Below are 144,179 nucleotides of genomic sequence, written 5' to 3'. Positions count from 1 at the left end.
GCACTTGGTCGCCAGGTTGAACAGCTCCTGAGAGGTGCAGAGCTCCTCATGGATAGCCAGTTCTTCCTTCATCTTGACGTCACGGACGCCGTCGGAGAACGCGGAGATGATGGCGTCGTCCGTGACCTTGGGGATCTTGAGGCGGGTGTTGTTGAAGCGCTGGATATACTTCTGGAGAGTTTCTCCTGGCTGTTGCTTGATGCGGCGTAGGTGACCCGCGCCCGGCGGGCGGTCGCGAGTGCCCTGGAAGTTAGCGACGAAGCGGTCACGCATCTCGTCCCAGGAGGAGATTGACCCGTGCTGCAAGTTCAGGAGCCAAGAGCGGGGCCCATCCTTGAGAGCCATGGGAAACCAGTTCGCCATGACTTTTTCGTCGCCGTTGGCTGCTTCGATGCTCAGCTCATAGAGCTGCAGGAACTCCGCGGGGTCGGCGGTGCCGTCGTAGCGAGGAGGCAGGTCCGGCTTGAACTTGCCTGGCCAAGCCACGCTACGTAGCTCAGGGGTGAAGGCGCGGCAGCCGGCTGTGGTTGCCGGGGCCCGCTTCGGGGGTGGAGCTTGGTCTTGACGGGGTTCGCGTTGCGCTGCTGCTGGCGGTGCGCGGTCTTGACGAGGTGGCGCGGGGAGCGCCGGCGCAGCTTCTCGCGGCCGCGGGATTTCTTGGCAGCTTCTTTCTTCGCGCGCGTGCGCCTGGCGCGGTGGATCACGCCGCGGAGGCGCGCGCCTTGGAGCCAAGGCGCCATCTTGGGGTTGAGGCGGTGGAGGCACGCCATGAGCCCCGTCGCCCGCGGCTGGTTGAGGGGGAGGCAGAGAGTGGGACGGCGCCGGAGAGCCCCCTGCGGCGCGGACAAGTTCGGCGACGCGGTCGAGCCACTCCTCGTAGACGTCGTCGACAGGGCAGTAGCGCAGGAGCTCGTTCGCCGCAATGAGCGCAGCTCGTGCCTCCATGGGAGTGTGGTGCGCGCGGAACGAAGAACCAGCAGGGGTGAGCGATGGAGTGGCGGTGCGGCCATCTTGCCGCACCGAAGGATGCAGCTAGGACGCCTGCTGCTAGTTCCCCGCCGGGCCGGTGGCGGCGTTGGCGACAGGTGATGGAGAACGACGATGTGGCCCGCCAACGGGAGCCGTCTGGGTGACGTGGGCGGAGAGGGCAGCCCGATGCTCAGCTCGAGCACGGCGAGCGTCCGCCATGGAAACGACGGAGCGATGGAGAAACAAACCGACGGAAGGGAAACCACGGCGCGCCCCTACCTGGCACGCCAAATGTCGGATGTGGGGTTCCAGCAAACTCTTAAGGTTCTAACACTGGGGTGCGCGCGAAGTCTTTCCCTCCTATCGATCTATGCTCTAGCTCACTAAGATCTTGCGGATGAACTCGACAAACTCACAACACAGAAAGAGACACGAGGTTTATACTGGTTCGTCCACCGTTGTGGTATAATACCCTACTCCAGTGTGGTGGTGGTGGATTGCCTCTTGGGCTGATGATGAACAGTACAAGGGAAGAACAGCCTCCTGAGGTTGAGGTGTTCTTGTGCGAGTGTTTGCTTCTTGATCTGTTCGAGTTGTCCCTACTATGTTGGCTAGTTCTACTTATATAGGCCCTGGTCCTCTTCCCAAATGTTGAGCGGGAAGGGAGCCAACAACGGCGGGCAAATTTGAAGGGGGACAACTAGTACAAGCTATCCTGATAAAAGCGGTCTTCGCCTGCGAAAAGCCCTGGGGTGACGCCGTCTTGGGCTCCATGATGACCTCCGCCTTGCCGTCCTCCTGGTCTCGGTCTTGTTGCACCAATATGGCAACCTTTGCCTGATGCCTCGGTACTCTTCGCCTGCGCTTGCCTCCTTAGCACCAAAGAGGTAATGTGGACGCCGTGCGCACTGGCGCCCGCCTGGTACCCGCCTGGCACCGTTCATCATGGCTTACGTCATGAGTGCCTCGTGAGGTTTGCCCCTCCTTGATATCTCCGCTCCTCGTGATCCTGCCTGGCTAGGCTACTCCAGAGGAAGTCTTGCGTCGTCCGCCTCGCGAGGCTTGGACCCTCGCGAAGGTCTTGGATGCCTGGTTGATGAAGACGTGCCGTACGGCCCGCTGCCTAGCCACGCTGTGGGCTGCTGGCAGGCAAGTCTGGGGACCCCGTTCCCAGAACGCCGACAGGCGCTGAAGTGAAGGAAGTACATCGCCATGGACGTGTAAGTGCCGTATTGCTATGGCTTCTTGTGTGCTGTTTTCATCTCCTAACGTCAGTCCTTCAGGGCTCCTTCCCTCGAGGCTGCTGCGTCTCCTGAGAAACGGCCTCCTCCTTCCTTGACTCCCCCGTCAGCCTTGAGCATTCTGAGTCCGCTTGCTGCCCCTGGAGCAGGGTTGGTTGAAGGAGCGCTCCTGCCTTCGTGGCGTGCTGAACCTGCGGCCTCGTCGCCCCTCCCCCACGGTCGGGCGTGGAGCTTGGCGGGCGTGCCCAAGACCCCTCCCATGGTCATGCACAGTTGCTGCTTGGCTTCGATCTTGGGTTCCTCTTCAAGCAGCGAGCCCAGATTGGCTTGGGATCCTCGCGAGGGCTGGTTGCCGCCAGGTGTAGCACCAGCCCCCAGCCCCCTGCCGAGGGGTGGTGCACCACTTGATGTCCCTCCTACAGCCCCCGAGGCAGAGGACGAGGTGGACCATGCGTTCGAGTTCGAGCGCAGCCGGAGCGTCGTTCGCCATGAGCTCTTCCAAAAGCGATGGGTGCGATGAGCCGACTTGGTGAAGAGCTCGCGGGTGTCGACTCGCGTCTTGAGGCTGAAGGTCTTCGACTGGCGGAGGAGCGGCGTAAGCTAAGGGTGGCTATCAACCTGGGCCGCTACTAGCGCGATCTTGACAATGCGAAGGCCGAGGCGTCCCTCAAGGTTTCCCGCGAAGCTTGCTCCCGAGCCTTGGAGGAGGCTCGCAAGGCTGACCACCGTCACGAAGCTGCGGAGAAGCGCGAGTGGGAGCTCCAGGCCTGGAGTGCGTCCCTCGAGCAGCAGGTGGAGGCGCGCCGAGCCGCCCTTGCATCGCTGAGGGGGACGTGCGTCGAGGAAGAAGAGGTCCGAAAGCGCGAGGAGGCGCTGGCCCTGGAGGCCGTGGAGCGCAGCCTTGAGCTTGAGCAGCTGGAGATGAGGTAGCGCCAAGTTGCTCAAGTAGAAGATGCCGTTGGGATTCGCGAGGCCAAGGTGCAGGAGGAAGTCGACAGCCGGGTGGCCGAGGTTCACGTAGATCTGGCGCGCAGGTATGACTTGAAGTTGAAGCTCGGAGGAACGGAGGATGTGGGCAGGGCCGCTGCCCTCAGTCCCAGGTTGGACGAGGCGGAGAGGCGTGGGAAGGCCACGGCTGCCGCCCTGGTCAAGGCGCAGGCAGACCTGGCCTCCGCCCGTGCCGAGTTGCTTTGTCTTCGGAAACGGGTTGATGACGCCGAGGCCGTCGCGCAGCAAAACAGGGAGGAAGTGCTCCAACGGCGGACGCTGGAGCGCGAGCACGCCCCCATGCTTCAGGACCTCCGGAACAGGGCTAATACCGCCCTGGGCTACATCTGGGATGAGAATGCACCGCACCCCCACTCGAATGACTATGCCAGCCACCTGATCTTCTTCAACGATGTGGTAATGCACCTGGAAGCCCGGTCTGACAGGGCCTGCCGGCTCGTGGAGGAGAGAAGCCGGGGCCTACTCGGGCGCGCGTTCTCCCGCGTCTTTAGCCACCTCAGGAACACCTTTCCCGACTTCGACTTCGATGCCGCCATTGCCCCCCTACCACAGGCCGTCCGGGGCGACCTGGCGCAGTGGGTGGAGGACAACGTGGATGCGCTGGTCAGAGCCTTCGCTTCTGAGAACGACGCGATGGTGGTCGTCGCAGACGAAGGCGACGTGGTTGACGACGGTGATGGAGGCGTCGCCGGAGGCGGCGACGGTGCCGGCGAAGACGAAGACGACGCGAGTGACGCATCCGAGGACGATGTAGTGAGCGACATATCTGGCTGATCCCATGTTCACCTGTCGTTTTATCCTGTACGCAAAAACTCGGGCGTGGCCCTTGGAAAACTTGTAAGAGCATTTTGAGAGGGGGAGCCCCTCATGTAAGCAAGTTCCAGCCTTTACTTTCCTATGCGGTATTGAATATGTGCCCTCGCGAACTCATAAGTCCAGGGGCGAGTTTCCCGTCGTGGTTTACCTTAGTCTGCGCCAGCCCCGAGCTGGGTCGCGAGGTGACGAGTTTCTGACAATCCTGCGGAGCTTGTCGACCCGTCAGAAGGGTCCCCTCGAGAGGCAAGAACCAGTTGCAGCGTTAGCGCACGCTCGGCACGCATGCGCTTCGCGCAGTCCCGCTCGCGAGGGGCTCGTGAGGGGAAGGCGATGGACATGTGTCACGTCCCTCGTTCTGGTATGACCTAGACTAGCTAGTCATGTGTGCATCATGTTTAAATTTCATTTAAATTTGAAATGGGGATTCATGAAACCCTCAGAAATCATTTCTGGAAATGACCCAGATAAAAATTGCTCCAAAAAGGTCCAACAAAATGTTCATGTTACTCTCTGAAAATATTGGACAGAGATAAAAATCAAACCAATATTTTCAGGAGCTCATAAGTATTATTTTGGCCATTTGGAATTAATGCATAATTATTTGCTTTGGATATATATTTGCTATATATATAATATATGTCCAAAAATTCTGTTAATTGGTGAGGAGTTTTTGAGCAATCCAACTAGCTCCTACAAAAATTGACAGAAGTAAATAAAATGATTTAGTGTTTAAAACTAAATCAAAACAAATTACAGAAAACAAAAATAGAAAGAAAGGAAGAAAACCCACCTGCACTTACCTCCCTGTGCAGCCCGTCACTGTGCAGCCTGGCCTGGCCCAGCGGCCCAGCAGGCCGGCCCAGCCAGCTGGCCGTGCCAGTCGTCCCCTTCCTCGCGCCAGGAGGACGATGGGCACGCACTCGCCGCCCGCGCGCATGAGCGCCACCTCCTGCTTCTCCCTCTCGTCGCCTGGAACGCCTGGACGTCGCCACGCGACCCCCCAAGCCTCTCTCACTCTCTCCCATTTCCCCTCCTCCCCTGGTTGTCTCTCTCTCGACCCGGCCGAACGCCACCGTCGCCGCCGCTCGCTGCTGCCGCAGCCACCGCTGTCCCCTCGCACCTCCGTCGTGCCCAGAAGCACCGCCACGTCGCCGGCTACCTCTCCGTCGAGCCACGCGCCTCGGGAGGCCCTGGAGCGCTTCCATCGCCGTCGTCTTCATCTCCGGCCACCGGAGATCATCTTCGCTGCCCCACCGTCTCCACTGCGTCCCCGAGCTCTCTGACGACGCCGTCGAGTCCACCGTGAGCTCCTGCCCCGTTCCCTCTCTCCGTTTCTCCGTTCCCGCGCTGTAGCCCCGACCCCCACCATGGCCGTAGCTCCTCGCCGCCGTCCATGTCGCCGCCGTCGCCCTGGCCACCGCAGGCCGCAACCGAGCGCGTCACCGTGCTCCTGGTGACGCCAGGAGGCCGTAGAGCCTCTCCGCTCACTCCCCTGTTCCGCGCAGCACCTCACCGCACTTGGCCGAACTCCGGCCACCGCCGCGAGCTTCGCTCCGACCACCCCACGGTCTCCCGCGTGTCCCACTGGATGCGCGCGAGCCTGGGCTTCGCGTAGGTGGCCTTCGCTGCCCAAATGGTCGCCAGAGCGACGAACCCGACGCGCTCAGCCGCGCTCCGCCTCGCTGGCGACTAACCGCCGGTCAACCCGGGTCAAACCGCACTAATTACCCCCCTCTGTGACACTGACAATGGGCCCCTGCGCCTAATCCTATAATTAGAATAAATTAAACCCTCTGTTTAAAACGTGTGTCACTGACGTGTGGCCCCCACACGTCAGGTTTGACCAGGTCAGCACCGTTGACTTGCTGACGCAAGCATGACGCAGTGCTGACGCAGTTATTCATTTTCTGGATTTAAATTAAATCAGGAAATTCTAGAAAATGATATAAACTTCAAAAATTCATATAAATTCAACCGTAGCTCAGATTTAAATAATTTATATATGAAAAATGATCAGAAAAATTCAATCTATCCATCTGTGCCATTTTCATGCACGACAAACCAACCTATACATGCTGTATATATGAAAACACACTTATGGCATTTAAAGGGACTTATATTAGAGTTGCATTTGAACCTTCGGTTCAAATGGATCTCCTCCAAGTTGAATGCTAAATGCATGGGCTCAAAACACACCACATATTCATGCCATATTCATGCATCATATTGTTGCATATGATTGTGTTTTGATTGTCGACACCGTTCCTTCTCGATAGGTCCTGCTCCGGAGAGTGTTCCAGAGTACCTGTCTGAGGAGCAGTGCCACCCTGTTGATCTACCAGGCAAGCAAACCCCCTTTGTTCATTCCGATACAATCCTACTCTCTCGCTCCTGCTCTCTTTTATGCATTAGGACAACAATGATTCAACTGCTACTTTATGCTGCGGTAGTTGAACCCATTCCTCTGCATGACCTGTCATTGCCACAGTAAATAGTTGAAACCCACTAGCATGTGTAGGAGTTGATTGAGCCATGTTGTGTTCCTACCATGCCATGCCTGCTATTGCTTAGAGTTGTGTCAGGTCTGGTTCATTGGGAATGAATTGGAGTGTTACGATATGTTCTGGTGCCGAGAGTTAAGCGTGTGAACACGATTTGGTAAAGGTACCGGTGACAGGCCATGTAGGAGTACATGGTGGGTTGTCTCATTGGGACCGTCCTTAAGAACCGAGTTCTGTGTAAGTTGTCCAATGACTAGCTACTACCACACATTGGGCTCCGGGCGCTCCAAGCTCTCTCGACTTATTAACTGCCTTGATCTCTGTCCAGGAGTTGCAAATAGTTTCTGATGTTTGTAGGTAGTGCTATTTTTCTACCGAGTGGCACCCGACAGGGTGGGCTTGGGACAGACTAGGCACACGTGGCCTGGTGTACCGAGTGGCACCCGGATGGTGGGCTCGGGAACCCTGCACACATCGTTTGGGGCCGTGAGCGAAACCTCGGCCGGATCTCCTTGCGGATGGAACCCGAATAGGCGATAAACCTGGACTAGAGTCTTGTGTGGTTAGGCAGGTCGTGGCCGACACCCTCGCCAGGCTTCCGCTTGAAGGTTGCTGAGGTACATGACGTGTACATGGCAGTAAGTGGCGAGAGCGTGTGTGAAGCAGTACACCCCTGCAGGGTTATCATGATCTATTTGGATAGCCGTGTCCTCGGTGATGGACTTCTTGGATGCTTACGTGGTACATAGACAACTTGAAGTGGATACTCTAAAATGCTCAAGATAAGTGTGAGTGCTATGGATGGCTTCTCGTAGTGAGACGGGAATGAATCCATAGTGGTGTATTGAGATGGTGATTAGTGGACTCGTGTGCGCCTTCTTACCTCAAAGAAGTTTCTCGTAGTCGTAGAACAGGATAGCCACTGAGTCAAAGCTGCCTTGCTGGAACTGAACCCCACACTACCTTCTTGATACTAGTGCATGTATGATAGGATCTGATGTAAGTCTTGCTGAGTACCTTTGTACTCATGTTGCTTTATTTATGTTTTTGCAGCGGAGACTTCAGTCTTACTAGTAGTTCCGCTTGGACATCGAGGAGTAGCTTGTACCTCAGCTACGATCTTGTACCCTTGGGAGGGGCTTGTAGATAGTCAGGCTTCTCCCCCTTTTCTTTTGTAGTTGTCTGTACTCAGACATGTAATGCTTCCGTTGCTTGTATGCTCTGAATGATGGGTCATGTGACCCCTGTTTGTACTTATGCTATGTGGCTCTTCTGGGCCTTTTATCTATATGATTTTGCGTTATGTTGTCATGCCATGTTGTACAGCACATACTTGCATGTTATGCGTACGTGTAACGTGTATTGCTATGTGTGGGATCCGACAACCTAGTTGTCTATCCTTGGTAGCCTCTCTTCTGGGGAAATGTAGTCTAGTGCTTCCACCGAGCCATGGTAGTCCGGTACAGCCTGGTTTACCGGAGTCCTGCTAGCCCAGCACTACTGCTCCGGAACACTTAGACTGGCCGGCATGTGATTCACTTTGTTCCTGTGTCTGTCCCTTCGGGGAAATGTCACGCGGTGACATCCGGAGTCCTGCCTAGCCTGGTACAGCCCGGGTTCCCGGAGTCCTGTTAGCCCAGTGTACAGCCCGGATTCACACGCTGCTGACCGACATGCTCGATGTTGTTTCATGTATGCCTGTCCCCGTAAGTTAGTGCCACTTTGGGTTCACGACTAGTCATGTCGGCCCGAGTTCTCTGTCATATGGATGCTAGCCACACTATCATATACGCGAGCCAAAAGGCGCAAACGGTCCCGGGCCATGGTAAGGCGACACTCGTGGGAATACTGTGCGTGAGGCCGCAAAGTGATATGAGGTGTTACATGCTAGATCGGTGTGACTTAGAATCGGGGTCCCGACAACATGAGTCCCAGGCAGAACGAAATCCAGAAAGCAAGAAATTGCTCGAACGAGAAAAGGCACCCCCCGCGCGCATCGATAAAAACTCGACTTCAACTTAAATCCAGATTCAGAAAGCAAGGCTACAGAAAGAGAGATCCAAAGCAAATGGCTGCGTCCGGCGCCTAGTCTAGTCTTCTGGTCTTCAAGTCTTCTCACCAGCGCGGAGCTAAGTGCTGCCACTAGAACATGGGAGGGAGCCCCAGGGCCTGAGGCCGGCACCCCTGAGACTCCGGGGCGTGTACAGCCCCAACTCATTATTTCGTGAGAGTGTCACAGGCGGCGAGCTTCACAGGCATTGGGCCTTCTTTCACAGGAACCGGCCTTGCTTCATATCGCCAAACGAGGGCCCCGCCTTGAGCCACCCTCGACAACCTTTGAGCCGACCGGCAACCTGGACGACACAAAGGGGGGAAAGGGGATGCCAGCGGTTCCCTCGGCGACCACGGCTCCTCTGCCAGGGGAAGGCTCGCCGGCACCTCCCCGGCAGAGGGCCTACCTCTGGGCGTTGCCTGGCTTCACGCGAAGTGGGGAGGGGCCTTGCTCCCGCCCCCCTCCTCGTGACCCCCAGCGTGTTTCCCCCGGCGGAAGGGGTGCTACTGCGCCAGGGTCGTCGACCGACGCTATAACCTGATTCACTTGCAGTCCATGGTTAGCGTAAGCCTGCTCCTGAGAGATTAGTGGTACCCTGTAGTTGTTGTTGCTGGCGCGATCGTTGCGGTTCCCCATCGGTTGCTGGAAGGCTTCCACTTCTAGCGTCCTTCTTCCCAATCTTCTCCGAGGAACGAGCCAGGGTCGTCCTCCGGTGCGTACTCCTGGTCCATCATGCGGGGCACGTAGGCCTCCAGGGCTGTTACCCCGAACACCTCGCCGTAGTGCCCCATGCTCCATGTCGCCTGGCCCAGTGCGGCGTCCTGAGTATGGTAGTGTGGCATCTCGCTGGGACCATGGGAGGCGACGCTTGTGCCCATGCTTGTCGCGGGCGGCATGGGGGCGGTGGAGCCCCCGGCACCGCCGGCCGTGCTGGGGTTGACGAAGCCCCCAGGCACGCCCGATGGCGCGTGGTTGCGGCGAGGCCCGCTGTGGGGCCCCGCAGTGGCCTGAGGAGGAAGCTGATAGCAGAAAGGTGGTGCTCCCGATGACGCCGCATCCAGCAGCTCGGCAACGCGTTCCAGCAGTGCATCCCGGCCGCTCTCCATCAACCGGCACCGCAGCAGCTCTCGCGCCACCGTGAGCGCTGCCCGCATGTTCGCCTGCTCCCGCCGTGAGTGCGGCGCCGTTGCTGCGGCGTGGCTTGCTGCCCTTGCAACGGCTCGTACTTGTCGTGGAGTGAGGGTGGACGACGCCTGGCCGCGCCGCCCGCACCCCGCAGCGTTGGACGGCACTTGTGCCCCCTGGAGCACGGGGTCGAGGTCTTCTTGGGCAGGTGACACCGCTCGGGCTGGCCAAGCTGCCCAGCGGTCGGAGTCTGGCCTTGGGTTGCCGGACATCGGGACGTGGAGCGTCGGCGGACCGATTAGCGGGGAAGAGGCTCCGGCGCACCCCTACCTGGCGCGCCAAATGTCGGATCACGGGTTCCGGCAAAACCCTTAACGTTCGAACTCTGGGGTGCGCACGAAGTTCTTTCCCTCCTACCGATCTACGCCCTAGCTCGCTAAGATCTCGCGGACGAACTCGACGAACTCACAACACAAAAAGAATTTATACTGGTTCGGGCCACCATTGTGGTGCAATACCCTACTCCAGTGTGGTGGTGGTGGATTGCCTCTTGGGCTGATGATGAACAGTACAAGGCGAAGAACAACCTCCTGAGGTTGAGGTGTTCTTGTGCTTGGCGAACTTGTGTGTGTGAGGATGGAGTGGATCTAGTCCGAGATGAGATGCCTCTACGGTGGTGGCTAGACCTATTTATAGAGGCCCTGGTCATCTTCCCAAATATTGAGCGGGAAGGGAGCCAACAACGGCGGGCAATTTGAAAGGGGGCAGCTAGTACAAGCTATCCTAACAAAAGCGGTCTTCGACTGCAAAAGGCCCTGGTGGTGACGCCGTCTTGGGCTCCATGGTGACCTCCGTCTTGCCGTCCTTCTGGTCTTGGTCTCGTTGCACCGATATGGAAACCTTTGCCTGATGCCTCGGTACTCTGCGCCTGCACTTGCCTCCTTAGCACCAAAGAGGAAACGAGGAAGCTGCGCGCGCTGGCGCCCACCTAGCGCCCGCCTGGTGTCGATCGTCATGGCTCACGTCACTTGAGCCTCGCGAGGTTTGCCCCGCCTTGATATCTTTGCTCCTTGCGAGCCTAGCTGGAGGGGTAGCTCCTGAGGAGGTCTTGAGTCGTCCGCCTCGCGAGGCTTGGCCCCTCGCGAGGGTCTTGAATGCCTTGTTGATGAAGATGGGCTGTACAAACGGGGGGTGCCAAACGGGGGGTGCCACTACTTCTTCCCTCGGATCCAAACGGGGGGTGCCATTTTTGGTTGCGTCGCCTGGATCCCAAGGTCCAAGGGGGCTTACCCGGAGGGCACTCAAAAGGAGAGGTGGGAAGAGTGGCGGGGCCGGTGGTGCTGGATTGAGGAGGATGATCCACAAGATGTCTGCAGGGTTCGCCAGGCGCCGCCGGTTCGGTGGAGCGACTGGAGCAATGTTGATGCTGACGATGCGAAGGTCACGGTCGCCACCACCAGGATTCTTCGCCTCACCGAGGTCGCGCTCACCCTTGAGATGATCGGGGCGGATTTCATCCGCCGCCAAATCGCTCCGCTGCACAACAAGGGGAGGCCGGCCTGGCTTTTTACGAACGTCGCCGACATCATGAGGCTTCGACACGGCCTCGACCACAACTTCACGGTGATGGGGCATGCCCACTTCTGCCAGCGGCTCTTTCATCTCGATGTGAACCGCGATGGCGAGGTCGAGCGGTCCGGCAAGGCCGCGAGGGTCGCCACGAAGGCCGGCAAGGACGCCAAGGGGCCCTTGTTCAAGTTGCCGGCAGGAGTGGTCTCGCTAAGCAACAAGTCTGGCCGGACCGACGTCATCGCCGTGATGCCGAACTTCAACGCACATGGCCTTGACCAGATCTGGGTCGAGCCGGAGGCAATTCAAGTGCAGGAGTTCTTCGACACCTTGCATGAGGGGTACGTCACCGACGAGCCGCTGCTCATCCGGGACACCACTCAAGCGGAGCTGGATTTTATTGCCGCCAGGGTGGTGGAGGCGTAGCTCGCCAGGAAGGCCGGCAGCGCCGCCGGCGTGGAGGACAAGGCCGCGGTGGCCGCAGAGGAGAAGGAGCTCGCCCAGTGGGCGGAATCCGCTCGGGAGGCTAGCGGCGCCGACACGGGGGCCCCTCTCATTGAAGACGTGGCCGGTGAATCGGTCGAGGAGGAGGACGGGCCTATTGACCCGCCGGCCGCAGGAAGGAGACGTGTCTTGTGCCAGGCGGGCTTTGGCGAGCCGGTCTAGCCCGGAAAGGCCATGCAGCGGCCAAAGGCTCCGGAGGAGTCCGCGCGTCAGACGAGGGCCGCGGCGGCGAAGAAGGTGGTGAAGGCTGCGGTGGCGAAGAAGAAGGCGACTGCCTCTTCTTCGTCCAAGCGTCCTCGGACTCCATCTGCTTCCCCTCCTCCCGCAGACAATGACACGGAGGTTGCTTTTGACTTCGAGTCCCTCAGCCCAAGGCGAAAGAGGAAGGCAACAGAAGTGGGGGTGGAGGATGAGTAAGTATCTTGCTCCCTTTGGTCATCTCCGTCTCCTCAGACTGTGCTGGCTATCTTTATTTGTTTTCATCTTTGCAGGGATACGGAGACGCTGGCCCGGAGGGTAAAGAGGGCCAGGGCTTCGACGGCGGCCAGCCCCCGGCAGGCGCTTCCGGTACACCGCTGGTGGTGTTGAGCAGCCTGGACAACAGCCCCCGGCACAACCCCCAGCGTAAGTTCATCACTCACCCCTCGTCGATGTGCGTTGGGGGTATGATCCCTTGGAGCTGACCTTGTCATGGTTGCAGGAGGAGGGCAGCAGCAGGAGGAGCCACTGGGGGCTACCCCCAACACGCCACCCCGTCGACCACGCCGCCCCGAGGGGCGTCCCCGACAAGGGCGCCAAGCACCGAGCCCATGCACGCGGAGGAGGAGGAGGAGAACCCCGGCGCTGGTGCCTTCGTCTCGGCGCCAAATGTTGGCGGGAAGAGGACCTTTGCTTCCCAGCCCGACAGTAGTAAGTCGTTCACCTTTCGTCCCTGTTCTTTTTCTTTTCTTTCCTAACTCTTGGTCTTTGCTTTCCCTCATCCCCTTCTTGGTATCCAGATCGTCCGTCGGTGGACTAGGAGGACATAGACGCCGTCATCGAGGATGTCGCCAAGGCCGCGGAGACGAAGGTCGAGAAGATCGCCGCCGAGGAGGCCGCCAAGGGCGCTGGTGAGGATGCCGCCAAGGGGCCTGCCGGGGAGCCCGGCAAGGCTACTGCCGAGGAGGCCGGCAAGGCTACTGATGATCAACCTTCCTCCTCCGCTGCCGCCAGCTGCGGCAGGTATCTGAGGGTGAGCGACGACCTTTTCGTCCATCTCCCTGAGTCGTCGAGCTCCAGGGCGCCCGCCGAGGGAGAGGTGTTCGACGAGGAGGTGCTTGCTGCCGCCGGGCTCGAGGTTGTTGACGAACCGAGCACCGGTGGCGATGGTTCTTAGGAGGAGCGGCTTCTCCAGGCCATGGGCGCCAATTTTCGAAAGCTCCAGGCGCTCCACCGCGCTCGCCTGGACAAGGCCAAATCCAGGATGGCAACGGTGGACAAGGCGGAGGCGGACCTCAAGGTGCACGTCGCCGAGACGCAGACTTGGTTCCGCCAAGCTTGTGAAGAGCCGAAGGCCGCCCAGGGCAAGCTAGCCCAGCGCGAGGTGGAGCTCACCATGCAGCGGGCCGACATCGAGAAGGCCCAAGAGACGGCGGGGAACTTGGCCGCCGTAGCCGAGGCTGCTTGACCCAGCACCAGGCCACGCTCAACTCCCAGGAGGAGGACCTCGCCAAACGCGAGGCGGACGTCGATGCCAAACTCCGCGCTAAGGACAAGGAGGTGGAGAAACTCATTGTGCAGCGGACCCTAGAGCTGGAGCAGAGGCACAGGGAGGCACTCAATGCCCAGGCTCTGGTTCACGCCGGCAAGGTGAAGGAGCTGGAGGTGGCGCGAGACGAGCTAAAGAAGCAGGACCTGGAGCTGACAGGGGAGAGGGACGCGGCCAAGGGCGCCATGGCTGACGCGCAGGCCCCGGCCTCGGCAAGGCCGGGCTGCTCTCTACGGCCAACAACTCCATCAGGGACCTGAAGCTGAAGCTGGAAGGCCTTGAGGGGATGCTCTCGGAGGCCAAGGCCCGGGAGGGGACCCTGGCCAAGGAGCTGGTGACCGAGAAGCATCTGCGGAAGAATGAGACCGCCAACCACGAAGACTTTGTGGAGGGCGAGAATCGCTCGATCGGGCGCCTCAAGAACGTCTCCGGCAAGATCACCACGGAGTTGGCTACCATGGGGATGCCAAATGTGAGGTATGCCCCGGAGCGCAGTGGGACTCCCAACGCCAAGCTGACCTTGTTCTTCGAGGGCGTCCTCGGAGCCCTGGAGCAGCTTCACTCCAACCGGGAGGCCTCCCTGGCCGATGAGTCCCAGAAGCTTTGCCGGGGTGCCATGACCAAGGTCCTCACCAAGGTGGCGTACTGGTATCCCGACATCGACTTCGACGCCGCACTGGAGAGCTTGCCAGAGGATGCTAACCTCACGCCGCTCAAGGAGCGTATCAAGCCCGTCATCAGCGGTATCAACGGAATTCGGAGGGTGGAGGGCCAGCGCCGGGATTAGGCACCCCGTTTCTTATCGTCGCTGCAGGTTCATGACCAAGACAATTTCTATCTTTAGTTAGAACCCCCGCGGCAATTGATGTAATATCACTCTGCAGTACTTTTGATATGATCCATGTTATTTTCCTGTTCAACCTCTCTTTGTATGTCCACGCTACGTTTATCGGGTAGGCTTGCCGGCCCGTAAACCCAGGGCGGCGTCTTGAGGACGGATCCCCAATGGCCTGCTGGGTGTGCTTGCTGCCGGGCGAACCACCTTACCGCCCTTAACGCGGCCGCTCGAACTGTCGAGCTTGACTCGAGTCAGAATCGAGAGCGTTGCCAATTGCGGAAGGCTACCCTGCCACTCTCGACGCGGCCGCTTGAGCTGTTGAGCAGACTCCAAACAGAACAAAGGCATTGCCAATCGCGGGAGGGCCCCTTTGCGTGTAGGTTTTCCATGCAAAGAACAAGATCTCCGAGGGGAATAACCTTAAATAAAAAGGAAATATTTAAAGTTCGGCATGACTTAGCTTTCTTGTCGCCGAACTGGCGCCCTTCGTGCTTGCAGGCGGCGCCATCCTCTTGGCCGTCTTCTTCCTTAGAAACCATGGCCAGGAGGAACTGCTAAGCTAGTTGCTAATCCAGATTCTCACAATTGCGCCCCCTACCTGGCGCGCCAAAGTTGTCGGTGGAAACGACACCTATGGGATCACAGGAATCCCTACTGTGGTTGCGGGGCGCGGGGTTGTGAGAAGAGCAGGATTAACAGTCAACACATAATCATTTACCCAGGTTCGGGCCACAAAGCTGCGTAATACCCTAGTCTTGCTTTGGTGTGTATTTGAGAGAGTTCTTGAGCTCTCGAACTAGCTATGGTGGCTGCTAGTTCAAAGGAGCCGAATCCCTCTCCAGTATGCCATGGGCCTCCTTTTATAGTCGAAAGGGGTTACCAGAGTGGCACACAGGACATGGAAAGGCCTACAGTGCTGCGAGCTTACCGCCCGTATTACAGGACAAGACACATTTAATGCATTGCTTATGTGTCCCTTAGCTTTATCGAGGATGGGGAACGAGGCCCGTCCCGTCCGTCGCCGCCTCGCCTTGCTTTGACACGGGCCCAGGCCAGTGATGCATGTGGCGCCATGTAAGCAGGCAGGCAGCTGAGGTGGCGCGGTGGTAGGGTCTTCACGAAGATCTTCATGCCACCACGTAGGTGCTTGCTGAGTTGGCTCGGAAGCCGCCCGTCGCCACGCAGGTGCCTGCCAGCTGGTTGAGCTAGCAGCTGCTTGGGGACAGCGGTGGAGTCTTGGCAGGCGCGGGCCTGGATGTTTCCCTACCGACGCCCTCGGCAAGGGCCTTGCGGGGGGGCCGGCAAGGGTCTTGCCGTGGCGTTGCAGTCGTACCCGGCAAGGGTCTTGCCGGGGGTCTTGTCGATTTCCTTGCCTAGGATCCAGCCGAGAGTCGCCGTCTTCTGGTCCTCATCTGATCTCATATGTTTATGATCTTGACAAAGATCTGCATGCCACCGCAGAGGTGCCTCCCGAGCCCTAGTTCCAGTACAGTTGTTGGCGGCATTTGGAACCTTTGGGCTCAAGGGTGGCTCGCTCTGCTGGTGTTTGGGCAAGTTGCGCCGGCAAGGCTCTTGGCGGGGCCGCGGAGGCCACCCCAGCAAGGATCTTGCTCAGGGAGTCCACCTCGCCCCTTTGCTTCCCGTGTCTCTAATCTTGATGTTGTCTTGTGCTTCGGCTTCTCTCCGGCTTCTCTCCTCTGCCCTGCTGAGTGTGGCCGTGGTAGACGGCTCTGACTTCCCATGCACAAGTAAAGGGGTCAAAAGGAGAGCCCCTACTTTTGTACACCGACACCTTCACCGGCGAAGGGGGATACGTCCGGATCTTTAACCAGCGGTGAGGATAGAAAGACAGTGTTTTTTTAAGGGAGAAAGACAGTGTTACCACAGCTATCTTGTTTTGATCTGGAGAGGATGAAAGTGTGTGAATAGAGCAACCCTAGCAAGCAAGCGCGGAGGCTCCGGCCTATATATACGTAGTGGGGTAGTTTTCCTTTTTCACTCCATCAAAACAATCGTTTAAAATTGTGTATGTGCCAGGTCACCATTTTTTTTGAGTTGTTGATTGTTTTTTGAGATAGCTACCCGCTTATTCCAAGTGGTGTTACGGTGTGCCAGGTCGCATTTTATAAGCCAGGTACAAGACCCTCCATTAAATGAATAGCCACCCCTCGTAAAATTTTTGAACAAGCCCATGGCTAAAATTATCGAAAATGTGGGCTGCCCCAACATGCATTATTATTTATATTTTCTATGTGGGAGTATCCTCAAAACAAAATGTGAGAGTACAATATTTATTGGGCCCCTTTGTAATTGGAGCTAAATTTTGACCAAAGATTTAAATAACAAAATGTTAGTGCATGTTAACAAAAATTATATCGTTTGATTCGTATTTGAACATAGTTTTCAATAATGTATTTTTTTGTGACATGCATGAACATTTGGTTAGTTAAATTTATAGTCAAAATTTGGCAAGGTGCATTAAATAACCACATGCAAGTATCAAAAGGAGAGTCATGGCATGCATGCATGTGTTGTAATTAATGCATCGGTAAACGCAAATTATTGAAATATATCGAGTACAGCGCTTTGATGGTCGCGTCAACTTGTACGAGACCGAGAAGTTTGATTACTACAACGCCCTCTCCCTCGCGCACCTGCCTTTGGCTGCATGACAGGTGGGCCACCCACCTATTGGGCCCACCTGTCATACACGCAAAGGCAGGAGCATTAAGTCAATGAAGCTGCGTCCCTCCCTCGCCCATGAGTGTGGTGGCTGGCAGGACTAGGAGAAGCTTTCGTTCGCTACACGCTCTCCCTCCCGCACGCGGTGGACATGCAGCAGTTCAATCAGTGTCAGATGGCCAGAAGCATACTGTAGTACTCCTCCACTGCAGTAGTACTCCATCATTCTTCGACTTCCCAAGCGCAGCCCGGACGCTCGTGTGGCAGTTTCATATGTAGAGTAGTCTAGGATAGCGTGTACCGTGCCTGTAAGCTTAAAATCGTTGGGGGTCGGCTCCATGCTTTTTTTATTAAAATAATCTTCTGGCCCTACCTGTCATCCTGGTGATTGTAGTTTGCACTTTCATCTGGTCAAGACAGGAATATATATTTTAATTTGTGGTGGGGTATATGTTAGAGGTTGCAACAAATATAGAGTATACAACAAGCTATCCCTCCCGCACGCGGTGGACGGACATGCAGCAGTGGATTCGATATTGTAGAAGTAGTAGTAACATCATTGTTCGTCTTCTCGAAGAAGCGAAGAGCCAAGCGCAACCCGAACGTGGCAGTTGCGAACGCTCGCCATAGTGTGTTTGGTTGCATTCTCATCTCAGCATAGTTGTTCCCTCTTCGTGCATGCTCATCCCAGCACCCCTCTTCATGCATGATCCTAGTGTATTTGTGTTAAGCTAGTGTGGACTCATGCACCCTTCATACACCCGACCAAACATCAAAGCATCAAAGCATATCACAAAGCATCCGGGCCCGCGTGCCATCCACCAAATCACAGCGAGGTGCTATAGTCGAGACTCACCGGTCACCCCAGTGTGGCCGTCATGACTCATCATATCACAAAACCCACACCTTTACCAGCTGTGGTAAAGTGGCCTCAAAGTTGGACTGGACGAAGCAACCATCATTTCACTGGAACGCTCGTTGAAGCCCTTTCACCCCTTTCTTGAAGAAAACCTCACTCCAGGCTACTCACTTCTGTCATTTTTCTTCTGTACCGACGAAGGAAAGGTGGGCGAATCAGTGATGCTACTATATTTTCATTCCAAGAATCTTCTTTTTGCGAAGCACCGGCCAATTCTCACAGCCTATTCTTTTCCCGTTTTCATTGAAATTGTGGTTTCCTTTCGATTGCTTTTTGTTTGTCAGTTCATTGATGGATCCTGGAGCACTAGGCAAAGAGTTGGCAGCGGACAACCCACTGGAGACAACACTCTCCAGGAAGCGAGCACCGACGAACGAGTTGACCATGTTGGCGGGCCAACCCATGGAGACGAAGAACTCCAAGAAACAAGCACTGACCAAAGAGTTGACGACGTTGGTGGACGAACTCCTCAAAGAAAGTTGGAAGAACAGCAAGGGCCCCACCGTGCCTACCCCAGAAACTCTAATGGCCACCTATGCGAGGCTAAAGGCCGAATTTGAGGAGATAGTCGCCGTTGAGAAGCAGTATTCCCCAGGCAAGATGATGGCTCCATCGAGGACGAGGAGATGGCCCCCAGAGGGATGGGATCCCCTGGTGAGCTGCACAAGGTAAAAAATAATGGCTTATCATAGTTGTGGTCTTTGATTATTTGCATTGTGCTTGCTAATATGTTACGGTTGTGCAGGTGCCGATGGTCATCCTTGATGATTCCGATGTCGTGGCCCGTCCTGTGGACAACGCCCCAGAGATCATTTTCGATGTCACGGTCCATCCTGTGGACATCACCCCAGAGATCGATTCCAATGTCGCCGTGGACATCGCCCCAGAGATCTATTCCCATGCCGCTGTCCGTGTTGTGCTCATTGCCCGAGAGATCGATGACAAGAAATAGTTGGTCGCGCTAATCCTTCAGGGTAGTTTGCATTGTGTTTAATTACCAGAACGATGCGTGTTATCAAACCATCTTAGGGCTAGTGCACTGTCTTGTGTGGGCGGTACTTGCTACTTTTGTTTGATAGTGAATCATGTGAACCCTCTCTGAGTTGTGGAAACAGATGTATCCTCACCAGCTTTTGATGTAATATATGGCATGCTTAGATGTAAGTTTGAACTGTTTATCATATCAGCAGGGCTTGTTTGATGATTCTTGGTGTTAGTAGGCTAGCTACTGTGCGAGCTATAGTACTTGCGAAACACTCACCAAAGAGAAACGTTGGGGTTGATGAGCTCGTGGTACGCTTATACTGATCCATCATCGATCGGCCAATAGCCCAAGCTCCTAAAATTGTAGGCTTAGCGATCGATCAGACAATAGTCGACACAGATACATTCAGGCCTCATTTGGTTCATAGGGTAGGAAAATCGTCCCAAAAGTACAAAGACGTAGAACACAAAATCATAGCAGTACAGAGACGTACTCCCTCCGTTCCAAAATAGATGCCTCAACTTTGTACTGCTAACTTTGAAACGGAGGGAGTACAAATCCTAGGCGGGCTAGTTTGGCCTAGTGGGTTTCAGTGATATGACGTGGTACAGTGCCGTCCAGTCTTCGCGTGTGGTAGCAGTACTGCGGGTACAGTAAGTTTTCTTCAAGAAGCGGAATTCAATGAAGTCGTGATGGTTCCTTCGTTCGGCCAACTTAGAGCATGGTTAATAAGAAAGCCTGCTGCTAGCTATATACCACTGCCATGTCACTTGAAGCCTTCATAATAGCCAACTAGTAGGCTGGTCGTAATGGAAGTATCATAAGCGGTACTCCCTCCGATTCTTTTTACTCTGCGCATAAGAGCAGACCCGGATACCAAGGCAGGGGCTCACTGCATGCTTTCTGGACAGAAATACTCCTACGGGCATGGACGGGAGGAGCTAGCAGCTATAAATGCCCCATGCAACCCATTGGTTGTCCGCCCGTGTTCTCCTCTCTCTACATGCTGCATGGTTGTCTCTCTCACACACACTGGCCTATGAGAAGCTCGCGTGGAGATAGCAAGCTTCTCTCCAAAAGAGATGAGATCTTCCGGATATTTTTTCTTCGATCAAACTGTATAGCGCGAACAATTCCAGCTCCCTCCTAAATCAATAGAGCGCCAACAATTTCATTTCCCTCCTAAACAAGCAGAGCGCCATGAAGTGGCCTCCAAAATTTGCTTCGAAAGTTAGCTTACCGGCCGCCAGCGCCATGGATTTGCAGTTCCCTCCAAAACCAAAAAACATGTCTATAAATCGAGCTCCATGGAGAGACCAACCTGCACACATCTGCTTAGTCCGTATGCACTTCTCTGCATCGCCACGAACATGCAAAGGATCACCTCGACCTCAACACCGCCATGTCTTGAACGAGCTTGAAGAACACTATGATGGCATTGCTGAAGACATGCATTACATGTATGTGTCCGAGGAGAGTGATGACGGTAAGAATCGATTTTGTCCCTTTGATCTTATGTCATTTTTCTCTTCTCTTGTTGATCTGTTGTCCAGGTTTAAATTTCAGAAGACGCAGCTGCGAGCATGTCCATGGCAACAACCGCGGCGTGCACAGCAACGACGCCCTAGGCAGAAGTGGAAGCAGTGGTCTGAGCCATGCTGACCATGTGCACGACGCATACGCCCCAGGCGGAAGCGGGAGTCATGCGACGTCGGCGGTGGCCGTGAGAACAGTGCGCGCGGTCGCAGCTGCCTAGGCCTGACCGGGCGTGGCCGTGGGAGTTCCATGTGCGGCAGCTCTGGACGTGAGCTTGCTGTACGTGGCGTCGGCCACTGTGGGAGCACGGTACGCTGCAGCTCTGGACATGAGCCCACTGTACGTGGCGGCTCTGGACGCGAGCTCAGCATGCGCGGTGGCTCTGTACGCGAGCTCACCGTACGCATGAACTGCTTCCACGCCGACGCGGCAGGTGGCAGTTCTAACAGCATGGACGCCGGTGTCGCTGGTCATGGCCTCGATGGACGTGGCCAAGGTCGTGTTAGATTGGGCCTCACCGGCCGCGGGAGAGCTCGTCCTAGGACGATCCAAAGGAACCCAGAGCACCCGATCGGTGTAGGACGAGGCCATGGAAGAGGTGCGCCACACGCACAGGGCCTGGGCGAGGACGACTTGGCCTGGCTGGACGAGGATGCGGTGGCATCGAATTGAACTTGCCTACATCCATGGGCAGCGACCTCGACGGTGCAGGTGATTCGGCAAACCAAGTAGTTTACGGTCGAAGAGATAGGAGGAGGACGCGTGCGTGCTGGCGTACTGTACTACTAGCAAGGAAAAGGAGGCGAGCTAGCTGGCTTAATCAATGCGAGAGAAAGGAAGTGAAGCGAGGTGAAGGGGTATTCCTAGAAACAATGGGTGGCTGAATAGAACGCGCAGAGCATTCCAGATTTTTTGTGAAAAAGCTATGCGCAGACTAAATTGGATCGGAGGGAGTATCATGCATGCCAACTAGACTTTTTGGATGATGTGGCACACAATTAAATGAGGAAAAGGAGGGTGTGGTATCATATTAAATGTTGTACTACTTTGTGTCATGCATGGCAATTAATAAGATCACCTAAGATACTAACTTATGATACTATGCATTATGGAGGTAGTATCATATACTAGTATCATAGGCATGATACTAGCATATGATACTCCTCATTACAACCAGCCATATAATAGATGGGTTGTAAACTAACTACTGGTATTTAATGCTTGCATGTGAAAGAAGGAAACAAGACACGGGCTCATTGGTGGAAAGGAGAGGAGCACAGGCTCACACCGCTGCATTGAGGCTTGATTTCTTGTTTCCTGCGCTCGATCATAGAAATCCAGAACAAAATGATGAGGGCGGTGCTTTCCCGCGGGTTAGGTGGGCTAGTTTGAGTGATATGACGTGCTACAGAGCCGTCCACTTGCTCCATTTTTATGTAAGAAAGAGTCTACACTCTTACGTGGGAGGAGTGCGAAACACGGCGGATCTGATTTTGATCGAGGGATAACTGTTCCCTGAGAAATAATGGAGCACTATTAGCGTTTATAGCATGATAGTTAGGGCATCTCCAGCGCTGGCCCTCAAATTTACACCGGCATCTGCCCGAGGACACTGATCGATGCCATCCAATCCTGCCCGCATACCTTTCGACAACTATATGAACGAACTGGACGAAATTCGTGCAAACAAAGCAAATTTCAAATTAATCAGATGAAATTCATTACATTTCGAAAACTTTTCCTATAAACTCGACGAAATTAATTACATATTTTGCACAAACCATACTAAAACCTACTGTAAACCTAATCTAAATGATCGCGGGTGCTCGACCACCATGTCCGGCCATGAACCCGAGAAAGTCGGTCATTGCCTTTTCCTCCTCCTCATCCGCCTCGATAACCTCCTCCTCTGGAGCACAAGGTTCTGAAGATTTCCGCCTCCACGTCGCCGTCAAGCGGCTAATCGGCCGCTGATGTTTATCCCACCAAGCTTGGCGTCGACTGAGTGGAGGAGCGGTGGCCTTCCTGGGACCAAAGCGGCGGCGACCTACCGTGTACTACTCTTCCTCACTGCCGGCTACGCCCACGCACGCGCGTCGGCTTCATGGTCGTGGTGGCAGAGGGCGGCCGGGGGGGAGCCAGCAATCACCTTCGTCTGCTCCTGCGACAGTACATCCAAGAGAGCTTTGGAGCGCGCCCAGAGCAGAGCCGCCGATGTCCTTCGTCTGCTCCTGCAACAGTACGTCCAAGAGAGCTTTGGAGCGCCAGGAGGCCATGGTTGGACTGGTGCCGACAGAAGGAAGGGACCGGAGGAGAATGGGTGTGGGTCTTTGGCTATGGCTGGTAACTGGGGCTCAAGTTAATATAGTGGGCGAATGGCAATGAGCCGCGGCAGACGGATGGACGGCTGGCGCCGAAGTAGGTTCGTTGGCAGCCGCGTGTCATTAATGTGGGCGGCGGACGGAAGGATGCTCATGGTGTCGTTAACGCGGAACAGTCGCTTGCACCGGGATGCCGCACAGGTGGCGCTCTCTCGGATGTCACGCTGCTGCAATGCCGGTGCCAGTGAGAGGTCGCGTCGGGCGTGAATGCGGACGCTGCTTCGGTGACTTAACCACAGGTGCGTTGGATCACTAACATGTGGGCCCAACGGGCATCTGGCCCGCATGTCAGTGACACACCAACTGCACCTACAGTTAAGTCCAGTGAATGCGGCATTGACGTTCTGGAGAGACGGTGACCGTTTCAGGCAGGAAGCGTGCGCTAGCGATGGAATGGGTTTCGGTAGGCCAGGGCGGTCAGACGCTGCGTGGTGGTAAAATATGAACTCATGGATGACGAGCCTTTAAAGCGTATGCGGCACATATTGACAACCACGCGTCCATGCAACCGCTTTTGTCGCCAGCTAGCCTTCGACGACCACCATTAGACACCACACAACCATGCATAACTTACGAAGAATGGATGAATCGATCAGACACACACTCGTGTGCAGAGGCACTATGATCGGTTGCTCACGATAGTACATACTCCGTATCATAGTACCCTCTCTAGCTAAGCTGTTTTATAGCTTGTCGTTCTGATGGACGATATACATGCAAGGCGCCTTGTCACGAGTATGACCGTTGGTGTTGAGCCAGTGAATACATGCTCGGTGTTCGCGAAGGCCTCCAGCAAACGTCGCGCAGGTGATGGGCTCGCCGTTTGCGTTGCGCCATGAGAAAGACTTTGATTGAGAGGGGTACATGCATGCATTAGCATGGTTTGACAGCGTGAGCGTGAGTGTCTGGCTGTCTGCATGCGTACACGCTACTTGCCTCTATGGACGGTGTGCGCTAATGTGTGCATCACGTATAATATAAAAAAATTTGTTTGTGCATTTAACGCAAAGTATTTCATTTTCATTTGGCTGACGGGTGTGTGTTGCAGCGACGAGTCCATGGTTTGATTCCACACATACGCATAATTTTGGTTTTTATTTCTTTTTCCACTGACATGTAGGCCCTCATAGATAGATAGATAAAGAAATCAAGCTGATGAGGTGCATGCGGACTGTTTGACTGGTCAACTAGCAAATACGAAGCTATACGCTGAGCCAGTGACCGTATAATCACCATATCTCGTATACAATGATCAAAGTGAGCTATCAAGACAAGTTCGATGACCTCTAATGCATTTTACTCGATAATAAATGACCAGGATTGAAGGGGAATCCAAATTTCCTTCGTCTTCTGTCCTTGAGCTCTTGACAAACCAATGCAGTTTACGGTTGTCCGGCCACTCCACCCCAGAGCTGTCACTAAGCATCGTTCATGCCACCAAGCCGCACACTAACCGGTAAGGAAGCAATGGCATCCCGCCGTGCCGACTTCCTCGCCGCCCACGACCGCACATAGAATGGTAGGGAAGCGATGGCATCCCGCCGTGCCGAGTTCATCGCCGCTCGCGACCTCACACCTATGTGGGCGGAATTTGAAGCTGCCAAGGCCGAATGGGCGGTAGAGCAAGAGGCGGCTAAAGCCGCACAGAGGGCGCGGAAAAGTCAGAAAGCACTCAAGAAAAGAGAGGCCCGCCGCCGCAAGAAAGAAGAGGACGCACGCGCTGCTGCGGAGAGGTCGGCGGAGATCCAAGCACGGTGGGGTGTCGCCGACAAAGCCGGGAAGGAGAACGACGGTGTCTGGCCAGCATGTGAGAAGTAGTAGTACTAGTAGTTAGTGTGTATATGTCTCTCATACGTTCGTTCAATTAATTACGAGCATGTACCAGTACTACTAGTTACTACTGGTTACTACTGTAGTTTTTTGAGCAAATTACCAGTACATTAGCCTAGACCCAATGGAAAAATTCCTATCCTGTGCATCAAATGGCTTCTCTTTCTCTATAGGAATTGAGATGCATGTCATCTCACTTCCTATGATGTTCATATTCCTATAAAATTCCTATCCTATGAACCAAAGGAGGCCTCTGCTGGAGTAACTACTGTAGATAGCAGTACTGCTGGTACAGTAGTTTTATTCAAGAAGCGTAATTCAACGAAGTCATGATGGTTCGTTCATCTGAGCAACTTCACAGTGGGAAAGGTTGGGCCTGTGATTTGACGGCTCATTAGTAATTACTGCGGCGCGATGACCGGGGTGACTCCCCCATGGAGTTCTGCGGGCATGCCAAGTGGACCAGGATGGTCGATGTCCCACATGTCGGTGAACAGAAGTATTCTTTCTGATATCGAGGAGCAAGGAAACCGCATGGTATAGTATCACTGTTGATTTATATTTATTTTTTCTTTGTGATGAATGCTAGCGTTTCAACTCTTACGACGAAGGAGTGCCAAACACGGCATGTGCTAGATGTCCCACACGTCAGCGAAAGGAGTGGGACATGAACAACATGGTAGAGCGTCTCCACTTCTGCGTCGGAGACCACACGTAGTAGTACTAGTGGTATGAACGATGCAAACTGTGACCCGGAAAGAAAGACACGTCTAGTTGGAAGGTCTCGGGGCATACATGTAAACAAATATAAAACCTAATATGTGCCTCCAATTAATATAGTAGTAGTAGTAGTAGTAGAGTACTTAGGCACGTACTCCATAACATCACCGAGCATTGCACGTACAACATTTAGTGGTAGTAAGAGACAAATGCCTATATGCCATGCATGTTCATACTATTTGTGCTTTTCTACTTCACTTACTGCGCTACATTACTCAGGTTCATACGTCCACTCCTGGGTACATGTCCGTCTCGTAGTTCCAGTCCCACGTGTTCTTCATAGATGGAACGATCCATAACTGTGGGCAACAAGAGTCCATATCATCGCAGTTAGTGTGGCTCCCCACAATGGAGACTCATCCAAACTATGGCCAGCCTCGATGCGGAGCAGACGCGTGGACCGGGAAGCGGCTCTCTCTCGGCCATCGCGCTGCTTCAAAGCCGGCACCAATGAGAGGTCGCCTCCGCTCTGGCCGGGCATTAATGTGGCACTGACATTCCGGGGTGACGCTGACCATATCATGTGGGAAGCACGCGCCCGCAAGGGAGGGGGTTGGGTCGGCCAGGGCGGTCAAACGCGGGCGTGGTGGTGGTATTGGTTTTGAACCGTTTTAGGTGTAGTACTAGTAGTTTGCAAAACTACTCAATTATTGCACTCAGTTTCCTAAAAAAATGTGGTAAAAACACGTTACTCCATGCTACCTCTTGAGCACTGCATTGGATTTCCTTGAAGAGGAAAGGGTGATGCAGCAGAGTAGAGTAAGTATTTCCCTCAGTTTTTGAGAACCAAGGTATCAATCCAGTAGGAGGCTACGCGCGAGTCCTGTCGTGGTTCTAAGTCTGACAGTAGAATGGGGGGTAGGGATGTAGAGGCAAGATCCTAGCTATGGAGGAGTTGTACACGCAAGTTTTACAAGTTCAAGCCCTTCTCGGAGGAAGTAACAGCCCTACATCTCGGAGCCCGGAGGCGGTCGACTGGATTATATGCGTGTGAGTTACGGGGGTGCGAACCCTTGTGCCTGTGGAGGGGGGTGGCTTATATAGAGTGCCCCAGGACCCCAGCCAACCCATGTTACAAGGGTTTTAAGATACATCAAGAGGGGGGCGTTACTGGTAACGCCAGCAATAAAAAGACATAATGACCATTAAAGCTATGACTTAATTTCCGACCGTTGCGGTGCGGAGTGGCTTTAGAGCTCCTGGCGGTTGAGTGATAGTCTTCATTGTCGAGTGACTTCAAGTCTGTCGAGTGGAACACTTCATGGTCGATTGAAATATGATTCTTCTTCGAATGCTTCTGGTTTTTGGGAGATGCCCTTTGGGAGGGTATCTTGGACAGGTCTATGACCCTACCCAAGGTACATAGCTTCATCATTAGCCCCCGAATGGATCAGGGTTTGAGTGAGGAAGGAGTTGAGAACACCTCCGACTCGTTTTTCGTACTGCGAGTATATCTTGTTCTGGATCAATGAACTGAGGTGACGATACCAATTTCTTTTTCAGTCGCCTTGATCCATTCCTAGTTTTTGTCGAGTGAACTTTTACTGGAAGAGCTCTGAGTGCTGATGTGGAGGAGATCTTCCGTCTGACAAGTTGTTCTGCTATCTGCGGATCTCGCAGGATTCGAATTTCGGGAAGTGCACGGGGCGGAGGAGGCCGCAGTAATCGGGCTGGATAAGGTAGGGCCGCCTCGATTTCCATCTGCGGCAATGGGGAAAGAGAAGACGGTGGCTCTGGAGCGCGCGAAGAAGGCGACGGTGAAGGCGAAGGGGAAGAAGTCCAGCCGGGGCGGATCTTCCTCGAGGTCTGGCCTGCCGCCGGGCTGGATCCAGGGCGACTGGATTCGCTCGGCGATCCGCCAGGACGACATCGATGACCTAGTCGAAAGGGGATTGATTCCCCACGAATCGGCGCGGCTCCCTGGGAACGAGACCGAGCCGCAGCCGCGAGAGGGTGACTGCGTTCTCCTCGCCACTCACATTGACCGCGGGTTCTCCTTGCCTCCTCACCCTTTCTTTCAAATTATTTTGAGGCGCAACTCCACCATTTTACCCCAAATACCGTTGTGTACCTTGCCGCCTTCGTGTCTTTGTGTGAGAATTTCTTGGGCTGCCGACCCCACTGGGGCCTCTTCAAGCACATTTTCACATGCCGCTCCTAGTCGATCAAAAAGGCTAACCCGAGTGACGAGAGGACGCAAGTGATCCAGATGTGTGGGGGTCTTGGGATTCAGATGAGGGGCAAAATTTCCTTTCCAGCCATGATTCTTCCCGATTCGGTCCGTGGGTGGCAGTCGACCTGGTTCTACTGCAAAGACCAGCCGACTCCAGGGCAGTCGACTGGACTTCCCCCTTTTTCTATGGCTCGAGTGGGGAAGCCCTCCCCTTTGAAGGTTATCTTGGAGGAGAAGGCACAAGTCAAGGTGCTGGTCAATCGAGTAGTTCAACTTGTTCACGATGGGGTGACTAGTATGGACTTGCTGGAGGTTTTCCTCCGGCGACGCATCCAACCACTTCAAGCTCGTGACCATCCGATGTGGATGTATTCGGGCACTGATGACACCACTCGGACTCATCTCGAGGAGGTCGATGAGACCACGCTGGAGGGGTGGCTGATGAGTATCACCGGAAACAAAGATAACCCCAGGGGAGCCAGGAGAATTCCCCCACTCGACCAATCTCACGAACCAGACAAGGTCCAATTCTGAATTTCCGACTGTAATCTTGATTTATTCATACGTATGTTTATGCTTCACCGACTGACTTTGCCTTGCTTGTCTTCCTCCAGGCCCTTACCGAAATGTACTCGATGCCTAACAGAGAGCAGGAGCAGGATCCGGAGGGGGAGGCGAGCAGAAGTGACAGTGGCAAGTGGCATTCTGATGGAGAGGGGGACGATGAGAGCGACGACCCGAGTGATGTGTGACACCCCAAAATTTAGACCTCGTTTTATTAATTAAATTTTTTGCCAGGAAATAAATTTTTTGTCTTCTGGGTTTATCTTTTGATTTCAGAACCCCTTTTTCTCTTTAATATTGTGGGTTTCACCTCAAGTGGAAATTTTCCAAAAGGATTATTGGACTTGTATACTCTCTCTATAAAACAATTCTTTATCAGTGGATTTAATTGCATATTGCTTTTTCTTGAGCTTTACTCTTTTAAAATGATCTTTCATAAATTTGGAGCCTGTTTTGCACTGCAACCATTTGACAAATGCATTTAAAATTTTCACCAAAATTTGGGGATGTCATGTGATGTTTCCACATCACTTTTATGCAAAAATATTTTTTTGGTTATTGGAGATTTTGAGCTCTACATCAACTTTTCAAATCAGGTCCAGTAGGCATTTTTGCACGACAACCAATTTAAATATTCCTTTAAAAATTCTTCCAAGTGTTTGGAGATGTCAGTAGATGCATATAATTCAACTTTATGCTAAAACCCAGTGATGTTCTTTGAAAAATTTGAGTGAATCAACCTCTTTTCCATTCTGGTCCAGTTTAGTGATTTGTACTGCAACCCTAATTTATTTTGCTCTAGTGCCCATGAGCTTTTTCCTGCTTATTATCCTCCCTGCAAAACCCTTAAGTCCAGGAGAGTGGACCCATTGGAGGATTTTAAGTGCATCCAATAGGGCCTTTTTCTTTCTGTCCAAAACTGAAAGCTTGAAAAACTTGCACTAGCAAGTTTCTGGTTTTGCCCAAAGGATCTTGCCATCATCACCTACATCCAGGGAGACCCTAACCTGGAGTTTTTGGCCACTCCAAGAGTTGCCTAGGTACACTTAGCATTTGGTCGAACACTTGGTGTGCACAGTCAGCTTTGACATGAGTTTTAGTTTGCACTGTGTACTTGATCCTCTGGCCCATCAACCTTGTCCCCTAAGATCCTAGCTACTCCTAACCTAGTCCTATTAATTGCCAGCCTCCCTCTAGCACTCTAGGCTGCCCTGGCATTTTGTCGAACACGTCCCGTGCGTGCTCTGGGCACGCCCAGAGCGCACGTTTTGCACGCGCGCGCACCGAGCCGCCGCATCGCACTGCCGCCCTCGCCGCGTCCCGCCCCTGGCCTTTGCTCGACTGCAGAGCCACGCCCTGCACTCGCCCACTCGCCAGTACCCTCCAAGCCACTCCTGGCGCCCTACAGTGCCGCCGTCAGAAGCCTTTGGCGGCACGCCGGCGTCGGCAGTGAGCTCCTGCCACGGACGGCGCCGCCCAAGCCACCCGTGCGCGCCAGCTGCCCCTTGGAGCAGCTCGAGCTTATCCTGGAGCCCGTCGGCACGCGCTCGTCACCGCCACGTCGCCCTGCGGCTACAGAACAATGGTCGCCGGCGTTCTTATCCACGGCCGCTGCGGGACCGACCTCGAGCGCCTATATAAGGGGCCCAAAACTCGTTCAAGCCCTTAGGAGACCTCAGGCTGTCCCCCTAGTGCTCCCCTAACCGCAGATTGACCGGTAGAGGCCCTCTCCCCCATCTTCGGCAGGTTCCGCCGCCGCTGCCCTCCGGTCCCGCGAGTCGCCAACCGGGCCTCCCCAGCTCAGCTAGCACCACCACACGACTCCCCTCGACCTCACGGAGTCGCCCATCCTCTTAGCTTCGATCGAGAGGAACCACAGCCCAAACCCCCAATCATGCCCGAAACCTCCTCCGCCGCGGAGCTCGTCGCCGGCGACTCCCTTAACCCCCACGGCCCCCTCGACCACCAGGAGGACCGCCCTGGAGCCATGGATCCATCCCTGCCCTCCGGAGTCCCGCCTCCGTTCGGGCAGAGGAAGAGGAGGGAGGAGAGACTAGTCAAACCTGACCAGTGGGCCCGCTGGACCCACTGTCAGCGACCCAGCCCCGCCGACGCGTGTTTGAAGTGGAGACGTGTTTCGCAAAATACGTTTTCACTAAACAGAAAGCGTAAGCCCCTCCGAAACGTTTTCTTTTTCTGTTTTATTTTAACACAGAACTTTGACTGGCTATATCATTTAGAATAAAACTCCAAATGAGTTGTTTCTTTTTCCTACCTCTCGCAAATTTCATCTAGTTTATTTTGAGATTTATTTCAAAAATATTTGGGACTACTTTTTATACTGTTTTTGAAATGTTTGTTATTTGAATATTTTTCAAAATAGGAAATGGAGAGAGAGGAAAACTTTCAAAAAGTGCACCCCCTTGCATACTCTTGAAGGCAAGCATTTTGAACTCTGGCATAATATTTTTTTGTGAGGTGTTTTGATACGGTTACAACACCACTTTGACTTGGAGTATACGTTATTTTTATGTAACGATAAAGTCACACGCATGAGTGCATATTGGAGATGCTTTACTGTTAGTAATGGATATGCTGGTGATAGTGATCATCCTCGTGAGCTTCTCATGTATACCGGAAGGAAGCCGGGGAAGTCGTGGTCTTGGGTAGACACAAGCTTGTCCCTAGTTCCTCGTCGAGACGAGTATGTCCGGTATGGTATGGTGAGGCTTGATGAGTGGTGAGTTTATATGTTAATGGTAATATAGTTGTTATGCTAATCATACGGGGAATACTGGAACCCCCTGAGTCAGCCGTAGAACGAGTCTTGCTCCGGTAACCCCCATACTTGTTTCGTGCTACCACTTGTCCCTGCTGCAGGTAGGGTACGGTTCAGTAAGTTGTCAACCCCTTACCAAAGCACACACCGTACAGAGAGGCCATGGTGGAAGATATCGGATGCATCCGATAGGCATGCCACCTGGTCCGGGGGCATGGGTGTTTCCGGTTGGGACTGAGAGGGGGGCACCCCTTAGAGCGCGTGATATAAATTTGATCCCATGCTACGTCGAGGTTGTAGCCTCCCCACTTAGAGTTTTGCTTGACAGGTGTCGTGGGTGATTCCAGACACCGGTAAGTTAAGCTGGTATGTGCAGGTCAGGCGTGTTTTCAATTAAAAGGCCGTAGGCGGAATTAGTCCCGATGGACTAAACAAATCCGTTACTCGTGGGTAAATACTACACCCTCTGCAGAGGATATATCTATTCGGAAAGGCATGTTCATGGGTAAGGTCTACAGTCTGAGATGGGTCTAGTGACGGTACGGATGGAGAAACGGCTAAACTGGATCATAGTAACGGTATTCGGATGGAGAAACGGCTAAACTAGAACATACTGACGGTCTTCGGATGGAGAAACGGCTATACTAGAACTTTGATTATGACCTATGGCATATGAGGATTATGTTTATTATTATTATGGACTAACCTTTCATATTATTTGAATTATTAAGTATCCCTGGGACGGTTCTACCTCCTAGATATTCACTGTGATTATTCTTATATAAGCCCTTTATGTGGCGTCGCTCAGACGCCCGACTGCGGCATGTTTGTTATTTATTGATCCTTTATAAGCCCTTTATGTGGTGTCGCTCAGACGCCCGACTGTGGCATGTGTGTTATTTATTGATACTTTATAAGCCCTTTAGGTGGTGTCGCTCAGACGCCCGACTACGGCATGTGTGTTATTTATTGATCCTTTATAAGCCCTTTATGTGGTGTCGCTCAGACGCCCGACTGCGGCATTGCTTGTTGTTTAATTATTCTTTATAAGCCCTTTATGTGGTGTCGCTCAGACGCCCGACTGCGGCATGCTTGTTGCTTAATTATTCTTTATAAGCCCTTTATGTGGTGTCGCTCAGACGCCCGACTGCGGCATTGTTAATTTATCTGCACCCGTTCGAGGATTCATTTCAGACACTCGATCAGTGCATTCTATTTCTACTCCCGTATTGCATGTTCATATTTTTCCCGCATGCGTGCATCTCGGATTTCGTTTATTTCGTGATAGATGTTATCATCATGAAATATTTCGGAGCATGATTACCCCCTTGTTATATTATACCCGTGTTCTTGATGTTTCGAGTACATTCAAACGTACTCACTGGCTTGTCCCTGGCTATTGTCTTGGCCAGATTCCTTGCGTGGAGGAGAGCGTTACGATGACAGCCCCGGAACCCATGTAAAGGTGATAGCAGCCTCGCGAAGATAGGAGTTATCCTGGTCAGCTGTTCTTGTGGGAAATGGAGTCCCATAGACGCAGATGTACCACAAACCGCTTCCGCCATCAACCACTAGAAACCAAGTGTTGTACTCATAGGCCACAATGGTCTTGTACTACATATTTTGTACTTTGCTTGGAATTCTTGTATCAAGTTGGTGCCTCATCAGCTAACAATAATCCTGGGGCTGGTGAGCACAAAGGTCGTTTTCTGGGAAATTAGTATCCCGAAAAAAAAAACGGTCCTGACAGACTTGGTATCAGAGCCAGGCTGACCATTGGCTAATCCTATCTTAGCCAGGTCAATTAACCTAGGTTATCCAACCCACCAGACCATAACCAAACCGCAGCCAAGCTCCTCGCGTAAGATAGCCCCACAGTGACCCGACGCCTTTCGGCAGACGGTGCCCAACCTACCAGCCTAGCCTGTCGATCACGCGTCAGTGACCGGCCCCTAAATAGTCATTTTCGTGAGCGTGCGAAGGAAGACTCCGTCCCCTTTTTTCTATAAAAAGGGCACGCTAGCCCCAACACAGCACAGCACAGCCTATTTCCCAAACCAAGCCACGATGCCTGGCCCCATTGTTCACAATGAGACCACAGCAACCAACCTTGGAGGTTTTGTGACCGTGCTCGCAAACCTCACCCGCCGTGCCTATGCATTAGAAGAGCCCCCAGAATACGTTGTGTACCAAGGACTCATGAGCGGTGAGAGCCGTCAATTCTGGCCCACTGTACACATCTATGGTAGGGGTCTGTCGCCAGAACGCCCCTACAGGTTCACTGGGAGGACAACTTCCTTTGAGCCACAGGCCATCCAGCTAGCAGCTCGAGAAGCTATAGTTCAACTCCGGCACTTGTCGCCCAGAGTTAACTGTCGCTCGTTCTACTACTACCCCAGTCGTGACGGGTATGGTAGGCCGCACCAGGTTGCCAACGGAGATCACGAGACAGATCCTGCACTATTGCATCTGGTGCGCTATGTAAGCGCACTAGAGCAACTGTTCGATCAAATCACTCTTGATCTGATCGCAGCTCGTGGAGAGCTGGTTCGCCCAGCCCCAGCGAGAGGAGAAGTGGAGCCCAACACCGACAACCCAGTCATGCTGTTCGGACACCCGATCGAGCCCTTGAGGTCTGCCCCAGCCATCGACCAGAATGCTTTTGTGTCCCCAGAAGCGCTTCGTCGCCTTTTGGGAACACACTCCAACGGGGTTGTGGCCAACAACCCCCGCGATGGTCATCATCGCTACCCCGACCCTGCAGCCCCTCAACCTCATTCGGCTAATCCCGACGGTGAAACCCGTAGAGAAGCCTCAGCGTCCACAAGGCCAGCCCACTTAGACATTAACGAAGTAGACTAAGTCACTCGAGTAGTACCGAGCCTTAGTTTTTCCATGCCTTGTAATTGTGTGATCCTGTATCACCATTATTAAATGCTGTCTGCTTGTGCGCCCCTATTTTTGGAATAGTAGCCATGCATAAGTACGTCAGCGTACAGATGCATCTTTTAAATTCCGGGCGCAACTACCGAAACCACACTCGACGACACCCACAGCAATGCGTCACATTTATGAGATATGTGTATCTGTGGCATTGACCCCGACCCCAAACTAGTTACCCTTCACCACAGTAAATAACCCAGCCCCAATGCTATATAAAAGGCCACCTCGTGACCTTGCCAAACACCTTTCACCGTGTGCACAACACGCACAACCATTTCTTTGCCATGCCGACCCCCAGTATTTACCTGAGAACTCCAGACGCAACCCCGGGCAGTTTTGTTAAATTATTGTGGGACTTTACCTGCAGTACCATGAGTACCATCCATCCAACCCAGTACGAGTTGCTCAAATCGAGGATCACCCCATCCACCTCGAAATATTGGGCAGTGGTGCACATCCCTCCCACAAACCCAAACCATGACCCAACGGAAGTTTCCTTCGTGGGGAAATCCATGCCGACTCCGCATATGGCCGTAGAAGCTACTGCGTATGAAGCGCTCGCTCGTCTTCGATTCGCGGTACCCTATGCCAGCGAACGAGGATATTATTATTTTCCGAGTCATGCAGCACCCGGAGAAGTAGCATCTTTTCCCGGTGGACGAATTGAGAGAGATCCAGTACTGGCCAACCTTGCCCAGTACGTTATCGCTCAGGAGCGTTTGACTCAGCGGGTAATGGGTTATCTCCAGAGCCTCGCTGATTTAAATCCTCGGATCGCTATTGGCAGACCACTGAGGCCTGACCAGGAGAGGCGCGTTCATCGACTGGTCAACCCGCTTCCCCCGATAGAAGAGGAGTGTGCCCCAGTACCAGAGACGTTTTCTCAGGACCGTGTCCTTTTGCCGTTTTCACTGTAGACATCACCGCTATGTTTTTTTTATCCCAGTATTTATTTACGTGTTGTAACTTGTACGTGGTATCCAAAAATTTGTGCGACGGATCAGATATTTGGTTTCAATTATGTGAGCAATTTTACTGTTGTTAATCTTTATTTAACTAATTTTCACTCTCGATAAATTTTGTAGTGAGATTTCTTTCCCTGAGTTGCTGCAGCATATGCCTCTTCACGACATAGATTTTTATTCGCGCAGCACCGTAACAGCAGACTCACAACTACAACCACTCGACCTCGTGCGCTAATTACAAATCCTCGTACACATTTTTGCGCCTAACTGATCACACTCGAGGACACCATAGACTCAGTAAGAGAGATTTGTGAGTAATCATTCGGGCGCGAGTTACCCCAGCACACCGACAGCAGTTAGCACTCGATGCCGCACCTAATCCTCGTGATCGCCGCCACCGTGGAGAGTTAACACTCGAGCGGCAGCATCACGACGATCATCCAGGATCATCGCGCACAAGAGCACGGAGAACCCCAGCAACGTCGCCAAACCTCCACACACCAGGACCACGTACCAGTCCGGCATCGCCTCCGCCATTAGAGCCTCGTCTCGAGCTCCTGCTAACAGCAATGGAGGGGAAGGAAGAAGAAGTAGAAGCGAGGCCAGGTGTGAGGAAGAAGAGAGGATCACCGCGATCATTTTATAGCTCGAGATCGGTGTACGGTGGGCGAGGTCCACCAGCGCCACTCGTCACTCGATCGTCGGTGTTCGGAGGCGAGTCCGCGAGCAGTGCCGACAGTGCACTGGCCCGCGAGGTGAGTGCACGCTGCACCGGCAGCTAGCACGCCGCGCACTACCGCGGTACGACCTAGATGCCCTACGCGCTAGGCATTGCCGGTGGAGGAAGCGCGGGAGAGCACGAGAGAGAAGAGAGAGCCAGAGGTAGAAGAAGAGGCCGACAGTGGGCCCCGGGTCCATCTGTCAGCCAGAGAGAGCACTGTGCTCTCGGGTGCGACCAACGTATTTTAGTAATTTAGAATTTATTCTAAATTTACTATATCCAACATAGAAGTATCTCGTTTTCCCCGATCGTGGATTTTTCCGCGCAACGGCAGTATACCACACTGTGGTTTTACACCACTTATTGCCCTCTCACTGTAGATAAGTTGTTATTGCATAGTAGAATGATTTCTTTTGGTAAGAGCGATGTTTGTTCAAAACAGCTTTTAACAAATCTCGAGGACGAGATTTTTCTTAAGAGGGGTAGTGTTGTGACACCCCAAAATTTTGACCTCGTTTTATTAATTAAAATTTTTGCCAGGAAATAAATTTTTTGTTTTCTGGGTTTATCTTTTGATTTCAGAACCCCTTTTTCTCCTTAATATTGTGGGTTTCACCTCGAGTGGAAATTTTCAAAAGGATTATTGGACTTGTATACTCTCTCTATAAAACAATTCTTTATCAGTGGATTTAATTGCATATTGCTTTTCTTGAGCTTTACTCTTTTAAAATGATGTTTCATAAATTTGGAGCCTGTTTTGCACTGCAACCATTTGACAAATGCATTTAAAATTTTCACCAAAATTTGCGGATGTCGTGTGATGTTTCCACATCACTTTTATGCAAAAATATTTTTTGGGTTATTGGAGATTTTGAGCTCTACATCAACTTTTCAAATCTGGTCCAGTAGGCATTTTTGCACTACAACCAATTTAAATATTCCTTTCAAAATTCTTCCAAGTGTTTGGAGATGTCAGTAGATGCATATAATTCAACTTTATGCTAAAACCCAATGATGTTGTTTGAAAATTTTGAGTGAATCGACCTCTTTTCCATTCTGGTCCAGTTTAGTGATTTGTACTGCAACCCTAATTTATTTTGCTCTAGTGCCCATGAGCTTTTTCCTGCTTATTATCCTCCCTGCAAAACCCTTAAGCCCAGGAGAGTGGACCCATTGGAGGATTTTAAGTGCATGCAATAGGGCCTTTTTCTTTCTGTCCAAAACTGAAAGCTTGCAAAACTTGCACTAGCAAGTTTCTGGTTTTGCCCAAGGGATCTTGCCATCATCACCTACATCCAGGGAGACCCTAACCTGGAGTTTTTGGCCACTCCAAGAGTTGCCTAGGTACACTTAGCATTCTGTCGAACACTTGGTGTGCACAGTCAGCTTTGACATGAGTTTTAGTTTGCACTGTGTACTTGATCCTCTGGCCCAGCAACCTTGTCCACTAAGATCCTAGCTACTCCTAACCTAGTCCTGTTAATTGCCAGCCTCCCTCTAGCACTCTAGGCTGCCCTGGCATTTCGTCGAACACGTCCCGTGCGTGCTGTGGGCACGCCCAGAGCGCATGTTTTGCACGCGTGCGCACCGAGCCGCCGCATCGCACTGCCGCCCTCGCCGCGTCCCGCCCCTGGCCTTTGCTCGCCTGCAGAGCCACGCCCTGCACTCGCCCACTCACCAGTACCCTCCAAGCCACCCCTGGCGCCCTACTGCGCCGCCGTCAGAAGCCTTTAGTGGCACGCCGACGTCGGCAGTGAGCTCCTGCCACGGACGGCGCCGCCCAAGCCACCCGTGCGCGCCAGCTGCCCCTTGGAGCAGCTCGAGCTTATCCTGGAGCCCGTCGGCATGCGCTCATCGCCGCCACGTCGCCCTGCGGCTACAGAACGACGGTCGCCGGCGTTCTTATCCACGGCCGCCGCGGGACCAACCTCGAGCGCCTACATAAGGGGCCCCAAACTCGTTCAAGCCCTCAGGCGACCTCAGGCTGTCCCCCTAGTGCTCCCCTAACCGCAGATTAACCGGTAGAGGCCATCTCCCCCATCTCCGGCAGGTTCGGCCGCCGCTGCCCTCCGGTCCCGCGTGTCGCCAACCGGGCCTCCCCAGCTCAGCTAGCACCACCACTCGACTCCCCTCGACCTCACGGAGTCGCCCATCCTCTTAGCTTCGATCGAGAGCCACCACAGCCCAAACCCCCAATCATGCCCGAAACCTCCTCCGCCGCGGAGCTCGCCGCCGGCGACTCCCTTAACCCCCACGGCCCCCTCGACCACCAGGAGGACCGCCCTGGAGCCATGGATCCATCCCTGCCCTCCGGAGTCCCGCCTCCGTTCGGGCAGAGGAAGAGGAGGGAGGAGAGACTAGTCAAACCTGACCAGTGGGCCCGCTGGACCCACTGTCAGCGACCCAGCCCCGCCGACGCGTGTTTTAAGTGGAGACGTGTTTCGCAAAATACGTTTTCACTGAACAGAAAGCGTAAGCCCCTCCGAAACGTTTTCTTTTTCTGTTTTATTTTAACACAGAACTTTGACTCAACTTTGACTGGCTATATCTTTTAAAATAAAACTCCAAATGAGTTGATTCTTTTTCCTACCTCTCTCAAATTTCATCTAGTGTATTTTGAGATTTATTCCAAAAATATTTGGGACAACTTTTTATACTGTTTTTGAAATGTTTGTTATTTGAATATTTTTCAAAATAGGAAATGGAGAGAGCGGAAAACTTTCAAAAAGTGCACCCCCTTGCATACTCTTCAAGGCAAGCATTCTGAACTCTGGCATAATATTTTTTTGTGAGGTGTTTTGATACGGTTACAACACCACTTTGACATGGAGCATACGTTATTTTTATGTAATGATAAAGTCACACGCATGGGTGCATATTGGAGATGCTTTACTGTTAGTAATGGATATGCTGGTGATAGTGATCATCCTCCTGAGCTTCTCATGTATACCGGAAGGAAGCCTGGAAAGTCGTGGTCTTGGGTAGACACGAGCTTGTCCCTAGTTCCTCGTCGAGACGAGTATGTCCGGTATGGTATGGTGAGGCTTGATGAGTGGTGAGTTTATCTGTTAATGGTAATATACTTGTTATGCTAATCATACGGGGAATACTGGAACCCCCTAAGTCGGCCGTAGATCGAGTCTTGCTCCAGTAACCCCCATACTTGTTTCGTGCTACCACTTGTCCCTGCCGCAGGTAGGGTACGGTTCAGTAAGTTGTCAACCCCTTACCAAAGCACACACCGTACAGAGAGGCCATCGTGGAAGATACCGGATGCATCCGGTAGGCATGCCACCTGGTCCAGGGGCATGGGTGTTTCCGGTTGGGACCGAGAGGGGGGCACCCCTTAGAGCGCGCGATATAAATTTGATCCCATGCTACGTCGAGGTTGTAGCCTCCCCACTTAGAGTTTTGCTTGACAGGTGCCGTGGGTGATTCCAGACACCGGTAAGTTAAGCTGGTGTGTGCAGGTCAGGCGTGTTTTCAATTAAAAGGCCGTAGGCAGAATTAGTCCCGATGGACTAAATAAATCCGTTACTCGTGGGTAAATAGTACACCCTCTGCAGAGGATATATCTATTCGGAAAGCCATGTTCATGGGTAAGGACTACAGTCTCAGATGGGTCTACAGCCCTTTATGTGGTGTCGCTCAGACGCCCGACTGCGGCATGCTTGTTGTTTAATTATTCTTTATAAGCCCTTTATGTGGTGTCGCTCAGACGCCCGACTGCGGCATTGTTAATTTATTTGCACCCTTTCGAGGAGTCATTTCAGACACTCGATCAGTGCATTCTATTTCTACTCCCGTATTGCATGTTCATATTTTCCCCGCATGCGTGCATCTCGGATTTCATTTATTTCGTGACAGACGTTATCATCATAAAATATTTCGGAGCATGATTACCCCTTGTTATATTATACCCATGTTCTTGATGTTTGCGAGTACATTCAAACGTACTCACTGGCTTGTCCCTGGCTATTGTCTTGGTCAGATTCCTTGCGTGGAGGAGAGCGTTACGACGACAGCCCCGGAACCCATGTAAAGGTGATAGCAGCCTCGCGAACATAGGAGTTATCCTGGTCAGCTGTTCTTGTGGGAAATGGAGTCCCATAGAAGCAGATGTACCACAAACCGCTTCCGCCATCAACCACTAGAAACCAAGTGTTGTACTCATAGGCCACAATGGTCCTGTACTACATATTTTGTACTTTGCTTGGAATTCTTGTATCAAGTTGGTGCCTCATCAGCTAACAGTAAACCTGGGGCTGGTGAGCACAAAGGCCGTTTTCTGGGAAATTAATATCCAAAAAAACCGGTCCTGACATGATGAAGAAGAGGTCGACTCCCCTCCCCGCAGGGAAAGGTGATCCAAACTTGGTCAATATCCGGCGAGCGCCCGTGACAAGGCGATCGTTCAGACTGGGCAGTCGTCAAAGCGTCCTCAGACGTCCTCTCCAGCACCAACTGAGAAGGCCCCAAAGCAGTCCAAGGTTGTCGCGCAGAAGACTCGGAAGGCGCTGCCAAAAATCAAGATTGACATTCCCGTTGCCTCTGCGTGAGTGTTCTTCTTTCGCTTTTACTCGACGTTCTGTGCTGTTTATATTTCCTTTGGTTTGATTGAATGAACCTTGAAATTGGCAGTGCCGCTACCTCTGGGACTTCAGCTTATAAAAACGAGAATGAGGAAATGGAAGACACGGTCACCTCCAATCTGGGTACAATCTTTGTTATTCTGTCTTCCCTTTGTCGACTGAACTATGATATATCCTGTTGGGCGATGAAATTTTGGCGTCGGATCTTTTTGCAGCTCCCAACGTCATTGACCTCCCCGACGATGATGAGGACGAGCCACAGAGGCCCTTGGGGAGAAGAAACAGGAAAACGTCCGCTGGCAAGACACCCCAGTTGACGCCAGTGGCGGAACCGGTAGTTCAGGACACCGGCGATGCCAATCGGACATCTGTCTCCTTTGCCATACCGCTGTCGAGTGCTCGACCTTCTGTGTCAGCTGCACATGCTCCTGCGGATCCACCTTCAGTTTTTGCTACACATCACGTCCCAGAAGACGAAGTGGGTGCTGCCAAAGAAGCTATACGCCAAGCGGCCATCATGATGGAGAAGATGAAGATGGTGTGGGATGCCAGCCAGGCTGCTTATGTTGCCAGTTCCACTCTCCAGAACAACGTTTAGGTTAGCAGATTGTCGACTGACTCTCTTGGCTTGTTCTGTTTAGGATATGGTACCTGAAAACTCTTTCCAAGGATCTTTGCTTCTGTACACCCACTGGGTGTTTCGATTGGTCACTGAGCAAATTCATACTTTGAGTTGAATCCGATGTTGTTGTCGATTGAATTTTTGGACTAGTGGGGCACACTGAGTGCACCCACTAGGTGTAGTCCCCGAGACTATGATGGATTGCGAGCAGTCGATTGTAGTCTTGTATTTTGAATTTCTTCACTCGGTCTGGCCGGGCCATGTCGAGTGGAATTTTGAACCAGTGGGGGCACGCTGAGTGAACCCACTGGGTGTAGTCCCCGAGACCGTGGTCGACTGCTGGTAGTCGACTATGGTCTGAAGACTCTGTTTGTAGCTGTTTCTCTCTTTTTTTTGTGCACTCGCGCTGGAAAGGCCTTGTCGAGTGTAAACTGAACCAGTGGGGGCACGCTAAGTGCACCCACTGGGTGTAGTCCCCGAGACTACTGTTGGATGTTTGATTCGGCAGTAGTCTTAGAATTTGTTGGCTTTATCCTTTTACCTATCTGAAATAACCAATCTTTTCTCCAGTCGACTGACCCATTCCTTGGTTGCAGAAATCTTGTGATCTTGGAGCTCGCTTTGCTGACCTGGAGAAACAGCAGATTCAACTCAACCTTGTCCTGGAGTTGGCCAAGACAGAACTGCAGAAAGCCAAGGATGACGCCAATGGTAAAAAAGACTTGTCGACTGGTTTGTCTTTGATCTGGATTTCATTTTGATTTTTCTGAATCAAGCATTATTTCTTTTCAGAGAAACTGAACCAGGCTCTGGCAAAAAAGGATCAAGATCTGGCTGCCGCACAGAAAAAGGCTGATGACAAAACCGCTCTGGCTGAACAAAAGCTGGCTTCAGTCGGCAAATTGGAAGAAGAAAACGTCAAGATAAAATCTGCCCTGGACGAAGCCAATAAGGAAGTAACTCGCTTGAAGAAGGACAAAGTCAATCTGAACGAGAAGATGGAAGGCATCGCTCGCAGGAGGAACAATCTGGAGAGTTATCTGAGGAGCCTTGCCAAGAAGCTGTTCGTCAAGCTTGAAGGTACATTCTTTGTTCCGACTGGTTTGTCTTCGTCGACTCGGCATACAACTATTGACTCACCCTCGGATTGTGCATGCAGAGTTTTGCCAGGACTTCGAGGAGGATACCGGGCGAATTGAACCAAGCTTAGACCCCATCAACTCCCCCGTGAAAGATGAAGCTGCCATGAACGTGCTTTGACTGGAATCCCGCATCGACGGTGTTGTTGACTACCTTGCTCGACTGAAGGTCGCAATGTCACGGATCGACACAGCACTCTGGCCAAGGGCAACTCTCCAGAATGACCTCGAGTCTCTGATGACTCGACTTAACGAGATCCCCGGTCGAGTGCAGGAGTGGAAGAAGTCTTCCGCCCGGTGCGGTGCTGATGTGGCTCTGTCTTTGGTTCGCGTCCGTTGCAAGGAAGCGCGAGAAGAGAAGCTGGCGGCGATCAAGGTTGCCAATACCAAGAGGCATGACTTCCAATCCTTTATGGAGACTTTCATTGCTGCCACCACTTGGATTGCCGACGACATTGACCTGGACGAATTCGTCGAGCCTGCCAGCCCTCCTCCTGCGGAGTGAACAAACTTTTACGCTCCACTTTAAATTTGCCTCGGGATGCCGAGTGATTTTGTAACCGTTAAACTCCTTCGGGCTGAATGCCCGAGTACTTTGATCCATGGTCTTGAACCTTTAGGGTTCATCTGAACTTGATTTATCTCAGGATACACTTGCGATTGCTTTTGGAATTTGTTCTTCATTTGGAATGACCTTTATGTTTGAGATGCAGCCCTGAAGTGGAGACTTCAGTTGACCTGCGCCTCATCGTCCTTGCGGACAGGGATGGAGCGCATGTCGTATTTGTGGCGTAGCTCCGAAGGAGAAGGTTGCAGTCGACCTGCACCTCGTCGTCCTTGTGGATAGGGATTTAGCGCACATTGTATTTGTGGCATAGCTCTGAAGGAGAAGGTTGCAGTCGACCTACACCTCGTCGTCCTTGCGGATAGGGATGGAGCGCACATTGTATTTGTCGTGCAGCTCCGAAGGAGAAGGTTGCAGTCGACCTGCACCTCGTCGTCCTTGCGGATAGGGATGGAGCGCACATTGTATTTGTGGCGCAGCTCCGAAGGAGAAGGTTGCAATCGACCTGCACCTCGTTGTCCTTGCAGATAGGGATGGAGCGCACATTGTATTTGTGGCGCAGCTTCGAAGGAGAAGGTGGCAGTCGACCTGCACCTCGTCGTCCTTGCGGATAGGGAAGAGCTTCAAAACTTAGGCGAGTACTGGACTGCAGCTGAGCCCCCTAGTGGGAGGGTTGCTCACCACTCGGTAGGATTTTTTAAAAACTTAGGCGAGTACTAGACTACAGCTAAGCCCCCGAGTGGAAGGGTTGCTTACCACTCGGTAGGATTTTTCAAACTTAGGCGAGTACTAGACTGCAGCTAAGCCCCCGAGTGGGAGGGTTGCTCACCACTCGGTAGGATTTTCAAACTAAGGCGAGTACTGGACTGCAGCTAAGCCTCCGAGTCGGAGGGTTGCTCACCACTTGGTAGGATTTTTCAAACTTAGGCGAGTACTGGACTGCAGCTAAGCCCCCGAGTGGGAGGGTTGCTCACCACTCGGTAGGATTTTTCAAACTTAGGCGAGTACTGGACTGCAGCTAAGCCCCCGAGTTGGAGGGTTGCTCACCACTCGGTAGGATTTTTCAAACTTAGGCGAGTACTGGACTGCAGCTAAGCCCCCGAGTGGGAGGCTTGCTCACCACTCGGTAGGATATTTCAAACTTAGGCATGTACTGGACTGCAGCTAAGCCCGCAAGTGGGAGGGTTGCTCACCACTCGGTAGGATTTTCAAACTTAGGCGAGTACTGGACTGCAGCTAAGCCCCCGAGTGGGAGGGTTGCTCACCACTCGGTAGGATTTTTCAAACTTTGGCGAGTACTGGACTGCAGCTAAGCCCCCGAGTGGGAGAGTTGCTCACCACTCGGTAGGATTTTTCAAACTTAGGCGAGTACTGGACTGCAGCTAAGCCCCCGAGTTGGAGGATTGCTCACCACTCGGTAGGATTTTTCAAACTTAGGCGAGTACTGGACTACAGCTATGCCCCCGAGTGGGAGGGTTGCTCACCACTCGGTAGGATTTTTCAAACTTAGGCGAGTACTGGACTGCAGCTAAGCCCCCGAGTGGGAGGCTTGCTTACCACTCGGTAGGATTTTTCAAACTTAGGCGAGTACTGGACTGCAGCTAAGCCCCCGAGTGGGAGGCTTGCTCACCACTCGGTAGGATTTTTCAAACTTAGGCGAAACAGATCCGCGGCTAAGCCCCCGAGTGAGAGGCTGGCTCACCACTCGGTAGGATTTTTCAAACTTAGGTGAGTACTGGCCTGCAGCTAAGCCCCCGAGTGGGAGGCTTGCTCACCACTCGGCAGGATTTTTCAAACTTAGGCGAAACGGATCCGCGGCTAAGCCCCCGAGTGAGAGGCTTGCTCACAACTCGGTAGGATGTTTCAAACTTAGGCGAAACGAATTCGCAGCAAAGTCACCCACTTGGGGATTTCAGACACAAACAAAAGCAGCATCAATCATTTAGGAAGACTATAAAGGTCTTGTCTTTGATAAACCGACTACAAAGGTATTTCTTATTACATCTCATCCGAATGAGTACTTAAGTATAAAAGGGGCGGAGCAGCTCCGCATTCCAAGCTCGTGGCTCGTCTTTCTGATGCTCGACATTGTAAAGACGGTATGCTCCATTGTGGAGAACTCTGGTGATGATGAAGGGACCTTCCCAAGTAGGGGCGAGCTTTGTGTGGTTTCTGTTGATCCACTCGGAGAACTAAGTCTCCCTCTTGAAAGGCTCGACCCCTCACATTTCTGGCGTGGAATCGACGCAAGTCTTGCTGATAAATGGTCGGCCGGATTAAGGCCATCTCTCTTTCCTCCTCTAGGAGATTGACTACGTCCTGCCGGGCCTATTCTGCTTCCTCTTCAGAGAAGAGCTCGACTCGGGGTGCATTGTGGAGCAGGTCACTTGGCAGAACAGCTTCAGCTCAATAGACCAAAAAGAATGGTGTTCGGCTAGTCGACCGATTGGGAGTTGTCCACAATCCCCAAAGAACTGATGGAAGTTCATCGACCCAGGCGCCAGCTGCATGCTTGAGATCACGCATCAATCGGGGCTTCAGTCCTTTGAGAATTAGGCCATTTGCTCTTTCTGCTTGTCCATTCGACTGGGGGTGAGCGACTGAAGCATAGTCGACTCGTGTGCCTTGAGAAGCGCAGAAGGCTCTGAACTCATCGGAATCAAAGTTCGACCCATTGTCAGTGATGATGTTGTGCGGAACCCCATATCTAAATGTCAACTCTCTTATGAAACCGACAGCAGTGCTGGCTTCAAGATTCTTGATAGGCTTAGCTTCAATCCATTTGGTAAATTTGTCGACTGCTACAAGCACATGAGTGAAGCCGCTCCTACCAGTTCTCAGCGGTCCAACCATATCCAATCCCCAAACAGCAAAGGGACAGACGAGTGGAATGGTCTTCAGGGCTGACGCAGGCTTGTGTGACATATTGGAGTAAAACTGGCAGCCCTCACATTTGTCGACTTTGTCTTTCGCCATTTCATTTGCTCGTGGCCAGTAAAACCCAGCTCGATATGCTTTAGCCACGATGGTCCGAGAGGATGCATGGTGACCACAGGTCCCCGAGTGGATGTCGTTCAGGATCATTCAACCTTCTTCTGGCGTTATGCATTTCTGACTGACTCCCGTCACGCTTTCCCTGAACAGTTGTCCTTTTATCACAGTAAAGGCTTTGGATCGACGGACGATCTGTCAAGCCTCTTCTTCATCCTCTGGGAGTTCCTTCCTAAGTATATATGCAATGTATGGCACTGTCCAGTCGGGAGTGATGACCAAAACCTCCATGATCAGGTCGACCACGGCTGGGACCTCGACTTCAGTCGGATCTGTGGCACTCTTAGGCTGCGGGGGCTCTTCAGTGAAAGGATCTTCTTGAACTGACGGTGCGTGAATGTGTTCCAAAAACACATTGCTGGGAATAGCTTCTCTCTTGGAACCTATCTCTGCCAAATCATCGGCTGCTTGATTTTTCAGTCGGGGTATATGATGGAGCTCTAACCCCTCAAACTTCTTTTCCAATTTCCTCACCGCATTGCAGTAACCAGTCATGGCTGGGCTTCTGACTTCCCACTCCTTCATCACTTGATTGACTACCAAATCTGAGTCGCCATAGACCATAAGGCGACGGACGCCGAGTGATATGGCCATACGTAATCCATACAAGAGTGCTTCATATTCTACTTCGTTATTGGAGGAATCAAAGTGAATCTGGAGGACATATCTGAGCTTGTCTCCTCGGGGGGATACCAATACCACCCCAGCACCAGAACCATTCAGCATCTTGGAACCATCAAAGAACATGGTCCAATGCTCCGAGTGACTTTGAGTCGGCAGTTGCTGTTCGATCCACTCGGCGAGGAAATCTGCTATTGCTTGGGACTTGATAGTTTTCTTTGCCTGAAACTTGATATCTAAGGGAAGGAGTTCAATCGCCCACTTTGCCACTCGACCAGTTGCATCTCTGTTTTGCAGAATCTCTGACAATGGAGCATCGCTGACGACTGTAATTGAGTGGTTAGAGAAGTAATGTGCAACCTTCTTCGTGGTCATATAAATCCCATAAACAAGCTTCTGATAATACGGATATCTTTGTTTTGATGGAGTCAAAACTTCAGAAACATAATATACTGGGCACTGAACTTTATAGGCTTTTCCCTCTTCTTCTTGCTCGACCGTAAGTACTGTACTGACGACTTGTCCAGTGGCTGCAATATAAAGCAGTAAAGGCTCTTTCCTGATTGGGGCAGCAAGCACCGGCTGGGTGGAAGGCAGGGCTTTGAGCTCTGCAAACGTTGCATCAGCTTCAGGAGTCCACTCGAACTTATCTGACTTCTTCATCAATCGGTAGAGAGGCAATGCCTTTTCACCGAGTCAAGAAATGAATCGACTTAGGGCGGCCAAACAACCAGTAAGCTTCTGGACATCATGCACACGCACAGGGCATTTCATCCGGAGTATGGCACCCAGTTTCTTTGGGTTAGCGTCGATCCCTCTTTCGGAAACGAGAAAACCGAGTAATTTTCTACCTGGAACTCCGAATGTGCACTTCGATGTATTAAGCTTGATATCATACCTTCTGAGGTTGGCAAAGGTTTCAGCAAGGTCAGCCAGCAGGTCGGAACCTTTACGTGACTTGACCACAATGTCATCCATGTATGCTTCCACATTCCGACTGATTTGACTAAGTAAACACTTCTGAATCATCCGCATGAATGTGGCTCCAGCGTTCTTCAAGCCGAATGGCATAGTGACATAACAGAAGCACCCACATGGGGTGATAAAAGCTGTTTTTATCTCATGGGGCCCATACAGACTGATCTGATGATACCCGGAATAAGCGTCCAAAAAGGACAAACGCTCGCACCCCGTAGTCGAGTCGACTATTTGGTCGATGCGAGGGAGAGGAAAGTGATCTTTCGGGCAGGCCCGATTGATATGCTTGAAGTCAATGCACATGCAAAGTGAGTCATTCTTCTTAGGGACCATGACAACATTAGCTAGCCACTCGGAGTGGTAAATCTCTCGGATAAACTCAGCTGCTAGAAGCCGAGCCACTTCTTCACCGATTGCTTTTCTCTTCTGTACGGCGGACCGTCGAAGATGTTCTTTGACTGGTTTCACTTTTGGGTCGACTCGCAAACGATGCTCAGCCAGCCCCCTGGGAACACCCGGCATGTCAGAAGTTTTCCATGCAAAGATGTCCCAGTTCTCACTGAGGAACTGGATGAGCGCTTCTTCCTATTTGGAGTCGAGTGTTGTTGAAATGCGAGTCGGAGCAGCATTGGGATCGGTCGGGTGAATATGAATCGGCTTCGTTTCACCGGACGACTGAAATGCTGAGTCTGTGGCAGGCTTCTTAGCTCTCAACAAATCACTCGGATCTGCATTTTTCTGATACTCCTGCAATTCCACTACAGCCATTTGTGCATCGGCGATCTTTGAGCCTCTCTGGAAACACTCTTCTGCCTTCTTTCAATTGCCAGTGATAGTGATCACTCCTTTAGGACCGGGCATCTTCAATTTGAGGTACACGTAACATGGTAGAGCCATAAAACGTGCATAAGCTGGCCTGCCTAGAATAGCATGATAAGCACTCTGGAAATCCACGACTTCAAACGTCAACTTTTCTTTGCGGTAATTCTTGGAATCACCGAAAACCACATCAAGTGCGATCTGGCCGACTGACTCAGTCTTCTTGCCAGGAATAACTCCATGGAAACTCATATTGCTTTCGCTGAGTCTGGACATCGGAACGCCCATTCCTTTCAACGTCTCCGCATACAGTATATTCAGGCCGCTGCCACCATCCATCAGGACCTTAGTCAGCCAAGTGCCTTCGACGACTGGGTCGACCACCAACGCTTGCCTCCCAGGGGTGGCTATGTTTGTTGGGTGATCAGACTGGTCGAATGTAATGGCAGTCTGAGACCATTTCAAATAAATGTGCGTCGCCGGAGTGACCATGTTTACCTCTCTGTTGATGACTTTCAGTCGACTTTTGCTCTCAACATCAGCAAAAATCATCAGAGTGGAATTGACGTGGGGGTAACCATCATCACTTTCTTCTTTGTCTTCAACTTTGTCCGACTCTTTTTCCTTTTCCTTGGGCTATTTCTCTCGGAACTGCTGGATTAGGAGCCGACACTGTCGAGTGGTATGCTTCGGGTAAATGAGATTACCCTCTTCATCTTTCTTGGTGTGGATGTGGCATGGCAAATCCAACACATCATTTCCGTCTTGATCTTTTATTTTCTTGGGGTTACACGGTCCTTTGGGCTTCATCTTGAACTTTCCCTGAGTCATGGCTAAGGTTTCTCCAGGAGCAGCTGGCTCGGCTTTGCGCTTCAAATTCCGACTGGAGTTTCCTCCTCCGGTTTCGTGGGCGACTGTTTTGTGTTTGCCGCTGCGGAGTCGATCCTCCTCCTCACCATTGGCATACTTGGTGGCAATCTCCATCATTCGACTCAGAGACATATCTCCGGTCCGACCGAACTTCAGATTCAACTCTCGATACTTGACACCTTCCTTGAAGGCACAAACTGCTTGGTGATCAGACACATTCTCTACCGTGTGGTGCAACGTGATCAGACACATTCTCTACCACAAGAACCGTTGCTGCTATACCTAGCGGCGACAATCAAGTGGTTAGCGCCGCACTAGTGGCACAGAGAGAGGTGGACGAAGAGGCAGCGGTGGCGGCAGAGTCAACGGATGGAAACCCGGAACCCTCCCTGGTAGGGCTCGTCCGCAGCAAGGATGAGTCCCCGACTGAGATTGACACCAGGGCAACAGGACCTGCACGGCTTGGTGAAGTGGCGCAGAAGAAGAGGATGGTGCAGCACCCAGTCTACTTCCTCAGCTCCCTCTTGCGGGGGGGCTAGGTCGAGGTACTCAGGAGTGCAGAAGCTGCTCTTCAGCCTCCTCATGGCCTCGAGGAAGCTTCACCATTACTTCCAAGCGCAAGAGGTCACCGTGGTCACCCGCCTCCCCTTACAACGGATACTGCATAACCCAGATGCAACGGGGAGGATCGTGGAATGGGCCCTGGAGCTGTCAAGTTCCGGTTTGAAGTTCGAAAGCACCTCGACGATTCAGAGTAGTCTTGGCGGAGTTTATTGCAGAATGGACCTCGACACCTGATGAAGAGGTACAGGAGACCGCTATCCCCGGCAAGGAAACAAGTCGCAGCTGGATCATGTACTTCGACGGGGCCTTTTTGCTGCAAGGCGCCGGTGCTGGCGTACTGCTTGTCGCGCCCACCGGAGAGCACCTCAAGTATGTAATCCAAATGCACTTTCCCCAGGAGATGTCAACCAACAACACCGCCGAGTACGAGGGTTTGCTTGCCGGTCTCAGGATCGCGGCAGACCTCGGTGTCAGAAAGCTCATCGTCAGGGGCGATTCACAGCTCGTCGTCAGACAGGTCAACAAAGATTACTAGAGTCCGTTGATGGAGGCTTACGTTGATGAGGTGAGGAAACTGGAGGAGCGCTTTGACAGTACCCAAGCAGAGCATGTCCCAAGGGAGGAGAATGACATTGCCGACTACCTGTCAAAGCGCGCTGCCCTCAAGCTACCTTTGGAACCAGGTACTTTTGTGCTTCAGTTAACTCAACCATCCGTTGAACCATCAAGTGGGCTGAACAAGCGGAGGAAGCTAGGCCCCGGCAAGTACTTCCCCACCGAGCTCCCTGGAGCCGCTGGCGAACGTGTTGCCGCGGACGCCGATCCTGCAGCGGGGCGACCGACTCCAGCAGGGTCCCAGGCCATGACCGCAGAGACTGTCGCTCCCCTAGCAGAGGAGATGCCTTTGGTCCTTGTCGTCGAGCCACAGGCTCCGGCATGGGCGCAGCAGACCGTCCAGTTCCTCCAAACAGGAGAGCTTCCTAAGGAGCAGGAAGAAGCCAAAAAAGTAGCCCGCTGATCTGCTCTGTACCAATTCATTGACAACGTCTTGTACAGAAGAAGGCCGAATGGGGTGAAATTGAGGTGCATCTCCCGGGAGGAAGGACTAGAGCTGCTGGCAGAGATACATGGAGGTATATGTGGCTCCCACATAGGGTCGAGGGCCCTCGCCGGCAAGGCTTTCCGGCAAGGTTTCTTCTGGCCCACTGCCCTCCAGGATGCGACAGCACTAGTAACCAAGTGTGAAGCGTGCCAGTTCCATTCAAAGAAGCTTCATCAACCAGCGCAAGCCGTTCAAACCATTCCTCTTTCCTGGCCCTTCTCGGTCTGGGGGCTCGACATACTGGGCCCTTTCCCTCGTGCCATCGGGGGCTTTGAGTACTTGTACGTTGCAATCGACAAGTTCACAAAGTGGCCAGAAGTGGAAGCAGTGAGGAAGGTGACGGTGCAATCAGCCATCAAATTCTTCAAGGGACTGGTTTGCCGTTTTGGCGTACTCAACAGGGTTATCACCGATAACGGCACACAGTTCACAAGCCACGCCTTCATGCAGTATATTGAGGATCTCGGCAGCAAGGTCTATTTTGCCTCCGTGGCACATCCACGGAGCAACGGCCAAGCGGAGAGAGCGAATGCTGAAGTGCTGCGAGGCTTAAGGACGAAGACTTTTGACAGGCTGCGCAAGAGTGGGAGGCGCTGGATCGATGAGTTGTCGGCGGGTCATTGGTTGATCAGGACGACACCAAATCGAGCCACCGGCCAGACACCATTTGCCCTGGTCTACGGGGCAGAAGCAGTTATCCCCACGGAACTCATGTACGGGTCACCTCGAGTGCTCGCTTATGATGAGCTTGAGCAAGAGAAATTGCGGCAAGATGACGCAACGCTCCTTGAGGAAGATCGTCTCCGGGCGGCTGTGAAAGCAGCACGCTACCAGCAAGCCTTGCGCCGCTACCATAGCCGCAAGGTTCATGCCCGGAGCTTTGAGGAAGGCAACCTTGTTCTTCGGCATGTTCAGTCGGCCAAGAATTCCAACAAGTTGACGCCGAAGTGGGAGGGCCCTTATCGAGTAACACGAGTCACCAGGCCTGGCGCCGTCCGCCTGGAGACCGAAGATGCCGTTCCAGTGAGCAACTCCTCGAACATCGAGCATCTTCGCAAGTTTTACCCATAAGGTGCGGCTTGCCGGGCCCCCCGGCAAGCCACCCTTTTGTACGAGCCTTGCCGGCAGGCATGTAACCCTTTGTACAAAGCCAGGTGCAGACCCTGAGCATAAATAAATGAAGCGCTGGCACCCTAAGTTATAGCATGCATGCTAGGTCGAGTCTCTTCCTCGGTTAGGGTTGATAGTGCTTAGCAGCGGCTAACCCCTAACTTAGAGGTCGAGTGCGCGTCTCTCTGTTCTTTCCTATCCTCTTTGGTTTGCAGGGCACATGAGCACGTCTGCTGAGCTACTTGGAAGGAGAAGGACGGACCGGCGTCCTGGCCCCGGGAGACCAAAATTGCCAGGGGCTGCAAGTGCGAGGATCCAACCTCGGCAACCCAAGGGTTGTCGGGGGCTGCAGATCCAGATAAGTCTTTTTACCTTCTATCATGCATTTCGGTATGGAACTGGGATATATGAAGCTTCATTTTATTTCGGGACTACCGTGCTCCCTTCTTCCTCTACCCATGGTTCACCCCCTGGGTTCTGATTTAGGTTGTAGCCGCGGCAGCCGGGGGATAGAACGAAGGGCCTAAGCCTGCTTCCTCCCGGCCTCCGCCAAAAGCGCGAGAATGGTCGAGCGAAGTGGAGGGACGGCAAGGCCTGTTGCCGGGCGAGAAACGTTTATCTTAAAAAAGTAACAAGGATTCCTTCCTTGTCGTGGGTTTTTACCCTCAAGCGAAAAACCCGGCAAACACCCCTTTTTTTCATTAAAAGCATCCCATACAGGTACAGTTCCTACGGAATGAAAAACATGAACGAGGAGGATTACAAGTCTTAAATTCTACTAATGCCTGCAGGCTTACAAGTTGAAAAGAGATAAGGTGCCCGTACTCCCTTTCTTGTCCCTCTCCTCAGGAGGCAGGTTAAGGAAGCGAAAAGGGAAAAGGGGCGCCTAGGTGAGCTACGGGTGGCAGAAGACACCAAGAGAACATCTCGGTGGCCGTCCAAAGGCTGATTGGTGATGGCGGCGCCGGAGGAAGAGCTGGAAGACGAGGCGGCGGGTCGCCAATACGCGATGAAGGCGTCGGTGCCCGCGTACTCTGACTTGACGGCCTTGCCGGCCGCCCTCTTCCTCTTCCGCAGCCTCCCCACGCCAGCCGCCCAAGGAGACGACCCCGAGAAGTTCAAGGAGCTAGCCCCTCCCCCGGCAAAACTCTGCCGGAGGAGCGGCCAGGTGCAGATGTTGCTGCTGCCGCACCCGCCCAGACGCGGCGCGACCGGCGCCTAGTCGGACCCGTCATCCTGCCGCCCGCTACCCTCGTCGTTGTTGCCGCTGTCTTCCTCATCACTCCCGCTCGAGGAAGAGTCTTCGCCATTGGAGGAGCTCTCCACGCAGCACCTTGCGCGAGTCCCGAAGTGACCGAAGACCTTGACGAGGAGGAGGGCACCCTCCGTTAACTTAAAATGGAGAGTGAGCCCCTCCGTCAAGCTGTGGATGCGAGCGAAGGTTTTCCACCCTCGGCGAAGGTACATGACATGACGAGCGGGGAACTCGACGTCGGCCCACGTACTGCTGTTCCCGCAGCCCCTCATGCGTAGCCGCAGCACCTGCAGCGGGTTTACCTCCATTTCTCGCGCAAATGGGGTCGGGAGGCGAAGATGACGGCGAGGCGAATGGTGCAGCCTGACGAAGAACTTGCGGGGATCATCCCCGACATGGCCCTCCACTGGAGGAGGGGCCACCGGCGGAGGCGAGATCGATGTGCCGCCCCGTCCTCTTCCCCGAGTGCCAAGACGACCGCGACCTTGCCCGCGGCCTTGCCCCCTTCCCGTTCCCCTCGCGGTCGGCTCGGCCACCACGGGCCCTTGGGAAGGAGGGGCGCGCTGTCGGGCTGCGAACCTCGCCGCCACCGTCGAAGGACCGGGGTTCCCTTTCACCATGGCGGATGGGAAGAAGAAGCAGAAGCAGAGAAAGGCGAAGAGGGAAGAGTGCGGAATGCCATCCCCCCTCCCTTTCCTTATAAAAGGGCGGGATCGGGGCTCGGCCACCCCGCTCGGCCAATCCAAGCCACCAAGGGCGCAGGGAATTAGGACCGACCGGCCGCTCCAACCAGCAATGGCCCAACTTCCCACCTCCACCGCCTGACGCTTCAGGCGCATGGAGGACGCGTGGCGAACGTGCAGAATCGAGGGGATGGGGGAAACGACCTTTCCCCGACCCCATGATTATGGGGGATGGGCCTCCTTCCCCATTTATTGCGACGTGACGCATCGAGCGGGAATCACCCCACGCATGACCCCCACGTCATGCACGACCGCCATGTCGCGCGTAGATCGTGGGGAAGCGCGGCGGACGGAAGAATTACCGCGGTAGAAACCGCCCCGCCTGCCCGCGCACCGTTCTTGGGCCTGGCCCAACAACGTGTTGCGCTTATCTGTGGCCCAGGCCCGAGGGCTCCTGTCGGTGTACAAAAGTAGGGGCTCTCCTTTTTGACCCCTTTAACTTGTGACCGGGCAGTCGAGGCCACGCGCCATGGCCACACTTGGCACGACTAGGGAGGTGAGCTGAGGTAAGTCCAGAAGCAAAGCAACGCCAAGGCCAAGACCACAAAGAGCAGAGGGACGAAGTAGGTTTCCCCGGCAAGGTCCTTGCCGGGGGTAGCCTCCGCAGCCCCGGCAAGACCCTTGCCGGGGCACCTCGGCCCAACACCAACAGAGCGAGCCACCCTTGAGCCCACGGCCTCCGACGATATCCAACTGCGCTGGGCCAGGGGTCGGGAGGCACCTCTATGGTGGCATGCAGATCTTTGTGAAGACAAGAGCAACACTCTTGATCAAAAGAGTGGGAAGCAACAAGCCTCGGCAAAGTCCTTGCCGAGGGAATCCACAAGGCCCCCGGCAAGATCCTTGCCGGGGACGTCCACAAGGCCCCCGGCAAGATCCTTGCCGGGGACGTCCACGACGCCACGACAAGACCCTTGCCGGGGCCCCGGCAAGTCCCTTGCCGGAAGCATCCGCGAGGCCATGGCCAGGCCCGCACACGGCAAGGTTTCCACCACCGATTCCATGCAGCTGCCAGCCCACCAGCCGGGCACGCACCTGCGTGTCAACAAAGGGCTCCTTCGCCAACTCACCACGTGCTTACGTGGTGGCATGCAGATCTTCTTGGAGGCTCCACCACCGCGCCTCCTCGGCTGCCTGCCTGCCTACATGGCGCCGCATGCATCACTGGCCAGGGCGCGTGTCGGAGCGAGGAGGAGCGGCGACGGACGGGACGGGGCTCACCCCCGTCCCCAATAAAGCGAAGGGACACCTAAGCCTCGCATTAAATGCACTTTGTCCCGTAATGGCTAGCGATAAGCTCAGCCACGGTACTTCGATGCCACCTCTTGGTGCCACTGTGGCGATCCCTTTGCCTATAAAAGGAGACCCAAGGCGCCCAGGAGCAGGATTCAGACCTTTGGACAAGTTATGCTCCCTATAGCTAGTTCAAACTCATCAAGAACTCAGATATACAACCACCAAGGTAGGACTAGGGTATTACGCATCTTTGTGGCCCGAACCTGGGTAAACGACCCGTGTGTTTGCGCTGACTATTGATCCTGCTCACCTCACCACTCCCAGCGCCCCGCAACCGTAGAAGGGATCCCGTTGATCCCATAGGTGTCGTTTCACACCGACATGTTTCTTAATGAGTTTCTTGCTCAAAGAGCTTAATGATATGCTCCAAAAACCCTGAACAACTTTCTCACATCCACATATGTCCCAAACCAAAAGTCAGACTCAGCCCCACCGAAACTTTCTATCCGGCGCCACCGAGTTCAGTTGACATAGCCACTACCAGAAACCCTAGTCTTTTCAGTCTCACCGATAGGGATCTCGGTCTCACTGAGATGGGATTGTAATCTATCTATTTCCCTTCGTAACATTTCGGTCAAATCGAGATGAGCGATCGGTCCCACCGAGATTGCAACGGAAACTCTTTGTTTCCCTTTCGTAACGTTTCGGTCCAACCGAGATGAGCGAATCGGTCCCACCGAGTTTGCCTGACCAACTCTCTGTTTGTCTATTACCAAAATCGATCTCACCGAGTTTGTGTAATCGGTCTCACCGAGATTACGTTATGCCCTGACCCTAACGAATTCGGTCTCACTGAGTTGACGTGTCGGTCCCACCGAAATGCCTAACGGTCACATTATGAACTAAATCGGTCTGGCCGAGTTTCACGATTCGGTCCCACCAATTTTGGTAAATTGTGAGTAACGGTTAGATTTTGTGTGGAGGCTATATATACCCCTCCACCCACTCTTCATTCGTGGAGAGAGCCATCAGAACATGCCTACACTTACAACATACATTTTCTGAGAGAGAACGACCTAACTTGTGTTGAGGTCAAGATATTCCATTCCAACCACATAAATCTTGATCTCTAGCCTTCCCCAAGTTGCTTTCCACTCAAATCTTCTTTCCACCAAATCCAAATCCTGTGAGAGAGAGTTGAGTGTTGGGGAGACTATCATTCGAAGCACAAGAGCAAGGAGTTCATCATCAACACACCATTTGTTACCTCTTGGAGAGTGGTGTCTCCTAGATTGGCTAGGTGTCACTTGGGAGCCTCCGTCAAGATTGTGGAGTTGAACCAAGGAGTTTGTATGGCAAGGAGATCGCCTACTTCGTGAAGATCTACCCGAGTGAGGCAAGTCCTTCATGGGCGACGGCCGTGGTGGGATAGACAAGGTTGCTTCTTCGTGGACCCTTCGTGGGTGGAGCCCTCCGTGGACTCGCACAACCGTTACCCTTCGTGGGTTGAAGTCTCCATCAATGTGGATGTACGATAGCACCACCTATAAGAACCACGGATAAAAAATCTCCGTGTCAACATTGCGTTTGCTCCCTCAAACTCCTTCCTTTACCTTCATATGCAATTGTTTGCATGCTATACTCTTAGAATTGCATGTGTAGGTTGATTGTTTGACTTGTGCTAAGTTGCTAAAATCTGCCAACAACTAAAATTGGGAAAAGGCTAGATTTTTATTTGGTCAAGTAGTCTAATCACCCCCCTCTAGACATACTTTCGATCCTACAAGTGGTATCGGAGCTTTGGTCTCCATTTGCTTTGATTTCCATAGCTTTTGGTAGTCATAGCCTTGGTTTCACAACCTAGGAGAGTATGGCGTCTAGCGAGGGAAATTACCACCGTAGAGGTCCTTATTTTGATGGTACAAATTTTGCTAGTTGGAAGCATAAGATGAAAATGCATATTCTTGGACATAACCCCGCCGTTTGGGCTATTGTGTGTATTGGCTTGCAAGGTGAATTCTTTGATGGGAGAGAACCAAACCATGAAGCTACCGCGGAAGAGTTGAAGATGCTACAATACAATGCTCAAGGTTGTGATATTCTCTTCAACGGATTGTGCCCCGAAGAATTCAACAAAATCAACCATCTTGAGAATGCAAAGGAAATTTGGGATACATTGATTGATATGCACGAAGGTACCGACTCCGTCAAGGAATCCAAATTGGATGTGCTTCAAAGTCAACTTGACAAGTTCAAAATGAAGGATGGTGAAGGCATCGCTGAAATGTACTCTAGGCTTGCTCTCATCACAAATGAGATTGCCGGCTTAGGAAGTGAATAGATGACTGATAAATTCATCATCAAGAAGATCCTAAGAGCCTTGGATGGAAAATATGATACGGTGTGCACATTAATCCAAATGATGCCCAATTACAAAGATCTCAAGCCAACGGAAGTCATTGGAAGAATTGTTGCTCATGAGATGTCACTCAAGGATAAGGAAGAGCTCCACAACAAGTCAAGTGGTGCTTACAAAGCCTCATGTGAAGCTCCCACTTCATCAAGTTAGAAACAAACCTTCAATGAAGAATTGAGCCTAATGGTGAAGAACTTCAACAAGTTCTACAAAAGTAGAAGCAAGGAAAGAAGTTCCAAGTCAAGGTCCTACAATGAAAAAAGATCTTCTAGTCATGAGCGTAATTGCTACAATTGTGGAAGACCCGGACACTATTCCAATGAGTGTACGGCTCCCTACAAAAGAAGAGAAGATTCTCCCAAAAGAAGGAGTAGAAGAGAAGAATCACCACCAAGATAAAGAAGGAGTAGAGATGATCGTTATGAACGAAGACCCTCTCGGAGAAGCAAGGATTCACAAAGGAAGGACAAGTCATCAAGGAGCTACACAAAAAGAAGACATCAAGCTCATGTTAGTGAATGGGTATCCGGCTCCGACTCCGACAATCACTCTGAAAGAAGTTATCACTCCGACTCCGAATATACTCAAGATGAAGGTGTTGCCGGACTAGCACTTGTGACAACCAACTACTACGACATATTTGACTCACCAAATGAAGGAATTGGAAGATGCTTCATGGCTAAAGGTACAAAGGTAGCACACCCCGAGTATGTTGATTTCAATAGTGATGAAGATGATTTGCTAGGAGATGATGATTTACTTGTTGACAACTCTAGTTATGAAAACTATGATGAATTTGCTATTAATCATGCTAATCAAGATAAAACGAATGATGATGATAACAAGGAGATTGAGCGTCTAACTAAAGAACTAAACACTCTTAAGTTAGCTCATGAAACTACCTTGGAAGATCATCGAGAACTTTTAAAGACTCATGAGAAGCTACGCTTTGAAAAGCTCAACCTTGAGCAAGAGCATGAGTTTTTAAAGGCAATCAATGATGATCTTCGCAAGAAAAGTTCTTCTTACATTGCCAAGCGTTTACTCTTGTCTACTTACATGCCATAAGTTAAATCTAGCAACAAGAACAAGAAAGATTCTTCCTCTAGTGGTAACAACAGTCATGCTAAATTCAATGTTGTTGCTTCTAGTAGTTCTCTTGATTCCACTAATGATTCTCTTAATCAAGTTACACTTGAGCAAGAAAATAGCTTATTGAAGGGAATTATAGAGAAAGGCGTTTACAAGAGCCTTGCCGGAAGTAAGCAATTTGAGGAAATTGTATGCAAGCAAGGAAGGCACCGGAAGAATCAAGGTGTTGGTTTTGAACGAAAGTTCAATGCCAATGGAGTTGAGTGGGAAGAAGATCAATACCCCAAGACGAAGTTTGTGCCTCAACAAGAGAAGTATGATCCCACTTCCTTCAAAGGGACACAAGCTCAAGATGATCTTCCACCACAAGACCACAAGCAAAAAGGAAAGGACAAGCTTCAAGACGAGATTGATGCATTTTAAGAAGCACCTAAGGCCTTGGTCAAGTGGGTTCCCAAGACTACATCAAGTTCTACTTCATCAAGTACGACTACAACTCCAAGGATTCCCATCAAGATGATATGGATCCCGAAGAAGAAGAACTAGAGAGTTCTTGCGGGTGACTCTGCCAGCATACTTCACTCTTATCATTTTGGCGAGGACAAGTGCAAAAAACTTCCATATCTTGCACTAGTCCAAGGAGTCACAAACCCTCTTGTTGGTAAGACAAGGGACAATGTAACCTAATGCTTTCATGGACAACATCTTGTGTATACATCACTCTATGTCTATGGATATCCTTGCTTGTTCCTTGTGGGACTAACCCGTGTAGGTATTGAAAGTGCAACTCACTCCAATGGATTGCTCCGAATGATCTACATCAACATTGAGCATTCACATATTCAACATCTACATGAAGTCATCATCGACAAAACCCAAGGTTAGTTCATCCCTCTTAGGGGGGATATCACATCTAGGGGGAGCTTTACTCTAAGAATTGAGCTAAAGCAACTCTAATGGTGTGAGCACAACAATGCTTTATGTAAAAGTGGTAACCCCACTTGTGCTTAAACGATGAGTATGACCTATGATCAAATGTTCTCATTTGACTCCTAAGTCAATATACTCATATATAGATGACCTAGTCATTGCCAACTGCTTGATAGATGCTAGAGTGTTTGTGCATGCTTTGTCACATATTTCATTTGCCATTTTAATTGTGTGAGCATGTTGGATGCATATTTTCTCATTCGAGGACATCCATTTGTTGCTTTGATTGTTTGGCTTTTTCTCTTTTACCAAATGGATGGACAAGAATGCCTAAGAACTCCCTCTAGCTATCTATGCTTTCCTCGTCTCAAACTCTATTCATGCTACATCACAAGGTTTGATCAAGTCAGATTCGAACCACTCTGTGTGAGGAGCACTCGGAGTCCTCGATTCGTCATAGACTTAAACTTCCAAAACCCCTTTGTGCATTTCGGTCTGACCGATTCATCCTTTTCGGTCCTACCGAGATCACTTAGTAGATCTAGGTTTTCAATCTCGCTGCAACCGATTAGAACCTTTCGATCACAACCAGTTGCGGTAACTGCCTGCGGTTTTGCATCTTGGTGCCACCGAGTTGTTCCACTCGGTCACACCGACAGGGTCAGGTTATATATACTGACGGGTCAAATTTTGGAAAATTTTCCGAAACCCTTCACCCGCGCCTAACCTGCTCTGCCTCTTCGGGTCTCTGGATCGTCTTCTCGCTGCCAGCGACCTCCCGCCGCTGGTCTCCACCGCCGTCAACGGCAATCTGCTCCGCCGTTGCCGCCGTAGCGAACACTCGCCGTTCTAGGGTAAGTGTTCGACCCCTTGTGCTGTGTTTTTCACTCCGATTCCTAGCACAAGACAATGCCATGTTTCTTGCCACGATTGAGATTGATCCATCCAGCTAAAACTTCCTTAGGTCTAGATTGATTCGATAATTTTAGGGTTAGCTCTCCGCAGAACTCATCTCGGACCGACCGAACTGTAGAAATCGGTCTCACCGATTCGGCCTTGTCCATTGCACATGCGCTTTTCGGTCTGACGGAAACGTGCAAATCGGTGTGACCGAGTTCAAGATTCTGTGAAACCCTAGCAATCTCAGTGCCACCGAACTGTGACTCATCCCTACCGAGTTCACTAGTTGAGGTTCCAAGTGTAGCTTCAGTATCACCGAGTTTGTCAATTCGGTAGCTCCGAGATCACTACTGTAGAGAACTAAAACTAAGCTTTTGGACTCAATTGTTTTGCAATACCTCTGCACTTTGTGATGCTCATCTACTCTACCTCATGTACAACCTATTCACAGGGTCTGCTGACAGTTTGCCTGAAGATGTCTAATGAAAGTGACAGTCAGAACAAGTCTGAAGAGCAGGTTCAGTTGAGTGAGGGCACTAGTCCCTCCAGCAGCTATGTTGACGGCAGCAGGAGCACACCTAGCAACTTGCCAAAGGCAGCTACCAGGACAAGGAAGAAGAAGACCTCAGATTCTGAAGATGAGGATTATGTGGCTGTTGACGATGAGGCCACTTCAAGAAAGAAAGTGCTGAAAAAGGAGTATAGCACTACTGCTGCAACAAAGCCTGGAATGAAAATAAAGGCTCCAGCAAGAAGAGTTCCAATGTCAAAAGCCAGAGCCTCAATTGCTGAAGCTTCCAAGCCAAAGAAAGTTGCCACAGGTGAAACTATGAAGTTCACCATTGAATCAGATGAAGGTGCAGCAGCAGGTGATGGTAAGAAGAAGAAGAGGGCAAGAACCACTACTGCCAAAGGTCTTGGCAAGCCCTCAATGAAGATAGATTTAGAAGGAGAAGAAGAAGAAGAACAAGAGGATGCTTGATAACCCGCAAGTATACGGGATAGTTGTAGCCTCTTTCGATAAGTAAGAGTGTCGAACCCAACGAGGAGCTAAAGGTAGAACAAATAATCTCTCAAGTCCTATCGGCCACTGATACGACTCTACGCACGCTTGACGTTCGCGTTACCTAGAACAAGTATGAAACTAGAAGTACTTTGTAGGTGTGATTGGATAGGTTTGCAAGACAATAAAGAACACGTAAATATAAACTAGGGGCTGTTTAGTAAAAGAAGCAAATAAAGTAAATATAGAGAGTGTGGAAAAGTGGTGGTAGGAGTTGTGAAATTGTCCCTAAGCAATTGACTACGTTACTAGACCGACAATCACTATTCCAATTCTATTTGAGGGAGAGGCATAAGCTAACATACTTTCTCTACTTGGATCATATGCACTTACGATTGGAACTCCAGCAAGCATCCGCAACTACTAAAGATTCATTAAGGTAAAACCCAACCATAGCATTAAAGTATCAAGTCCCCTTTATCCCATACGCAAACAACCTACTTACTCGGGTCTGTGCTTCTGTCACTCACGCGACCCACCATAAGAAAATCATAAACATATTGCAAACCCTACAGCGGGGATCCCTCACGCTTGCGCGACACGGAGGGCACAATAGGACAGCACCAATAATAAAACATGCAACTCAAATCAACCATAGCAATTCATCAATCACCGATAGGACAACGAAAATCTACTCAGACATCATAGGATGGCAACACATCATTGGATAATAATATGAAGCATAAAGAATCATGTTCAAGTAGAGGGTACAGCGGGATGCGGGAGAGTGGACCGCTGAATATAGAAGGGGGAAGGTGATGGAGATGTTGGTGAAGATGACAGCGGTGTTGGTGAAGATCACGGTGATGATGATGGCCCCCGGCAGCGCTCCGACGCCACCGGAAGCAAGGGGGAGAGAGGCCCCCTTCTTCTTCTTCTTCCTTGACCTCCTCCCTAGATGGGAGATGGGTTTCCCCTCTGGTCCTTGGCTCCCATGACTTGGGAGGGGCGAGAGCCCCTCCGAGATTGGATCTATCTCTCTGTTTCTGCGTTCTCTGATTCTACCCCTTCACCGTTTCTTAAATATCCGGAGATCCGTAACTCCGATTGGGGTGAATCTTTCGCCCAGATTTTTCTCATAAAATTAGCTTTCTTGCCGCAAAAGAAGAGCATCAACTGCCTTACGGGTGGCCCACGAGAGTCCAGGGCGCGCCCAGGGGGGAGGGCGCGCCCCCCTGTCTCGTGGCCACCCCGGACACCGTTTCGCGTTGATTCTTCCTCCAGAAAATCCTAAATATTCCAAAATAATTCTCCGTCCGTTTTTATCCCGTTTGGATTCCGTTTGATATTGGGTTTCTGCAAAACATAAAACATGCAACAGACAGGAACTGGCACTGGGCACTAGATCAATATGTTAGTCCCAAAAATAGTATAAAAAGTTGCCAAAAGTATATGAAAGTTGAAGAATATTGGCATGGAACAATCAAAAATTATAGATACGATGGAGACGTATCAATGCTGCACCAGCACCCAAAGCTCAGAAGGTTATGGGGGATGCAATCAGATCAGGGGCTGCTCCATCTAAGCCCAAGTCTGCTCCCAAAGCTCCAGCTCAAAAGTCTGCTCCAAAGAGAAGCACTAGAAACATTCCTGCTGAGGAAAAGAATAAGGCTCCAGTGCGTGAAGCTGCTGAAGAAGAAGAAGATGACTCACTTGTCTTGAGAAAATTGAAGCCCAAGATCCCTGACCACAATGAAGCACATCCTGTTGCAGAAAACATGAAAATCAGGAAGGATTCAGGACTGAGATTATGGAGACAGTCTGATCCATGTGCTGTCAGGAGGAGAACTATTGTTGACTACAGGTTTCACACTAACGAACAGCAGGACTTTTATGAGACAATTTTGCTTGACAGGAAGCCCATTGTGTGTGACATGAGATCGATTGACTAGGAATACATCAAGGAGAATGAAGATCACTATCCAGGTGTATATGACAGCTTCAAAGCATGTGGAGTTGATACATTTGTTGCCCAGAAGCTCACCAAGTGGAATGATGAGCTGATCATGCAGTTTTACTCCACTACCCACTTATACCCAGATGGGAGAATCATTTGGATGTCTGAAGCTACTAGGTACCAATCCTCTGTGGAAGAATGGGCTCAGTTGATCAATTCCCCAGAACAAAATGAGGATGACTTGGATGTTTATGCTGAGAAGAAGAAAGACCACAACACCATGGCACACATGTACAAAGAGATCCCAGATGATGCTTTGGAGACTCATAAGTTTAGATCTGTCCACTTTTTGTTGTCTGATCTGCCTACCATCAATTGGATCCTAAGGCACACATTGCTACCCCAAGTCAGGTGGTCACAAGATGATCAGAGGACATGCTATCAATCTTCCACATTTATTTGATGTGCCTCAAAAGTTCAAAGTCATGAGTCTGATTGTGGAGACAATCAAAAGGACAGCAGCTGATCAGAAGAGAAGTTGTGGGTATGCCCCACAAATTCAGGAGCTCATCAACTCCAAGATGGGCATAGGAAAATATCTATTGGATAAGGAGCACCTGCCCATATACCCTGAATTGGAAGACAACACTGTTGTCATGAATGAGAATGAACCATCATCAGCTCAAGCACATGAGAAAAGAGAGAAGGCAAGGGCAGAGAAAGCTGCAAAGATGCCAACTGCTGAAGAGGCATCTTAAGTGTTCTTGAAGAGCAAGCAAGACCAGCTTGCATATCTGATCCAATCCACTTTGAGAATTGAGAAGGGCTTGGCCACCCTGACTCAAAACCAGGAGAGTTTGGATAGGATCATTGAGCATAAATTCTATGATCTTGATGTCATGGTAACTGAGATCCAAACTGTAGTTGAGCAGCTTCAGGAGGAAGCAGAGGAGAAGAAGGGCAAGTCTATTAGAGATGCTTTTGCTAGAGTGCCCAGAGGACAGAGATCTGCTGTAGTGCCAGTCACGGATACTAGAGCCACAGCATCAGCACCAGCAGCTACAGCTCCAGCGCCACCTCCAGCTGCCACTCCACCAGCTCCAGCTACATCAACAGATGCCTTCGTCCTTGGAGTTCTCTCTACACCACCTCCCGAAGACCAAGCCTGAGAGTCATTTTAGCACTATGCATTTTTGAACTTTTTGGTAACTTGTTGCCAAAGGGGGAGAAAAATGTATAGATCATAGGCTTTGAGAGAGTGTTGCTTTTTTATCTCTCTTGCTATTTTGGTTGAACTTCTTCTTTGTGTGCTTGTGTGAGATACTTTATGTGCTTGTGAGATACTTGTTTGATCATGTGTTTGATCATATGCTACCCTTAATGCTTGTTGGATGATATTATCTCTTATATCCTTATATGATCATTCACTTGCTTGGTGATGAGTGCATGCTTTTAATTTCTATCATTTTGAGCGCTCCACCAAGATGTATGTGACATGGAAGAGTAACCCATGATCCTAATCGATTGTGCATTTGCATTCAAAAGAAAATTTTAAATAATGCAGAAATTTAGGGGGAGCTCTTTCTTTTCACATACTTCTCAAACCGATGATGCTTTTCAATCTTATTATCATTTGTCGAAGCTTTGATCTATATGTTGTCATAAATTACGAAAAAGGGGGAGATTGAAAGTGCAACTATCCCTGGGTGGTTTTGGTAATTCCTAACAACATATAGCTCATTCAGCTAATGCTATTTCAAGATAAACATTTCAAGAAAGCTCAATGATTGGCATGGCATGGATGAGAAAAGTGGACCCCTCAAAATGCTAAGGACAAAGGATTGGCTCAAGATCAAAGCTCGGGACTCTACATTTTCATTTTAGTGATCCAAGATCACATTAAGTCCATAGGAAAAGCCAATGCTATAAAGAGGGGGTGAGGTGTTGCTTAATGAATTTCTTGCTCAAAGTGCTTAATGATATGCTCCAAAAACCCTCAACTACTTTCTCACATCCACATATGTCCCAAACCAAAAGTCAGACTCGGCCCCACCAAAACTTTCTATCCGGCGCCACCGAGTTCAGTTGACATAGCCACTGCCAGAAACCCTAGTCTTTTCGGTCTCACCGATAGGGATCTCGGTCTCACCGAGATGGGATTGTAATCTCTCTGTTTTCCTTCGTAATGTTTCGGTCAAACCGAGATGAGCGATCAGTCCCACCAAGATTGCAATGCGAACTCTCTGTTTCCCTTTCATAACGTTTCGGTCCAACCGAGATGAGCGAATCGGTCCCACCGAGTTTGCCTGACCAACTCTCTGTTTCTCTATTACCAAAATCGGTCTCACCGAGTTTGTGTAATCGGTCTCACCGAGATTATGTTATGCCCTAACCCAAACGAAATCGGTCTCACTGAGTTGACGTGTCGGTCCCACCGAAATGCCTAACGGTCACATTATGAACTAAATCGGTCTGACCGAGTTTCACGATTCGGTCCCACCGAGTTTGGTAAATTGTGTGTAACGGTTAGATTTTATCTCGAGGCTATATATACCCCTCCACCCAGTCTTCATTCTTGGAGATAGCCATCAGAACATGCCTACACTTCCAACATACATTTTCTGAGAGAGAACCACCTAACTTGTGTTGAGGTCAAGATATTCCATTCCAACCACATAAATCTTGATCTCTAGCCTTCCCCAAGTTGCTTTCCACTCAACTCTTCTTTCCACCAAATCCAAATCCTGTGAGAGAGAGTTGAGTGTTGGGGAGACTATCATTTGAAGCACAAGAGCAAGGAGTTCATCATCAACACACCATTTGTTACCTCTTGGAGAGTGGTGTCTCCTAGATTGTCTAGGTGTCACTTGGGAGCCTCCGTCAAGATTGTGGATTTGAACCAAGGAGTTTGTAAGGGCAAGGAGATCGCCTACTTTATGAAGATCTACCCGAGTGAGGCAAGTCCTTCGTGGACGACGGCCATGGTGGGATAGACAAGGTTTGTTTTTCGTGGACCCTTCATGGGTGGAGCCCTCCGTGGACTCGTGCAACCGTTACCCTTCGTGGGTTGAAGTCTCCATCAATGTGGATGTATGATAGCACCACCTATCGGAACCACGGATAAAAAATCTCTGTGTCAACATTGCGTTTGCTCCCTCAAACTCCTTCCTTTACCTTCATATGCAATTGTTTACATTCCGCTGCTATACTCTTAGAATTGCATGTGTAGGTTGATTGCTTGACTTGTGCTAAGTTGCTAAAATCTGCCAAGAACTAAAATTGGGAAAAGGTTAGATTTTTATTTGGTCAAGTAGTCTAATGATGCCCCCCCCTCTAGACATACGTTCGATCCTCCACACCACTATACCGCGGGTTTGATTTCCTGGCGCATTTTAGGTATCTTAGCTATATTTAAGACATTTTTTGAGATTAACATGCATTTTGTGCATAAAAATAAAATTACAACCGGAACTGCATGTGCTGTCGAAAGGGATGAGGATCGTCGTTCGATCTGGGAGCATCCAATGGTGCAGACGTACAATCCGTGGGGTTTGGGTTCTGGCCAATCAGAAAGCACGACTCAGATCGTGGGCGGGGTGGCGGGGTTTGGTCGGCACACGGCTTTCATCAACGAACCGTGTGCTATTCGCAAACCAGATTGCATATTTTTGTTCACACATACTGTAGTGAGAGCAATTGAGTGTGCTACCTCTATGATATAATAATAATAACAACAAAAAACAGTTCATATTCATTGCCTGAGCTGACAGCATATCAAGGTCAACATATTAATGGTTCTTACATCAACAGAAAACTAGGCATAACTCACAAATTCAGTGCACGCGACAGTTCTAAATTGAATGAATTAAGTTGGAGGGTAGGCATAAAGCTAGTCTTACGGCTTAATTCCCATGTACATGGGGGAACTGGGATCGTTAAGTTGACCCCCAATGAACTTGGGGTTTTTGATGACTTTACGTGCTCTGTTACACGGGTGCCTGATCCCTTGGCTGGCAACTCATCAAATTCATCATACTCATCCTCATCGGCAACATCATCGACACACAGTACCCTTCTCTTCCATTGCATCGCTAAATGGTCGTTCTTATGCAAGGGGTCTTCCACAAAGAAAATCTGGGTAGCATCGCTGGCAAGAATGAAAATGTCCACGTGATATGCCATCGTTGTCCTGTTAACACATGTCTTCCTGTACTCATCAATCCTTACCTGACCAAGAGGGATCCATGCACACCTGAATAATGCCACCTTAACTTTCACATAGTCAAGCTCCCAAATCTCTTTGATGGTTCCATAGTATACCCTTTTATCAGCTTCATTTACAGTCATGCATTCTATTTGAATAGAGCTGTTCTGATACGAGGTCTTCTGATCACGTTCCTCAGTGTAGAACGTGTATCCATTTATGTCATAAGCTTGGTACGTCAACACCGTAGGTGATGGCTTTTGTGCCAACCACGTAGCAATGTCATCGATGGATCCTTGAGCCAAACGATCCTTCAGCCATTCGGCGTAGTTCTTAGTGTGCTCCTTCATCTCCACATCTGATGATGGCACCATTGGTAAGAAGCTTTGGCGTATCTCCGCCAAGTGTTCTTCGGCATAAGCGATGAGAAATGGGTTGTTAAGCAGTACCGTCAATTGGGCTTTCTCTGCCAATTCTCCGAGTACAGCCATTTGCGTGCTAGCAAGGACCGACTTACCTTTGAGCCTTCCCTCATGGCGAGAGAGGGGCGAACCTATAGGTCTTTGTTTCATGTATTCGTGCAAAACTCAACCACCTCCTCCGCGGTATAACCTTGTAGGATGCTTGCCTCTGCATGGTTTCGGTTCCGACAAAAGCGCTTCAGTATTCTCATGAACCGCTCGAAGGAATACATGTTGCGAAGAAACACATGACCATAATACTTTATCTCGTCGACAAGGTCCACAGTGAGATGGACCATGACATCAAATAATGACGGTGGGAAAAACATCTCTAGGTTGGGCAATATTCTTGCAATATCATCTTGCATATGATCCAACTCTTCAGGATTTACAACTTTCTGCCATAGTTGGTTGAAGAAATCACAGAGGTCAATGAGTGTGTTTCTTATATCTTTGTCCATCAGATTCCTGATGGCCACCAGGAGGATTTGTGCCAACATTACATGGCAATCATGTGACTTCATGTGTCCCAACTTCATTTTACCTGAGCTCACATCCACGAGACTCCTGATGTTTGCGCAGTAGGAAGAGGGTGTCTTAAGTGACAACAAATAGGTGAAGAACTGTGATGCTTCCTTTTGTACTGAAATTGTAACTCTGGCGAGCTTTGATGAATTTGTCATCATCTTCTGCTTCACTCTTGCGTTTTGATTGATCAACAAGCATATCGAGCCGTGAACCGTCACCATCCATTCCTTTACCATTAATCTTGAGCAGAGTACCAAGGATGCTTTCACATACGTTCTTATCTACGTGCATGACATCGATGCAGTGACGTACACGTAGAATCTCCCAGTAAGGTAATTTCCAGAACACCGATTTGTTCTTAAACACTTGACCCTTGGGTGTTTGTTTCACCGCAAAAGGGTGGTTCTTGCCAAGCACAACATTAATTTTTTAGCCATGTTCTGGACCACCTCCCGGTCATAGGGTCTTGGGCCCGCACCTGCCTCTGCCGTACCATCAAATTCAGCTTTCATCTTTCAGTATGGGTGATTTTTCCGCAAGAACCTATGATGACGCAAATACACAGTTTTGCGCGAGTTGGGAAGTCTTCTGCTAGCTGTCCTATCCATGCATGTGAGACACCCTACATCTCCCTTTGTTTTCTTCCCCGATGTGTTGCCTAATGCCGGCATATCTTGAATTGTGTGCACCAGCATCACATGTAGATCGAAAATCTCCTTTTTGTAAGCATCATAACATTTTACAGTAGGCGCAACTATCCACACTGTCAGCAGTTCTTCTACCAGTAGCTGAAAGTAAATGTTGATGTCATTTCCGGGTTGCTTGGCATTGGATAATCATTGACATCATAATGTATTTTTTCTTCATACACAACCAAGGAGCTAGGTTATATATGCACAGAAGCACCGGCCATGTGCTGTGATTGGTGCTCATATCGCCAAAAGGATTCATCCCGTCAGTACACTCCCCGAGCCTTATACTTCTAGGATCCTTGGCAAATTTTTCAAACATTTTGTCGATTAATTCCAAATGAGCCCCATCTTTCGAGTGCCTCATAAACCTATGCGCAATTCACTCATCATGATGCCACCGCAACCTCTTTGCCTCTCTAGGGTTTGCAAACAAACGCCTCAACCTTGGAATTAAAGGCAAGTACCAAACAACCTTGAACTTGATTCCTGTCTTGATCTCGTCATCCAATTTATACTTGTCCTTTGCTCTCCTGCGCTTGTATCGTGGACGCTTGCATGTGGGACATGCACGCGAATCTTTGTACTCACCACGGTACAATATACAATCATTCACACAAGCGTGTATCTTCTGTACTTCAAGCTCCAATGGTCAAACAATTTTCTTCGCTTCATTCGTGCTTCTAGGGAGCACATTATCTTCCGGAAGAATTTCTTTGAAAAGACCTAACATCTCTGTGAAGCCCTTGTTTGATAGACCGTTTGCTGCTTTAAATATGAGAAGCACCAGGGTGGCACTCAACCTGGAATATTTCTTTTTGCAACCTGCTTTCTTGGAGTCCACATCAATGGTTGGCAGATCCTTGTACCCAATCATATCCTTTTTTGGGCCCTCAAAATCTGTAATCATAGCAGCAAAATCTGGCATATCAAGATCGTCGTCATCTGCGTCGACGTCTTGGTTTTCCAGTGGGCGTTTTGGATTTCCGGTGTTCCATTGGTAGCTTGACGCCTCTGCCCCGATGTTAGATTCAACATCCATGTGACACTGGTCGGGGTTTGGCATCTCGCTGCCCCTGGGTAACTTCATCCATGACCTCCTCTTCACCGCGTCTGGTCCAACGTGTATATCCATCCATGAATCCCCTAGAGAATAACTGCATCTGGACATCTGCAACTTCATGTGATGCTGTATTGGCAAAATCAGTACATGGACAGAGGATGTAATCCGCATCACCAATTCTCCTCTTTGTATTTTCAGCCAAATTCATGAACTCTGTCACGCCACTGATAAAATCTGCGGTTTTCCGATTCTTCATCCATCGAGATCGTCCCATTTGCAGCACATGAATGGTAATTAAAACAAAACAACAACATTAATATATGGATTAACTGCTGCCCAAAGATGCGTGCATAAATCACAAGGTTTTATTTTAATAATTACTAAGGGCGCTCCATGTTGTTATGCAGACGTGCAATGACAAAAATTAATGGCCAATCAACTTACACGCAGAGCACTAGTACAACACTACCCTTAGGAATTGAATACCTTAATTAAGCCAGTCACGAAAAGAATACCTTAATTAATTAGCCGCGCAGCGACCTCCACCCAGCAGACAGACAAGCACGATGCGGCGGCACGCCGAGACAACAGGGTCAAGGAGCAAAGCTTAGTGCGGCTGCCGCCTGAAGTTCGACCTCCACTATCCCACCATCGACCGCGATGGATGTGCTCGAATCATGCCGCCGCCGACCTCGATAGTTGAGCTCCTCCTATCTCCCGCCGCAGACCGAAAATTAACCTCCTATGACGCCGCCACCGCCCACCGACCAAGGATTGACCTCTTCTCCAGTAGCCGCTGCCTAGGCCGCTGCCGCCATCTCTTTACGCAGAGCGGCTGTTTTCTATGGATATCCGCAGTTCGGCTGTTTACACGGTATCTCACCATAACTCAACTATATGGACATGGTAGTACATCACATACGGTTATGTAACGACAACCGTGTCTAACCTACGTTGTCTTCTCACACGATTTGGTGTGGAAATCGTGTGTGACGTTGTAATACCTAACAAACATACGACATGTATAAACAGTGTGCCGTATACAACATATAGTGCCATAAGCAGTTCCCGATCGTTAGCTTATCTCCACAGTTTCCCCATTTCCCCCAAATCCCGGCTTAGCCTCCAAATTCCCTCGCATGACGCTGACATTGGGGGATTGTGGATGAGTGGTGTTGATGGTTTCGGTGCGGCTGCTCCTTCTCGTATCGCCGCCACGATGGCGGTCGCCGCCGAGCACTTCCCTAAGGTCATCAGAAGGCAGGTGTACTGCGGATCCAAATCGTCCTGTCAGGTTCCAATCTATCCCGATCTATTTTAGCATGTCCAAACTATAACTCCTTGTTGAATCCGTCCTGAATGACCCCCCCAGGAAAGCAATCTGCCACCGGATCTGGAGCATGACTCCAGACTCCCGCAACACGAGTTCGACTCCGAGTTTTGCGCCACCGAGAAGTACCAAAAGTTGAGTTGTGTGCACAAGCACACTCCCGCTCAACGTGTATGCACGGAGGGATTTGACATTGGCAGGCCATTTCTCAGTTGCCCCTTAGAGGTTAGTGCTAATTAAGTTCATCATTTTACTTCAGTTAATGCCACCGCTCATCCAAAATACTATTTAACATTGGCAGGGATATGAGGCTTGTGCCTTTGTTAACTGGCTGGATGAAGAATGCCATCGCAGGGCTCGGAGTGTTATCACCAAGCTCGCAGAAGATAACGTAAAACTAAAGAAGAAACTGTCTGATCTGGAATGTACAATCAATATGATGAAGCAAGAAAGAATCAATCACAGGCAACAGATGAAAGAAAGAGACAAGAAGGAACTAGCATGTGTAGTTGTTGTTGTCGCATTAGCCATGTTCTATGCACCGTTTGCAATGATGATTAGGGGTTTTGTTTGACAGTATTGCTAAAGCACATCTAGATGTGCTCTAAGTAATGCACATCTAGGTCATATGCCATTGATGTTACGCGAAGATTCATGCATATATTTTTCTTTGTCTTTTTTTCTTTTCCTTTCTAGTTTGATTATTACTGGCTTTATCAATAAGAAGAGCTCAATGTATTGCTTGCCAACTATCCTACTCTGTTCATACCGGTACCGGTGCATAATCCCAAAACTCGTTCCTTGTTTTTGTCCCGAAAAAGGAAACCAGAAAAATAGCCAATAAGATTCCTGCGCAACCCCGGGAATTTGGAGCGACTGGGTACAAATAATTGCGGTTTATTATATCAGCGGTTAGATAATACGTCAACCCCCGCTTCAATTGGCAATTCCTCTTCTCTGCATACCCTGCTTAAGTGTCCACCATCTTCATCGTCCCCGGCAGGCCGCGCTACACACTGACACACAATCTGCAGCCATGTCGAGCGACAGCGAGGACGACAGTTCAGCCAGCAATCTGGCGCCCGATGATAGGTCAACATCGAAATCATCCCGCTCGTCTTCCATGAGTCCGACGTCGAGCCTAGACCTCGATTATATCCGGTTCATGGAAGGGACGCCGCCTCCGGAGTTGTCAGACGACAACCAGACAGATGAGGAGCCGTCGGAGGATGAAGAAGAGGACGACGATGATGATGAGGAGGAATGGTCGAACGAGGACGAGGACGACGATGACGAAGGCGGCGGCAAGAAGCGTCCTCGCCAAGACGATGTCGCGGGCCATCCAACAACAACAACAAGAAGGACTAAATTAAGCAGACTGTATATATCTCTGTTTATCCTGTCAATCTCATCACAGACGGTTAGTAATATGTATTCGAGAGAGATCTTCTACATTATCGCCCACAGGTTGGTTTCTTGAACTGTGTGCACTGACAAGCACACAATTCACAAAAAAAGACTATATGGGTTGTCTGTAATGCTCGCACACAATTTTGATTACCGACCTGTTTGCCGGGTATCACACACACCTTGTTATGCCGAATCGTTTGTGTTCACCTCAATCATCGCAAACGGTTCATCAGAGTGAACTGTATGCTGTATAACGCACACACCTTGATCTGGCTGCCCGTTTATGTTGTTCTGTCTCATCGCAAACAGTTCGTACAGATCAACCATATGCCCCTCATCGCACACGCAACTAAAATCTGAACCGTGTTTGATGTATCATCCATCGCAAACGTTTTGCACCTTTTTGACGGGTTTTTTACATCACCGTTTGCGATTAATGCATCGCACACAGTTTCGTCAAAGGGTCTCTGATCGTAGTGTCGCGTTAGCAGCATCCTGCAGTAGTGCTAGCTCTAGTTCATCAATATAATGTAGGCATGTATTCCGTAAATAGTTATACGTGCTTATGGAAAGAACTTGCATGACATCTGTCGGTGTCAAAACCGGCGGATCTCGGGTTGGGGGTCCCGAACTGTGCGTCTAAGGCGGATGGTAACAGGAGGTGGGGGACACAATGTTTACCTAGGTTCGGGCCCTCTCGATGGACGTAACACTCTACTTCCTGCTTGATTGATCTTGATGATATGAGTATTACAAGAGTTGATCTACCACGAGATCGTAGAGGCTAAACCCTAGAAGCTAGCCTATGGTATGATTGTTGTTGTCCTACGGACTAAACCCTCCGGTTTATATAGACACTGGAGGGGGCTAGGGTTACACAGAGTCGGTTACAAGGGAGGAGATCTACATATCCGTATTGCCAAGCTTGCCTTCCACGCCAAGGAGAGTCCCATCCGGACACGGGACTAAGTCTTCAATCTTGTATCTTCATAGTCCAACACTCCGGCCAAAGGATATAGCCCGGCTGTCTGGAGACCCCCTAATCCAGGACTCCCTCAGTAGCCCCTAAACTAGGCTTCAATGACGATGAGTCCGGTGTGCAGATTTGTCTTCGGCATTGCAAGGTGGGTTCTTCCTCCGAATACTCCGTAGAAGATCTTGAACACCAGGATAGTGTCCGGCTCTGCAAGACAAGTTCCACATACCACCGTAGAGAGAACAATATTACCACAAATCTAATCTGCTGACGCATTTCACAGCATGACATCACACCACGGCCCGGTCGTCATTCGAACCGTTTTTCACAACCAGCCCCCGCACATATCGCGAGCCGGTTTCCCTGGCACATCTTTTCGAAGCAGAGATCGTGTCCCCTTATCACGGGATTCTCATCAATACGGGCGTGGGTAACCTAACCGCGCCATCAATTACGGCGCTTGGGGAATAAGAGGTTTAGCAGGTAAGTGGGGAGGCGCATCGCCTCTTCCGTCCTTATAAAGGGACAAGGATTTAGTCTTATCACCCACGCCTTCTTCCTGGCTCATTCCCTTCTGCTCAAGCTCCAACGCTCAAGCGTTCCTCTTCTTCGCCCAGAAAAGGTCCTCCGAAGATGTCCGGATCTGGAGCGGGAGGCAAATGGATGGCCTCTACCATGCAAGAGAAGGATATGAAAAAGCTTCGGAAGGCTGGGTATCTGGCCAAGAAAATCAGCCACCGTCTCCCGACGGCGGGACAAATCGTCCCTACTCCAGAACCCCACGAGAGGGTTGTATTCCTCCCTCATTTTGTCCGCGGGCTAGGATTTCCCCTCCACCCGTTCGTTCGCGGCATCATGTACTATTATGGGATCAATCTTCGCGATCTGTCCCCTAATTCCTTCCTCAACATTTCGACATTCATTGTCGTGTGCGTGGCTTTTCTCCGCATTTCGCCGCACTTCGGTTTATGGCTAAAGATTTTTATTATGAAGCCCAATGTGGTGGGCGGCGAGCACGCCGAGTGAGGGGGCGCCATGGTGAGCAAGATGCCCAACGTCATATGGCCAACGGGAACCTTTAATGATTCTGTCAAGGAGTGGCAACAGTAGTGGTTTTATATCACTGAGCCGCGCGGCACAGAGTGGGCTGCCTCTCCTGAGTTCCGATCTGGTGCCCCCCTGCGGCTTATATCCTGGGTCTAGAAAGGCCTGGACTGGTCCTCATCCGATGAACTATCGGCGCTCCAGACGCGCGTTGAAGATATGGGAGACAAGAACATTGAGCTTGTCAATGTGGTCTAGGTGATGTTAATTTGCCGGATCTTGCCTTGTCAGCACCGGACTAGCAATTTATGGGAATTTGATCCGTCCAGGCACCAAACCTTGCGGGAGCTTTTGGCTCCTCGCACAAGGACATCTGGAAGGTGCTTTTCAAGTCCAGCAAATCGTGGCCTGACTCCACCGAAGACCGTGGGTACCAACTGTCCCGCCCGGCAAGTTCGGTGAATTATCAAACTTTTCTATTCGCATAACCCAAAAGAAACGCTTAACGTTTTTTATATGACTCTCCCAGGGCTGGACGAAGAAGGCGGAGCGAATCCATTGTCCGGCCCCGCTGCCCGAAGAACCGGCCATCCCACTTCTGACGAAGATGTTGGTCCCGGCGCCTTACAAGGTGCCGAAGAAGACGGCCGAGAAGGAGGCAAAAAAGACCCGGGGCGGCCTTCGTCCCGCGGCGCTTCAGACACAATATTCAAAGGCTCCAATGCCCATCTCGCCTCCAAAGAGGACGAGGAGGAGGAGGATGAATCCCCTGTGGGGGGAAGAAAGAAGAGGACGACCTCTGTACACTTGGAGGCCGAGCTGCGCAAAAGGGGAAAGGCTCCTCTTCCGGAGGAGTCCACTGCCACCACCGACAGCGGCCCGGCCTGGGATCCCAGGGCCCAGCCCCTGGTGAACTCGTAAGTGTATAAAATCCGAGTACGTTTTAGGCGTCCGGACTCATCGTGGTTTAGTATTTTTAACCTAAGCCATATTTTTTGCAGTCCGGCGAGGTCCCGCACCAAACAATCCTCATCAGAGGACTTGCTGAGCTCGAGTGCTATGGAGAGCGGGACGCCCCCGAAGGCTCCTTCCTCCAAGCAGGTGCATAACACCGAGACTTCGTCCCAGAAGGACCCCGACCAAGGAGGAAAGGAAGAAGCCGTGAAGGCGGCGCCTGGAGGTCAAACCTCAGGGGCCGGACACGTAGGGGAAAAGATTCCCATGGGGGCTGACGGCGGGGGCAATCCTGAGTTTGCCTCCCAGCCGGATGCAATTCCAGAGACCTATACGGCTCCAGAATCAAACAGGCAGCCTCCTTTGGCTGGACGGGGCGTGCCTGGAGGTCAACGGCGGGGGCAATCCTGAGTTCGCCTCCCAGCCGGATGCAATTCCAGAGACCTATACTGCTCCAGAATCAAACAGGCAGCCTCCTTTGGCTGGACGGGGCGTGCCTGTTCCATCAGCGACCTCTGTCTATCCAGAAGTGTCAGATGCTTTGTTGGTGGCATTGAAAGACGCCTCCATCGTTGATGAACATCATGCCCTTATGGGCGCGGTGATTGAGAAGATTCAGTCTACTGAGAGTGGACTGAATGGAGCCTGTATCAGCCTTATAAAAGGTTTTGAGGTATGTTATTCGAAGAGTGTCATAGTATGCACAATAGCCCCGGATACACTATTCGGTGAAAGAAGAAACCAGACAGGGGATCAAATATATATATTCGCAGGAAGACTCATTGAATGACAGATATTTCTCTTCTCTTATAAGCAGCCGTCTGTAGCAGCTGCTGCCTCCCATACTGCGGAAATCTCTGGACTGAATCAAAGTCTGGAACGGGCCAAAAAAGAACTTGGCCAGTTGAAAATGCAGTTGAGGGATAAACAGGGTATGCACAAGTCTTGTTCGCGTTTATTGCGAATGAATTTTCAGTATGAACTGAGCCTTATGTAATTGTGCTAGGAATTGCGACCGAAGTCGAAGCCCTCAAGAAGGCTGTGGCCGAGGCCGAGAAAAAGGCAGCCACTAAGCAGGCTCTTCGTGAGAAGCACGAGGCCCGGGTTATTAAAGCTGAGCAGGAGCTACAAGAGGCCGTAAGGAAATGCGAGACCTTGGAGCAGAGTTTAATGGAGAAAGAATCCTAACTCACTAAGGCTCATCTGGCCACGAGCGATGCCCGGGGGGAGACCCGAAGCGCCCTGCAGGATCTCCAAGACGCGAGAAAGATCGCAGCTGGTAAGGCTTTTTCCCTGTAGAGTAAGTATTTGGGGGGAAGACTTATGTTTCTAATTTTGAATCCGGATTTCTTGGGGTTATTTGCAGAGCTACCTCGCAGCACATCAGATGCCGCTCAATTCTATCGAGCCGAAGAAAGGAATACTGCGGATAAGCTCTTCTGGTCGCAGTATTTGGCACCGAATTATCTGGTGCCCTTTGTCGATCAACTGAAACAGCTGATCAAACTACAGAAGGCGGCGGAACTAGCCATGAAGGATTTGATTATCCGGCTATGGCCTGCTGAGCCGATCCCAACTAGCTACTTCAGGCTCGTGAAGCGGCTTGTGAGTGCCTGTCCTCGACTTGACGTCATCATGCGGTCGGTCGGTGTAGAGGGTGCACGAATGGCCTTCGCCCGCGCAAAGGTGCATTGGGGGAAGATGGATGCTGAAAAGCTGATGACCGAAGGACCGCCGGAGGGGAAGGAGCACCGCAAGCCCGAGTTATATTATGAGAGTGTCCTGAAAGGATCCTACCTTGCCGCAGAGCTATGCACCAAGGACTTTATATTTCCATGAATGCAAATCATGTTGACCTTTGTAATGTTTTAACAAGGTCAATTATATTATTTACTGCCTATTATATGAAAGTTTACCCTCCTGTGAGGCCGTTCTATATGTTAAATCTGAGAGTTGGCCAGTCGTCGGCTTCTGCCCCCACGTATGTAGTACGGGGGTGTTCGGGATAAACCTGAGCACTCTTTATCCCAGTTTTGGGTCCTTCAAAGGAGGTGCTTAGCACAACGAAACAGCCAATCGGACTGTAGGGCTTTATCACTCTCACTTAGCCATAGGAGCTTTAGTATGGTCAGCGCAGCCCCTGGTGTTCAGAATACCGTACTAGGGGCTCTATCAGCACCTGATCGGAGAAAAAACCAATCCATCGCATGCTGCATTGGTTATGGCACTATGCGGGAGAAATCCTTAAAGATTTTATGACCTCTCGAACAGCTGACCAGCTCTCGCCGTATCATGACAGTCAGTTTTCGGCTTTCTCTACTGAGGTGCTCGTCCGGAAGAACCGGGACACAATCGCAGTAGTTCTCCCAGTGCTACCTTAGCCGATATAGCGGAACTTAAGGTACCAAAACATGCGAGCCGGGCAAACCCAACTATTGACCCAAGACATGATTCGGAGCTGATGCATATAATGCTATAAGTTCGGGGTGCCGAACTTCCATGAAGGTGTTCGGGCTTTACTGCCATGTTATGGGTAAAACGAAGCCCCTGACATGTTTTAAGGCATATCACTGTGTACGGATGCCACTTGACAGAATGATTTCAATAAGAAATAACAGCAGGTAAACATCATATAAATCCATATGTTGTATTTGAATAGTACATCTATGCGTATGAGTACAAGTAATGTGATAAAAAAAGGAATATGATTGCGGAACCTGCTGTGACCTGGGGGAAGAGGCTGAGTGCGGATCCGTAATATAGCCGGACGGTCACTGCGGGGAATGTCTAAGGATTCCCCTACACGTTCAAGCTGTCTCCGTGTAGTCCGTCCTGGTCGGCGCAAAGGTGAACCTGTGAAGGAAATGTAAGAAATATTTATGTGCCGGAGGGCGGTTGAGCCGCTGAGTTCGGCTTGTCCTGGCCTTTGCCGGAGTGTTTACTTCAGCCCTGGACGGGCCGGGCTATCCTTCCGCGAAGTAGTTCGGAGTCCCTTGACAGTGTCCGGAAGCCTGGACGTCGACTCGAGCTTCGGCTGCAAGGTGATGCTCGTTGTTTCTGCTGCTAGGGCGGTGGTGTATACGTTGGTACCGAGGGAAGGTTTGGCCTTGCCATTAACCGTGATGATGCCACGTGGACCGGGCATCTTGAGCTTACGGTAGGCATAATGTGGCACCGCGTTGAATCGAGCGAATGCAGTTCGTCCGAGCAATGCTTGGTAATCACTGCGGAAAGGGACGATTTCGAAGTTTAACTCTTCGATATGGTAATTTTCTGGTGATCCGAAGACTACCTCAAGGGTGATGGAGCCTGTACAGCGAGCCTCCTCACCTGGTATAATGCCTCTGAAAGTGGCTTTAGTGGGTTTGATCGCCGAATGATCGATGCCCATCTTGCGCACTGTGTCCTGGTAAAGCAGATTGAGACTGCTGCCGCCGTCCATAAGGACTCGAGTGAGGTGGAACCCGTCTATTATTGGGTCGAGGACTAGTGCGGCTGGATTCCCCTGATTGGCGTTAGCCGGATGATCTATGGTGTTGAAGGTGACCGGCCCCAGTTTATATAGTGGGGCGACTAGTTCCATTGAGTCGCCATCCCTAAGGATGCATATCCGGTCCAAGTTGGTAATTTGGGTGGTATTTACCACATTCACCGATTGAATATGCTGGGGAAATTTCTTTTGCCCTCCTGTGTTAGGTGGTCTGGGCTATCCGTCGCTATCGTCGCTTTGAGACCCCCTTTTGTCTTTAGCGCCTGCCCTGCCGGCTTGTTTGAAAACCCAGCATTCTTTGTTGGTATGGGTGGCTGGCGTTTCCGGGGTGCCATGAATTTGGCATTGGCGATCGAGTATGCGGTCGAGACTGGATGGACCCGGATTTTTATTTTTGGGTGGCCCTTTCTGCTGACCAGACTTTGAGCCCCTGAACCCGGTGTTAACTGTCGTATTGTCGGCGTTTTCACCATATTTGCGGCGCTTGTGTTTGTTGCGTCGTGGTTTGCCGTTGCTATCCCTGGCTTCTGGTATGCCAGGTTTTCTTGTTGTATTGGTACTACGAGCCAGTCAGCTATCTTCGCCTGCACAAAAGCGGGTCATAAGTGTCGTGAGGGCTGCCATGGATTTTGGCTTCTCTTGGCCGAGGTGCCGGGCGAGCCATTCATCACGGATATTATGCTTAAATGCCGCTAAGGCCTCTGCATCCGGACAGTCGACTATTTGGTTCTTCTTGGTTAGGAACCGGGTCCAGAATTTCCTGGCCGATTCCCCTGGCTACTGAGTTATATGACTTAAATCGTCAGCGTCCGGCGGCCACACATAAGTGACCTGGAAATTGTCCAGGAATGCCTCTGCCAGGCTCTCCCAGCCTCCGATGGAGTTTGCCCGCAAGCTATTGAGCCAATGCCGAGCCGACCCTTTGAGTTTTAACGGGAGATACTTGATGGCATGTAGGTCATCCCCGCGGGCCATGTGAATGTGGAGGAAGAAGACTTCTATCCATACCGTGGGGTCTGTAGTACCATCGTATGATTCAATGTTTACGGGTTTAAACTGTTCTGGGAATTCGTGATCCATTACTTCATCAGTGAGGCATAGGGGGTGTGCGGCGCCTCTGTGCCGGGCTATATCACGACGCAGTTCATACGAATCTTGTTTGTGGTGTTCGGCTCGGCCGGATTTACTTGTGGTGTATCTGGCGTGACGATCATCGTCACGTGTTGGTGCGCGCCCCCGTGATCCGTAGATCGATCTTGCATGTTTTGCCTTGTCTTACAATACACCTCGCAGGTCCCGCGTATTACCCCGGGCCTTGGTATTTTTGTTTGATTGGCGGCGGGGTGCGGGCTGGACTTCGGGCTGGAATGGCTCTGTGTCTTGGCCACGAGGTGGCCGATCAGCCGCATCAGACGTTGGTGATGTAGATTTCAATGCTTCCTCCTCTAGTTGAGGTAGCAACCTGCGCTTTGGATAACTTTTGGTTGGGCGTTCGACTTCGTATTCCTCGGCCGCAAGGACTTCGGTCCATCTGTCAGCTAGCAAATCTTGATCAGCTCGAAGTTGTTGTTGCTTTTTTCATACTATTTGCTGTGGTTATAAGCCGGCGCTTGAAGCGCTCCTGCTCGACGGGATCCTCTGGCACGATAAATTCTTCGTCACCGAGGCTCACCTCGTCTTCAGAGAGAGGCATGTAATTGTCATCCTCCGCCTCTTCATCTGCTGCCCATTCTGGAGGCTAGCTTGTTCATCTTCCCGCTCTAAATCTTGCTGGAGGGGATTGTTGTCGTCTTCGGCACTATCCGGAGTGTTATTGTCTCTTGTGCCGGTATCACTACTTTTGCTATGGCGGGACTTAGAGCGGCGCCGCTGACGTCGGCGCTTGGGTTGCTTCTTGGAGGGGTCATCCTCCGCTGTCTCATCGCCATTGCCTTCTTTGGGGGTATCCACCATGTATATATCATATGATGAGGTGGCGGTCCAGCGCCCTGTGGGCGGTGGTTCCAATTCGTCTCCTACATCGTCGTCCATACCGTCGATGTCTTCAGAGTCAAAGTCGAGCATGTCGGTTAAATCGTCGACAGTGGCTACTAAGTGGGTGGTGGGTGGGGAGTGAATTTCTTCGTCGTCCGCATCCCATTCAAGCCGGACATAGTCCGGCCAAGGTTCTCCTGACAGGGAGAGAGATCTTAATGAATTGAGCACATCGCCGAAAGGCGAGTGTTGAAAGATATCCGCGGAGGTAAACTCCATGATCGGCACCCAATCGGATTTGATAGGCACGGACGCAGGTGGCTCGGCGTCCGTGGCCGGGGACGAATCCAGTAGTTTGGCAACACGGCTCTTGTAAGGGGTGAAGTCAGTATCCGGCTCTATCGTCACTGAGTGTGCGGCCTCCATGGCGGGGTCTATCCACCTGTCCTCGGATGGCACAATTTGCTCTGGATTGAGAGCCGGAGTAGCTGCAGGTGTGATCTCCCGAACACGGTCCGACTGCAGAGATAAATCATGCTTGTCGTGATCGTGTGGCGCACCTGGCATGGGCTCGAATCCGTCGAAGATCAAGTCTCCGCGGATGTCAGTAGTGTAGTTCAAGTTTCCGAACCTGACCTGGTGGCCAGGGGCGTATCTCTCGATCTGCTCCAGATGGCCAAGCGAGTTGGCCCGCAGTGCGAAGCCGCCGAATACGAAGATCTGTCCGGGGAGGAAAACCTCACCCTGGGCCGCATCGTTACCGATGATCGAAGGAGCCATCAAGCCCTATGGCGACGGCACAGTGGAACTCTCAATGAAAGCACCAATGTCGGTCAAAACCGGCGGATCTCGGGTAGGGGGTCCCGTACTGTGCGTCTAAGGAGGATGGTAACACGAGGCGGGGGACACAATGTTTACCCAGGTTCGGGCCCTCTCGATGGAGGTAACACCCTACTTCCTGCTTGATTGATCTTGATGATATGAGTATTACAAGAGTTGATCTACCATGAGATCGTAGAGGCTAAACCCTAGAAGCTAGCCTATGGTATGATTGTCGTTGTCCTACGGACTAAACCCTCCGGTTTATATAGACACCGGAGGAGGCTAGGGTTACACAGAGTCGGTTACAAGGGAGGAGATCTACATATCCGTATTGCCAAGCTTGCCTTCCACGCCAAGGAGAGCCCCATCCGAACACGGGACAGAGTCTTCAATCTTGTATCTTCATAGTCCAACAGTCCGGCCAAAGGATATAGTCCGGCTATCCGGAGAACCTCTAATCCAGGACTCCCTCAACATCTTTTGTACTACCCTCCTGTGGCAACGGGGTCCACATTGGAAACTAAGGGATATTAAGGCCTCCTTTTAATAGAGAACCGGAACAAAGCATTAACACATAGTTAATACATGAACTCCTCAAACTACGGCCATCACCGGGAGTGGTCCCGACTATTGTCACTCCGGGGTTGCCGGATCATAACACGTAGTAGGTGACTATAACTTGCAAGATCAGATCTAGAACATGGATACAATGATGATAACATAAACGGTTCAGATCTGAGTTCATGGCATCTGGGCCCAAAGTGACAAGCATTATGCATTGCAAAGTCATAGCAACATCAATCTTAGAACATAGTAGATACTAGGGATCAAGCCCTAACAAAACTAACTCGATTACATGATGAATCTCATCCAACTCCTCGCCGACAGTGAGCCTACGAAGGAATTACTCACTCCCGGTGGGGAGCATCATGCAATTGGCGACGGAGAAGGGTTGGTGATGACGAACAACGAAGATCCCCCTCTCCGGAGCCCCAAACGGACTCGAGATCTCGCCTCCTTATGAAGAACAGGAGGTGATGGCGGCTCTGTCTCGTCGATCATGATAATTCTTTCTCCCTGATTTTTTTATAGAAAAATAGGATTTTATAGCGTAGGTTTCAGGGTCTGCGGGGCTACCAGGTGGGGACAACCCACCTGGGCGCGCTAGGAGGGGGGCGCGCCCTGCTAGGTTGTGCCCACCCAGGTGCCCCCCCCGGTGGATCTTGGCTCCCGAAATTCTTATTTATTGTATAAAAAATCCTCTCAAAGTTTCGTTCTATTCCGAGAACTTTTATTTCTACACAAAAACAACACCATGGTAGTTCTGCTGAAAACAGCGTCACTCCGGGGTTAGTTTCATTCAAATCATGCAAATTAGAGTCCAAAACAAGAGGAAAAGCGTTAAGAAAAGTAGATACATTGGAGAAGTATGATACACCTCGGAAGCGTTTGCTTAAGGCGGTTGATGTAGTCGAACGTCTTTGCGATCCAACCAATCAAGCACCGAACGTACAATACCTCCGAGTTCTGCACATGTTTAGCTCGATGACGTCCCTCGAACTCTTGATCCAGCAAAGTGCCAAGGGAGAGTTTCGTCAGCATGATGGCGTGGTGACGGTGATGGTGATGTGATCCGCGCAGGGCTTCGCTTAAGCACTACGACAATATGACCGGAGGCGTAAACTGTGGAGGGGGCACCGCACATAGCTAAGAGGACAATTGATGTGCTTTGGGGTAGCCCCTGCCCCCGTATATAAAGGAGGACAGGGGAGGAGGCCGGCCCTAGCGGCGCGCCAAGTGGGGGGGGAACCGACTTGGACTCCTACTCCTAGTCGCCCCCCTCCTTCTTTCAAAGGGGGAAAGGGGGAAGGAAAGGGGGCCGCGCCCCCTCCCCTTGTCCAATTCGGACTGCCCATGGGGGGGCACGTGCCACCCCTTGTGGGCTGCCCTCTCTCTCCACTATGGCCCATGTTGGCCCATAACTTTCCCCGGGGGGTTCCGGTAACCCCTCGGTACTCTGATAAATATCCAAAATACTCCGAAACCATTCTGGTGTCTGAATACTATCATCCAATATATCAATCTTCACCTCTCGACCATTTCGAGACTCCTCATCATGTCTGTGATCTCATCCGGGACTCCGAACAATCTTCGGTCACCAAAACACATAACTCATAATACAAAACGTCATTGAACGTTAAGCGTGCGGACCCTACGGGTTCGAGAACTATGTAGACATGACCAACACACATCTCCGATCAATAACCAACAGCGGGATACTCATATTGGTACCTACATATTCTATGAAGATCTTTATCGGTCATGCCGCAATGTCAACATATGTAATTCACTCTGTCATTGGTATGTTACTTGCCCGAGATTCGATCGTCGGTATCTTCATACCTAGTTCAATCTTGTTACCGGCAAGTCTCTTTACTCGATCTGTAATACATCTTCCCACAACTAACTCATTAGTCACATTTCTTGCAAGGCTTATCATGATGTGCATTACCAAGAGGGCTCAGAGATACCTCTTCGATACTCGGAGTGACAAATCCTAATCTCGATCTATGCCAACCCAACAAACACCTTCGGAGACACCTGTAGAGCATCTTTATAATCACCCAGTTACGTTGTGACGTTTGATAGCACACAAGGTGTTCCTTCGGTATTCGGGAGTTGCATAATCTCAGAGTCAAAGGAATATGTATAAGTCATGAAGAAAGCAATAGCAATAAAACATAACGGTCACTATGCTAAGCTAACAAATCGGTCTTGTCCATCACATCATTCTCCTACTGATGTGATTCCGTTTCATCAATTGACAACACATGTCTATGGTCAGGAAACTTAAGCATCTTTGATTAACGAGGTAGTCTAGTAGAGGCTTACTAGGGACACTGTATTTTGTCTATGTATCTGACGGTGTCCTAGACTAAGGGGTACTCACCATGTTGTCTCACGACCAGCTGGATTGGGCCGAGGACCCCCATGGCGGTTCACTCATGGGCCACTTCGGGCATCCCATGCCGCACACGAGGAAGATTCCACAAGGCTTGATGATCAAGACAAGGACTCCTCTCCACCAACGTATCCGATTAGGACTCTTGTTATCCTAGGCCTCCGGTGCATTATATAAGCCAAGGCCAGGCTAGTCGATAGATCATTATGACATTATCCATCATACCTCTAGGGCTTAGACCGTAACATATGATCTCAAGGTAGATCAACTCTGTACTTGATACTCCATCAATATAAACAAGAGTAGGACATAGGGTTTTACCTCCATTAAGAGGGCCCGAACCTGGGTAAAACATCATCTCCTTCGTTCCTGTTACCATTGATCCACAGACGCATAGTTCGGGACCCCCTACCCGAGATCTTCCGGTTTTAACATCGACAATGGTGCTTTCATTGAGAGTTTCGCTATGTGATCGACAAAAGATCAATGGCTCGTCTGCAGATCAACTGCGACGTCGGCATCTTCGTCGCCGGCTCGACTGGTCACCTTGGCTTGACCAAGGACTGTGCCCTGCCTCCAATCGTCATGTTAGGACGAGGGCCTTCATCAACATCAACTCCGATCTCTATCATGATCATGGAGGAATCATCCATGGAGCTCGGGGTCTCAACGTCAACATTGCCCTTGGGCGACCGTGGTGTTTTTTCGAACAACAAACTTGTATCCGCTACCACCACCTCCGCGAGCATCGCTTTGACGATTCCTTTGGTGGAATAGTGCGTAATTGAGTCTACAACAACACTGTAAAATTACGCCGTGTTTCGATGGAGCAATCTCCGCCGATCTCCGATATACAGGACCCTGTTGAATCTGGATGAGTTTGGAGCGTGGTGTCCAGCATCTAGCTCGGACGTCCTCTGGAAGATCCAACTGTTGATCGGCTGCGGAATTCCAATATCTACCACCTCTCAAAATTTAGCTCCATCCGACCGGCCAAACTCCGGAAACCTTCCGATTAGTGCATCCCTTTTCAGATCTGTTTTCTGCGCGAGTACAAATCCGACCCGAGTTCATCTTTCTTCATGAACGGGATATCAGACAACCGTTTTGGAAGAATCTCTTTGTAGGGTATTGTGTTTTGTTTACGAACACATGCTCACAAATTTTGCTCCTTTTCGAAGGTAATCTTCGCCATCACGCTGGCGTCAAACCAGCCTTTACTCCATGTCTGCCGACCTGTGCTAGACAGATCATCGCTTCATCGAGCCGAGCCCAACGTCATCGGATCATCAGCTCGGCAAGCCGAACAAGAGTTCGGCATCATGAGGACTAAATTATCACCAACACCATCGCCCCACGGATTGCATGGGTCAGGCGCGCCGACATCGCTGCTCGGTCACTTCGTCAATCTGGCTTTGACCGCAACACAAGTTATGACCAGCGTCGGCATGGTCGCACTGTTGCTTCTTCAAGCTGATGTCCATCACACCGAACTGCTTCAATACATCGGCTGACATGGCAGCTGTTGCGTCTCCTTACCGACCCGCTCCGTTACCTCGGCCTAGACCGGGGGCTTCGCCATCTCTTCATCATCCTACTCTGGAGACTTCGACGTCACCAGCGGACCAGCTTCGTCACATTAGCTGGACGGCGGGCTTTGCCTCGGCGAGCCAACCTTTGCCAGCATCGCCATGTCGTCGCCTCATCGCCCATTAGGCGATGGGTGTGTGGATTGAGTCCCAATTTTGGGAGTAATCTTTCTTCATATTGCTACAACAGATAAACCAGGTCTGTTAAATGGTGGCCGCATTAACGACGGTCGCGTGGTGGTTCGGTCAGTTTCCGTATACAGTTCGGCGAACGCCGAATCCGGAACTCGGACCGGCCTATGAATTCACGCTTTGCCACACCTTCACCGAGTTACGCCGACGCCCTGCATCAACATTGACTTCGGCGCCAGGCCACATCTCTTTAAATAAATTATTTTTGCGAAAAGCAATTATGCAAGGATTATATATATATTTATATTAGGGATAATTAGATTTATGCCCCTAGTTGTGTCCCACTCGTCTGTTTTACCCCTAATTCCCAAAACTCACCGGTTCTATTCAAATCACTTTACTCCTCTTATGCTTTTGCCCTTTGACCGTTTGACCGTCAGTTTGAAAACTTCATAACTAATTCATACTAAATCAGAAAAATGCAAATAAGATACCAAAATGTTCAGAAAAACATCATCTATATGTCAGTGTCATTTGCATTCATGAAAAAAGTGTTGGAAAGTGCCCATCCGAGTTTTAGCTCTTATGCTACCACCATTAATAGTAAAATCTAAAAAAGTTCAAAAAAATTCAAAAATAATTTGGTGGAAAAGAATGACAAATGTTTTAAGTGCCTGCCAAGTTTCATTAGGGAATAACATTTGTGGGTGCCGCGGCAAAAAAACAATCAGCACTCCAAAATAGATTATTTTTTTGCCACGACTTCCACGAATGTCGTTCCCTAATGAAACTTGACAAGCACTTAAAACACTTGTCGTTCTTTGCCACCATATTTTCTTTTATTTTTTTGAATTTTTTTAGAGTTTACTATTCATGGTGGTATCAAAAGAGCTAAAACTCGGATGTGCACTTTCCAACACTTTTTTCATCAATGCAAATGACACTGACATATAGGTGATGTTTTTCTGAATATTTTGGTATCTTATTTGCATTTTTTTGATTTTGTATGAATTAGTTATGAAGTTTTCAAACTGACGGTCAAATGGTCAAAGGGCAAAAGCATAAGAGGATCAAAGTGACTTGGACAGAACCGGTGACTTTTGGGAATTAGGGGTAAAACAGATGAGTGGGACACAACTAGGGGCATAAATCTAATTATCCCTTTATATTATTCTTTTTGGACCGCAATATTTTATGTGTGTAGGTGATCGACTTCGACTGCGTCACGCGGTCACTTCGGCAAGCCAACGTTGTCGTCCCAATTGGCATAAATCGGCTCGCATGATCACCTTGTTGATTGAATTGCCATACCGACATGTTCGGTTGCCTCGGGGACTTCGGCATCATCAAGAGGGTTCTACCTCGTCGGGTGTTCGGCGTACGGGCCATATTTCTTTTATTACTCACTTTGCATAAATTATTAATCATGCAACTTTTTTTAATTTATTATTATTTTTATTATTATCTCCGGCTTGGGTAGCGCTGTCACCTCGGTGTATCGACATACCACGTCACCTCGGCTGGACCGGGGGCTCCGTCATCACTTCATTAACCCACGCCGGGTACTTCGTCGTCACACTACCGACCTGCATCGGGCGTGCTATGTCGCCACATCGGAGCGTCGAGCTCTTCGTTCTGCCACCTCGGGACCGGCTTGGGGGCTGGGACCTCGTCCCGTCGTAAGCTCGGACCGCGTCATCAATGCCGAACACATTAACCAGCTAATTCGCTTTTATGCTTGAAGTTTTAAAATTTTAATTTGTGTTCGGTTCGACCATGCTCACATACGTTATATGATAAAAACACTACTCTTACCCTAGTTAACTGGGGGCTCTTAAATTTATATGAGCCGTTTTATAGTAAATGTGTTTTCTTCCTAATCATTGCAAAATCTTTTTCTATCACTGATACGTCCATTTTGCATCATGCTTTTATATCGATATTTATTGCATTACGGGCTGTTATTATACATTATGTCACAATTCTTATGCCTATTCTCTCATATTTTACAAGGTTTACATAAGGAGGGAGGATGCCGGCAGCTGGAATTCTGGGCTGGAAAAGGAGCAAATATTAGAGACCTATTCTGCACAACTCCAAAAGTCTTGAAACTCCACGGAAGTCATTTTTGGAAATAATAAAAAATATTGAGCGGAAGAAGTTCACCAGAGGGGGGGCCCACCTGTCCACGAGGGTGGGGGCACGCCCTACCCCCAGGGCGCGCCCCCTACCTCGTGGGCCCCCTGTTGGCTCTCCGATGGCCATCTTCTGCTATATGAGGTCTTTCGTCGAGGAAAAAATCATAAGCAACCTGTCGGGACGAGACTCCGCCACCACGAAGCGGAACGTTGGCGGAACCAATCTAGGGCTCCAGCAGAGCTCTTCTGCTGAGGACACTTCCCTCCGGGAGGGGGAAATCATCGCCATTGTCATCACCAACGCTCCTCTCCTCGGGAGAGGGCAATCTCCATCAACATCTTCACCAGCACCATCTCCTCTCAAAACCCTAGTTCATCTCTTGTATCCAATTTTTGTCTCCAAGTCCGGGATTGGTACTAGTAGGTTGCTAGTAGTGTTGATTACTCCTTGTAGTTGATGCTAGTTGGTTTAGTTGGTGGAAGATCATATGTTCAGATCCTTTATGCATATTAATACCCCTCTGATTATGAACATGAATATGCCTTATGAGTAGTTACGTTTGTTCCTGGGGACATGGGAGAAGTCTTGCTATTAGTAGTCATGTGAATTTGGTATTAGTTCGATATTTTGATGAGATGTATGTTGTCTAGCCTCTAGTCGTGTTATGTGAACGTCGACTACATAACACTTCACCATTATTTGGGCCTAGAGGAAGGCATTGGGAAGTAATAAGTAGATGATGCACTACTAGGAAAAGGGCTATAGATGGAATGGCCACTAATGGCGCACCAGACATGTGGTGCGCCACTACTATATAGCAGTGGCGCACCACGGTCTGGTGCGCCATTAGTGTGAAAGACACTAATGGCGCACCAGACGCAAGGTGCGCCATTGGTAACAATTTTTTTTATTTTTCCAAACATACTAATGGCGCACCAGGGCACAGTGCGCCATTACTAGTACTAACTAGTAATGGCGCACCAGCCTCACAGTGCGCCACTACTATATTTTTTTATTTTTTAGTTTTTTGCAAAACTACTAATGGCGCACCAGGGAACAGTGCGCACTGTGCCCTGGTGCGCCATTCGTGTTTTTTTTTTGCAAAACTACTAATGGCGCACCACCAGCAGGTGCGCCATTAGTAACCTGGGACGAGCTAGATATTTTGGACAGCCACACCTACCCACTCACTTTCCCCACTTCATTCTCTCCACCTCCTCCTCCAAGCTTGTCTCGGCTGCCTCCTCCTCCTCACCTCATTTGCACCATAAATTCATCCCAATTAAGTGGTTAAATTACCTTTTTTTGATAGGTAAGTAACGGGGAAGCTATCTTTATGTTGTTCTCCCTCCAACAACGTGCACATGCACTTTTTATGGTCTAGCTAGATCTATGTATGTTTGTGGTGTTGCATATATGTTTGTGTTTGCAGGTACCGGTATTTGAAATGCGATAGTTGCCAATATTTTGCCAGAATGTTGATTCATTTCTGTTTCGGCGAGAATTTTGGCACTATGCATTCTTTTTTGTCCTATTTTTAGGGGAAGTCATGCCAAATTTTTTCTTTGTTCTAAAATATCGTTTTGCTCTACCCCGCAGGCGACCATGGTCCGCACGATGACCGAAGGCATCGTGAATAGGTTTTTGAGCACCGCGAAGGCCGAGATGCTTGAAAATAACGAGACGGAGATAAGATGTCCGTGTCGAAGATGCAAGCTGAAGAGCCTTATTGCGGACCCGGATTCCGGGCAGGTGCGGGACCACCTGCTCTTGCATGGTTTCATGGATGGTTATCGGTGGCAAGGTGATGAAGATGACTATGAAGTCGTCCATGGGGGCCGGGCAAGAAATGAGGAAGGGCAGCAAGACAACCACCGCGTCTCGGGCGGGCGAGAAGACGAAGAATCTCCAGGACATGATCACGACGGTGATGCTGTACACAGTCATGATGTAGAAGATGCCGGACATGATGATGAGGAAGATGCAGGAGCAGACGAAGGGCATGATCATGAAGATGAAGATGCCGGCGGAGCAGACGACGATGGACCATCGATGGGCTGGGTGCAGGACCCTCATATTCAAGAGCTGCTTCTGAAGCAGACGGATAACGCAAGAGCTGCCGCCTGAGAGAAAGCCAAGCTGGATCAACTGGAGATAGACACGGTTACTCCATTGTATGAAGGATGCAGGCCCGAGGATACCCGCCTGAAAGTAACGCTCATGGCTCTGGAGATGAAGGTAAAACACAAAATGACCGACGCATGCTTCGACGAGAACATGTCATTCTGGCACGAACGTCTTCCCAAGGGGAACAAGTGCCCGACCAGTTTCGAGGAGGCGAAGAAAATCGTGTGTCCTCTGGATTTACCTCACGTGAAATACCATGTGTGCATGAACAATTGCATCATTTATCGGGACGAGCACGCGGAGTCTACCATATGTCCGGTGTGCGGCGTCACTCGATACAAGAAGAGGAAGAAAGCTCCTCAAAAAGTGGTGTGGTACTTTCCGATCACTCCTCATCTGCGGCGGTATTTCGCGGACCCTAAGCTAGCAAAGCTCCTGCGTTGGCACGCGGATAGGGAAGAGAAGAAGCGAGAAGATGACGCAAATGATCCGGAGATAAATAAAAAAGACAAGATGCTGAGTCACCCTAAGGATGGGAGCCAGTGGCAAGCGTTGACCTTCGAACACCGAGAATTTGGGAAGGATCCAAGGAACATCGTGCTGGGCGCGAGCACCGATGGAGTCAATCCGGTTGGTAGCCAGAGAAGCACACATAGCACCTGGCCTGTGTTTGTGTGGATGTACAACCTTCCCCCCTGGTTGTGCATGAAGAGGAAGTACATTCACATGAGTATGCTAACTGAAGGGCCGAAACAACCAGGGAACGACATCAATCTGTATCTAGGGCTGCTGAAAGAGGAGCTAGACACGATGAGGAAAACGCCAGCCAATACGTGGGACGCCGCAGAGAAAGAATATTTCCCTATGAGAGCCGCACTGCTCACGACGGTGCACGACTATCTCGGTTACGGATATCTCGCGGGGCAGGTGGTCCACGGATTTTCTGGATGCGTCAGGTGCATGGATGACACAACGTATCGCCAGCTAGATAGAGATCCCGGGTCTTCGAAACCGTGTTCATGGGACATCGAAGGTGGCTTCGCGACGATGACCCGTGGAGGAAACGCAAGGATCTGTTCGATGGTGAAACCGAACAACGAAGACGCCCGCGTACGAGGAGCGGCGAGGAAATAGACGAGCTGTTGAAAAATTGGAAAGATTGCCCACTGCCGGGAAAGAAGCAAAAGGCGCCAAAGCCGGGAAAAAAGCGAAAGGCGCCAGAGCCGCTGCTGAAGGTATGGAAAACGAGGTCTGTTTTCTGGGACTTGCCGTACTGGAAGATCCACCGTGTGCCTCACAGCCTTGATGTCATGCATATCACAAAGAACGTGTGTGAGAGTCTGCTTGGTACCCTGCTCAACATGCTAGAGAGGACCAAAGATGGGCCGAAAGCAAGGGCAGACTTGAAATCAATGGGCATCAGGGAGGAGCTTCACGCTAATGATGATGATGATGATGATGAGGCGAAGCAGGACACGGAAAGTCGTCGCAAAGGCAAAAAGCCCAAGAAGACCGGAAATGACTTCCCTCCCGCGTGCTTCACTCTAAGTCAGGAGGAGATTGATCAATTTTTCACCTGCCTCGTAGGAGTAAAACTTCCTTATGGTTACACGGGGAAGATAAGCAGATACCTAGACTCAGCGAAGCAGAAGTTCAGCGGGATGAAGTTTCATGACTGTCACGTGCGATGACACAGATACTTCCAGTTGCAATCCGTGGGATCATAGATGCGCACGTCCGTGAAACACTATTTGGCCTATGCAACTTTTTTGACGTCATCTCTCGGAAGTCGGTTGGCGTGAGGCAACTCAGAAGGCTACAGGAAGAGATCGTGGTGATACTATGCGAGCTTGAGATGTACTTCCCGCCCGCATTCTTCGATGTTATGGTGCATCTGCTGGTCCATATCGTGGAGGATATCATCCAACTCGGGCCGACGTTCCTGCAGAGCATGATGCCGTTCGAAAGGATGAATGGTGTCATCAAAGGATACGTTCGCAACATGTCACGTCCAGAGGGAAGCATGGCCAGGGGCTTTCTGGCCGAAGAGTGCATCTCCTACTGCACGAATTATCTAGGCATCGAGAACCCCGTTGGTCTGCCCGTGAACAGGCACCTCGGCAGGCTCGCTGGATGGGGTCACCGTGAGGGTCGCCGCGAAATGCATGTCGACTTCGATGGTCGACTCGCTGACTTCGAAAGAGCAAACCTAGTCGCGCTACAATACATAGACGTGGTCGATCCTTGGTTGGTAGAGCACAAACCCTTTATTGAGAAGACGTACAATGACCGAGGCCAACAGAGGATGGACGGAGATATAATCAAAGAGCACAACTCATGTTTCACGCGTTGGTTCAAGCAGAAGCTTCTATCGTACCCTTTACACGAGGATTCTTCCGCGGAAGAACAACTCATATTCGCCTTGTCATAGGGTGCCGAGCACAACCTGATGACGTATGAGGCGTATGATATCAACGGCTACACATTCTACACCGAGGACAAGGACATGAAGAGCAATGGTTATCAGAACTCCGGGGTAACGATGGAATCCTACACCGGTAACGACAAGGACATATACTACTGAAGGATCAAGGAGATCTGGGAGCTGAGCTACGCTGGAGAGAAGGCCCCGATGTTCCGTGTCAGATGGGCCAAGAGCGTCATAAAAGAAGACCGGTATTTCACCACCATGGTTATACCCAAAGCCAAATCCAAGACCGCAGGCGCGAACGTCACTGCGAAAAATGAGCCATGGGTACTGGCTTCCAAAGTGGACCAATGCTTCTTCATTACCGACCCGTCAAAGCCCAGTCATGTTGTCATGAGGAGAGGCAAAAGGAAGATCATCGGAATGGATGGAGTCGCCAATGAGCAAGACTTCGACAAGTACGGCGACCCGAAGATGGAACATGACGACGACGATGAAGTATCAGCATACACCACAAGAAGAAGCAGGACCACCCTACCTAAAGGACGTCCGTTCAAGAGAAGAACTCCATTTACGAAAAATAAGGGCAAGAAGATTGTGAACAGATAACTAGCTAAGATCAATTGTATTTAAATTGTAGCCTTCATTTCTCGATTGTATTTCATGGGCACTTTTTGAACTCATGAATATTTTTAAATTTCATGGACACTCGATCTCGATTATATTTTTTAAAAATCATTACTGTTTTTATAAAAAATTATTATTGTTTCATATTCACATTCATTTTCTAAAAAATTATTAGATGCAACAAAAAATAATAATAAAAAGATTACTAATGGCGCACCTCTGGCTGGTGCGCCATTGCTATATAAAAAAAGTTTACTAATGGCGCACCGATCGTGGGTGCGCCATTGCTATATAAAAAAACATTCTAATGGTGCACCGCTTCTGGGTGCGCCATTAGTATGTTTCCCCCCTATAGCTAACTCCTCCCTCTCCCTCACCAGTTCCCCTTCGTCCCTCTCCCTCGCGCCAGTTCCTCTCCGTCCGCTCCCAATCCGCGCCCCCGCCGCCTCCCTCTCCCCATCCTCCCCTTCCTCCCCTCCGACCCCACCCCACTCTCGCCGGAGCAGCGCCGCAGGGCCGACACCAACCTCGCCCTCGCCCGCGCGCGCCGCAGCCTCCGCTTCGCCGAGTCCGGAGCTGCTCGTGGAGGAGACGTGGCTGGAGGCGCTCTCTGGGGAGGTGCCCGTCTACCCGCCGCCCTCGAGCGCCAGTTCGTCGCCCTCGAGCGCCTACACGCCAAGGTGCCCGTCTACCCGCCGCCCTACCTCGTCTTCCATGCGCTCCACTATGCTGTTAGGGTTAAGATTTTTTTAGTCCCCGCCCCCGACTCTGCTGCTGAAATTACCGTTGAAATCGAGGTAAAATCACTGTTGAACTGGGTGTAAAATCACTACTGTTGAAATTCAAATTTAAACTTGAAAATGAAAATTGAATTGGAGAATTAAATCACTGTTTTTAGTCCCCATTTCTGAACCTATGCTAAGTATGGAAATGCCACAGAGTATAAGAAGTACTCCTGCATCTTACACAATGGTAGGTCTAATTTATGCTACTCAACGAAAGAAGAAGAAAAATGCACTGGACATACACTGAAGAAAAATGCACTGTATCATCGGGTAATTGTCCATGGTTTATACCTGAAAATAAGTTTATCTCACGGCATGAATGTAAGTATCTATTCTGCATTCATGGGCTATCTACCCAAGGTAAACCTAGAAAATGAGTTATATCCAGGACAAGCCACTGTCAATTAACACTCTATACACTGCCAACTGTATTTAGTTAACATTACACTGCCACTGCTATTCAGCACAAACGTTTGATCATCTCACTCTACTTACTATCAATTGACACTGTATAACTGTCAGCTCCATTCACTAGCAGCAGCCAGCACTTCTGAATCTAATCTTTCTTGGGCAAGCTCAGCTACTTGTTGTTAGTCATTCACTAAAAGATCCTCAACAGACTGCATGCATCTAGTATTAAATTTCTTGGACGGATCATCTCTTTTAGCAAAGGACTGTAATAATTAACTATCTGAAAATTTGACATTCTGGACTATGCTTGGCTCTGGTTTTGTGAAATCTCATCTCTTTTCTATTGCCATGACTAGTCATGAATTTTATTTTACTTTCCCCACTTTATAACATTCAGAAATTGTTTACTAGCTCAAGCTTCTCCTTTGCACTTTATCACTTCAATCTGCTGCTACCTCAAGCTTCTCGTTTACACTTGTGCCAAGTAACATTTTTTCCTTGTATAATTATATGGTGGTTGACTGAGCTCCTACTTTTTCCTTGTAGAAGATCGCAGGTCGAGTGGGAGGGATCCAGTTGCGACGACACCGAATCACCAGCAAGGCAGCTGCCTAGAATAATAGGTTGACTCCCCTATATATACTACTATCTTGCATCTCTCTCTTGTTTCTTCTTCTACTACAATATAAAGAGAGTCATTTCAGTTACTTGTCTTAGTGTGTCGTGTGGCTGTTTATTGTTCAACACCAGTAGCTAGCTCTATTTAGGTCCAGTAGAAACGACATGGCTCTCTAATTTTTAAATAATCTTGCATATGACTTGGATATACCTTATGGAGTTGTAACAGTTCCTCTTGGTGCTTAGGTGCATTTTCTTTGTGTAACTTGGTTTAAAAATGTGATTTGGTCTTTTGTGGCATTTGGATGCCTAAATCCCATTTTCTTAATCATATTGCTTGGAAACTTTTGGTTATCTCCTCTCAGTGATGAAATAATTTATATGTACTGCACTTTTTTCATAATTAGGTAATAACGTTGGTTACAGTTTTGGTAGTTCAAACGGGATGTATCTCATTTTGTAGACAGATTATTTTCTGGAATATCATATATTCAAATTTGTAATGAATGATGGCTTCTACCTGAATTAGTAGACCCTGTGGTGTTAATTTGTTCTAAATACAGTAAGATAATTTTAACAACTGTAGAACATGTTGAGACTAGCAACTTTTTTGTGACATCAACCAACAGTCCTGTCACTGGGTTATCCTATTTTATATTTTTAATTACTAACTTAAGTTTGAGTAAAAAGTGGCAGTGAAGTCCTCATAATAATCAGGTGGATGTTAACTTTCTGATGTCCCCAGAAGTTAACTAAGATTGTGGTGCTAGTAGAGGCACATTGTGGCCTTTTCATCCATATGAAAGTAGAGGCACATTGTGGTGCTCGTTTGCTGGGGTTTGTCTCCGACCATCGTGTCGTGATGATTTTGCAGGTACCCCGAGAGGCCCTTGAGTTTGCCGGAATGTCGATTAACTTCCGTTCCGGCAAATTCGGGTACTCCATATGTCCTATTTTCAACAAAGGTCATGCTGAAATTTTCCGTGAATTTTAGCATGACTTTGCTAAAAATAGGACATATGGGGTACTTGCGACTAATGCATGGGCCGGGGTATCTTAGTACTTAATTAAGTAGGATCAATTGCCCCTTTATTCTTGCTGCATTAAACCATAGGTGGCAATAGAGCCAAGTGATTAGGCCCAAATGATGAAAGCTTAGGCTTTTAGGGTGCCTTGGCGTCGACAAACCCTAAATGATAAAAGCTTAGCTTTTAGGATGCCTCTCGGTGTCGACAAACCCTAAATGATGAGACCATGATCTTGTTCCTTGACAATAACCAACTTTTTGACCAAACTTTTTTCCTATTTAGAGCGAAACATGGCCCACAACGATGAGGCCGGCGGTTCGGGCGGCAAGCAATTCTGGGAGCTGTCCCAGGAGCTGGAGGAAGAACCTCAACGCTATCGGGGCGATGCCGCGGAAGACACCGATCCTGACTACACAACCCCTAGTGGGGTCGGGGATGACACCACTGATGGTGCCATCGAGGATGCCACCACTGATGATGGCGGCGCACGCACAGATGGCAGCCAACCGAAGAGGCAACGGAAGGACCGGCGCCCGAACATGCTCGGCACCGTCAAGGAGGAATTTACTGAAGTGAACTCCGACGGGCATCCAACGGCGCCCAAACAAGTAGTCAAGGGTTACTCGGGTCAGCTCGGGTGCATTCTCCGGAGCACCGTCTTGATCAACACCGAGAACCTAAGGCATAAGGACCGAGGGAATTTGCGCAGCCTCCTCTTCACGAAGCTGCATGAATGATACAAGTTCCCCGCTGATTTGAAAACACACGCCTCTCAGGGAATAAAGTGAACAGTGCCGCCCTCACGGGGATGAGCACGGCCCTGTCTACTTGGAGAAGCGCGGTGAAGAGAATGATTGAAAAAGGTGATAGTTATGAGAAGATCAAGGCGAAAAATCCTTCGATCAGCGAAACATCTTTGCTATGCTTAACCTTCATCTGCTGCACCACACCTTCGTTCGGCTGTTTTCGCTGAGTATGGAGATGCGGATCATTAGAGACAAGACCCCGGACATTGTGATAGTCGACCCCTTCTACATGCGTGCCAAGATATTGGGCAGCGCTGGGGACCGGCAAGTCGCGAGTACACACCTCGAAGGCGTCATTCTGGCAAACCCAGATAAGGATAACTTCCTCGTGCCTTACTTTCCAGAGTAAGTCAACCCCTAACCGCCCCGTAACATATGATTTCTTAGATTTCGATCGTTCTTTTTTTTTCTAACATTCCGTGTTCTGTGCAGTGACACACATTGCACACTCATCCTCTTAAGCCCGAAATATTCCATGGCCACGTATTTCGACCCGGACCGTGACTCCAAGATAGACTACACAAATATCAAGAAAGTTCTTGATGGTGCTCTCCCCGGCTACGCCGCATCTAGAGGCACCTTTAAGAGGCCAGCTCGTAGGTACGGCAGGCACGTGTTCACCCACAATACGATGTTCCCCTGCGTCAAGCAGCCGCCTGGCGGTCAGAAGGATGCCTACTACGCCCTCCATCACATGCGGGTGATCGTACGGGACCATAATCACCTTCTGCTACCAAATAATCTCAAAGATTGGGCCGCAAGCTTGGCGGCAATCCAGGACGCGGACATCCGACAAGAATTCTTTCGCATCCAGTCGGAGTTTGCAAAAATCATCCATCAAGATGTCCTTCGTACCTCGGGGCAGTTCTACCTCAAATTTCAACCGTCCAACAGTGAGATAGACACAACGCTACAAATGCAGGCTGACAACACCTACGACTTCATGACCATCACGACAGACGGCGGCTTCATCCACGCTCCGGTCCCATGAGTCGAGTCGAAAGTAGTGATGCTATGTGTAGTTCTGAAACATTGATTAGCTCATGTTGTAATTAAACTTTAATGAACTTGTATGTCTCTTTGGTTTAGACAGTCGTTCAACTTAGATGTAATCGATGCTATTTATTAGTAGGACCATGAATCGTGCTATTAATGTCTTTCTTTTCTCTTCCGATCCTTTTGTTACATACTTATATATTGCTTATGTATTGTCTGTTGTTTGGCTAGTGCATAGAGATGCTGTCGTATTTCGTGTACAAGGGTAAGGTTCCCGGAGTCTATGACGACTGGGAGGAGTGTCGGAGACAGGTTCACCGTTTCAGCGGTAACAGTTACAAAGGGTACACCACTAGGGCGGAGGCGGAATCTAGATACGCGCGCTATCTAGCGGGAGAGAGGAGGGAGCGTTGGAGGAACCGGATGAAGACCAGTTTCATCGCGATGATGCTCATCGTGATGACCGTAGCTCTCTTCTATGTGATGGTAGTTTAGATGATCGATATCGACTTGTAATGTGAAGACAAACTCGCTACTCGCGGTCTCGAGACTTGTAATGTTCTATCTTTGTTCGGTCTTTTGAATTCGCAGACTAATATGATGAATTGTATTCGGAGACTAATCTTCTATTGTATTCGATGAATCTGCTGTTGCTGTGTGGTGCTATTTATATTCTATAAAATAATATATTTTGTAATCTGTGCAAATATCAGAAAAGAAAAAAATAATCCCTAATATACATACTAATGGTGCATCACTCCAACGTGCGTCATTAGTTTGTCAAAGGATACTAATGGCGCATCACCCCAACGTGCGCCATTAGTATGCCAAAGGATACTAATGGCGCATCACCCCGCAGTGCACCATTAGTATGGCAAAGCACATGGGTAAATATGGCCCCATGGGAGGCATACTAATGGCGCACCATGGCCTATACTAATGGCGCACTGCCTGGTGCGCCATTAGTATACCAGATACTAATGGCGCACCAGTGGTGCGCCATTAGTAAAAAATACTAGTGGCGTGGTGCCAGTGGCGCACCAGTAGTGCGCCATTAGTAGGCAAAACTGGTGAGCCACTAGTAAGCCTTTTTCTAGTAGTGATGGGTTGCTAGAGTGACAGAAGCTTAAACCCTAGTTTATGCGTTGCTTCGTAAGGGGCTGATTTGGATCCATATGTTTCATGCTATGGTTAGGTTTACCTTAATACTTTTGTTTTAGTTGCGGATGCTTGCAATAGAGGTTAATCATAAGTGGGTTGCTTCTTCAAGTAAGAACAGCACCCAAGCACCGGTCCACCCACATATCAAATTATCAAAGTAGCGAACGCGAATCATATGAACGTGATGAAAACTAGCTTGACGATATTCCCATGTGTCCTCGGGAGCGCTTTTCCTTATATAAGAGTTTGTCCAGGCTTGTCCTTTGCTACAAAAAGGATTGGGCCACCTTGCTGCACTTTATTTACTTTTGTTACTTGTTGCTCGTTACAAATTATCTTATCACAAAACTATCTATAACCACTTATTTCAGTACTTGCAGAGAATACCTTGCCGAAAACCGCTTATCATTTCCTTCTGCTCCTCGTTGGCTTCGAAACTCTTACTTATCGAAAGGACAACGATAGATCCCCTATACTTGTGGGTCATCAAGACTCTTTTCTGGCGCCGTTGCCGGGGAGTGAAGCGCCTTTGGTAGGTGGAATTTGGTAAGGAAAAATTTATATAGTGTGCTGAAATTTATTGTCACTTGTTACTATGGAAAGTAATCCTCTCAGGGGCTTGTTCGGGATATCTTCACCCCGACCAGTAGAACAAAGAATTGCTCCTCAACCTACTGAACCTACTAAAAAGGAAATTATTCCCTTTGAAGTTCCTTCGGGTATGTTAGAAAAACTGCTTGATAACCTGATACGTCTCCGTCGTATCTACTTTTCCAAACACATTTGCCCTTGTTTTGAACTCTAACTTACATGATTTGAATGGAACTAACCCGGACTGACGCTGTTTTCAGCAGAATTGCCATGATGTTGTTTTATGTGCAGAAAACAAAAGTTCTCGGAATGACCTGAAACTCCACGGAACATCTTAGAAAAAATAATAAAAAATCCTCGCCAAAGATGAAGACCAGGGGGCCCACACCCTGTCCACGAGGGAGGGGGCGCGCCACCCCCCCCTAGGGCGCGCCCCCTGCCTCGTGGGCCCCCTGGAGCTCCTCCGACGCCAACTCCAACTCTATATATTTGCTTTCGGGGAAAAAAATCAAGGAGAAGAAATCATCACGTTTTACGATACGGAGCCGCCGCCAAGCCCTAAAACCTCTCGGGAGGGCTGATCTGGAGTCCGTTCGGGGCTCCGGAGAGGGGGATTCGTCGTCGTCGTCATCATCAACCATCCTCCATCGCCAATTTCATGATGCTCACCGCCGTGCGTGAGTAATTCCATCGTAGGCTTGCTGGACGGTGATGGGTTGGATGAGATTTATCATGTAATCGAGTTAGTTTCGTTAGGGTTTGATCCCTAGTATCCATTATGTTCTGAGATTGATGTTGTTATGACTTTGCTATGCTTAATGCTTGTCACTAGGGCCCGAGTGCCATGATTTCAGATCTGAACCTATTATGTTTTAATGAATATATGTGAGTTCTTGATCCTATCTTGCAAGTCTATAGTCACCTACTATGTGTTATGATCCGGCAGCCCCGAGGTGACAATAATCGGGACCACTCCCGGTGATGACCATAGTTTGAGGAGTTCATGTATTCACTATGTGCTAATGCTTTGTTCCGGTTCTCTATTAAAAGGAGGCCTTAATATCCCTTAGTTTCCATTAGGACCCCGCTGCCACGGGAGGGTAGGACAAAAGATATCATGCAAGTTCTTTTCCATAAGCACGTATGACTATATTCGGAATACATGCCTACATTACATTGATGAATTGGAGCTAGTTCTGTGTCACCCTATGTTATGACTGTTACATGATGAACCGCATCCGGCATAATTATCCATCACCGGTCCAATGCCTACGAGTTTTCCATATACTGGTTTACGCTTATTTACTTTCCCGTTGTTATTGTTGCAATCACTACAAAACACCAAAAATATTGCTTTTACTTTCATTACTCTTTTGTTACTGTTACCACTACTATCATATTACTTTGCCACTAAATACTTTGATGCAGATACTAAGTTATCCAGGTGTGGTTGAATTGACAACTCAACTGCTAATACTTGAGAATATTCTTTGGCTCCCCTTGTGTCGAGTCAATAAATTTGGGTTGAATACTCTACCCTCAAAAGCTGTTGCGATCCCCTACACTTGTGGGTTATCAAGACTAATTTCTGGCGCCGTTGCCGGGGAGCATAGCTCTATTCTTTTAGTCACTTGGGATTTATATCTGCTGGACACTATGAAGAACTTGAAAGACGCTAAGACAACAATTTATCCCTCAACTACGAGGGGAGGTAAGGAACTGCCATCTAGCTCTGCACTTGATTCACCTTATGTTATGAGTAAGCTTGCGACACCTAAACCTGCTTCTGCTATTCGTTCTGATATGTCGCATGTTATTGATGATGCCACTTCTGCTATGCGTGATACTTATGATGAAACTACTACTATGCCTGATACTACTGTGCCCCTTAGTGAATTTCTTGATGAACAAATTGCTAGGGCTAGAGAGAAAGAAATTATTGAATCTGATTATATTGATGAAAGTGATGATGAAGATAGGCCTGTTATTCCTGAGGGTTATGTTTTTGATATGGAAGCTTCTGCAGCTATTTTAGCCTGCAGAGATAGAAACGAGCTTAAGAGGCTATTATTTAAATGGAACAAAGAATCTCTTAGAGATAGAATGAAACCTGACCCTGCTTTTGCTACTTCACCTATATGTGTTCCCGATAAGGATTATGAATTCTCTGTTGATCCTGATATAATTACTTTGGTTGAATCTGATCCTTTTCATGGTTATGAATCTGAAACTGTTGTGGCACATCTTACTAAATTAAATGATATAGCCACCCTGTTCACTAATGATGAGAGATCTCGCTACTTTTATATACTTAAAATATTTCCGTTCTCATTAAAGGTTGATGCTAAGATATGGTTTAATTCTCTTGATCCTTGTTGTGTGCATAGTCCCCAGGATATGATTTATTACTTCTCTGCTAAATATTTCCCTGCTCATAAGAAACAAGCTGCTTTAAAGGAAATATACAACTTTGTGCAAATTAAAGAAGAGAGTCTCCCACAAGCTTGGGGGAGGCTTCTCAACCTACTTAATGCTTTGCCTGATCATCCTCTTAAGAAAAATGAAATACTTGATATCTTTTATAATGGACTAACTGATGCTTCCAGAGATTACCTGGATAGTTGTGCTGGTTCTCTTTTCAGGGAAAGAACGCCGGATGAAGCTGAAATTTTATTGAATAATATGTTGAAAAATGAAAATAATTGGGCACCTCCTGAGCCAGCTCCTAAGCCAATTACCGAGCCTATTCCTAAACCAACCGCGAAGAAGAGAGGTGTTCTATTTCTCACTCCCGAAGATATGCAAGAGGCAAAGAAATCTATGAAAGAGAAAGGTATTAAAGCTGAAGATGTTAAGAATTTACCTCCTATTGAAGAAATACATGGTCATAATTTACCGCTCGTTGAAGAAACATATGATCTTGATCCATTACCTATTGAAGAACCTCCAGATCTCGATATCCCGACACAGGTAGTAAAGGTAAATTCTCTCTATAGATATGATAAAGCTGAAGTCCCTCCTACTAAAATTGCTAGTCAGTGCTTGGATGAGTTTGATAACTTTATGTTTAAGCAAGAAGATTTCAATGCTTATTTTGGTAGACAATTAAAACAGAATGCTTATATGATTAAACACTTGGGTGATTATATGGCTAATATTAGAGGTGAACTTAATCTTGTTAGCAAACATGCTTCTATGGTTACCACTCAAGTAGAACAAGTACTTAAAGCTCAAAATGAATTGTTCAATGAAATGGATAGTAAGAAAAATGATTATGCTGTTAGAGTGGCTACTAGAACTGGTAGAATGACTCAGGAACCTTTGTATCCTGAAGGCCACCCTAAGAGAATTGAGCAAGATTCTCAGAGAAATAATATTGATGCACCCAGTTCTTCTAAAAGGAAGAAAAAGAAAAATGATAGGACTTTGCAAACTTCTAGTGAACCTATTGCTGAACTACCTGAGAATCCAAATGATATCTCTATGTCTGATGCTGAAACACAATCTGGTAATGAATATGGACCTAGTGAAAATGTTAATGATGGTGTTCATGATGATGCTCAACCTAGTAATGATAATGATGTAGAAACTGAACCTGCTTTTGATCTTGATAACCCACAATCAAAGAATCCACGTGATGATAAGAAAGACTTTGTTGCTAGGAAACATGGTAAAGAAAAAAGAACCATGGGTTCAGAAACCCATGCCTTTTCCTCCCAAACCATCCAAGAAAAAGGATGATGAGGATTTTGAGCGCTTTGCTGAAATGATTAGACCTATCTTTTTACGTATGCGATTGACTGATATGCTCAAAACAAATCCTTATGCTAAGTATATGAAGGATATCATTACTAATAAAAGAAAGATACCGGAAGCTGAAATTTCCACCATGCTTGCTAATTATACTTTTAAGGGTGGAATACCAAAGAAACTTGGAGATCTAGGAGTACCCACTATACCATGCTCCATTAAAAGAAATTATGTTAAAACTGCTTTATGTGATCTTGGAGCCGGTGTTAGTGTTATGCCTCTCTCGTTGTACCGTAGACTTGACTTGAATAAGTTGACACCTACTGAAATATCTTTGCAGATGGCTGATAAATCAACTGCTATACCTGTCGGTATTTGTGAGTATGTGCCTGTTGTGGTTGCAAACGTTACTATTTTAACGGACTTTGTTATTCTTGATATTCCCGAGGACGATAGTATGTCTATTATTCTTGGAAGACCTTTTCTGAATACTGCAGGGGCTGTTATTGATTGCACCAAAGTCAATGTCACTTTTCATGTTAATGGTAATGAGCATACGGTACACTTTCTGAGGAAACAACCTCAAGTTCATAGTATCAACTCTATTGGAAAATTTCCATCGATTATATTTGGAGGTTTTGAATTTCCTCTTCCTACTGTCAAGAAGAAATATGATATTCTTATTATTGGGGATGTGCATATCCCCGTTGAGGTAACTTAGTGTTATTCAAAATTTCTCCGGTTCCATGTTATTCGGAATGAGTTTGTTAACAAGACTTGATCAACCTTGTTAGTAGATTCCTTTTGATGAGCATGAGATGGATGAAACTAGAAGCACAACCTTCTGTGCCCTCTTTATACTTTCTGTTATTTAGTTGAAATAAAGTAAAAATAGTATTTTTCTATCTGTTTCCTGATTTATCTGTGCAACATAGAAATATCCCAAAAATAAAAGTCCTCCGAATGCCATGCCAATTTAATATGATTTTTTCGGGAATATTTGAGGATTTATGGTGCAAAAATCACCATAGGGGGAGCTGGCACCTGGCCACGAGGGTGGAGGGCGCGCCCTACCCCCCTGGGCGCGCCCCCTGCCTCGTGGGCCCACGGTGGCCATCCTCCACTTATTCCTGCACCCATCCTCTTCTTCTTCCTCCCACAAACACAAAAAACCAGCTCAAGCACGAGTTCTAGCCCACTTTGCTGTGATTTTCGATCTCCTTGCTCAAAGCACCTCTCGCAAAACTGCTTGGGGAGATTGTTCCTTGGTATGTGACTCCTCCATTGGTCCAATTAGTTTTTTCTCTAGTGTTTTATTCATTGCAAATTTGTGCTGCATAGGTGACCATGTTCTTGAGCTTGCATGTCAAATTTATATGGTTCCAAGTAGTTCTAATGCTTGATATAGGCTCTAGGCACTTGTAGGAGTAGTTGCTATCAGTTTTATTGAGTTTGGTTCACTTTTGTTTGAAGTTACTAAAAATTTCAGAAATTTTTTCAGAGAAAACAATATGTTTAGGAAGATGTTCCAAGGTGGTTCTTCAAGGAAGCAAGGCCCCAGGCTTGCTATGCGTGATGCTGACGAGGAACCACCAAGAGACGCTCTAGTGCAGCCTTGTGAGTGGCCGTCGGAAAATTTTATGGATCGTGCGGGAATTAAAGAAGAATTTAACGCATATTTGCGTAACGCCGATCTTGTGGACTTTGAGGCAGACAAATGCCCACAGTATCATGATCTCACTAGCTCATTTGTGATGAGGTTTGAATTTTCATCTTCGCGTAATTCTCCTTTAGTCATGTTTGATCTTTATGACAAATCTTATACCATGGACTTAGAGGATTTTACTTTTGCCTGCAAACTTCCACAGTGGGGTAGTACTATTGATCCTCATAAATCTGAATTTAGAAATTTTCTTGCTAGCATAACTGTGGGGAATCTAGAGAGATAACACAAGCTACCATAGGGAGCATTCACTTTCCTGCTTTACATTATTTTGCTCTCTTCATAGGTAGGTGCATAAATGCTAAGGATGCAGCATGTCACATGTGTGTCCCTGACCTTAGCATTCTCAGGAGTGCTGTGTTAGGAGACAAATCTTATCATATGGGAGCCATTGTAGCACGTAGGTTGCATCATAATAGATATAATGGAGATTTCTTTGGAGGAATTTATGCAACTCGCTTAGCTAATTTTCTTGAGGTGGACGTTCGTGAGGGTGATATGGAGTTGCCTCCTGCTTATTTAGATTTTAATTCTATGGTCTCCCACCAGTTTGTCGAGAGGAGTGAATCACCTCTCTTATATCGACTAATCTTTGATAAACGGCGTGTTGTCCGTAATACTCTCCCTGCTCTTGCCTTCTTTGATTCACAGACAAAAGGAAGATATGTTATTACCAGAGAGGAGGCAGATGAGTACGAGAGGAGAGCAGAGGCAGCCCGACGCCACGCTGCAGCTCAGGCGGCGATAGTCGCTGCGTCACGGTACAACCCCAGCTACACCTACGGGTATCCGTCAGGCCATCCCTGGCAATGAACCAACTTAGGCCAAAAGCCTAAGCTTGGGGGAGTACGTATTTCCCACCGACATTACATTTATGTTCACACACTCATTGCTAGATGTCGGTGCTCATACTTTTTCACTATAATATCCATGCTAGTTTATTTTCTTTTTCCTGCTTTCTTCTTGTGTGTTTGTTAATCCTTAAGAAAAACCCAAAAAAATTAGTAGTAGTTTACTTTCTTGCTGTAGTAGTAATAATTAATCAGAAAACCCAAAAATATTTCTCGTTCTTCTTTTGCTTGTTGGGAGCTTTCCCGTGAAAATAGTTTTATTTCTTTTCTTTGGGGGTCGATAGGAGAAGACCATGATTAAATTGTTGAAGTGGTTCTTCTATGCATTATTGTTGATTTAACCGAGAACCCATATTACCTTGTCTTCTCCTGTTTATTGAATGCTCGCAGATTCCAGCTTAGTCCAATGCACGTGCACTCTTATTATTATTCACATCGTTCGGTCGTGCAAGTGAAAGGCAATTATGATGAAATATGATGGACTGACTGAGATGAGAAAAGCTGGTATGAACTCGACATCTTTTTTTTTGTAAATATGATGAGTTCATCATTCTTGATTCAGCTTATTATGAATAAACATGTTTGAAGTGACAATTAGAGATCATAGTTGCTTGTGCCATGCTTGATTATCTATGAGTTATAATGGTTTACCTTGCGTGCCAACATGCTATTAAAATGGTTATGATGTGGTATAGTGGGGTGGTATCCTCCTTTGAATGATTTAAGTGACTTGACTTGGCACATGTTCACACATGTAGTTGAAACAAATCAACATAGCCTTCATGATATTTATGTTCATGGTGGATTATATCCTACTCATGCTTGCATCCAATATTTATTAATTTTAATGCATGTTCATGACTGTTGTCGCTCTCTAGTTGGTCGCTTCCCAGTCTTTTGCTAGCCTTCACTTGTACTAAGCGGGAATACTGCTTGTGCATCCAATCCCTTAAACCCCAAAGTTATTCCATATGAGTCCACTATACCTTCCTATATGCGGTATCTACCTGCCGTTCCAAGTAAATTTGTATGTGCCAAACTCTAAACCTTCAAATAAACATTCTGTTTTGTATGCTCGAATAGCTTATGTATCAACTAGGGCTGCCCTTATCTTCCATGTTAGGCGGGTTATTCTCAAGAGGAGTGGACTCCGCTCCTCACTCACGAGAAAATGGCTAGTCACCGGGATGCCCAGTCCCATGCTTTATGCAAACTAAATCAAAATTAATTGCAAACAAAACTCCCCCTGGGACCTGATGTTTGTTGGATACACTCGTTGTTTCGAGCAAGCCATGGATTGATGCTTGTTGGTGGAGGGGGAGTATAAACTTTACCATTCTATTTGGGAACCGCCTATAATGTGTCTAGCATGGAAGATATCGCCATCTCTTAGTTCTTATGCTGACAATGAAAGTATACCGCTCAAAATATTATTTATCTCTATTTCAAAACCGAGCTCTGGCACCTCTACAAATCCCTGCTTCCCTCTCCGAAGGGCCTATCTATTTACTTTATGTTGAGTCATCACCCTCTTATTAAAAGGCACTAGCTGGAGAGCACAGCTGTCATTTGCATTCATTACTATTAATCTATATTGGGTATGACTATGATTGGATCTCTTTTACCATGAATTACAATGTCTAGTCAGTCCTTGATCTTTAAAGGTGCTCTGCATTTATGTTTTGCGGTCTCAGAAAGGGCTAGCGAGATACCATCTTGTTATATCATATTATGATTGTTTTGAGAAAGTGTTGTCATCCGAGATTCATTATTATCGCTCGCTAGCTGATTATGCTATTGATATGAGTAATTATGAGACCTGAGAATTATTGCAAATGTGGTTAGTTATAGTCTTTGCTGAAAACTTGAATGCTGGCTTGACATATTTACAACAACAAGAGCAAATAGAGTTTGTAAAAGTTTTTCTTTTTGTCTTTCAGTTTGTCAACTGAATTGCTTGAGGACAAGCAAGGGTTTAAGCTTGGGGGAGTTGATACGTCTCCGTCGTATCTACTTTTCCAAACACTTTTGCCCTTGTTTTGGACTCTAACTTACATGATTTGAATGGAACTAACCCGCACTGACGCTGTTTTGAGCAGAATTGCCATGATGTTGTTTTATGTGCAGAAAAGAAAAGTTCTCGGAATGACCTTAAACTCCACGGAACATCTTATGAAAAATAATAAAAATCCTCTCCAAAGATGAAGACCAGGGGGCCCACACCCTGTCCACGAGGGTGGGGGCGCCCCCCCCTAGGGCGCGCCCCCTACCTCGTGGGCCCCCTGGAGCTCCTCCGACGCCAACTCCAACTCTATATATTTGCTTTCGAGGAGAAAAAAATCAAGGAGGAGAAATCATCGCGTTTTACGATACGGAACCGCCGCCAAGCCCTAAAACCTCTCTGGAGGGCTGATCTGGAGTCCGTTCGGGGCTCCGGAGAGGGGGATTCGTCGCCGTCGTCATCATCAACCATCCTCCATCACCAATTTCATGATGCTCACCGCCGTGCGTGAGTAATTCCATCGTAGGCTTGCTGGACGGTGATGGGTTGGATGAGATTTATCATGTAATCGAGTTAGTTTTGTTAGGGTTTGATCCCTAGTATCCATTATGTTCTGAGATTGATGTTGCTATGACTTTGCTATGCTTAATGCTTGTCACTAGGGCCCGAGTGCCATGATTTCAGATCTGAACCTATTATGTTTTCATGAATATATGTGAGTTCTTGATCCTATCTTGCAAGTCTATAGTCACCTACTATGTGTTATGATCCGGCAACCCCGAGGTGACAATAATCGGGACCACTCCCGGTGATGACCATAGTTTGAGGAGTTCATGTATTCACTATGTGCTAATGCTTTGTTCCGGTTCTCTATTAAAAGGAGGCCTTAATATCCCTTAGTTTCCATTAGGACCCCGCTGCCACGGGAGGGTAGGACAAAAGATGTCATGCAAGTTCTTTTCCATAAGCATGTATGACTATATTCGGAATACATGCCTACATTACATTGATGAATTGGAGCTAGTTCTGTGTCACCCTATGTTATGACTGTTACATGATGAACCGCATCCGGCATAATTATCCATCACCGGTCCAATGCCTACGAGTTTTCCATATACTGGTTTACGCTTATTTACTTGCCCGTTGTTATTGTTGCAATCACTACAAAACACCAAAAATATTGCTTTTACTTTCATTACTCTTTTGTTACCGTTACCACTACTATCATATTACTTTGCTACTAAATACTTTGCTGCAGATACTAAGTTATCCAGGTGTGGTTGAATTGACAACTCAACTGCTAATACTTGAGAATATTCTTTGGCTCCCCTTGTGTCGAATCAATAAATTTGGGTCGAATACTCTACCCTCGAAAGCTGTTGCCATCCCTTAGACTTGTGGGTTATCATAACCCTTTTACAGGAGATGGAACAAAGCATCCTGATGAGCATCTACTCTATGTGGATGAAGTTTGTGGATTATTTAAGCTTGCAGGTATACCCGATGATGTTATTAAGAAAAAGGTCTTTCCTTTATCTTTGAAGGGATATGCATCGACATGGTATAGGCTATGTGATGATATGGGATCATGGAACTATAAAAGAATGAAATTGAAATTTCATCAGAAGTATTATCCAATGCATCTTGTTCATCATGATCGCAATTATATATATTATTTTTGGCCTCGCGAAGGAGAAAGCATCGCTCAAGCTTGGGGGAGGCTTAATTCAATGTTATATTCATGCCCCAATCATGAGCTCTCAAGAGAAATAATTCTTCAAAAAATTTATGCTCGGCTTTCTGAAAACAATCGCATCATGCTCGATACTTCTTGTGCTGGCTCTTTTATGATGAAGACTATTGAATTCAAATGGAATTTATTGGATAGAATTAAACGCAACTCTGAAGATTGGGATCTCGGCGAAGGTAAGGAGTCAGGTATGACACCTAAGTTTGATTGTGTTAAATCTTTTATGGATATCGATATTTCCGTAAGTTTAGCACTAAATATGGACTTGACTCTGAGATAGTAGCTTCTTTCTATGAATCTTTTGCTACCTATGTTGATCTCCCCAAGGAGAAGTGGTTTAAATATCATCCTCCCATAGAAGTAAAAGTAGCTGCACCTACTAAAGTTGCAGAAAAGACTGTCACTTATAATGATCCTATTGTTCCTACTTCTTATGTTGACAAACCAACTTTTCCTGTTAGGATAAAGGATCATGCTAAAGCTTCAACCGTAGTTCGTAAAATCAATATTAGAACTTATACACCCCCTGAGCAAATTAAAGTTGAACCTAATATTGCTATTGTTAAAGATCTCTTAGCTGATAATATTGATGGGCATGTTATTCATTTTTGCGGTGAAACTGCTAGAATTCCTAAACCTTGCGCTAAAGATAAACATAGACCTGTGGTAGGCGTGCCTGTTATTTCCGTTAAAATAGGAGATCATTGTTATCATGGCTTATGTGATATGGGTGCTAGTGCTAGTGTTATACCTCATACTTTATACGAAGAAATTAAGCACAAAATTGCACCTGCTGAGTTAGAAGGTATTGATGTCACAATTAAACTTTCCAATAGAGATACTATATCCGCAATGGGAATTGTTAGAGATGTTGAAGTCTTGTGTGGGAAAACTAAATATCCTACTGATTTTCTTGTTCTTGGTTCCCCACAAGATAGCTTTTGTCCCCTTATATTTGGTAGACCCTTCTTGAACACCGTTAATGCTAAGATAGACTGCGAAAAGAATGTTGTTACTATTGGTTTGGGTGACATGATTCATGAGTTTAATTTCTCTAAATTTAGTAAACAACACCGTGAAGAAGAATTGCCTAGTAAGGATGAAATTATTAGTCTTGCTTCTATTGTCGTACCTCCTAGTGATCCTTTAGAACAATATTTGCTAGACCATGAAAATGATATATTTATGAATGAAAGAAGGGAAATAGATGAAGTATTCTTTAAACAGGAACCTATTCTGAAACACAATTTGCCTGTTGAAATCCTAGGGGATCCTCCTCCAACCAAGGGTGATCCCGTGTTTGAGCTTAAACCGTTGCCTGATAATCTTAAATATGCTTATCTTGATGAAAAGAAGATATATCCTGTTATTATTAGTGCTAACCTTTCAGAGCATGAAGAAGAGAGATTATTGAAAACTCTCAAGAAGCACCGTGCTGCTATTGGATATACTCTGGATGATCTTAGGGGGCATTAGTCCCACTCTATGTCAACATAAAATAAATTTGGAAGAAGATGCCAAACTGGTTCGTGATCATCAACGACGACTGAATCCTAAGATGAAAGAAGTGGTAAGAACAGAAATACTAAAGCTTCTGGAAGCAGGTATAATTTATCCCGTTGTTGATAGTCAGTGGGTAAGTCATGTTCATTATGTCCCTAAGAAGGGAGGTGTTAGTGTTGTTCCTAATGATAAAGATGAATTGATTCCATAAAGAATTATTACAGGTTATAGGATGGTAATTGATTTCCATAAATTAAATAAGGCTACTAAGAAAGATCATTACCCCTTACCTTTTATCGATCAAATGCTAGAAAGATTATGCAAACATACACATTATTGCTTTCTAGATGGTTATTCTGGTTTCTCTCAAATACCTGTCAGCTAAAGATCAATCAAAGACTACTTTTACATGCCCTTTTGGTACTTTTGCTTATAGACGTATGCCTTTTGGTTTATGTAATGCACCTGCTACCTTTCAAAGATGCATGATGGCTATATTCTCTGACTTTTGTGAAAAGATTTGTGAGGTTTTCATGGACGACTTTTCTGTCTATGGATCTTCTTTTGATGATTGCTTGAGCAATCTTGATCGAGTTTTGCAGAGATGTGAAGAAACTAATCTTGTTTTGAATTGGGAAAAGTGCCACTTTATGGTTAATGAAGGTATTGTCTTAGGGCATAAGGTTTCTGAAAGAGGTATTGAAGTTGATAAAGCCAAGGTTGATGCTATTGAAAAGATGCCATGTCCCAAGGACATCAAAGGTATAAGAAGCTTCCTTGGTCACGCCGGATTTTATAGGAGGTTCATTAAGGACTTTCTCGGCCTCTGACTAATTTATTACAAAAGGATACACCATTTGTCTTCGATGATTGTGTAGAAGCATTTGAAATACTTAAGAAAGCTTTGATCTTTGCACCTATTGTTCAGCCACCTGATTGGAATTTACCCTTTGAAATTATGTGTGATGCTAGTGATTATGCTATAGGTGTTGTTATAGGGCAAAGAGTTGATAAGAAATTAAATGTTATCCATTATGCTAGTAAAACTCTAGACAATGCTCAAATAAATTATGCTACTACTGAAAAAGAATTCTTAGCAGTTGTATTTGCTTGTGATAAGTTCAGACCTTATATTGTTGCTTCTAAAGTAACTATTCACACTGATCATGCTACTATTAAATATCTGATGGAAAAGAAAGATGCTAAACCTAGACTTATTAGATGGGTTCTCTTGCTACAAGAATTTGATTTGCATATTTTTGATAGGAAGGGAGCTGAGAACCCCGTTGCAGACAACTTGTCTAGGTTAGAAAATGTTCTTGATGACCCACTACCTATTGATGATAGCTTTCCTGATGAGCAATTAAATGTTATAAGTACTTCTCGTACCACTCCATGGTATGCTGATTATGCTAATTATATTGTTGCTAAATTTATACCACCTAGTTTCACATATCAGCAAAAGAAAAAGTTTTTCTATGACTTGAGACATTACTTTTGGGATGACCCACATCTATATAAAGAAGGGGTAGATGGTGTTATTAGACGTTGTGTACCTGCGCATGAACAGGAACAGATCTTATGCAAGTGCCACTCCGAAGCTTATGGAGGACACCACGCTGGAGATAGAACTGCACATAAGGTATTGCAATCCGGTTTTTATTGGCCTACTCTCTTCAAGGATGCCCGTAAGTTTGTCTTATCTTGTGATGAATGTCAAAGAATTGGTAATATTAGTAGACGATAAGAAATGCCTATGAATTATTCACTTGTTATTGAACCATTCGTTGTTTGGGGCTTTGATTATATGGGACCTTTTCCTACCTCTAATGGATATACACATATTTTAGTTGCTGTTGATTACGTTACTAAGTGGGTAGAAGCTATTCCAACTAGTAGTGCTGATCATAACACTTCTATTAAAATGCTTAAAGAAGTTATTTTTCCGCGGTTTGGAGTCCCTAGATATTTAATGACTGATGGTGGTTCACACTTTATTCATGGTGCCTTCCGTAAAATGCTTGCTAAGCATGATGTTAATCATAGAATTGCATCTCCTTATCACCCACAGTCTAGTGGTCAAGTAGAATTGAGTAATAGAGAGCTCAAATTAATTTTGCAAAAGACTGTCAATAGGTCTAGAAAGAATCGGTCCAAGAAACTTGATGATGCATTATGGGCCTATAGAACAGCATATAAAAATCCTATGGGTATGTCTCCGTATAAAATGGTCTATGGAAGAGCATGTCACTTACCTCTCGAACTAGAACATAAGGCATATTGGGCTATTAAAGAGCTCAACTATGATTTCAAACTTGCCGATAAGAAGAGGTTATTTGATATTAGCTCACTTGATGAATGGAGAACCCAAGCTTATGAAAATGCCAAGTTGTTTAAAGAAAAAGTTAAAAGATGGCATGACAAAAGGATACTAAAGCGTGAGTTTAATGTAGGTCATTATGTATTGCTATACAACTCTCGTTTAAGCTTTTTGCAGGAAAACTTCTCTCTAAATGGGAAGGACCCTACGTTATCGAGGAAGTCTATCATTCCGGTGCCATAAAAATCAACAACTTCGAAGGCACAAATCCGAAGGTGGTGAACGGTCAAAGAATTAAACATTATATCTCAGGTAACCCCATAAATGTTGAAACCAATGTTATTGAAACCGTAACCCCGGAGGAATACATAAGGGACACTTTCCAGAACGTTTCAGACTCCGAAAAGGAATAGGTATGTGGTACGGTAAGTAAACCGACTCCAAAATAGTTTTTAAGTCAATATTTCTCCATTTTGGAATATTTAGAAAAATAAAAAAATAAGTGGCAGTCCGAGAAGGACACGAGGGCTCCACGAGGGTGGAGGGCGCGCCCCCTACCTCGTGGACACCTCGTGTGTCTTCCGGACTCCGTTTTCTTACACAATACGTATTTTGGTCGGTAAAAATTCATTGTATATTCTCCCGAAGGTTTTGACTCCCGTAACACGCGATTATCCTCTGTTCTTGTTTCGAGCTATCCTACTGCAGATTAGATCAACATGTCGTCCCAGGATTCGGAAGGAGAAAGCTATGTGGATGATTACTTAGCAAATCCTAGGGTCTATGGAGATGTGGAGCACGATGGTTGGACCACGGAGGAAGAAGAGGAATATGAACCCAAGGGGAAGGAGGAGACGAGCTCAGAAGAAGATGAAGCCTCATTACCTCGACCTGGGGACATGCACGTGGAGTTCAAAAAGTCAAGTCTCCCTGATAGGGTAAAGAAACCAAAGATCGAGTTTATCCCTTTTCGTCTCTTGCAGGAAAATAAGCAGGACCTATGCAAAAAGATATTAACCCTGGAGTGGGAGATTGATGATTTGAGGGACCAAAATTCTGTCCTCAAGCGCAAATTAAAGGAGAAGTCCATGCCATCAACTAAGTCAACATCGTCACCACCTTCTCCACCAACAAAGGAGATATAATCACATGGGTATGGGCACTCCCCTTGGCAACTGCCAAGCTTGGGGGAGGTGCCCCGGTATCGTATCACAATCACACTCCTATCTTTACCGTTTTTTTCTTAGTTCGATCCTATTAGTAGTATCTTGATCTAGTATAATAAAGTTTATGGCATGATCTAGTTTTGAGTTTTTGCTTTATGATCTCTCTATGTAATCGAGTCCATGAGCTATATAATAAAGATTAGTGTTGAGTCAAGGGCTTGATTATTTTGCCATGATCTTGAGTGAATAAAAGAAAAGAGAAAAGAATAAAAAAACAAAGAGATCATATTGATCTTATCGAGAGTGATGACTTCACATAGAAAGAGTATGATGATTAAAAGTTGTTGGGAGTTGGCAGACATAGCTTTGGTCATCGTTGCAATTAATAGGAAGTAATAAGGAAAGAGAGGTCTCACATATAAATATACTATTATTGACATCTTTTATGGTTGGGAGCACTCATTAAAATATGACATGCTAAAGAGTTGACGTTGGACAAGGAAGACAACGTAATGGGTTATGTTTTCTTATATCTGAGATAAAGTATATTGTCATGGGTCATCCAACATGTTGAATTTGCCTTTCCCCCTCATGCTAGCCAAATTCTCAGCACCAAGTAGAGATACTACATGTGCTTCCAAAAACCCTTAAACCAGTTTTGCCATGAGAGTCCACCATATCTACCTATGGATTGAGTACGATCCTTCAAGTAAGTTGTCATCGGTGCAAAGCAATAAAAATTGTTGTAAATATGTATGATTGATTGGTGTGGGAGAAATAAGCTTTATACGATCTTGTGATGTGGAAGTAATAAAAGCGACGGACTGCATAATAAAGGTTCATATCACAAGGGGAAATATAAAGTGACGTTCTTTCGCATTAAGATTTTGTGCATCCAACCATAAAAGCGCATGTCAACCTCTACTTCCCTCTGCGAAGGGCCTATCCTTTATTTATTATCTTCTACCTTATGCAAGAGTCATGGTGATCTTCACCTTTCCTTTTTCATTTTATCCTTTGGCAAGCATAGTATGTTGGAAATATCCTGATAGATATATCTAATTGGATGTAGGGGAGCATGAGTTATTATTGTTGACATTACCCTTGAGGTAAAAGGTTGGGAGGCAAAACTATAAGCCCCTATCTTTCTCTGTGTCTGATTAAAACTCCATAACCACAAGTATAGCGTGAGTGTTAGCAATTATGAAAGACTAAATGATAGTTGAGTATGTGGACTTGCTTTTAAGCTCTGACATAGACTCTTTCTGATGTTATGATAAATTGCAATTGCTTCAATGACTGAGATTATAGTTTGTTGGTTCTCACTAAAGTTTATGATTTGTACTCTGCATTGTGAATGGATTATTACTTGAGCATAAGAAATCATATGACAATATCTATATATGTTGTTGTTATGAGAATAATCATGATGCCTTCATGTCCGTATTTTATTTTTATCGACACCTCTACCTCTAAACATGGGGACATATTTATCGTTATCAGCTTCCGCTTGAGGACAAGCGAGGTCTAAGCTTGGGGGAGTTGATACGTCCATTTTGCATCATGCTTTTATATCGATATTTATTGCATTATGGGCTGTTATTATAAATTATGTCACAATTCTTATGCCTATTCTCCCTTATTTTACAAGGTTTACATAAGGAGGGAGGATGCCGGCAGCTGGAATTCTGGGCTGGAAAAGGAGCAGATATTAGAGACCTATTCTGCACAACTCCAAAAGTCCTAAAACTCCACGGAAGTCATTTTTGGAAATAATAAAAAATATTGAGCGGAAGAAGTTCACCAGAGGGGGGCCCACCTTTCCACGAGGGTGGGGGCGCGCCCTACCTCGTGGGCCCCCTGTTGGCTCTCCGATGGCCATCTTCATCTATATGAGGTCTTTCGTCGAGGAAAAAACCATAAGCAACCTTTCGGGACGAGACTCCGCCGCCACGAGGCGGAACCTTGGCGGAACCAATCTTGCGCTCCAGCAGAGCTATTCTACCGGGGACACTTCCCTCCGGGAGGGTGAAATCATCGCCACCATCATCACCAACGCTCCTCTCATCGGGAGAGGGCAATCTCCATCAACATCTTCACCAGCACCATCTCCTCTCAAAACCCTAGTTCATCTCTTGTATCCAATTCTTGTCTCCATGTCCGGCATTGGTACTAGTAGGTTGCTAGTAGTGTTGATTACTCCTTGTAGTTGATGCTAGTTGGTTTACTTGGTGGAAGATCATATGTTCAGATCCTTTATGCATATTAATACCCCTCTAATTGTGAACATGAATATGCTTTGTGAGTAGTTATGTTTGTTCCTGAGGACATGGGAGAAGTCTCGCTATTAGTACTCATGTGAATTTGGTATTCGTTCGATATTTTGATGAGATGTATGTTGTCTAGCCTCTAGTGGTGTTATGTGAACATTGGCTACATAACACTTCACCATTATTTGGGCCTAGAGGAAGGCATTGGGAAGTAATAAGTAGATGATGGGTTGCTAGAGTGACAGAAGCTTAAACCCTAGTTTATGCGTTGCTTCGTAAGGGGCTGATTTGGATCCATATGTTTCATGCTATGGTTAGGTTTACCTTAATACTTTTGTTGTAGTTGCGGATGCTTGCAATAGAGGTTAATCATAAGTGGGTTGCTTGTTCAAGTAAGAACAGCACCCAAGCACCGGTCCACCCACATATCAAATTATCAAAGTACCGAACGCGAATCATATGAACGTGATGAAAACTAGCTTGACGATATTCCCATGTATCCTCGGGAGCGCTTTTCCTTATATAAGAGTTTGTCCAGGCTTGTCCTTTGCTACAAAAAGGATTGGGCCACCTTGCTGCACTTTATTTACTTTTGTTACTTGTTGCTCGTTACAAATTATCTTATCACAAAACTATCTGTTACCACTTATTTCAGTACTTGCAGAGAATACCTTGCTAAAAACCGCTTATCATTTCCTTCTGCTCCTTGTTGGGTTTGACACTCTTACTTATCGAAAGGACTATGATAGATCCCCTATACTTGTGGGTCATCAATCACTCCTTTTTCGACGCAAGTGTGTGGTCAATAGCCGGGTAGCCTATTTTCTCTCTAAGGACCGCTCGATTTTATTCGCCAAACTGGCCTGACAAGAAGTACTCCGCCTTTGGGATAGGAGGTTGAAGCCGATGGCTGGCCTACTCGACGTCTGGAGATCGGATGTGTCATGTTAAAGCACGACGGAAGCACAAACTATTTTCAAGACCAATTTTCGGATTGGCACAAAAAAATGGATTTAGTTCGGACGTAAAGTTTCCGCATAAGTTTTTTGGTTTTTTAAGCTTATGGCACTTTTGATCTATTTGTGTGTCTTTCTTTTATGAGGCGGGACCGAGGTACCTATGTAATAATCTAGCTTGCGAAATCTTTTTCGACCCATGGTTCAGCATTTTTCCTGCCGACCTACACCTCGGTGTTGGGTCCGAGCATAAATCCCGTAGTACACTACCGGACACTTTTTAAGCATTGACAATATCAATGGGGGGGCGACTTGAGCCGAACCCACCAAAAGCCAAGGTACTCCGAGGAGTCCTCGGCAAAATGTTCTCGGATATTTCTTTATACGCATCAGTTTAGAACTGTGTCTTCGGTCAATAGTTGGGTTGCCCGGCTCCTGTGCTTGCCCCCTACGTTCCGCCTTGTTCGGCTAGGTGCGCAAAGGGAGAACCACTACGATTGTGCTTCCAGCTAGCATGGTTAAGCGCCTGTTGGGGAACGTGTAATTTCAAAAAAAATCCTACGCACACGCAAGATCATGGTGATGCATAGCAACGAGAGGGGAGAGTATTGTCCACGTACCCTCGTAGACTGAAAGCGGAAGCGTTAACACAACGCGGTTGATGTAGTCGTACGTCTTCACGATCTGACCGATCAAGTACCGAACGCACGACACCTCCGAGTTTAGCACACGTTCAGCTCGATGACGTCCCTCGAACTCCGATCCAGCCGAGTGTTGAGGGAGAGTTTCGTCAGCACGACGGCGTGGTGACGATGATGATGTTCTACCGACGCAGGGCTTCGCCTAAGCTCCGCAACGATATTATCGAGGTGTAATATGCTGGAGGGGGGCACCGCACACGGCTAAAATATCGTATATCAATTGTGTGTTCAGAGGTGCCCCCTGCCCCCGTATATAAAGGAGCAAGGGGGAGGCTGGCCGGCCCTTGGGGCGCGCCAAGGAGGGGGGAGTCCTCCTCCTAGTAGGAGTAGGACTCCCCTTTCCTAGTCCAACTAGGAAGAGAGAAGGGGGAAGGAAAGAGAGGGAGAGGGAGAGGGAAAGAGGGGCTTCGCCCCCCTCCCCTAGTCCAATTCGGACTCCCCATGGGAGGGGGCGCGCCACCTCCTGGGCTGCTGCCCTCTCTCTCCCCTCAGGCCCACTAAGGCCCAATACTTCCCCGGGGGGTTCCGGTAACCCCTCCGGCACTCCGGTTTTATCCGAAACTTCTCCGGAACACTTCCGGTGTCCGAATATAGTCGTCCAATATATCAATCTTTATCTCTTGACCATTTCGAGACTCCTCGTCATGTCCGTGATCATATCCGGAACTCCGAACAACCTTCGGTACATCAAAACATATAAACTCATAATAAAACTGTCATCGTAACTTTAAGCGTGCGGACCCTACGGGTTCGAGAACTATGTAGACATGACCGAGACACCTCTCTGGTCAATAACCAATAGCGGAACCTGGATGCTCATATTGGTTCCCACATATTCTATGAAGATCTTTATTGGTCAGACCGCATAACAACATACGTTGTTCCCTTTGTCATCGGTATGTTACTTGCCCGAGATTCGATCGTCGGTATCTCGATACCTAGTTCAATCTCGTTACCGGCAAGTCTCTTTACTCGTTCCGTAATACATCATCCCGCAACTAACTCATTAGCCACAATGCTTGCAAGGCTTTAAAGTGATATGTATTACTGAGTGGGCCCAGAGATACCTCTCCGACAATCGGAGTGACAAATCCTAATCTCGAAATACGCCAACCCAACAAGTACCTTTGGATACACCTGTAGAGCACCTTTATAATCACCCAGTTACATTGTGACATTTGGTAGCACACAAAGTGTTCCTCCGTAAACGGGAGTTGCATAATCTCATAGTCATAGGAACATGTATAAGTCATGAAGAAAGCAATAGCAGCATACTAAACGATCGAGTGCTAAGCTAACGGAATGGGTCAAGTCAATCACGTCATTCTCCTAATGAGGTGATCCCGTTAATCAAATGACAACTCATGTCTATGGCTAGGAAACATAACCATCTTTGATTAACGAGCTAGTCAAGTAGAGGCATACTAGTGACACTCTGCTTGTCTATGTATTCACACATGTATTATGTTTCCGGTTAATACAATTCTAGCATGAATAATAAACATTCATCATGATATAAGGAAATAAATAATACTTTATTATTGCCTCTAGGGCATATTTCCTTCAGTCTCCCACTTGCACTAGAGTCAATAATCTAGATTACACAGTAATGATTCTTACACCCATGGAGTCTTGGTGTTGATCATGTTTTGCTCGTGGAAGAGGCTTAGTCAACGGGTCTGCAACATTCAGATCCGTATGTATCTTGCAAATTTCTATGTCTCCCATCTGGCCTAAATCCCGGATGGAATTGAAGCGTCTTTTGATGTGCTTGGTTCTCTTGTGAAATCTGGATTCCTTTGCTAAGGCAATTGCACCAGTATTGTCACAAAAGATTTTCATTGGTCCCGATGCACTAGGTATGACACCTAGATCGGATATGAACTCCTTCATCCAGACTCCTTCATTTGCTGCTTCCGAAGCAGCTGTGTACTCCGCTTCACACGTAGATCCCGCCACGACACTTTGCTTAGAACTGCACCAACTGACAGCTCCACCGTTCAATGTAAATACGTATCCGGTTTGCGATTTAGAATCGTCCGGATCAGTGTCAAAGCTTGCATCAACGTAACCATTTACGATGAGCTCTTTGTCACCTCCATAAATGAGAAACATATCCTTAGTCCTTTTCAGGTATTTTAGGATGTTCTTGACCGCTGTCCAGTGATCCACTCCTGGATTACTTTGGTACCTCCCTGCTAAACTTATAGCAAGGCACACATCAGGTCTGGTACACAGCATTGCATACATGATAGAGCCTATGGCTGAAGCATAGGGAACATCTTTCATCTTCTCTCTATCTTCTGCAGTGGTCGGGCATTGAGTCTTTACTCAATCTCACACCTTGTAGTACAGGCAAGAACCCTTTCTTTGCTTGATCCGTTTTGAACTTCTTCAAAACTTTGTCAAGGTATGTGCTTTGTGAAAGTCCACTTAAGCGTCTTGATCTATCTGTATAGATCTTAATGCCTAATATATATGCAGCTTCACCGAGGTCTTTAATTGAAAAACTCTTATTCAAGTATCCCTTTATGCTATCCAGAAATTCTATATCATTTCCAATCAGCAATATGTCATCCACATATAATATCAGAAATGCTACTGAGCTCCCACTCACTTTCTTGTAAATACAGGCTTCTCCAAAAGTCTGTATAAAACCAAATGCTTTGATCACACTATCAAAGTGTTTATTCCAACTCTGAGAGGCTTGCACCAGTCCATAAATGGATCGCTGGAGCTTGCACACTTTGTTAGCTCCCTTTGGATCGACAAAACCTTCGGGTTGCATCATATACAACTCTTCTTCCAGAAATCCATTCAGGAATGCAGTTTTTACATCCATTTGCCAGATTTCATAATCATAAAATGCAGCAATGGCTAACATGATTTGGACAGACTTAAGCATCGCTACGGGTGAGAAGGTCTCATCGTAGTCAATCCCTTGAACTTGTCGAAAACCTTTTGCAACAAGTCGAGCTTTATAGACAGTAACATTACCGTCAGCGTCAGTCTTCTTCTTGAAGATCCATTTATTTTCAATGGCTTGCCGATCATCGGGCAAGTCAACCAAAGTCCACACTTTGTTCTCATACATGGATCCCATCTCGGATTTCATGGCCTCAAGCCATTTTGCGGAATCTGGGCTCACCATCGCTTCTTCATAGTTCGTAGGTTCGTCATGGTCTAGTAACATAACCTCCAGAACAGGATTACCGTACCACTCTGGTGCGGATCTTAATCTGGTTGACCTACGAGGTTCAGTAATAACTTGATTTGAAGTTTCATGATCATTATCATTAACTTCCCCACTAATTGGTGTAGGTGTCGCAGAAACTGGTTTCTGTGACGATCTACTTTCCAATAAGGGAGCAGGTACAGTTACCTCATCAAGTTCTACTTTCCTCCCACTCACTTCTTTCGAGAGAAACTCCTTCTCTAGAAAGGATCCATTCTTTGCAACGAATGTCTTGCCTTCGGATCTGTGATAGAAGGCATACCCAACAGTCTCCTTTGGGTATCCTATGAAGACACATTTCTCCGATTTGGGTTCGAGCTTATCAGGTTGAAGTTTCTTCACATAAGCATCGCAACCCCAAATTTTAAGAAACGACAACTTTGGTTTCTTGCCAAACCATAGTTCATAAGGCGTCGTCTCAACGGATTTCGATGGTGCCCTATTTAGAGTGAATGCAGCCGTCTCTAAAGCATAACCCCAAAACGATAGCGGTAAATCAGTAAGAGACATCATAGATCGCACCATATCTAGTAAAGTACGATTACGACGTTCGGACACACCATTACGCTGTGGTGTTCCGGGTGGCGTGAGTTGCGAAACTATTCCGCATTGTTTCAAATGTAGGCCAAACTCGTAACTCAAATATTCTCCTCCATGATCTGATCGTAGAAACTTTATTTTCTTGTTACGATGATTTTCAACTTCGCTCTGAAATTCTTTGAACCTTTCAAATGTTTCAGATTTATGTTTCATTAAGCAGATATACCCATATCTTCTCAAATCATCTGTGAAGGTGAGAAAATAACGATATCCGCCACGAGCCTCAATATTCATCGGACCACATACATCTGTATGTATGATTTCCAACAAATCAGTTGCTCTCTCCATAGTCCCGGGGAACGGTGTTTTAGTCATCTTGCCCATGAGACACGGTTCGCAAGTACCAAGTGATTCATAATCAAGTGATTCCAGAAGTCCATCAGTATGGAGTTTCTTCATGCGCTTTACACCGATATGACCTAAACGGCAGTGCCACAAATAAGTTGCACTATCATTATCAACTCTGCATCTTTTGGCTTCGACATTATGAATATGTGTGTCACTACTACCGAGATTCATTAAAAATAGACCACTCTTCAAGGGTGCATGACCATAAAAGATATTATTCATATAAATAGAACAACCATTATTCTCTGATTTAAATGAATAACTGTCTCGCATCAAACAAGATCCAGATATAATGTTCATGCTCAACGCTGGCACCAAATAACAATTATTTAGGTCTAATACTAATCCCAAAGGTAGATGTAGAGGTAGCGTGCCGACGGCGATCACATCGACTTTGGAACCATTTCCCACGCGCATCGTCACCTCGTCCTTAGCCAGTGTTCGCTTAATCCGTAGTCCCTGTTTCGAGTTGCAAATATTAGCAACAAAACCAGTATCAAATACCCAGGTGCTACTGCGAGCTCTGGTAAGGTACACATCAATAACATGTATATCACATATACCTTTGTTAACCTTGCCATCCTTCTTATCCGCCAAATACTTGGGGCAGTTCCGCTTCCAATGACCAGTCTACTTGCAGTAGAAGCACTCAGTTTCAGGCTTAGGTCCAGACTTGGGTTTCTTCTCCTGAATAGCAACTTGCTTGCTGTTCTTCTTGAAGTTCCCCTTCTTCTTCCCTTTGCCCTTTTTCTTGAAACTAGTGGTTTTACTGACCATCAACACTTGATGCTCCTTTTTGATTTCTACCTCCGCTGCCTTTAGCATTGCGAAGAGCTCGGGAATTGTCTTATTCATCCCTTGCATGTTATAGTTCATCACAAAGCTCTTGTAGCTTGGTGGCAGTGATTGAAGAATTCTGTCAATGACGCTATCATCCGGAAGATTAACTCCTAGTTGAATCAAGTGATTATTATACCCAGAAATTTTGAGTATATGCTCACTGACAGAACTATTCTCTTCCATATTGCAGCTGTAGAACTTATTGGAGACTTCATATCTCTCAATCCGGGCATTTTCTTGAAATATTAACTTCAACTCCTGGAACATCTCATATGCTCCATGATGTTCAAAAACATCGTTGAAGACCCGGTTCTAAGCCGTAAAGCATGGCACACTGAACTATCGAGTAGTCATCAGCTTTGCTCTGCCAGACGTTCATAACTTCTGGTGTTGCTCTTGCAGGAGGCCTGGCACCCAGCGGTGCTTCCAGGACGTAATTCTTCTGTGCAGCAATGAGGATAATCCTCAAGTTACGGACCCAATCCGTGTAATTGCTACCATCATCTTTCAACTTTGCTTTCTCAAGGAACGCATTAAAATTCAACGTAACAACAGCACGGGCCATCTATCTACAATTGACATAGACAAGCTAGATACTATCAGGTACTAAGTTCATGATAAATTTAAGTTCTATTAATCATATTACTTAAGAACTCCCACTTAAATAGACATCTCTCTAATCATCTAAGTGATTACGTGATCCAAATCAACTAAACCATAACCGATCCTCACGTGAAATGGAGTAGTTTTCAATGGTGAACATCACTATGTTGATCATATCTACTATATGATTCACGCTCGACCTTTCGGTCTCCGTGTTCCAAGGCCATATCTGCTAGGCTCGTCAAGTTTAACCTGAGTATTCTGCGTGTGCAAAACTGGCTTGCACCTGTTGTAGATGGACGTAGAGCTTATCACACCCGATCATCACATGGTGTCTGGGCACGACGAACTTTGGCAACGGTGCATACTCAGGGAGAACACTTTTATCTTGCAATTTTAGTGAGAGATCATCTTATAATGCTACCGTCAATCAAAGCAAGATAAGATGCATAAAAGATAAACATCACATGCAATCAATATAGTGATATGATATGGCCATCATCATCTTGTGCTTGTGATCTCCATCTCCGAAGCACCGTCATGATCACCATCCTCACCAGCTCGACACCTTGATCTCCATCGTAGCATCGTTGTCGTCTCGCCAACTATTGCTTTTACGACTATCTCTACCGCTTAGTGATAAAGTAAAACAATTACATGGCGATTGCATTGCATACAATAAAGCGACAACCATATGGCTCCTGCTAGTTGCCGATAACTCGGTTACAAAACATGATCATCTCATACAATAAAATATAGCATCATGTCTTGACCATATCACATCACAACATGCCCTGCAAAAACAAGTTAGACGTCCTCTAATTTGTTGTTGCAAGTTTTACGTGGCTGCTACGGGCTTAGCAAGAACCGTTCTTACCTACGCATCAAAACCACAACGATAGTTTGTCAAGTTGGTGCTGTTTTAACCTTCGCAAGGACCGGGCGTAGCCACACTCGGTTCAACTAAAGTGAGAGAGACAGACACCCGCCAGTCACCTTTAAGCAACGAGTGCTCGCAACGGTGAAACCAGTCTCGCGTAAGCGTACGCGTAATGTCGGTCTGGGCCGCTTCATCTCACAATACCGCTGAACCAAAGTATGACATGCTGGTAAGCAGTATGACTTATATCGCCCACAACTCACTTGTGTTCTACTCGTGCATAGCATCAACGCATAAAACCAGGCTCGGATGCCACTGTTGGGGAACGTAGTAATTTCAAAAAAATTCCTACGCACACGCAAGATCATCGTGATGCATAGCAACGAGAGGGGAGAGTGTTGTCCACGTACCCTCGTAGACCGAAAGCGGAAGCGTTAACACAACGCGGTTGATGTAGTCGTACGTCTTCACGATCTGACCGATCAAGTACCGAACGCACGGCACCTCCGAGTTCAGCACACGTTCAGCTCGATGACGTCCCTCGAACTCCGATCCAGTCGAGTGTTGAGGGAGAGTTTCATCAGCACGACGGCGTGGTGACGATGATGATGTTCTACCGACGCAGGGCTTCGCCTAAGCTCCGCAACGATATTATCGAGGTGTAATATGTTGGAGGGGGGCACCGCACACGGCTAAAACATCGTATATCAATTGTGTGTTCAGAGGTGCCCCCCTGCCCCCGTATATAAAGGAGCGAGGGAGAGGCCGGCCGGCCCTTGGGGCGCGCCAAGGAGGGGGGGGGGAGTCCTCCTCCTAGTACGAGTAGGACTCCCCTTTCCTAGTCCAACTAGGAAGAGAGAAGGGGGAAGGAAAGAGAGGGAGAGGGAGAGGGAAAGAGGGGCCGCGCTCCCCTCCCCTAGTGTAATTCGGACTCCCCATGGGAGGGGGCGCGCCACCTCCTGGGCTGCTGCGCTCTCTCTCCCCTCAGGCCCACTAAGGCTCAATACTTCCCCGGGGGGTTCCGGTAACCCCTCCGGCACTCCGGTTTTATCCGAAACTTCTCCGGAACAATTCCGGTGTCCGAATATAGTCGTCCAATATATCAATCTTTATCTCTCGACCATTTTGAGACTCCTCGTCATGTCCGTTATCATATTCGGAAATCCGAACAACCTTCGGTACATCATAACATATAAACTCATAATAAAACTGTCATCGTAACTTTAAGCATGCGGACCCTACGGGTTCGAGAACTATGTAGACATGACCGAGACACCTCTCCGGTCAATAACCAATAGCGGAACCTGAATGCTCATATTGGTTCCCACATATTCCACGAAGATCTTTATCGGTCAGACCACATAACAACATACATTGCTCCCTTTGTCATCGGTATGTTACTTGCCCGAGATTCGATCGTCGGTATCTCGATACCTAGTTCAATCTCGTTACCGGCAAGTCTCTTTACTCGTTCCGTAATACATCATCCCGCAACTAACTCATTAGCCACAATGCTTGCAAGGCTTTAAAGTGATGTGTATTACTGAGTGGGCCCAGAGATACCTCTTCGACAATCGGAGTGACAAATCCTAATCTCGAAATACGCCAACCCAACAAGTACCTTTGGATACACCTGTAGAGCACCTTTATAATCACCCAGTTACGTTGTGACATTTGGTAGCACACAAAGTGTTCCTCCGGTAAACGGGAGTTGCATAATCTCATAGTCATAGGAACATGTATAAGTCATGAAGAAAGCAATAGCAACATACTAAACGATCGAGTGCTAAGCTAACGGAATGGGTCAAGTAAATCACGTCATTCTCGTAATGAGGTGATCCTGTTAATCAAATGACAACTCATGTCTATGGCTAGGAAACATAACCATCTTTGATTAACGAGCTAGTCAAGTAGAGGCATACTAGTGACACTCTGTTTGTCTATGTATTCACACATGTATTATGTTTCCGGTTAATACAATTCTAGCATGAATAATAAACATTCATCATGATATAAGGAAATAAATAATACTTTATTATTGCCTCTAGGGCATATTTCCTTCAGCGCCTCCATGGAGAAAGCCGAAAACTGACTGTCACAATAAGCGTAAACTGGTCAGCGATCCGATGACTGTATTAAACTATAAGATCGATAGAGGTCACCCCGTGTTAAATGACGGCGTTCGTAACATTGGCCGAAGTGTTTACGGCTTGACCTCGACTGTCGCCGAACACTAACCGGGGGCTAGTTACTGGCTCCCAATTTTAAACTCCTATGACTAAGTGAAAGTTATAAAGCCCGCATATCTGATTGCCTCGTTTACGCTAACACAACTGCCTTCGGGCACCGAGATGTTGGCTAAGGGTTGTTTTGTTATCGCGAAAACACCCTGCGTAGCAGCTACAATGGGGTGGAAGCCGACGATGGGCCACTTTCAACTGATAAACGGTCGCAACGGATTCAAAATAAACATATCATCGGCGTTTGTATTTAATATACGAGGGCTGCCTTCCGCAATCATTGTTATAAAGCCATAAATATGCATCAATTTGACTTAAGATTTTGGCCAAGCTGGGTTGCCTGGCTCCTGTGCTTACCCCTACGTTCCCGATTGTTCGGCTAGGCGGTAAAGGGAGCATCTCTGTGATTGTTACTACCGGGTCATCCGAGTTAGTACCTCAGACTGGGTGAAGACGAAAGCTAGCGATCTTAAAGGATATAATTGGTCGGCAATGACGGAAGTGAAAATTTTGGTTCATTAATACCATAGATTTAGGGAACTTTCCCCGAACTAAATCCTCAATATTTTCCTCCCACGTTGATTGGAGGTGGGGTTTCATGATCATGATCAGCATGAGAACCGAAAGAAAGGAACCGATAGTGGGATTATTTTTTTGGAAGATGTTTTCATATCTCTCTTCATACCTTTGTTTATAAAACCGTATGGCCGGATTGCCTTGTTTTCCATAAATCTTTGCCCTTATAACGGCTTTATAAAGTAGGAAAAACAGTCCCCGGCTTCTAGCCGAGGAGGTTGAAGCCGATGGTTGGTCAACAAAGTTTTGTACGGTGCGGATCCGAGCATTAATGATGTAAAGTACTTGGATACATAGAATCATTACACATAATTTGTGATTTTACTTGGGATATCGATCCTTAATTCGGCCACCCGTGCCCGCATTAAGGCTCGGGGGCTACTGGTCTTCGGGCTTATCATTCACTAATATTAAAGGGGCACATCGATCCTCTGATCTGGTGTTGCCACCCGACCAGTGTCTTGGGGGCTACTGCATTTCCTATTCAATGCAAAAAATTCAAAGTGCTCAATGTTCGGCTGGACCGGACTATGCGCAAGCGCGTCTTCAGACAACAATAGGTACCATCTGGGACTTATCCGCCATCAAGCTAATATATTACGGTGACTTCTCAAAACCCTCTCTCAAGGGCCTGTTCGCCGATCACTATTTCCTCTAATATATTACATCACGTTCCTAAGTATGCTGCCGAGCTGGGAATTGATCCTCAGGCTGATTTTACGAAACAACCTGAGTCTCAGGGGCTACTAGGGTCAGCGGTTTGATTTTATCCTTCAGGTGCATCCCGGATATTAGGCCAACACGCACCTTGAGGGCTACTGGCTATACATCTCGGCAGAGAATACATTGCACAATTCGGAATCGAATTCATAACAATCAGCACATGGCCGGCGTGGTGCACCACCTCAGATATAGTCCGGCGTTGGTGCTCGACCGCAAAAGATACCTCGAAAGCAGTCCGGCATAAAGCTCGGTTGCAAGTGGCTGCCTCCATAGAGGGCATCTCCGGCATTAAGCTCATTTGAACTCTTTTAACTTTTTCAAGACCAAGGTAATCTATGACACCTCGGATACAGTCCGGTGTTGGAGCTCGGATACATTCCGGCAATTGAGGTCGGAATCGGTCCGGGGTTGGTGCTTGGCTGTAGAAGATACCTCGAGTGCAGTCCGGCGTTGGAGCTCGGACGCGAGAGGATACCGCCGCACGGGAATCACTTCAAACCCGAGGTGGGCGTAAAAATAACAAGCCATTGATAACGGCCAATAACTTAAAGGGGCTCCTCGGATGATTTACTTCAGTGATCCTCAAGATGAAAGATAAGAAGATTTGTTGAACCAGTTTTCAAGACCGAGGACCGAAGATGAAGAACAGTTCGGAAGAATCGAGGAGCGTCCCCAACTTGAAGACCGGTTCAGGGGCTACTGACGGTGTCCTGGACTAGGGGGTACTCACCACATCGTCTCCCGAACAGCTGGATCGGGCCGAGGACCCCCATGGCGGTTCACTCATGGGCCACTTCGGGCATCCCATGCCGCACACGACGAAGATTCCACAAGGCTAGATGATCAAGACAAGGACTCCTCTCCACCAACGTATTCGACTAGGACTCTTGTTATCCTAGGCCTCCGGTGCATTATATAAGCCAAGGCCAGGCTAGTCGATAGATCATTATGACATTATTCATCAGACCTCTAGGGATTAGATCGTAACATATGATCTTGAGGTAGATCAACTCTGTACTTGATACTCCATCAATATAAACAAGAGTAGGATGTAGGTTTTTACCTCCATTAAGAGGGCCTGAACCTGGGTAAAACATCGTCTCCTTCGTTCCTGTTACCATTGATCCACAGACGCATAGTTCGGGATCCCCTACCCGAGATCTGCCGGTTTTAACACCGACAGTATCCACACATTTATCAAGTTTCCAGTTAATACAATTCTAGCATGGATAAACATTTATCATGATATAAGCAAATATAAAATAACAACTTTATTATTGCCTCTAGGGCATATTTCCTTTAGGTCGTACTGCAAGGTTCATCGGACCAAGGGCCACGACCTTCAAGAGTTTTATCAGGTTGAGCAGCTTGTCCAGAAACAGAGAGCAAAGTATGAGAAGCTTGATAAGGAAAAAGGTCAGAATGTTGTTGGCGGCAAGGGCCGAGGTGGTGAAGTAAATCGCCCCAGCAAACCCTTTCATGACCAAGGAAATCCCGCCAGAGGTCAAGAGAAGGAAACCTGTGATGATGAGAGTAATGGAGGGGATGAAGAGGAAACCAGTGAGCAGGAGTTTCAGAAGGCCACGGACGCCCTGTGCATTGACAGAGGTGCATCTGTGCACACTTCTCACCGCCAGCTCAAACGGTGGGCACGAGAAGTCAATGTCGTGGAACCAGCGCCAGAGGCCCGGAAGCCGCGCAAATGGTCCCGTACACCCATCATCTTTGACAAGGAGGATCATCCTAGCCGCACTACTGCGGTAGGTGTTTGCCATTGTTGGTCTCTCAGACAATTCACAACCTCAAGGTCACAAAGATGCTGGTGGACGGTGGGGCCGGGTTGAATCTGATTTCCCCGGCAGTTATCAGCAAGCTTCAAATAGGAGAGGAAGAGCTAGGAGGTTACCGGCATGTTTCAAGGAGTTAATCCCGGCAGGAGCCATCCTAAGGGAAAGATAACGTTGCCGGTAACGTTTGGGGGAGAACTGAACTACTGGACTGAGAGGATTGTGTTTGATGTGGTTGATCTCCCCCTGGCGTACAATGGGATTTTTGGACGCCCGGCCCAGGCTAAGTTCATGGTGGCATCCCACTATGCCTACAATACCTTGAAGATGCCTGGGCCACTAGGAGTCATCACCATCCCATCGGATGAGAAGGATGTGATCATTTGTGTGGACAAGATGTACCAGGACGCGGTCGCGGCAGAGACAATGGCAGCGGCAGCTCCCGCTAAGGAAAGTAAAGGAAAGACGAGAGATTGTAGGGACTTCGGCAAAGAGTCCAGGAAGCGTGGCCCCATCGAGTGCACGACACCCGTTGACGTCGTGCCGGAGTGTTCAAATAGCAAGAGATCCAAGGTCACCGCACCCCAAGTGAAGAAGGTCCCGGCAGGGCTGGCTGGCGTTGATGGTACTTTCACTATCAGCGCCACCCTCGATGACAAATAGGAAAGCACGCTCATTGACTTCCTGCGGGCGAATATTGATGTGTTTGCCTGGCAACCATCTGATATCCCCGGTGTTCCTAGGGAGATAATCGAGCACCACCTTGTTGTCTTCCCACATGCCCGACCTGTCAAGCAGAAATTCCGGAAGCAGGCCTTGGAGAGGTAGCAGTTCATCGCAGAAGAGATCAAGAAACTTGAGGCAGCTGGTTCGGTCAGAGGAGTACTGCACCCCATGTGGTTGGCAAATCCAGTGGTAGTCCGAAAGGCTAACGAGAAGTGGAGGCTTTGCATCGATTTCACAGATCTCAACAAAGCTTGCCTGAAAGACCCATTTCCCTTGCCGCACATCGACCAGATTGTGGATTCCACTTCAGGTTGTGATTTCTCTCCTTTCTGGATGCATACTCTGGGTATCACCAAATCTTCATGTCCAAGGAAGATGAAGAGAAGACGTCGTTCATCACTCCATGTGGTACGTACTGCTTTGTCCGCATGCCATTCGGATCAAAGAGCGCCGGGTCCACTTTTGCAAGGGCAATCCAGATTGGTTTTGAGCCACAGTTGCACAGAAACATAGAAGCCTATATGGATGATATTGTGGTCAAGACCAAGGATAAGGCCACCCTTATTCAAGATTTGGAGGAGACGTTTGCTAATCTACGTAAGATCAATCTGAAGCTCAATCCGGAGAAGTGTGTATTTGGTGTTCCCTCCGGCAAGTTGCTTGGGTTCTTTGTATCCCATCGTAGGATCGAAGCCAACCCCGAAAAGATCAAGGCCATCGAGCAAATCCAGGCGCCAAGGACAGTTAAGGCTGTGAGGCATCTGACAGGATGTGTTGCCACGCTAAGAAGATTCATCTCCAAGTCTGCCGAGCGCGCCCTGCCGTTCTTCAAAATTTTGAAGAAGGCCGGTCCTATGAAGTGGACTTCAGAAGCAGATGCAGCTTTGCAAGAGTTGAAGGCCTACTTGTCCTCTGTGCCTACCTTGGTTGCTCCCAAGCCCCAGGAGCCGTTGTTTCTATACTTGGCGGCAACCAACCAAGTGGTCAGTGTGGCCTTGGTAGGGCAGAGAGAAGTGGATGAGGCAGAAAGTGAGCAGAGACCGGCAGAGTTAGATAAGGATCAAGACAACAATGAGCACGGCAATGAGAGCAACCCCAAGGACGCGGCAAGGAAGAAAGTGGTGCAGCGCCCAGTGTACTTCGTTAGCTCCTTGTTATAGGGGGCTAGATCGAGGTACTCTGGCGAGCAGAAGTTGATCTTTGGTCTCATTATGGCCTCAAGGAAACTTTGCCACTACTTCCAAGCCCATGTGATCACGGTTGTTACTCATTTTCCGTTGCAAAGGATACTCCGAAACCCTGAGGCTACCGGCAGAATAGTGGAGTGGGCTTTGGAGTTATCCAGCTTTGGTTTGAAGTTTGAGAGCACATCAACTATTCAGAGTAGGGTGTTCGCAGAGTTTATTGCGGAATGGACGCCAACCCCTGATGAGGAAGTGACAGAGACAGTTATTCTAGGCAAGGAATCGCCCCAAGAATGGATTGTGTATTTTGATGGTGCTTTTTCCCTACAAGGTGCAAGAGCTGACGTGCTTCTTGTCGCCTCCTCCAGGGAGCACTTGAAGTACGTCGTTCAAATGCATTTTGCCCAGAAAGAAGCAACCAACAATACAGCTGAGTATGAAGGGCTCCTTGCCGGGCTCAGGATTGCAGTGGAATTGGGAATTAAGAAGCTGATCATTCGAGGAGATTCACAGCTTGTGGTGAGACAAGTCAACAAGGATTATCAAAGCCATTGATGGAGGCATACGTCGAGGAAGTCAGGAAATTGGAGGAGTGCTTTGACGGATTGCAAACAGAGCACGTACCCCATGCGGAAAACAGCATAGCTGATCATCTGTCAAAGTGTGCTTCGCAGAAGCTTCCTGTGGAACCAGGAACTTTTGTTCTCCATCTCACTCAGCCCTCCGTATCCCCAGCAACAATGGCCCGGAAGAGGAGAAAGTTGGACTATGGTAAGCCTCTCCCGGTAGAGCCGTCCGCTCCTAGCAGAGACCTTGCCGGAAACAACTCCTCACAGCCTGCCGGACCACCCCCTCCAGCCAGGCCCATGGACCCCGCGAACAAGACCAGTGCTCCCGCGGTAGAGGAGGTGCCGCTAGTCCTCGTTGCCGAGCCCCAGGCTCCAACTTGGGCAAGGCACATTGTCCACTTCCTCCAAACCGGAGAGCTTCCCAGCGACCAAGATGAAGCTGAATAAGTAGCCCGGAGGGCCACTATGTATCAGTTTGTCGATGACACTCTGTATAGAAGAAGTCCCAATGGTGTGAAATTGAAGTGTGTCTGCCGGGAAGAAGGAAAGGAACTGATGGCTGAGATTCACAGAGGAATGTGCGGCTCCCACATTGGATCAAGGGCATTAGTTGGGAAAGCATTTCGGGAAGGATTCTATTGGCCCACAGCCCTCCAAGATGCGGTCGAGCTAGTCACGAAATGTGAAGCTATAGTATCGAAAGTATGTCTAGAGGGGGGTGATTAGACTACTTGACCAAATAAAAATCTATCCACTTCACAATTTTAAGTCTTGGCAGATTTTGACAACTTAGCACAAGTCAAGCAATCAACCTACACATGCAAGTCTAAGAGTATAGCAGCGGAATGTAAAACATTTGCATATGAAGGTAAAGGGAGGAGTTTGGAGGGAGCAAACTCAATGTAGACATGGAGATTCTTGGTGTGGTTCCGATAGGTGGTGCTATCGTACATCCACGTTGATGGAGACTTCAAGCCATGAAGGGTAATGGTTGCGCGAGTCCACGGAGGGCTCCACCCACGAAGGGTCAACGAAGAAGCAACCTTTTCTATCCCACCATGGCCATCGCCCACGAAGGACTTGCCTCACTAGGGTAGATCTTCACGAAGTAGGCGATCTCCTTGCCCGTACAAACTCCTTGGTTCAACTCCACAATCTTGTCGGAGGCTCCCAAGTGAGACCTAACCAATCTAGGAGACACCACTCTCCAAAAGGTAATAGATGGTGTGTTGATGATGAACTCCTTGCTCTTGTGCTTCAAATGATAGTCTCCCCAACACTCAACTCTCTCTCACGGATTTGGATTTGGTGGAAAGATGATTTGAGTGGAAAGCAACTTGGGGAAGGCTAGAGATCAAGATTCATATGGTTGGAATGGAATATCTTGCTCTCAACACATGAGTAGGTGGTTCTCTCTCAGAAAATGTATGTTGGAAGTGTAGGCACGTTCTGATGGCTCTCCTTACTAATGAAGGGAGGGTGGAGGGGTATATATAGCCTCCACATAAAATCTAGCCGTTACACACAAATCACCAAACTCGGTGTGACCGAATCACGGAACTCGGTGGGACCGATTTCATTCGGGTTAGGGCATAACGTAATCTCAGTGAGACCGATTACACAAACTCGGTGGGACCGATTTTGGTAATAATCTAACCAGAGAGTTGGTTAGGCAAACTCGGTGGGAACGAATCGCTCATTTCGGTGAGACCGAAACGTTACGAAAGGGAAATAGAGAGTTTGCATTGCAAACTCGGTGGAACCGATCGCCCATCTCGGTTGGACCGAAACGTTACGAAGGCAAACAGAGAGTTTGCAATCTCGGTGAGACCGAAGTGACTAGGGTTTCTGGCAGTGGCTATGTCAAGTGAAATCGGTGGCGCCGGATAGATCAAATCGGTAGGGCCGAGTTTGACTTTTGGTTTGGGACATATGTGGTTGAGGGCTTTTGGAGCATATCGCTAAGCATTTTGAGCAAGAAAGCCATTAAGCAACACCTCATCCCCTTTTAATAGTATTGGCTTTTCCTATGGACTCAATGTGATCTTGGATCAGTAAAATGAAAATTTAGAGTCTTGAGCTTGAGCCAATATGTGTCCTTAGCATTTTGAGGGGTCCACATTCCTAATCCATGCCATGCCAATAATTGAACTTTCTGAAATGATCATCTTGAAATAGCATTAGTTCAATGAGCTATATGTTGTTAGTAATTACCAAAACCACCCAGGGATAGTTGCACTTTCAATCTCCCACTTTTTGGTAATTGATGACAACATATAGATCAAAGCTTCAACAAATGATAATAAGATTTAAAGTACATCGTCGCTTTGAGAAGTATGTGATAAGCAAGAGCTCCCCCTAATTTTGTGCTTTATTTGAAATTTGCGTTTGAATGCAAATGCACAATCGATTTGGATCACGGGTTACTCTTCCATGTCACATACATCTTGGTGGAGCGCTCAGAATGATAGGAATTAAAACATGCACTCATCACCAAGCAAATTGAATGATCATATATGAGATAGAAAAGATAATATCATCCAAGCAAGTATTAAAGTTGAATATGATCAAACACATGATCATACAAGTATCTCACACACAGACATAAAGAGTATCAAACGAGCACACACAAATGGTATCAAACAAAATGGCAAGAGAGACAAAGAAGCAAAACACTCTCTCTCGAAGCCTATGATCTATACATTTCTCCCCCTTTGGCAACAAGTTACCAAAAAGTTTGAAAATGCATGGTGCTATGCATCTCTCTAGGCTTGATCTTCGAGAGGTGGTGTTGAGAGGACTCCAAGGACGAAGGCGTCAGTAGATGATGTTGGAGCTTGTGGAGTGGCAACTGGAGGTGGCGCTGAAGCTATTGCTGCTGGTGCTAAAGTAGTTGCTCTAGTGTTAGGCACTAGCACTACAGCAGATCTCTGATCTCTGGGCACTCTTCGAAAAGCATCTGTAGTAGCCTACCCTTTCCTCTCTTGTACTTCCTCCTGGAACTGCTCAACGGCTGACTACATCTCAGTTACCTTAAGATCAAGATCATAAAATTTGGTCTCTATGAACCTCTCCAAGCTCTCCTGATTCTTGTTCAGGGTGGCCAAGCCCTTCTCAATCCTCAAAGTTGCTTGAATTAGATATGCAATCTGATCTTGTTTTGACTTCAGTAAAACTTGAGATGCCTCCTCAACACTTGGCATTTTTGCAACTTTCTTGGCCTTTTCCTTTGCTCTCTTCTCTTGTGCTTGCACTGATGTGGGATCATCCTCATTCATCACAACTGTGTTATCCTCAAATTATGGTCTCAAGGGTAAGTTCTCCTTGTCCAACAAATAAGTGCTTGTGCCCATCTTGGAGTTGATGAGCACCTAAATATGTGGAGCATACCCACAATATCTCTTTTGATTAGCAGCTGTCCTTTTGATTGTTTCAACAATCAGACTCATGACCTTGAATTTCTGAGGCACATCAAATATCTGCAGCAAGTTGATAGAATGGCCTCTGATCATCTTGTGATCTCCATATTTGGGCAACAATGTATACGTCAAGATTGTGTTGATTGTTGCTAGACCAGACAACAAGTAATGTACAGATCCAAGCTTGTGTATTTCCAAAGCTTTGTCTGGGATCTCTTTGTACATGTTGGCCATAGAGTTGTGGTCTTTCTTCTTCTTGGCATACACATCCAAATCATCCTCATGATTTTCAGGGGCACTTATCAGCTTGGCCCACTCATCAATAATTGACTGGTACCTTGTACCCTCAGACATCCACACAATCCTACCATCTGGATAAAAATGAGCAGTGAAGTAGAATTGCATGATGAGTTCATCATTCCATTTGGTCAGCTCTTGACCCACAAATTTGTCAACACCACATGATTTGAAGTTCTCATGTACACCGGGAAAATAGTCTTCATTCTCATAAATGAATTCCCAATCAACCCATTTCATATCACAAACTATAGGCTTCTTGTCCAGCAGAATGGTCTCATAGAAATCCTATTGTTCCTTGGTGTGGAACCTATAGTCCACTGCAGTCCTCCTCCTCACAGCATAGGGATCAGACTGTCTCCAAAGTCTCAGACATGCATCCTTCCTGTGTGATCTGGAATCTTTGGCTTAAGTTTCCTTAGCACTTGAGCTTCAGCATCTTCTTCTTCCATCTCAGGCACTAGGGACTTCTTCTTCTCTTCAGCTGGAATGTTCGTGGTGCTTCTCGTGGGCTTAGAAGTCTTTTGAGCTTGAGCAGCAGCCTTGGGGGCAGTCTTGGGCTTTGAAGGAGCAACCCCTGACTTAATAGCATCCCCCATAAGCTTTGGGACTTGGGTGCTGGTGCAGCATCCTATTCCTCTTCATCTTCTTCAGCTGGATCTCTCATGATAGAGGATCTCCCAATGACTCTGGCAGTGGTCTTCTTGACCCTCTCTTTCCTTTTCTTGCTCTCTCCAGCAGCCTCTTCAATTGTCTTAGAAGTTTCAACAGTTGAGGCCCTGACCTTTATGGTTGGCACCCTCTTGGCAGGGGCCTTCTTATGCAATCCAGGCTTTGTTGTAGCACCAGTACCATATTCCTTCTTCAGCACTTTCTTTTTGGAGCTTACTTCTTCCTCAACACCCACATAGTCCTCATCCTCAAAATCTGAGGTTTTCTTCTTCCTTGATCTGGTGGCTGCCTTGGGCAGATTGCTTGGATTGCTCCTGCTGCCCTCATCATAGCTGCTTGAGGGACTAGTGTCCTCAGTCATGTGCACTTGCTCTACTGATTTGTGCTGGCTATCGCTCTGGTCAGACATTCTGGCAAGCAAACTGACAACAGACCCTGTGAATAGATATAGATGAGGTAGAGTGGATGAGCATCACAAAGTGCAGAGTTTTTTGCAAAACAGATGAGTCCAAAACTTAGTTTTAGTTCTCCACAGAAAGCATTTCGGAGCTATAGATTTGTTAAACTCGGTGACATCAAAGCAACTTTTGGAGTCTAAACTAGTGACCTCGGTCAGACTGAGTCACAATTCGGTGGCTCCGAGATTGCTAGGGTTTCGCAGAGAGTCGAACTCGGTCGCACGGATTTGCAACTTTCGGTCAGACCGAAAAGTGCAAGTGCCATGGCCTAAGCCAAATCGGTGAGACCGATTTCTACAACTCGGTCGCTCCGAGATGAGTTCGGCGGAAATCTAACCCTAAATTTTCAAATCAAACCTAACATAAAAGAAGTTTTCTCTGGATAGATTGATCTCATACGTGGTAAAGAACATGGTATTGCATTGTGCTAAGAATCAGAGTAAGGAATTAGCACAAAAGATCAAACTCATACCCTAGTTCGGCGGTGAGTTCGCTACGGCGACAACGGTGGTGTTGAATCCCGTTGACGGCGACGAAAACCAGCGGCGGGAGGTCACTGGCGACAAGGAGACGATCCGGAGACCTGAGACGGCAGAGCAGGACACGCGCGGGCTGAGGAGGTTTGAAGAAATTTCCAAAATCTCCCCCGTGGGTATATATATCCTGACCCTATCGGTGTGACCGAGTGGAACAACTCAGTGGCACCGAGGTGCAGAATCGCAAGTGGTTACTGCAACTTGGTGTGACCGAAAAGTTCAAATCGGTTGCACCGAGATTGAAAACCTAGATCAACTCAGTGAACTTGGTGTGACGGAAGTGGATGGATTGGTCAGACCGAAATGCACAGAGAGGTTTTGGAAGTTTAAGTCTATGACGAATCGGGGACTCCGAGTGCTCCTCACACCGAGTGGTTTGAATCTGACTTGATCAAACTTTGTGATGTAGCATGAATAGAGTTTGAGACGAGAAAAGCATAGATAGCTAGAGGAAGTTCTTAGGCATTCTTGTCCATCCACTTGGCAAAAGAGAAAAGGCCAAACAATCAAAACAACAAGTGGATGTCCTCGAATGAGTAAAATATGCAATCAACATGCTCACACAATAAAATGGCAAATGAAATATGTGACAAAGCATGCACAAACACTCTAGCATCTATCAAGCAATTTGCGATGACTAGGTCATCTATATATGAGTATATTTACTGAGGAGTCAAATGAGAACATTTGATCGTAGGTCATACTCATCGTTTAAGCACAAGTGGGGTTACCACTTTTACATAAAGCATTGTTGTGTTCACACCATTAGAGTTGCTTTAGCTCAATTCTTAGAGTAAAGCTCCCCCTAGATGTGATATCCCCCCTAAGAGGGATGAACTAACCTTGGGTTTTGTCGATGATGACTTCATGTAGATGTTGAAGATGTGGATGCTCAATGTTGATATAGATCATTTGGAGCAATCCATTGGAGTGAGTTGCACTTTCAATACCTACACGGGTTAGTCCCACAAGGAACAAACAAGGATATCCATAGACATAGAGTGATATACACACAATATGATGTCGATGGAAGCATTAGGTTACCTTGTCCCTTGTCTTACCAACAAGAGGGTTTGTGACTCCTTGAACTAGTGCAAGTTGTGGAAGTTGTTTGCACTTCTCCTCGCCAAAATGATATGAGTGTAGTATGTTGGCGGAGTCACCCTCAAGAACTCTCTAGTTCTTCTTCTTCAGGATCCACATCATCTTGATGGGAATCCTTGGAGTTGTAGTCGTACTCGATGAAGTAGAACTTGATGTAGTCTTGGGAACCCACTTGACCAAGGCCTTATGAGCTTCTTCAAATTCATCAATCTCCTCTTGAAGCTTTTCCTTGCCCTTTTGCTTGTGGTTTTGTGGTGGAAGATCATCTTGAGCTTGTGACCCTTGGGAAGAAGTAGGATCATACTTCTTTTGTTGAGGAACAAACTTCGTCTTACGGTATTGATCTTCTTCCCACTCAAATCCATTGGCATTGAACTTTCATTCAAAACCAATACCTTGATTCTTCCAGTGCCTTCCTTGCTTGCGTACAATTTTCTCAAATTGCTTACTCCCGGCAAGGCTCTTGTAAACATCTTTCTCTATAATTCCCTTCAATAAGCTATTTTCTTGCTCAAGTGTAACTTGGCTAAGAGAATCATCAGTGGAATCAAGAGAACTACTAGAAGCAACAATATTGGATTTGACATGATTATTGTTACTACTACAAGAAGAATATTTCTTACTCTTGTTGCTAGATTTTACTTGTGGCATGCTCTTGCTCAAGGTTGAGCTTTTCAAAGCATAGCTTCTCATGAGTCTTTAAAAGCTCTTGATGATTTTCCAAGGTAGTTTCATGAGCAAACTTAAGAGTGTTTAGTTCTTTAGTTTGACACTCAATCTCCTTATTATCAGCATTTCGTTTTATCTTGATTAGCATGATTAATAGCATGTTCATCATAGTTTTCATCACTAGAGTTGTCAACAAGTAAATCATCATCACCTAGCAAATCATCTTCATCACTATTGAAATTAACAAACTCGGAGTGTGATACGTTTGGGCCTTTAGACATGAAGCATCTTCCAATTCCTTCATTTGGTGAGTCAAATATGTCGTAGGAGTTGGTTGACACAAGTGCTAGACCGACAACACCTTCATCTTGAATATATTCGGAGTCGAAGTGATAACTTCTCTCGGAGTGATTGTCGGAGTCGGAGCTGGATACCCATTCACCAACATGAGCTTGATGTCTTTGTTTTGTGTAGCTCCTTGATGACTTGTCCTTCCTTTCTGAAACCTTGCTTCTCCGAGATGTTCTTCTTTCATAACGATCATCTCTACTCCTTCTTTCTCTTGGTGGTGATTCTTCTCTTCTACTTCTCCTTTTGGGTAAATATTCTTTGTAGGGAGCCGTACACTAATTGGAGTAGTGTCCGGGTCTTCCACAATTGTAGCAATTACGTTTACGACTCGAATATCTTTTGTCATTGTAGGACCTTGACTTGGAACTTCTTTCCTTGCTTCTACTCTTGTAGAACTTGTTGAAGTTCTTCACCATTAGTCTCAATTCTTCATTGAAGCTTGTTTCTCACTTGATGATGTAGGAGCATCACATGAGGCCTTGTAAGCACCACTTGACTTGTTATGAAGCTCTTCCTTATCCTTGAGTGACATCTCATGAGCAACAATTCTTCCAATGACTTCCGTTGGCTTGAGATATTTGTAATTGGGCATCATTTGGATCAATCTGCACATGGTATCATATTTTTCATCCAAGGCTCTAAGCATCTTCTTGATGACGAATATCGGTCATCTCCTCACTTCCTAAACCGGCAATCTCATTTGTGATGAGAGCAAGCCTAGAGTACATTTCAGCGACACCTTCACCATCCTTCATTTTGAACTTGTCAAGTTGACTTTGAAGCACATCCAATTTGGATTCCTTGACGGAGTCGGTACCCTCGTGCATATCAATCAAAGTATCCCAAATTTCCTTTGCATTCTCAAGACGGCTGATTTTGTTGAATTATCCGGGGCACAATCCGTTGAAGAGGATATCGCAAGCTTGAGCATTGTATTGCAGCATCTTCAACTCTTCCGCGCTAGCTTCACGATTCGGTTCTCTCCCATCAAAGATTTCACCTTGTAAGCCAATACACACAATAGCCCAAACGGCAGGGTTATGTCAAAGAATATGCATTTTCATGTTATGCTTCCAACTAGCAAAATTAGTACCATCAAAGTAAGGACCTCTACGGTGGTAATTTCCCTCGTTGGACGCCATACTCTCCTAGGTTGTGAAACCAAGGCTATGATCACCAAAAGCTATGAAAATCAAGGCAGATGGAGACCAAAGCTCTGATATTGTAGGATCGAAAGTATGACTAGAGGGGGTTGATTAGACTACTTGACCAAATAAAAATCTATCCTTTTCCCAATTTTAAGTCTTGGTAGATTTTAACAACTTAGCACAAGTCAAGCAATTAACCTACACATGCAAGTCTAAGAGTATAGTAACGAAATGTAAAACATTTGCATATGAAGGTAAAGGGAGGAGTTTGGAGGGAGCAAACACAATGTAGACACGGAGATTTTTGGCATGGTTCCGATAGGTGGTGCTATCGTACATCCACGTTGATGGAGACTTCAACCCACGAAGGGTAACGGTTGCGCGAGTCCATGGAGGGCTCCACCCACGAAGGGTCCACGAAGAAGCAACCTTGTTCATCCCACCAAGGCCATCGCCCACGAAGGACTTGCCTCACTAGGGTAGATCTTCACAAAGTAGGTGATCTCCTTGCCCGTACATACTCCTTGGTTCAAATCCACAATCTTGTCGGAAGCTCCCAAGTGACACCTAACCAATCTAGGAGACACCACTCTCCAAAAGGTAATAGATGGTGTGTTGATGATGAACTCCTTGCTCTTGTGCTTCAAATGATAATCTCCCCAACACTCAACACTCTCTCATGGATTTGGATTTGGTGGAAAGATGATTTGAGTGGAAAGCAACTTGGGGAAGGCTAGAGATCAAGATTCATATGGTTGGAATGGAATATCTTGCTCTCAACACATGAGTAGGTGGTTCTCTCTTAGAAAATGTATGTTGGAAGTGTAGGCACGTTCTGATGGCTCTCCTTACTAATGAAGGAAGGGTGAAGGGCTATATATAGCCTCCACACAAAATCTAACCGTTACACACAAATCACCTAACTCGGTGTGACCAAATCATGAAACTCGGTCAGACCGATTTAGTTCAAAATGTGAACGTTAGGCTTTTCGGTGGGACCGACATGTCAACTCGGTGGGACCGATTTCATTAGGTTTAGCGCATAACCTAATCTCGGTGAGACCGATTACATAAACTCGGTGGGAGCGATTTTGGTAATAACCTAACCAGAGAGTTGGTCAAGCAAACTCGGTGGGACCGAATCGCTCATTTCGGTGAGACCGAAACATTATGAAAGGGAAACAGAGAGTTTGCATTGCGAACTCTGTGGGACCGATCGCTCATCTCGGTTGGACCGAAATGTTACGAAGGGAAACAGAGAGTTTGCAATCTCGGTGAGACCGAGATCCCTATCGGTGAGACTGAAGTGACTAGGGTGTCTGGCAGTGGCTATGTCAAGTGAACTTGGTGGCGCCGGATAGATCAAATCGGTAGGGCCGAGTTTGACTTTTGGTTTTTGACATATGTGGATATGAGAAAGTGGTTGAGGGCTTTTGGAGCATATCACTAATCGTTTTGAGCAAGCAAGCCATTAAGCAACACCTCATCCCCTTTTAATAGTATTGGCTTTTCCTATGGACTCAATGTGATCTTGGATCACTAAAATGAAAATGTAGAGTCTTGAGCTTGAGCCAATATGTGTCCTTAGCATTTTGAGGGGTCCACATTCCTAATCCATGCCATGCCAATCATTGAACTTTCTGAAATGATCATCTTGAAATAGCATTAGTTCAATGAGCTATA

This window comes from Aegilops tauschii, chromosome 6, assembly GCF_002575655.3.
Source record: "Aegilops tauschii subsp. strangulata cultivar AL8/78 chromosome 6, Aet v6.0, whole genome shotgun sequence".
Taxonomy (NCBI): domain Eukaryota; kingdom Viridiplantae; phylum Streptophyta; class Magnoliopsida; order Poales; family Poaceae; genus Aegilops; species Aegilops tauschii.
Note: the sequence above shows the minus strand (reverse complement) of the source record.